Below are 144,179 nucleotides of genomic sequence, written 5' to 3'. Positions count from 1 at the left end.
CTTTCATTGTCTTCAATGAGAAGTCAGGTATAATTCTGACAGGTCTGCCTTTATATGTTACTTGGCCTTTTTCTTTTGCAGCTCTTAATATTCTTTCTTTATTCTGTATGTTTAGTGTTTTGATTATTATGTGGCAAGGGGACTTTTTTTTGATCCAGTCTATTTAGTATTCTGTAAGTTTCTTGTATCTTCATAGACATATCTTTATCTTCATACACATATCTTTCTTTAGGTTGGGAAAGTTTTCCTCTACAATTTTGTTAAATATATTTTCTCTGCTTTTGAGTTGAACTTCTCTTTCTATACCTATTATTCTTAGGTTTGGTTTTTTCATGGTGTCCCATATTTCCTGGATATTTTGTGTTAAGCTTTTGTTAAATTTAATGTTTTCTTTGACTAGTGAGTTTATTTCCTCTATTGTATCTTCAGCACTTGAGATTCTCTCTTCAATCTCTTGTATTCTGCTGTTTATCTTTGCATTTGTGGTTCCTGATCATGTTCTCATGATTTCTGTTTCTATAATTCCCTCAGCTTGTGTTTTCTTTATTGTGTCTATTTCAGTTTTCAAGTCTTGAATAGTTTCTTTCATATGTCTGGTTGCTTTTTCTTAGTTTTCTTTAAGAGATTTGCTGATGTCTTCCAATTTTTGTTTGTCTTTTCCTCCATTTCTTTAAGGGAATTTTTCATTTCCTCTTTAAGAGTCTCAACCATTCTCCTGAAGTTTTTTTTAGGTCATTTTCTTCTGCTTCATCTATATTTGGTTGTTCAAGTCTTGCTGTTGAAGAGTCTTTAGGTTTTACTGGTGTCATGTTGCTCTTTGTAGTGTTGCATGAGTTTTTACCTTATTTACTCATCTTTTGCTATAATTGGTATGGTTGGGCCTTCTGTGACTCTGGTGAGTAATCTTCTAGGTGCCAGTGAATCCAAGGCTCAGATGATTGTTCTTCGTGGTACAGTCAGTGCCACAGTTCTAGCTACCCCATTGGTCGTTTCATGTTCCTAGAGGTAGCTCAGCATTCCTGGGGGTTTGCTCTGCTCCTGTTGAGTTTGCTGTCTCAGACCTGCTCTGGTCTAGGTTGCCAACTCAGACTTGTTTCTGTAAATGACCCTGGTCTGGATCTGCTCCTGCGGAGGTCCCTGGTTTAGGGTTGATCCTGCAAAGGTCTCTGGCTCTGATCTTCTCCATCCAAGGTCCCAGACTCAGGTGTGCCTGGACCCACAGAGGACTTGGCTCAGGCCTACTCCCTCAGAGGTCCCAGACTCACACCCTAACTTACAGAGGTTTCTCGTTCCTGCCTACTTCCTCCGAGGTCCCAGGCCAACCCCTAGACCTGCAGAGATCCTGGCTCAGGCCTACTTCCTCAGAGGTCCCAGAGTCACGCCCAGAATCTCAGGGGTCCTGGCTCAGGCCTACTTCCTCAAAGATCCCAGATTCATACCCAGACCCACAGTGGTCTCTGGCTCTGGCCTACTGGCTCAGAAGTTGCTCCCCTGTACCTGCTCCTATAGAGTTCACTGTCTCAGGTCTGCTCTGACCCAGGTTGCTGGCTCAGTCCTGCCTCCACATATGTCCCTGGTCTAGATCTGCTCCTGTTCCTGTGGAGCTTGCAGTCTCAGGCCTGCTTGGACCTAGGTTGCTGGCTCAGTCCCACTCTTGTAGAGCTCACCACCTCAGGCCTATTCCAGCCTAGTTCACTGGCCTAGTCCTGCTTCTGCAAATGACCCTGGTTTGGATCCATTCCTGGTCCCATGGAGCTCACCATTACAGGCCCACTCAGGCCCAGGTCACTGTCTCAGTCCTGCTCTTGTGGAGTTCACTACCTCAGGCCTGCTCTGGCCTATGTTGCTGGTTCAGTCCTGCTCCTGTGGAGTTCGCTGCCTCAGGCCTGCTCTCTAAATAAAGTGTTACTTGACTTTGTGATTCGTATATTGCTTTACAAAATTTTTTATAAAGCACGTGACTTTTCATAGCCACGCAAACAGCCAGCTCCAAGATCACTGCAATTTTTCACTACTGAATTATCATCCCTCCAAAGACATGGATTTTTTTTTCCTTCCTAAATTACTAGGTTAGGAATTTAGATTGGAGCAACAGCAATAACAACAAGGTCTCCAGGGTCCTGTTATGGTTTCAGTCTGAAATGTCTCCCACAGGCTCATGTTTTGATTGTTCAGTCCCCAACTTGTGGCACTATTGTGTAAGGGAATGGAGCATTTAGGAGAGATATCCAGCCCCTAGGTATGGACCTTTGAATGCTATCATCTTTGCTTTCCATGCTCTGTGACATGAACAGCCTTTCATCTTCATGGCCCTATACTTTCCTCACTATGATGGACTGAAAGCCCTCTGAAACCAGGAGCCAAAACAGCCTTCTTCCATTAGGTATTTTGACACAGTTGAGGAGAAAAATAAGCAAGACAGGTCTTGGTTTCAGTACCATAAACTGGTGCCTTACGAACAACAACAATTTCTTTCTCATGGTTGTAAAATCCTAAGTCCCAAGCATAGGAGCCATCATGGTCAGATGCCATCAGGGTGAGGACTTCAACAACATTCAACCACAACATCAGGAAAAAAGGTGTGTGTGTGTGTGTGTGTGTGTGTGTATGAGTATGCGTATTGTGGGAGTGCCTGTGTGTGTGCATGTGCATGTATTGTGTGCATGTGTGTAGGCATGTGTGTGTGTGCATGCATGCATGTGTATACCCGTCTGTGTGTGTGCATATGTGTGTGTGTGCATCTGTGTGTGTGCATGTGTGCACATGTGCATGCAGGTGGAAGGTATGATATAATAGATGGGGACCCTGAAGCATCAATGCCCATGACAACATGGGCAGAGTTGTTACCCTAGTTTTAGGTACACTGAAACTTATGACAGATTCTCAAGAACCATGTCTGGGAAACCAGCTGTAAAGACAGTACTGGTTTCTTGACTTTGAGCTAAAATTTTCTCTAAAACAGTTCCCTGCTTTCTTTCCATGCAATCCTATAGGGGGCTGCTGCTGGGCTTAACATTCTGAAAACACTGCTTTAGTTCTGGATAATTTTCCCAGAGTTGGGACAAAAGGCTCACCATGCACTCCTCTGCTTACCTCAAGTCTAAGAACAGGTAAAGACAGTTTGATTCTGTAACTCAGAAGTGTGACTCCCCTGGGCTTATAGGATGTAGCACACCACGCCCACCTGTCTGTGCTCTATGCGTTGCCATACAGTTTGTGAACCGGGCAAGGGGACTGGAGATTGAAACACACAAAGACACACAGACAGAAACATGGGTCATCCTTGAAACAAGAATGCCCCCTTATTGTATACCAGAGCTGTTTATATAGAGACTTTTAACTGATAGCCACGCCCCAGCCAAACGCACCAGAAACCACTCCCCTGCCATCAGGAACTCCTGAGGGTCTCATGCTCAGAGCAGCTGCAGGCTGTCTCAGAGCGGAGGAAAACAAGTTGTTTACAAGAAATTCAGGATCTGGGGTTCACAGCTCCCAACAGTAGGACAGAAGTAAGAATCCAGGGACTCGGGATATACATCATGTGGTGTTTGCCAACTAGCAGAATACTTCAACATGTAGCTCTCCCTAAATACACCTGAGGAATTAAGACAGAGAGCAAAATTCTCTGAAAATGTTGGAGGCTCCTGTAGTCTAGGCTTATCTTCATCTCCTAAGGATGGCTCCCTTAAGAGTTCCCCATAATGATAATAGCATTCTATTTCTCAAATCACAGAAGATATGTCTTGATTTAAGGAGAAACAAATTCTCCTAGCTTCTCATTTCTTTATAACCAGCGCCCTGAGGAAGTTGTGCCATGGTTCCTCAGACTCTACAACCTCATGAAGAGGATCATGATGTGATGCATCATCCCCCTGTAGTTAGCACATACAGGACCCTGGGAGAAGGTCCTCTCTTTGCAGACATGCAAAACAGGAAGTAAAGAAGTACAGGTTCCCTGCCAGGACCCTCCCCACCAGCCAGGAGGTCACTTTGTTGCAAGATTCTACTGAGGAAGATCTGGGATGTGAGATAGAAACTGAGGAATCCGAGCAATAAACCCAAGGCAACGTGAGCCTCAAAACTCAGACAAAAATACCACATTATCTGTAAACCGGGGGCTACTCCATGTAAAATCTTGTTTAAAAAAAAAAATCCCTATCGCTGCCTGAAAAAGAAAACCCAGTTTCCACACAAGCCTGTGGAGTTACCAGCAGCCTACCGAGCAAGGGAAATGGAAAGACTGCTATCAAAAACAAAAATAAAAATCCTGCCAGCCAGTGAGTGTAGACCTGGCAGAACAGCCCTAGGGGGGAAAATACCACTGCAAGTGATGCCCTATTTCACATCCCTGCCAACCAGATTGTCACATAAACTCTTCTAACCAGAATCCTAGAGCTCATGACACTCCTCGCCACAAACACTGATGAATGGAGACCAGGGCGGAACCTTTAAATTGTGCTTTATTCAGAGACCAAGTGAGCTGAGAAGACAGTGTAGTAAAACCAGTCCTAGAAAAAATGGGCTTATGCGTCGTCTCCAGCCAGCAGACTTTACAGGTGGGAGAGGCACAGCGATAGCAGTTATTTATCCCAGAGCTCAGTCTTAGTCTCCTAATGAGGCAGGTGGTCAGCCACACTTCTGAGATTTATGGTGGCCATGTCATCCCTTCCATTCTTTGCTTTGGAGGTACTGAGTCTAGTAAGCACAGGCTGGTACCGCCTCACACTCCTCCAGGAGCACCCGGGCTGAGAGGTTAACTCAAAACAAACCAACCATTAGCTGTGTTTATGTGCCATTAGTAACATGTCTGTGCAGATGCTTTCTACAATACGAAGCACACATGTGTTTATAAAGTGGGATATAAAACTGCACTTATCAGTCCCTCCTGTTCCCCCATCACTCATATATAGATATTCTGGGGCCAGTGGGTGGAAACTCCCTGAATTCCCATCATAATAACCCTACGTGTGCCTACAATATCCTGAGATTTGTGTGCACTCAGCGTCCTCAGAAGGCTGGGTGATGCAATGGATGAGATTTTTTCAGAAGATCATCTGGCAGCATTATTCAGGAGGTATTGAGAGCAGGGAGATTCGAGCAAAAAATGCTGCTGGGAGGCAGGAACAGTGTTTAGGCCTCAGGGAGGCAAAACAGAGAGGTGAAGGGTAGAAGAAGATGGTAGCGTTAAGCTGAGGAGCAGAGGGGCTAACTCTGGTCTCACTCACCCTCAGCACAGAGAATTCTTCTGCAAGAGAGAGTGATACGGTGTGAACAAAAAGTGGGGTCAATGGAAGGATATTGAGGAAGGCAAGCAGGGAGATAAGAAACAGGAGTGAATGGGGAAAAAATGGGTAAAATTACATGTCCGTGAAAAGGCCATAAGGAGATCTGCTACTTCTTTATGTTAATTAAATAAAAGTTGCATCGGGAGGTTGTGTGTGTTGGGAAGACCAGTTTGGCAATCCAGTTAAGTGAACCACAATGCTTGCATGGTTGAAATTGAGAAAGAATTCTCCTGAGTTCAAGACCATTTACAGTTCTCTTGTTTGTTTTTCTTCGGTTCGGTTTGGTTTGGCTAAGCATGGTACGTCGTCAGAGTGGCAAGCGGAAGATGATTTACGGGAATAAGAGCCTGAGACATCAGTCCTCCTCTATGGCAGCAGCAATGGGGATGAGGACAAACAAGCTCCTCCCACTCCCTCTTAAAGCCCCAGTCGGGTATGTACCAGATACCACCAGTGGCCACAAACTGGCAACACGGCTTGACTTCACCAAGGGTTAAGTTCAAGCAAGAAGGTTTTGCCTTCTAGGTGTCCAAATACCAGTAAAGCAGAATCTTTCTGAGACATACTGCTTACTGTAAAGTAACTAATATTCATTAAATGTGGCAGCCTGAATAAGAAGGGTGCCCATAGGCTCATACATTTGAATGTTTGGTCCCCAGTTGGTGGAACTGTTTGGGAAAGATTAGAACGTGTGGCTTGTTGTGTTCTCTTACACACCTCGAAAGTTCCCGCACTTGATCACTGAAGGACTGACAGTGCCATGTAAGGTTAATGGGAAGGGCTTCTTTTCTCAGTACTATCAACATGCAACTGTTTACTCATTAAGTGCTTGCAAGCTCAAATTCAAAGGCTATGGTCCAGCAGCAGCTTCCACAGTGCCCCCTGTAGTGGCAAGCAAGTCCATGGTCAGGGACTAGGAGGGAAGTCCCAGCTTTGCAGTTCAGAGCCTCGAAGTCAATGGGTGCAGCACGAACAAAGTCCAAGAGAGCTTTCCGGCATGGCTGATGTTTGTAGTTATTAGTGACACAAAAGTTAGGGGAAACTGAGTCATATCTCAGCCTCCTTCGCATTTCCCGGGAATCTGGATATATCATCATCACATGCTCTCAGACTTGCAGAAGGATGACATATGGCAAGCTTAGTACAGCCTCTTAAAAGAGAAAAGGCCAAGAAGCAGAAGAAAGCCAGGAGTTAATCAATGACAGAGCTAAGGGTAAGGTTCACCTTGCACTTCTGGACTTCCACACAGTGTCCATCCCAGAAGTCAGTGAGCTTGTTCTTAATTTCATCTCACTCCTCACGACTTGAGGAACAGCTGCGCTGGGGCCTGATGGCCACTCTGAGCAGCTTCCAACAGCTAGGTGTGCAGTTAGAGCCTGAGCTACACCTCCTAAACTAATGAGTTTAAACTAACTTCACTACGTGGTTACCAGGCTGTTGTTAAGTCCTGAAGAACACTATATGGATGACCTCTAGGAATGCTCTGGGATGGTTAATACTGACGGTCCACAGTCCACTTGACAGACCTGGTATCAACTAGCAGAGAAACCTTTGACTATATCTGGGAGGGCATTTTACACTGGATTCCGTACCATTCTGCCAACCTGGGGTCCAAGACTTCATAAAAACAAGAAAGCAAACTGAGCAACAACACCCATCTCTCCATTTCCTGACAGGGACAGAAGTGTGCTCAGCTGCCCGATGTTCCTGTGGAGACTGAACAGAGTCCTGAGTGAATGTGTATCGGCGACAAGAGCACAGCCACCGGGTGTCAAAGACACAAGTGCCTCAGAGCCATGGGAACGGCAAAGTCTTCCTCTGGTCCACGTACTGATGGTACAAATCATTGCATTTAAATAAAAATGTGTGTGAAGAAACCTCCTCCTCCCAAATGATTGCTAACTGAAACTCATCCCCTAAGGCAGGGGTTCTCGACCCTTTAGTGCAGTTCCTCCAGTTGTGGTGACCCCTCCCCCCAACTATTATTTTGTTGCTACTTCACAGCTGTAATTTTGCTACTGCTGTGAATTATAACATAAATATCTGATATGCAGGATATGTCTTATGCAGCCCCTGTGGGGGTTGCAACCCACAGATTGAGAATCACTGCCCTACAGAGCCTCCTATCCAGATTTGCTAACCCACCTCCTGTTTGTTCCACTGTGTACAATAAACTTGTCTCCTCATTCAGCCATATACAGTAAACCTACTCTCTTTCTCGGCAGTATGGAATAAACATGCTGAGTCTCCAGGATGTCATTGGTATGTCTGAGCAGAGTGCACGGCCCATACGATATGAGCTTTCCTGTACATGTGTCAATATGTCTGTCCTTTCATTGCTCCTGTCAGGTAGATCTCTAAAGCCGAGCAGGTCATGGAACTTGCCGACCATGCCTTGCTTACCATTGGACGGTACCTTCAAATTGTACTCTCTCCCTTAGGTTGCTTCTTGTCATACATTTGATGTTAGCAATGAGACAGGAAGCGCTACATCGAGCAAGCTGGGAAGCAAGCAGACTCCCTCTAAGGGTTTCCTGATGAGGAAACACACACACATTTTGACATAAAATAAGAACTCAACTTTAAAAGAAAATGGTTTATTCAGAGACAAATATGAATGACCACAGCTCAAGGGCATGCATTCAAATTACCCTGAAATGACTTGTCCCACGGTACATGAAGTTGTATAGTCACAGAACAAAAAAGAAATCATAAATCAACACATGTCCCAGTTACATTGATGGGATCAGCAGTTAAGCTCCAAAATGGCAGAGCAATTTAGTCTACAAGACTCGTGTGTCATCTTAAACAGTATCCTTAACTATCGGGTTGCTGGAGGCCAGAGTCTGCCAGGCTTTGTTGTGTATTCTCAAAGTCATCTTGTAGTGGTGAGGATCCAAGGTAAGATGCAGAAGTTGGCAGTAAATGACTCTTAAAAGGAAGTAAAAATAAGCTCAAGCCAATTTTGGCTCTTGACTTCTGCCTTTCCAGAATCATAAAGTTCTAGATGGCTGAGGTCAGGAAATCTATAGCTTCCTCGATATTGAGGTGACTTGGTCAGAGAACTTCAGTTTGTACAAACAAGCTAACATCTTGAGACTTTATTTCCCAGCTCACACCAAACTATAGAGAGAAAACTGCAGCATGGAGAGATGCTGAACGGACAGACAGTCCTCTGTCATTCACCTTAAGATTTTCATCTCAGCCCTGGACCCCACTGGAGACTGGTTCTGATGTTTCTCCAGTTCTCCACGGCCCTTCATCTTATAATGAATCCCTTATTCATAATGAATAAAACAAATGGCTTATATTCATTCATGAGAGTCCCTTGTTGGGTGGTACCATGGGGCTTCCTTGTCCTTTATTCTACACCAAGTGAACTTTGTTTCTGTAAAGCTTCGGAAGCTGGAGGTTGAAGGAGTGGCTTGTGCTGCCTACCTGATCTGAGTGGTTGGGTGAAAAGCCCTGATTTCAAGAAAAGAATATCTATAGACCCATCTGGACTGTGAAAATGAACAGCTCAGTTCTAAAAGACAAATAAGTGGTGTAGGAGGTCCTTCTGTCTATGTGTTGCTTTCATTGGTTGAATAAAGAACTGCCTTGGCCTTTTGATAGGACAGAACTTAGATAGGCAGAGTAGATAGAACTGAATTCTGGGAAGAAGGGTAGAGTGGCAGATACCATGGGTCTCTTGCCTGAGACAGACGCTGGTTAGAATTTTGCTGGTAAGCCACAATCATGTGGTGATACACAGATTAACAGAAATGGGTTAAATTAAGATATAAGAGTTAGCCAAAAAGAAGTTAGACCTAATGGACCAGGCAGTGATTTAATGAATACAATTTCTGTGTGGTTATTTCGGGTGTAAGCTAGCTGGGCAGCTGGGACAAAAAAAGGGCCTGCTCTCCTCGTGCAACAAATAAGGAATGAGAATGTAGCTCAGTCACTGGAGTGCTTACCTGATGTGCACAAAGCCTGAGTTCCATCCCTAGTACCACACACCTGTAATCCCAGCACTCAGGAAGTGGAAGCAGGAGGACCAAGAATTTAAGATCATCCTTGGTTACATAATGAGTTCAAGGTCAGCCTAGGGTACAGGAGAACCTGTGTGTGTGTGAGAAAGAGAGTGTATGTGAGTGTGTGTGTGTGTGTGTGTGTGTAAAGCTTTTACAGGTCTTTACTTTTAGAATCCTTGTTTATTATGTTCAAATTTATCAGCCTTAGAGCTACTGTTTCTGTGATGTAGTAAGAGGGAGGCTTACTGTGATTTTTCAAGCTTTGGGACCACTTTGTGTAAAGGTTTTTCAGGAAATCCAGATCTGCCAGGAACCAGGAATCTGGGTGTGTGCAGATATTCACATTGGCCTGGATGGTCATGGAACAGTCCGGAATTCCACATACCTGACCCACCCTAAACTCAGTATTTTGGTTAGGTGTGTTCTGTGCCACCTCATCACTAACCCTGTGGTTTTCTAATGCCTCCTCCCTGCTCCTGTTCCACCAGGTTCCTCTTTCCCCAGAGGGGTCTGCTGCTTGGGGCCAAAACAAATATTGAGAGTTGGAATAGAACAAGACTTTTCCGAGGGAGGGGCAGCCTGGTGCCTTTCCCTCTACAGTCTGCATTCTCTCTCCTCTTTCATGTTAGCTGCACACCCCAGCTGGAATAAGGGTATCTCCCCCAGCTTCTAACTGTGAAGAGTCTCAAGTTTCTTTAGATTGGCAGCAAAAAGGAGACACTGCAGCACTGAAAAATAGTGTGTCCTTTCATCTGACTCAGACCACAAAGCACCATCATCTGCAGATACAGAGAAATCAGTCCTTCACTGTGCTCCACCATCTCAAATGTGAGCCTTCCCGCTTTGCAGCAAGATGCGAGAAAAAATGAACAAGACTCCAACCAGGACATGGTTAACCATGTTCTCTGATTTCCTTAATCAAATTTATTGACTTCAGGGCTACGGAGATAGCTCAGTAAAGTGGCTATCTGGCACGAGCAAGGATGTGATCTTTATGTCTAGAATTCAAGCCATATATGGATTGCACACTTATAATTCCAGCACTGGGAAATCAAACATTCCTGAAGGCTCACCAGTCGTCAGTCTTGCCTACTGTGTGAGTTCAAGGCCAGTAAGAGACCTTGTGTCAAAACTTAAGACTGTACTTGAAGAACAACATCTGAGGTTGCCCTCTGGCATTCAACATGTGTGCATATACATGCATGCATACACTCACACATTTATACACACACACACATGTATCTTGTGACCGGAGGTGTAACTCAATGACAGGCCATGGGTTTAGCATGCATGAAACCCTGGGCTCAATCCATGAAACCAAACTAGTTTATTAAGTAGCTATTACACAATTTCCAATTTGTATTAGTTATCTCTCTTAGTACCATTCTTCCCTCGAGAACATCGGTGGCCCATATCTGACACTACTAAGGTGGTGACTGGGAAGTAATCCAAAACAGCCTCCCAACTGTGATATAGATTACATGAGATGATGTCTTTAGATGCTTGGCACACAGTCAGCATGCACTAAATGGACACTAGCTTATAAACACAGCTCATGAAGCTTTCTCAGACCACCTGTGGTGGTTTGAAAGAAAATGCCCCCCAAAGGGAGTGGCACTATTAGGAGGTGTGGGCTTGTTGGAGGAAGTATATTGCTGTGGATGTGGGCTTTGAAGTATCCTTTGCTCAAGCTACATTCAGTGTGGTACACAGTTCACTTCCTGTTGTTTGTGGTTCAAGATGTAGAATTCTCAGCTCCTTCTCCAACACCAGGTCTCCCTGAGCACTGCATGACTGTGTGCCATGATTCCTGCCAGGATGATAATGGACTAAACCTCTGAAAATGTAAGCTGTTCCCAATTAAATGTTTTCCTTTATAAGAGTTGCTGTTGTCCTTGTCTTTTCACAGTAGTAGAAACCCTAAGACACTACCCATGGCTGACAAGCTCTTTCTTCTGTCCAAACCCTGTGACTCTCATTCAGCACCTGTCATGAGTAAAAGTTCAATGAGATGCTTTGTCTTTCCCAGTGTCCAGAAAAGTGCTGTGCCACAGGAAAGACTAAAAACAACAACTGTCTAATTGATCCTGGATGTTCTCTGCCCACAACACTGGTGTTCTCAATTCTCTGCTCCACATGGTCACCCTCCCCCTCCATAACTGACCTCAGTTGGTTAGCAACTCAGTGACCAACAGATATGAGTGGATATTTATACCTGCAGCAGGTAAGGAGAGCATGGCTACCATTTCCAAAGTAATGTCCTCCTCAAACCAAGGTCCTATGGGAATTTTATTTAGTAGACCCTATATACTCATATAGGAAAGTATTTTAGGAGGGGTTGCATTCCTGAGTGTGGTCGGTTTACAGTCATGGTTTTAGACAGGAAGACAATGGATACTCCTCTGAGCATGTGTCATGTGCTCAGAAGGGTATCTCTTGTAGAAGACCGCTTGTTTGTTTCCCAGCTGCTCAGACTCCCAAAATAATCACACAGAAACCATATTATTTGCAATACTGTTTGGCCAATAGCTTAGGTGTATTTCTGGCTAACTGATATCTTAAATTAACCCATCTCCATTAATCTGTGTATCGCCACAAGGCTGTGGCTTACTGGATAAAGTTCTGGCATCTTTCTTAGGCAGGGCTGTATGGCTACTCTTGACTCCACCTTCCTTCTCCCAGCATTCAGTTTAGTTTTCCCTACCTACATCTGTTCTGCCCTGCTATAGGCTCGAGACAGTTTCTTTATTCATTAATCAATAAAAGCAACACATATACAAAAGGACTTCCTATATCAGGTATCCATCAAGATCATGTATGGGGTATGTGTGTGAAAGATTAAAATAGAGGACAAGAATGCTTCTGGGAATGGTCAGCTTGTATTACATAAACAGTGGGCAGGAATGCCCCTGGGTGTACAGCTTTCACCAGAGTTTTAGCTGACAAAAAAATAAAAAGAAAAAAGAAAAAGTAATGATCACTTTGAAGGTGTGTTAATGCAGGGGTCTGTGTCTAGCAATGCCCGCTTCACTGAGTGGTAACATCTCTTTTTGCCAAAGCAAGGTAAGACAGTCAATGCTTCAATACAGAATGATAGAATCCACTTGAACAACTCTCCCTCCCCCACCTTCCATGGCCACCTTTGCACACAGGAATTCAAGTGTTTTGTTATTTGAGGAGACTGCCATGGTGAGCTGTCATGGGTGAGAGTTGAGGGACTTTCTAATCCCTCTCCTGTCAGAGAAAGGTCTTGTTGGGAAAATGAGCTAAGCTTGGATCTCAGTGGCAAGGGAACCTTAAAGAGGGCAATGAGATCATGTCTGTGGAGCCCCCCCAGCCCCTTGGAAAAAAGATCCTTCCATCACTTCTTAGAAAAGACTGAGCCCTCCAGTCATTTCTGCTCGCACCATCTCAGCTTTCCTGTCTGGCTACAGCCACCAGCAGCAGCCTGCCTTATCCTGCCAAATTTCCATTTACTTGGCCTCTGGTCTTTTCATGCTGTTAGGTTTCTCCCCTCAGGACCAGATGCAGGTCTGAGCACATTGAGCAGAGAGCTTTAAAATGTGTGGTCCCCACCAATCATTTAATCCTTCAGGTAACCGTAATAAAGGGTATCTGGGGAACCGAGACTGCACGTTTAGTTTTGCTTTTCTATCTTTATGCATTCCCTCCATCTGTCTGGATGTAGGGATCCGAGGAAGGAAAAGACAGTGGGTTTCTTTGTAGGAAATGTGCTATTGGGGAGTATAGTAACTCAGGCTTTCTGGCCTACAGCTATGGGTAGTTTCCATTTAATGGTTTCTCATGGCACTCAGGTGGCTGTAGATGGGGACCCCTGGGGCTCCTTAAACAACTCTACCCCAGACACGATGGGACTGGGCTCTGATTCCACCTTTCATGTTGATTTTTCCTGATGACAGATGATAAATCCCCTTTCAACTCTAGTTTCTGTTCTTTCCCCTGGGGGATAGCCATCCCTGTCTGGGATGGGAAGGTACTTGAGGAGGTTCACTAGCCTACACAGCCACTGGAGAAGGAGGATGAGGATGGATATGTAAATTGTAGGAGCAACAAAGGGTTACAGGTATTGCAGTAAAATGGAAAAGCCATCTACTGGACATAGGGCCAGGAAACACTGGCTTCCCCATGTTAGATAGCAGCAGAAGGGCCAGAAAAGATGGAAATAGTCAAGTAAACAGGGGCAGATAGGCAGGGCCTTCAATACTGGGTGAAGACTTTGACATTTCCATTCAGAACCAAGAGTTCTAAGCAAGGTGTTAAATCAAAGGCAGAAAGAACCAGCGAGGCATGGTGGTGCCCACCTTTAGTCCCAGCTCTGTAGAGCAGAGCTACGTGAATCTCTGTGAGTTTATGGCCAACTTGGTCTATGTGGTAAATTCCAGGTCAGCCAGGACTACATAGTGAGATTCTGTCTCAAAAACACCCAGTGAATGATGTTTTGCCAGTGTTGGTTTTTTTTGGTTTTTCGAGACAGGGTTTCTCTATGGTTTTGGAGCCTGTCCTGGAACTAGCTCTTGTAGAACAGGCTGGTCTCGAACTCACAGAGATCCGCCTGCCTCTGTGAATGATGTTTTGGAGACATCGTATAAATAGGAGACTCTCAAAACAGTCAAGCATGTGCTTCCATCAAAGTGCAGAAATTACATGTCTGTGGAATGCTCAACCCTAAGCGGGACACCTGGAGGACATTTTTCCATCAAGGAAGAGGGGGAGGCAGATTGTAAGACCCAGTTGATCAGGTCTAAAGTAAAACAATGTCTTCTAGACATGACAGAGTCATTGTACACTCATGAAGTCACAACAGCTTTGGCTGCCGGTATAAGACCCACACAAGGTCAAGCCAATCAACATCCCAGCATGAAAGAGAGCAGGTGCCTCAGACCCTACCCCTAGCTAAGCAGCTTTTGACAGGTGGTGGCTACAAAGGAAGGAAGAGTATCTTTTAATTCAGTATATAACCCTGGTAGGTTGATCATGACCCAGTGGATGGGCCCCACACCCATGCACATGTGAGCAGCATTAATTAGGCTCAGTGGATTATTTAAAAACTAAATTGGAGAGGGATGTGGGAAGTGAACTGGGAGGAGTTGGAGGAAGAAATGGGAGGGGAATATGATCAAAATACACTGCTAACTGTATGAAATTCTTCAGAAAAAAGTCAAAATAGTTTTTTTAATTTTTTTTAAAAAAAAATTGCCTTGAGGCCATGTAAGAGCAAAGATCCTTGCCCTGCACCCAGACAGCTTGGGCAGGATTGTTCACTGTCACTCTCTATGTGTATTTTCATGAGCTCATTGCTCAGTGCAGCAGACAGCATCAGGACAGGACTTGGGGTTCTCCTTTAAAGATGAAGCCAGTGAGCTCCAAAAGGAGGCAGAGGCCTTGGTTGATTGCCTGCCTCATGGGAGATGGGATGGAGCCATGATTAAGGTATGGATTCTGGTATCTAATGCTTTGGTGGGAATCCTAAGTGTTCGACTTAAGCAGTATGAACTTAGTGTGCATTTCTTGACTTCCCTGGAACGCCCTTCCCTTAGTACTAATCTAGAAGTCTCAAAAATATCTAGTCCATAGAGATGTTCTTAGAACTCAACATGCTAATCCACAGGAAAGATTTAGAACCACACTTTGCACATTACAGGTCTCCACTAAAATTAGTAAAGATGCTGATTGTCTTTTCCTCTAATAAATAATAATAGCTTTAAAAGAATTTTGAAGGGTTGGCCTGGCGACATACCTCAGTCAGCCAAATGCTTGCTACACAACCACGAGGACCCAAGTCTGATCCCCAGAACCCACATAAAAGAGCCAGGAGTAGTAGTAGCATAGAATGTGTGATCCCAGTCCTGGAGAGGTGGAGACAGAGCATCCTTGGGACTTGCTGGTCAACAACTTGGTCTGATCCCCAAACCCCAAGTTGCAATGTAAGAGCATCTCAGGGGGAAAAAAAGAGCAAGAAGGACATCTCCCAAGGAACAGGACCAATGGTTGACCTCTGGCTTCCACACCCGCATACCCATGCATTCACATGAACATATGTGCACACGCATGCTCATAAACACACACACACAGGAAATCTGGGGCAAAAAAATACAACTACCCCCAAGTTCTTGGTGAGTAAATAGAAAGTCAGAGAGTTAAATAAATTGGCCGGGATCTCCATGTACTGAAAAGCTCTGGTAACCTATGTCTCAGCACAAGCGTGTCAAGAAAGAGGGCTGTTTTATACTGACCTAGCTGGTGTCCAACAAGGACAGGCGATAGGGAAGCCACAGGCTTGAGTCCTTGCTAGTGCTCTCCCAGTCCAGTCCCTCAGACAGGCTCAGAAAAAAAGGAGCAAGCTCCCAAGGCCCTGGCCTTGAAGGCCAAGCCTTGGCTGGTTCCATGAAGCCACAAGCTTGTGCTTTTTCTCTATAATTTGTGGGAGGTATCAGCATTTCCTCTCTGGAGAAAGGGCAGCCGGCCCTCCAGGGCTGAACCATGCATGGTAATCAGTAACAGCTGCAGCCTCGGCTGGCCAAGGGTCAAGGCTCCAGCCCTGTGCTTTTCCCTGTGGTTCTGCAACCTGGCTGATCCGCAGCTCAGAGCTGCCGCGAGAGCCCCATGCACAGAGCCCCATTCTGTCTTGGACCAGCTGTTTGTATTAGCCCACCTGTCAATCTACAGAGAGAGACTAGAATAACATAGGTCTCCATTCACTGTTGAGAGGATGGATTTGCGAGTCAATGAATGAACAAATCTTTCTACCTCGTTCTTCCTAGAACACAGTCTCAGGGGTGCTATTGCTCAAACCTAACAGAATTGTCAGCACCTTGTTAAGAAGGGAGTCAATAGGTTTTCATCCCGGAGTCTCACAGGTCAGAGTCACAGACCGTTCTCCGACACCCACACGGCCACCACCAGACCATTTCTCCTGCAGAAAGGGCTCATGTCCATTTCCTACGGTACAGCCAGTGGACATGCACTTGAGCAGGCAAAACAGGAAGGAAACACCATCTCCAAGCTCAGTACAGTCCTCCCTACCCCGGCTGTGGCTGGACAGGATGCAGAGGCAAGTGGAAAGAAAGGGCAATTCTATGCAGACGGAAGGGAATAAGCCAAGACTTGCATGTCCCCGAGCTTTGGCCCGTCTCTCCCTGGGACCTATGAGAATAGGGCTAAACTAACCCAATGGGCCAGGAGAGCTTCTGCAAAGAGTTAACATGGAAAGCCACCAGAAGGCCATCTCAAGAGAGGCTATGGTTACCTGAAGACCAAGGAAAAGGGGGAAGACATGAGAAAGCCACTTCACAGTGCAGAGGCTGTCGCCCTGTTCTCCCAGGTGACCGCTTTCTCTCCTGTCAACTGGCTCTGAGTGGGAAGCCCTGTCTGAACATGATGTTTTCAACCCTGATCTCAGGGACCATCCCCTCTCTTGCTGTGCCCTCAGCCTTCATGTCCTCCCAACACTGATCCTGTCTTCAAGGCTGGGGACGACCCCCACTGAAGCAGAAGCCACAGCCCATGCATCTGCGCCTTGTCACGTAATAGCTTGAAGTGGTTTGGAAGTGAATCTGTTTCTGGGTTTGTTTTGAGGCCAAAATGATGCATGTTTTTACTTATTCTGCCTCTTTCCTTTTTCCATAAACTTGTTATGACTGGTTCTGGAGACTGTATGGAGAAGACAGAATTCACAAGCTCTGGGGAAAGTGGTCAGTGTTCCCCTGAGGAGGGCCCAGCCTGAAGGATGATGTAGTAGGTACTTTTCTGATTGCTGTGACAAGAATCCCTGCAAAAGCAACTTACTGAAGAGAAAGGTTTATTTGGTTCCTAGGTCAAGGGTTCAATCCCCAGCGGCTGGGTAGGCAAGGTAGCAGGAATATGATGTGACTGGCCACATTCCATCCACAATCAGGAAGCAGAGAGAGACGGGGATCCCAGTGGGCGGGATAGTGCTGCCTACATTTGGAGTGGATCTTCCCACTGCAGTTAACCCAGAGGTGTGTCTTCTACGTGACGCCAGATAAGTGGTTCTCAAACTGTGGGTCGCGACCCACTCAGACACACATCAGACATTTACATTATAATTCATGGGAGTAGGAAAATTACAGTCATAAAGTAGAAACAAAAATAATTTCATGATTGGGGTCACCACACCATGCGAAACTGTATTAAAAGGTCATAGCATTAAAGAGGTTGAGAAGCACTTCTCTAGATCCTGTCAAGCTGGCAGTATTGACCAGCACAAGAGGCCTTGGATAAAGAGACCGAGCAGCCGTAAGGAACCACATAGTCTAAGGAGCAAAGGCACGAAAGTGGGAGGAACCACCTAGAAAGTGCTTCACGGCTGGTGTTGACTGGAGAGTCTGATCATGTGTGAGGCACCATCTAAAAGCCTTGCTTTGTGCTCTGGACTGTGCTAACCTCAGTCTGCATTTCACACGCTAGCAGCCCTTCACTTGTCACTTGCTTGGAAGCACACAAAGACAGAATTAGGTTGTAGTCTACAGAGCTGACCAGGACCAAAGCAATGAGTGTCCTGGGCCAACCCTGCATTTGGTGACAGGCTATTAGCCCTGCACTTAGGGCTGACAGCAAGAGCATATGGATTGTGTGCACAGAGACGGCTGTGGGAGCTAGGGAATCTGTCACCAGCAGCATTCCACCAGAGTCCTGGAACAGCAGCAGCACACCACCCCAGACTAAACACAACATGGGAAAACGCTGCTTCCAAAGAATTGTTATTTTTACATCCTCTTTTCCAGAATTGTATACAATATACCAAGATATGAATTCCAATCAAAAGAAGGGGTCAAAAGGGAACAGAGGGCAGGGAAGCCACCCACGAGTAAAAAGGATTCTTTCCTTCCTTCCTCCCATTGGCAGGGTGTTCTTTCACCTGGGTGGCTGTGCCTTAAAAGAACGCAGGTTTTAGGACCCCCATCCTAAATTGACATATTCCAGAAGTGGGGATGATCGAAGACTGTGTGTCTCCTGTCAAAAGTTCCCATGATTCTCTGCACCACTGCTCAGAGTCTGGGACCCAGAGAGATACACAATGCTTAAACGCAAAGCAATCAACAGCATTATAAAAACACTCAGCTAGAGAAGTGTCACAGGCAATCACACAAAAGTGTAAGGGCTTCCTATCATCATTATCCTACCTAAGGGTGCCCAATGTAACAGTAGTGGGAGGAGGGGCCAAACGGGGTTTTCTGTAGTGCTTTACCCTCATAGATGGATTGATGCTAGCAATTAAAAGGCCAATCATAAAAACCGATAGATGATAGATAGATAGATAGACAGACAGACAGACAGACAGACAGACAGATAGATAGATAGATAGATAGATAGATAGATGATAGATAGGAGATAGATAGATAGATAGATAGATAGATAGATAGATAGATATAGATAGATAGATAGATAGACTTTAAATTTGATTTTTATTATTTTGTGTATATGGATGTTTTACCTACAAGCATGTCTGTACACCATGTGCATGTGGAGCCCCTGGAAGCCAGAAGAAAGTATTACAAACTCTGGAACTGGAGGTTGTGAGCCACTATGTGGATGCTGGGAATTGAGCCCAGGCCCTCTGCAAGTGCTCTTAACCACTGAGCATCACTGAGACATTTTTAAAAGCACTTTTTAAAAAATGAAAGCTGTTGGTCTAAGTTACAAACTTGCTCATCAGCAGGGGAAGGGTGGAGGTGCCCAAACAAAGCCACCTAGAGTTATTGTATTGTTGGCTTGTTATGGTTGTTGCAAGGAATGAGTAGAATGTGTCTCTGGAGCTCTGTTCTGCTCTGAATATTTTTTTCTCTACCAAAATTTAGTCACATTCCCACCGCTGTTTTCAACCCTTTCAACTTAACCTCTAGGGCAAAATTTCTGGTCTGTAACTGATGTCATCTCCAACCACCATTCTCCAAAACAGACTCCTAAGGAAGGCTTTCCTCAGCTCACACTGGGAGTGCACTTCCCTCCTATTCCCTATGAAATACCCTGGGACAGGATGATGGCGCCCTGATAAAACAGGGCTAGCAGTAGACAAAGGTAGGAATTGAGATGGCAGGTGACTTACCTAAGGTCACACAGGCAAGGAAAAGCCAAACCAACAGTTGTCAGAAGCTGGAGGTGCTACAAAACAGAAGCTCAATCCTGGCATATTTCCTACAGAACTGAAATGTGAAATAGAGGCTCGGCAGTTAAGAGAGCATGCTGCTCTTTCAGAGGACCTCAGAATTCCAGCACTCATATCAGACAACTCAGAACCACCTGTAATTCAGCTCCAGGGAATCCGATGCTTCTGGCCTCCGCTTGTGCCTGCAGTCCCATGCTCATACCTACACACAGACACACACATATAAGTTATGCATACAAAAGATGTATGGCCATATTAACACACATGTATGATTCCAACACTGAAAACGCAGAGACAGAAAGATTCCTGGGGCTCACTGGCCAGAAGCCTATCCCAGTTGGAGAACTTCAGAATCCGTGAGAGACGCTGTATCAAACACTAAGTTAGAAGAGCTGGAGAGATGGCTCAGAGGTTAAGAGCATTTACTCCTCTTCAGAGAACCCAGATTCAGATTCAGTTCCCATCGCCCACACAGCTGCTCACAACCTCTGTAACTCCAGTTCCAGAGGAGCTAATGCCACTTCTGACCTCCTCAAGCTTCTGCACATACATGGTGCACATATATACACACAAACACACACATATACATAAAATTAAATTAAAAACGTAGGGGGTGATCAAGGAACAAAACTTGAGGCTGACCTTTTTTTTTTTTTTGCCTGTGTACGTGTTTACATGCACACACACATACACAGGTACACACACATACACACATACACATACACTGAATTAGCCAAAGTGTGAAAGAGTTCCATTACACGGGATGAATAAGTCAAAGTGCTAACACACAACTGGGAAACTCTAGCTGACAATCCTGTATTGTGCACTTAAAGTTGTCTGAGTTTGCCTGAACGGTTCCCACTACACAGAGAAATCATACCAGACACAGTAACTACTTTGACTGTGCTGATCATTTCACAATAGACACATATCACAATATCACATTGTTCCCCTTAAACTTACATAGTTTTTTTTTGGTTTTTTTTTTTTGGTTTTTTTTTTTTTTTTTTTTTTTTTTTTTTGGTTTTTTGAGACAGGGTTTCTCTGTGGTTTTGGAGCCTGTCCTGGAACTAGCTCTTGTAGACCAGGCTGGTCTCAAACTCACAGAGATCCGCCTGCCTCTGCCTCCCAAGTGCTGGGATTAAAGGCGTGCGCCATCACCGCCCGGCAAATTTACATAGTTTAAGCTGTAGGGGATTACAGCTCTGCAAAGCTGGGGAGAAAACTCAAAATTTAAATTTTAAAAAAAAAGATGAAAAAAAAAACCCACTAAGGACAGAAAGTTTCCTTAGGAATAAGTCTTGTCCAAACCCTGAGCATTACAGGTAAATAGATCAAGGACTGTGGAGGTAACACTCCCGCAAAGAGATTAACTCAGTCGTGACGTGTGAGGTATCAATCCAGCTTCAACTCCTAGGACTGAATTGCATTCAGTGGCCCCAGAGTCACAGAGGTCACTAAACATTGGGAAGCAGTGAGCCGTCTTCTCAGTGACACCCTATCAGGCCCAAGCCTCTGCAGCTTGGAGACCGCAGCTAGCCTTCCCCCAGGCGGGAATCTCTTGACAGCACCAGGCTGGTGCTTTGGTGCCCCCATGTGGCCGAATGTCAGAACAGAAAACTGGCTACAAATTAGCCTGCCCTTCAGAGCATGGCCAGAGCTATTAAGAAAATCTGTGCATACTGAGAACTCAACGCCATAAATTTGTGCTTAACTCTTGGCTGACAATATTTTAGGATGATTCCTTGGCTCACCCATACCACACCCAACTCTGTCCCTTTTCCATATTCACGACTTCTAGGTTGATTTTGTGACCCATTTAGTTTAGCCATCTTGTGACTATTATATTGGGACTGTCTATGGGAGCCTGGTGGGATCAATATCGGGTACATAACTAAAGACAATGACTCCCAATTCCCTGAATCTATCATTGGGAAATGTTCAACACCTCCTTCTTCGTGTCTGGCTACGGTTGGGCACATTCTTTCGCAAACCCAGCACAATCACATGAGGTTGTTGAGAGACACAGTTATGAGCCCTCTTTTTTCTTTTTTCTTTTTTTTTTCCTTATCATTTCTTTTGTAGACGCTGAACCATGAGGAGCCATGGGAGGAAACCTGCACAGGCAGCAAGAAGGCAGGTGAAGATCTGCAGAAGAAACAAGAGATCGAGGTGGCCAGATTCTGTTCTAAATGTTGCTCTCTCTGTTTCTAGCTTTGCTGACCCTGGGTTGAGATGGGAAGATATTAACCTTTATGACCCTGTGCTACAGTTACACTAGGATCTCAAGTTCAAGGTCGACCTGGGCTACATAGTAAGACCCTATCTCAAATAATAATAATAACAAAAGAGTAAGTAAATCATGCAAGATTGAGGAGACAAGGCCAGTTGGGGTACTGGAAGAGACCATGACCAATTTGGGTATCAGAGAGAGCTGCTGAATTTGTGTAATAACTGGGAATACTCACCCAAGTCGTAGGGGAAAGCTTGAGGGGACTACCCTGCCCTTTTCTGTCAGCTCTATTTGACTCAGTGCTGACTTAGGCACTTTTTTCTCATCCTATCCTGTTTTCACTAGGAAGAGGCATTCTGGGAAACTGGGAAGGAGTGAGGAGAAAGAGCAAAGCTAGAGAAGCTGTTTGATTGGAGGGCCCTGAGTTACGCGACTGTCCCCTGGTCTGAAAAGTGATGACTGGCTTTCCCACTACACCAGGTAGCCTAAAAGATTGGTAGAGGGCTGGGCTCAGTGGTTCAGTGATTGCTTTAGCATGCACAAGGCCATGGGTTCAATGCCCAACACACACAAACACGGGAACGGGGAGGGAGTCATGGTCTCATCTCATCTATGTTGGAAAGACAGTGGAAAATGCTCTAATGCCTGGATTTTGAGTAGAAGCCCTGTCTTTGCATAACATGCTTTGGCATAGCATTGGAATCAGTGATCAGGTGGCATCAAGCCTCTGAACGAGAAGGGCAGGTCATTCCTGGTACCCATCACACACCATCAATCACAGCCTGTGGCTGCTCTGAGCTCACCACTCCAGTCTCCTAAAGCTGCTAACCATTACTGCAGCCTGAGCAATGCTTAATGTTCCCTTTCCTGCCTTGCCTGCCTCTTCCGGTCTTTTGTTCTCCACCTGAAACTCCAAGACACATGAAAGGGGTTGCTGAAGAGGCTGGAGTGGTTTGCGCTTTTTTCAACAAGGGTTGGAAATTTTAAGTCACCTTTTTGTAAATTGGACAGGGAGGTTGCCTTTTTTCTCTGACAGCTGAATAATGGAGTAAAGTTAGGTAAGACCAGAGACAAGAAGCTAAGGAGTCTTTAGCGACTGAGCTCCTGTACCGAGCTTTGCACAGTTCTGTTCTAAGACTCGGAAGATTTGAAAGAGGGAGGGCGCTGTGCTGGCAGCTGCTGGGGCTTTATCAGCTTGCTTCCTCGTCTTTCCTAATGAGAGAACCTTGTGTTTTGTGACTGTCAATGTACCAAACAAGCAAACACTAAAACAATGCTATAAATAAGTTCTCCCCAGCAGGCAAACACCCCTTTAGTCCAGCTTTCCCTTGTTCTTCCTGTCTAGAACATGGGTGATGCTGACTGGTGCCATAGCAACCATTAGACGCTATGAAAGAAAGGTTAAGAAAATAATAAAAATGTTTTCCTTGGTATCTTTAGGCTTATATGCCAAGGGTTGTCCAACTATGTCCATGAACTAAATCTAGATTCACCACTCTTTTTGTAAATAAAGTTTTATTGAAACACAGCCTCATGAGTTCTTGTCTAAGGCTGATTTTGTCTCAAATGATAGAGAGAGATTATGTGAACTACAGTACTAAAAATATTTACTAACTGAGCCATGACAGAAAAAAAAGTTGCCAGCCTCTAGTAAACAACAGGTGTGTGGCCTGCTACCATGGGAAAAAAAATCTTTTAAGGTGGGAGATTTCTTGTGATTAGCATCTGTTGTTACTCTTAGTCAGATTAGTATAATATTTACTCTTTTGTTTGTTTGTTTTTTCTGACAGGGTTTCTCTGTAGCTTTGGAGTCTATCCTGGAAGTAGCTCTTCTAGACTAGGCTGGCCTCGAACTCATGGAGATCCACCTGCCTCTGCTACCTGAGTGCTGGGATTAAAGGCATGTGCCAGAATCGCTCAACTAATATTTACTCTTTATAGTTTACACAGCAGCTATAGGAGCAGAAGGAAATGAGAAAAACACTAAGGCCAAATTCCCTCCATTACGACAAGGATCATAGCCAACTACATAACCCCAGAAGACTCTGTTCACACCACAGTCCTTTCTTCTTTTCTTTGCCCTTCCTTTTTCTCCTCCCATTCTTCCCCCCAATCACTCTCCTCCTCATCCTTTTTGACCTTGACAGAGTGGTAAGTAGTCCAAGTTGACAAGGACCTCAATAAGATGACTTGGAGCTTCTGATCCTCTTCCCTTCACCTCCTGAATGCTGGGGTTACAGATGTGAGTTACCACACCTGGTTTATTGGGGATTGAGTGTGTGCGAGGAAAAAATTTTTCCTTCTTATCCTGTAGCCTTCCTCAGAGTCACTAGAAGGTCTAAAATGCAGATTCCCAGCTAGGCGGTGGTAGCATGCGCATTTAACCCCCAGAACTTAGGAGGCAGAAGCAGGCAGATCTCTGAGTTCAAGGACAACCTGGCCCTTGGTCGAGTTCCAGGTCGAGTTCCAGGACAGTCAGGGCTACACAGAGAAACCATATCTCAAAAAAATTTAAAAGAAAAACAAAAAGCAAAAAAACTTCAAAATGCAGATTCCAGGACACACCATTTGAGTTTCAAGTAAGTCTCAGATGGGCCCAGGAGTTAGCTTTTAGCTGGTTTCCAGAGTGCTGATGGGGTGGGTGTGGGCAGGAGCTACCCTTTGAGAAGCGCTGTTCTCCTCCATTCCATCCTCCTTCACTGTAGCGCCTAGCCTCAGTTTAACTGGTGGTCTGCACAGCCTGGTGCTTTGGAACTCCTGCTGCTCCAATCTGATGGGCTTAGATTACTAGGGCACAGCCAAGGGCCCTTTTTAACTGCGACCTCTACTTTCCGCTGCCTGGAGAAATATCCCCTAACTAGGAAACGCGCTTTGTAGACCTTAAATCTGTGTTTCTCTTTGCCAGCTGCTGCCCTTGGTTAGATTTCCAGAGTCAGGCAGGTGTTTGAGATTGCATAAGTGAACACAGTAACTGCATGCACTTTGTGCCCGTGAACAACTGATGGTTACCTCAGACCAGGTGTGACTCATTACTTTCTTCCTCGTGTTCCGAACGTTGTAGTAAATGATTGATGAATGGAAGAGACCCAAAAGTGTTCACAAAATCTCTACCATGTGGATCAATAAGGACAAGCAACCTTGAACTGTACTTCTTTTGTGTATTGTATTTTTCCAAGTGGATCAAAGCCCTCTGTAAAGTTTCCCCTTTGAGCAGCCTCAGGAGGAGGGAGTTACTTCTATTTTCCACATGGAAACAGTAACTCAAAGCAAATGTCCTACCCAGCAGATGGTCACCTGCAGACAGAGCCTCACATGTCACTGCTAACCCCAGAATGGAATGGCTCTGTGTGTCAGGAAGCCACTGCTTCCAGACAAGTGACAGAGTGGGGACAGTTTCTTTCTTCATTAAAACAAACAAACAAAAAAAAAAAAACCCACCACTCTGGGTAAGCTTTGGGCTGCAAGCTATTTTCTTAGGAAATCCTTTTGCAGAAACTGGAACCTCTGAACGTCCAGGGAAATCAGGATGTCTGTGGTCTAGTGGCATGTTCCCAGGGGAATACACTAGGGAAGTATCTAGTGTCGGGTGTTTTCTCAGCATGCTAAGAAGGGTATAGGAAGAGGATGAACCCAGGAATTCACCTCTTTCTACCTCCCCATTACTGGGATCACAAGCACACACTCTCACATATAGTCTTCTTCTTCTTCTTCTTCTTCTTCTTCTTCTTCTTCTTCTTCTTCTTCTTCTTCTTCTTCTTCTCCTCCTCCTCCTCCTCCTCCTCCTCCTCCTCTTCCTCCTTCTCCCCCTCCTCCTCTTTTTCCTCCTCTTCTTCCTCCTCCTCTTCCTCCTCCTCCCCATCCTCCTCTTCCTCTTTTTTCCTTCTCTTCCTCTTCCTCATCCTTCACTTCCTCCTCCTCCTCTTCTTCCTCCTTCTCTTCCTCCTCCCTTTCCTCCTCTTCCTCCTCCTCCCCATCCTCCTCCTCTTCCTCTTCTTTTTCCTTCTCTTCCTCTTCCTCCTCCTCCACTTCCTCCTCCTCCCCCTCCTCCTCCTCTTCCTCCTCTTCCTCCTCCTCCTCTTTCTTTTCCTCCTTCTCTTCCTTCTCCTCTTCCTCCTCCTCCTCTTCTTCCTCCTCCTCCTTCTTCTTAGTGGATTCTAGGGATTAAACTCATGTCCTTGTGTTTACAGACATTTTATTAACCAAGCTATCTCCTTAACATAAGAAACTTCTTTATTTGGGAAAAATTCAAGCTACAATCCATATCAGGTGAACTTTCGCAGTCCATCCAAGTCTCAGAAATATTTTCAGAAATTAGAAAAAACTTTCTCCTCTCTTCTTCACACTTGTCTTTCAAACTGTACTTTGTATGGTCACGTTAGGTTTCTAGTGTTTGTTCACTCTTTCTGTTTTTCAGACACATTATAATCACTTGCCGCCATGAGACACACTCCCATGATATCTCCCCCACAGCCTGGGCAGAACAGCGCCTTTGGTGACTTGTCAGTTCTCCTTCATTACCTGGACAGGATGTGACCAAATCTAACCTCTGTCATAGTCAGTCAATGATATTCATTAATTGTTAACTGAATGTGAAAACATGCATTGTTATGGGCTGGCTGGGGAGACAGGAATCACTTAAAATATTTGCTTCTGTAAAGAACTGTGTCCTGGTTCGTGTGTGGCACTTCTCACTGCATCCTCATGTGATAGGAAGGACAAAGCAACTCTCGAGGGACTCTCTTCATAAGGCCACTACTATAGCTTGGATGCAAAAATGGCCCCCAACCCGAACAGGCTCATGTGTTTGAATTCCTGGGGCCCAGCTACTGGCACTGCTTTGGGGAGGCTGTGAAACTTTAGGAGACAGGGCCTCACCGGAGGAAATGCATCACCAGGGAATGGCCAGTCTTGAGAGTTGTGATCCAGTCCAGCTTCTGGTCTGTGCTCTCTGCTTTCTGATGGTCCCCAGATATGGACCCATACCACAAGCTTCACTCCAGCCTCTTTTCCATGATGGACTGGATTCCTACAAACTGAGAGCCAAAATAAACACCCTCACTTCTGTCAGGTGTTTTGTGACAGCAAGGAAGAAAGTGGCTTTCTCATGAAGGCCCTAATCATAAAGGCTCCCCTCCAACCTCATTCCTCCCAGAGGCTTCACATCCTAACACCACTCCACTGGGAGAGAAGATCCAGCCTGTGAAACTAGACCATTGCCGGCCCCATGCTGCACACTCCTGTGTCTCTTCCCTGGAAAAAAGGACTCTGAAATCTAGAATGAGACCTGTTTCTAGGTTTCTTCCCACATCATCAGTGCTCAGTGGAATGTGAAGCGAAACCTGGTAATGGAGGAATAAAAGGAAAACTAAAGGGAGGATGGAAAAAAAGGGGGCGGGGGGGGGCCAAGCGATGAATGAATGTTCCTTCCTGTCCTGCCTCACTGCTCTGTCCCTCGTGGACCAAGATGAGCCTCAGGACTCAGGATAATACCAAAAGGCAGTGGGAGTTGCCTTTGCTGAGCCCTTGGCATGCAGACTCATAAACAAGGGAAATGTCCTGGCTTGGAGCTCAGGAGCAAATTCTCCCCAGCTTCAAAGGCTGTGATCCCAAGAAGTGTACACCTGGAGACCAGCTGCAGGGAAGTAAAATCTTCTTTAAACAAATAAATGAGAGCAAGAGTGAATATAAGTCTCTTCATTTATTCATCATTTGGAAACTTTAGGCTTTTCAGAGACACTGTTTAGACTGGACCAACCGAAAACACGATTTCATTCAAGTTGCCAGAATAATATGACTTCCCTGAGGGTGTAACTGAAGCCTAGCTCTCAAGGCCATGTGCTACTAGGGTAGGAAAAAGAAAGCAAGCAAAGACTCTAGGGACGGGGGATAACTTCTAGGCCCTTCCACAAAGCATGGGGCTGTCCAAATGGCAGAAACAGTTCACAGCTTGCCAATGCTTTTGTGGTACAGCCTTAGCCTGTGGGCAGCTCAGCTGCTTGCAATATGAGTGAGTTGGAGGGCTTTGTTCTCAGACCAATTTTTATGTCCTCTTTGGTGAATAAAGAACGTCACTGCTCAGAAGGGAAAGGTGTCTCCCAGAAGAAAGCCTGCTTTCTAATCAAGCAACCTGGGGAAGAACCAAGCATGCCAAGGTGTTCTTTATGTCATAAATGATTTCTCAACTCTCCAAAGACTTACCTAGAAGTTGGGTGGATTATCGTAGGTAGTATTTCAGGAGCACAGGAAAAGATAAGATTCAATTCCTTACCTGGAAGACTATAAGTCACTCAAATATAAATATAAATAAATAAATATAAAGTTTCTTGGATTCATCAGCATCACTTCTTCCCCCTCCAGCCCCATGCCTTAAACCTGCAGAGGCCAGGAGGCACACGGGAATGGGGTTGTCCAGCCTCCTGCACAGTACAAGCTGGCGTAACTGATGCAAATACAGAATAATACCTTAGGCAGGGCTTGAAGCTGGGGACTTTACTATGGCACCTCTAAAATAGAAGTCTTGCAATCATCTAAGAGGTGAGTAATGTAGGAGCAGTAGAACTGAACCCTGAATGGTGTTTTATCCAGTGTTTTCCTTTAGAGAAGATGAGAGCAAATCTGTAAGCCAAGGAGCATAGCCAGGGCTGTCAGACTTAGTTTATCTAATAATAGGTCCAAAATAAGTCAATGCCTATAGAGGAACGGAGATCACATAACTCAAACCTCTGTTTTGTAGCACAAAGAATCCAGTTTATAATAATCATGCAGTTCTCTTTATCCCCTTTATATTTCTTTATAAAAAAAGGTCTTTTGCATGTTGATGATGCTTCTCTATGCAGTACCTTTTTCTAAATAGCTAGAGATTTGCCTCAGCAGTTAAAAGCACTGGATGCTGTTTCAGAGGACCTGAGTTTGATTCCCAGCATCCATATGGTTGTATACAATGATCTGTAACTACAGTTCCAAGACATTTGATACCCTCATCTAGCCTCCACTGGCACAAGGCATGCACGCAGTGCACAGATACATATGTAGGCAAAGCATTCATACATATACAATAAAAATGAAAATTAAAAATAAATAAAAAACACTGGGACTCCTTGGGAACCTCTCCTCTCTCTCTCTCTCTCTCTCTCTCTCTCTCTCTCTCTCTCTCTCTCTCTCTCTCTCGTGTGATTGTGCCAAGACAAGATCTTACTATATATATAGCCTTGGCTGTCCTGGAACTTGCTATGTAGGCTGGCTTCAAACTCATGGAGTTCCTCCTGCTTATGCCTCCTGAGTGTTGGGATTAAAAGTGTGTACCACTGTTATGGAATATTAGTTTAAAATGTGTTACATTCACTTATGCTATAGAATATTTGTTTAATGATGTAAAGGCATGTTGCATTCTTTTATGTTGCATTTATTTAATTCTGTAAAGCTTTGTTACTTTGCCTGCCTAAAGCATCTGATTGGTCTAATAAAGAGCTAAACAGCCAATAGCTATGCAGGAGAAAGAATAGGCAGGGCTGGTAGCAGAGAGAATAAACAGGAGGTGAGATTTAGAGAAGAGCAGGGGAGGAGTGAGAAAAGGAGGAGGGGCTAGGGGCCTGCCACCCAGCCACACAGCCAGCCACGAAGTAAAATGAAAAGAAAGATATACAGAATAAAGGTAAAAGCCCAGAGGCAAAATGTAGTTAAAGAGACACTGGATAATTTAAGTTAGAAAAACTGGCTAGAAACAAGCCAAGCTAAGGATGGGCATTCATAAATAAGAATAAATCTCTGTGTATTTATTTGGGAGCTGGGTGGTGGGCCCCCAAAGAGTTAAAAAAAATTAAAAAGCCAACTACATACCACCATGCCCAGCTAGTTTTATATCTTTTACTATGTTGCTTATTTTATATATTGTAAATATCTTCTCCAAACTTTCCACTGCACATAGTTTCAAGATGTCAACAGTACCCCCTGAAGTTATGACGCTTCCCAAAGGCAAAAGAGAATGACTTAGACAGGTGTAAGATCTACAAACATCAACAAGACCAGAGATCAATCATAATCATATACCTTTGAGCATCCTTCAGTCACCTAGCTTCAGCCCCACAAAAACCAACAAAAATAATGGGTCTCATTTCCTCACTTGTAGGGTAAAAAGATCAGTCGGTGGTTAGTCAAGATCATTTTTGTGATTCAAGTTTGAACTGTTACCCCAGCTTTATAGCTGACACAATTCGGGCGCAACTACAGAAGCAAAGAAACTTTTTATCATCACAGCCCTGCTTAATAGTGGACAAGGAGCCAGGTGTAGTGACACATGCCTTTGACCCCAGCACGTGGGAGGCAGAGGCAGGTAAATCTCTGAGTTTGAGGCCAGCCTGGTCTATATATTGAGTTCCAGGACAGCGAGAGCTATATAGTGAGGCATGAATTCTAATTGGTTTTAATAATAAAAACTCGCGAGCCGGGCGGTGGTGGCACACGCCTTTAATCCCAGCACTTGGGAGGCAGAGGCAGGCGGATCTCTGTGAGTTCGAGACCAGCCTGGTCTACAAGAGCTAGTTCCAGGACAGGCTCCAAAACCACAGAGAAACCCTGTCTCGAAAAACCAAAAAAAAAAAAAAAACCTCGCAGTCAGATATTGGGGTGAAAGCTAAAGGATTAGAGAAGCAGAGTAGCCAGCCACTAGAGCTCTTACCTCTACCAATGCTCAGACCAAAGGGGCGATCCTGTCCTCAGACTGCCATTCAGACTGCATCCTCAGGCTGTTCCTCAACATGCACTGAGTTCCTGTCTCTTCCTGCCTTATATTCCTCTCTCTACCCAGCCATATCACTCCTGTCTCCACCTCCCTAATGCTGGAATTAAAGAAGTGTGACCCAAAATGCCAGGATCACCTTTGTGTGAGCTCTCTCTTGTAGAGAAAATTTTTATATCAATTTTGTGTAGCCCAGGATGGCCTTGAACTCACAGAGATCCGTCTGCTTCTGTCTCCCAAGTACTGGGATTAAAGGTGTGTGCCACCACTGCCTGGCCTCTATGACTAACTAGTGTGGCTATCTCTGCACTCTGATCCTCAGGCAAGCTTTATTTGTTAGATCATAAACAAAATGTCACCACAGGACCCAAAATGCTTGTCATCGGGTCTCCATGATGGGGAGTGACCCTACTCCACTTTCACAGGATGAAGTCCATCTTGGCATATGTGTCCTTGAAAATAAGACACAACTTCAGCTACTTTTATTGAGCAATAATGGTGAAGGAACTCTATTCTATACTAAAAGATAAATTGGATGGAGCTGGTATTGGGCTTTATTGCTAGAGGCAAGACTCTTACAAAGAGGAAAGAGGCAGAATCCAATGCCCTTTTAAAGTGATTGTTATTAGTATTACATGCAGAAACATGGATTTGTTAAGAACTTATATATAACAGAAAGAAGGTGGCTTTTCTTGGTATAGAATGACTAGTAGAAAATTCTCTAGTATTGCCTGTTGTATGTGGGGTTTTATCAGTATTATTAAGATATAGAATGTTGCCAGGTGGTGGTGGTACATGCCTTTAGTCCTAGCACTTTGGAAGGCAGAGGTAGGCAGATCTCTGTAAGTTCGAGGTCATCCTGATCTAAAGAGCAAGTCTCAGGACAGGTTCCAAAGCAACACAAAAAAGAAACCCTGTCTTGAACCCACCCCCCCCAAAAAAATATTGAATGTTAATCATGAAAATTCAGTCCAAATGCAAGACTTGATGTTTCATCCACAATGTAGGGCTCATTTTTATTACTTTAGGAAGGGATTGTGCCCACTTTCCTTTCCTGCCTTGATTGATGAATCTCATTCTCATCTGATTCAAGTCTTGCATTGATGTCTTATGCATGATAGACATTCCAGAAGCAAGAAAAATGAATTCATGGGTGCTGGGGTACTGCCACTCAGTTTTACTAGCTTTGCAGCTTCAAAGAATTATCTTTAAAGGGTGGGTGAAGACTCCATTTGGCAAATAGAGAAACAAATGAACAACAATCCTGAAAGAGGCAGAGGCAGGTGGATTTCTATGAGTTCGAGGCCAGCCTAATCTACATAGCAAGTTTCAGGGCAGCCAGAGTCACATGGTGAGACCCTGTCTCAAAGAGTCTTCTAACAGCCCTTAACACTGGAAATAACTACCCAAGGGAATACAGGCTTTCATATTACCTATTGTTTATATTGTTTACATGGCTCATTATAAATCTTGTTACAGCATACATATATGCATAGGGACATATATATACATATATGTGTGTATACATATTCTAAAGATTTTCCAACATAAACTTTTAAATCTTTTAAAAAGATTTTATTACTATTTTTGTATGCTTCTCTCTGTGTGTGTGTGTGTGTGTGTGTGTATGCGTATATACATATATATGTGTGAATACTTGAGGAGGCCAGAAGAGGGTGTCGGATCCCCTGGAGCTGAAGTAATAGACCATTGTAAGCTGCCTGGTGTGGGTGGTGGGAACTGAACTCTGGTCCTGAGCTATCTCTCTAGACCCAACATAAACTTTTTAAAAAGAATTGAGTCCTATGAAACACTGCTAGATGTCAGGGTACAAAGGCTGAGCCTTCTCCACTCTGATCTGTAAGCCCCTGAGAGATATACCTGGGTGCAGGGAGACCTTGGAAAGTGCCAGCTGCTGCCCCAGAAAGACTGTCCGAGTAGCAAAATGCCAGCAGAATGGTCATCCCAGGTCACTGGGTCAGGTGCTTAGAACCTGATGCTTCTTCTGTGGCATAGCACCCAGATATAGGAAAATCAGCATCAGTGTCCTGAGTTCCCAGCATTCCCTGTGCACCTTGAACTGTCTGTCCTGAGTGCCTTTGAGGGAAGTCAGTGACAAGAGGAAAGCTGGAGAACTGAGCCCAGCCTGGAATGACAGCATTAGTTCCAGAAGACTAGCAAGGGTTACATCCACAACTGTGACATCAGACACAGGCCACCTGGTGCTTCAGAGATGTTCTCCAGGGTTCAGAGGAAGACGTCAAAAGGACAGCCAAAAAGAACACAGCGCAGTGTCAATCTATCTATAGCAACGACAGTGTTTCAGAGAAACAGGCAGAACTCCTTAGGGCCCAAGGCTAGGCACAGCGAGGCGATAGCCAGGCAAGTCACCAGCCTATCCAGCCCCTGCTTGCAGCTCAGTTATACGAAAGGTAGTCGATGAGCCGTGGAGGGATGTTTAACTTGGCGACTTTCTCTAGCCCTCGAACACCAGTGGCCTTCCTCAAGCTCACCCTGCAGAGCTGTGAGAGCGTAAGAGGTGTCTCTGGAAAAAAAAAAAAAAAAAAGACATGGAAAAGTAAGAGGGTAATTTCTAGAAGAAGTGTATCCTGTGACTTAATGAGTGCTGAGGCAGAACTGGAAGAGCCTCCCTTCCCCTTAGAATTAGGATGGATCACATGTCATCCCTGGAAAGTCAGATAGCCAGGAACCAGAGAATGAAGTCAGGCAACAAGGCTCAGGTGGTGTCCACAGGGATTCATCCTGTGGGGTTGGGTCCTTCGAGACAGGGGTCTTTTGTTTTGTTGGAGGGGATGGGATTGTTGCTTTGTTTTTGACAGTATTTGGCAAATAGATTTATCAGCAAAGAACTAATTTGTGGCTAAGAGGCTCATTTGTCATATATCCAGCCAAAGGAGACAGGACTGAAGGGTTTGCGCAAGGAAAGGTGCTAGTAGCCTGCTCATGTTACTGTAGGCTTCTTTCCTCAGTGGGGCTGCAGGCCAAGGAATACAGCAAGAGCTGGTGCTTCAGTACAAAACTGTCCCCAGAGACAGAAGTATTCCCAGTGCATCCTAGCGGCCAAGGACAGGAGCTCAGGACTCAACTCAAAGCAGTCAGCATAAATTCAAGGAGAGCTGGGGACCCAAGGTGATTGGTGGGGGTTCCTGGCAACTGGGGTGTACTGACTGGTTTTGTGTCAGCTTGTCACAAGTTAGAAAGGAAGGAGCCTCAGTTGAGGAAATGCCTTCATAAGATCCAGCTGTAAGGCATTTTCTCAATTACTAGGCAGTGTGGGAAGGCTAAGCCTATGGTAGGTGGGGCCATCACTAAGCTGGTGGGCTTGGCTTCTATAAGAAAGTAGGCTGAGCAAACCTGGGGAAGCAAACCAGTAAGCAGCTCCCCTCCATGACCTTTGCATCAGCTCCTGCCTCTTGGATCCTGCCCTGACTGAGTTCCTGTCCTGACTTCCATTGATGATGAACAACAATATGGAAATGTAAGCCAAATGAAGCTTTTTCTCCCCAACTTGCTATTTGGTCATGGTGTTTGTTCCGTCGCAGCAATAGAAACCCTAACTAAGACACTAGGATATGGGATATTTGCACAACAGAGCCTGGCTCACTTTCATAGTACTCAAAGCACTTGGCCGGGGCGCTGCTGCTCCACGTGTAGTCCGAGGGCTTCTTCCCCCGGTTGTCCCGGGCGTAGATGTTGCCTCCAAACTCTATGAGCATCTCAATGAGGTCGACATTCTTTACTTTGGCCGCATGATGAAGGGCGGTCTCGTGTAGTTTCGCTGCATTCACATTGGCCCCTGGATGGACAGAGCAAAAAATATCCGTCACCAAAGGGAGGACGTGGAACCAAGAAGAAAACTGACCTACAAATCATCCTTTGGCGGAGCGCAAAAGCAATCCCTGCCCAGAAAACAAAATCAAGACGCACTCTTCCAAGCCTTCTCAAAATCCAAGAGGAATAATTATTTTTCCTTATGAAAGTGAGGGCAGCAATAAGTATATATAAAGCAAAATAAAAGGCTTTCTCTGTGTCAAATGTCTGTTCTGTTTTTTGGGGTTTTTTTGGTTTTTTCGAGACAGGGTTTCTCTGTGGTTTTGGAGCCTGTCCTGGAACTAGCTCTTGTAGACCAGGCTGGTCTCGAACTCACAGAGATCCGCCTGCCTCTGCCTCCCAAGTGCTGGGATTAAAGGCGTGCGCCACCACCGCCCGGCCAAATGTCTGTTCTGATGTGCCCTAGAGTCTGTCCTCACAGGTCCCTAGATTTCTAGAGGATCATCCTGAGTCGCCCAAATGTTGCAGCCTTATAGAGACTACCACGTGACACCGCTGCTCTGCCACAGGAAACAGATTATGTGTTTGGAGGTTCGCTGTGAACTCAGCTCCACCCTCCTTATCCATACTGGTTCAGATCCAAAGAATTAGTAACTAAATACATCATTTTAAAATGCATTAAAAAAAATAAAGACTTAGCCTGGCAAGATGGCTCAGCACAAGCCTGGTGAGCTGAACCCAATCCCCAGAAGCCACAAAAAGAGGGAAGGAGAGAACCAATCCCACAAAACTGTCCTCTGATAACACAAACGCACCAAGGCATGCACACCTGAGCTCACATGCTTGCAATCACGAGAAATAAAAGTTTAAGATAAATGTTTGAAAGTTAAAAATTATGATGGCAAAGTGGTCTCTGTGAAACGACCTTCTTAACCCACTGGTTCTATATAATGGATTTTCTAAGGCCTCAGAATTTGTTTGGTAGAAGTTAACTTCTTTGAAGTTTCCTGAACCAGTAAAGAACAATAGCTAACATTCACTGGAAAAGATTAAAGTATTTTAGAGAAACTAAGCAAATTTCTTAGCGTCGATATAGTCCCTAAATTACAGTTTCAAACCACAATTGTAAATTCATAGCTAAGTCAGCAACATGCCATTGCTTAGTGCTGTTTCTCCTTGAAACACTGCTGGAAAAGCCCTGCTTTCTGCTTTAAAATCTGTTTCATCCTCTGGAATTAAGGGCTGTATTTATCACAATGGCCACGGAGTAATCCTGAGAGTGCTCTTTCCATTCCTCCTCACAAAATCCAGAAAGCTCGGGTCAGGAGGGACTGACTGCTGACTCCTCAAAGGAGAAGGTTGAGTCACACATAATTTACGGCATGAAATTTTGTAATTGCCCCACAAACCAATCACTCTCTTCCCTCAGATGGTTTTCTTTCAATATTTCCTTATAGGAGTAAATAATTTTTAGACTTGTTGTAACCATTGTGCAAAAATAAATTTTAATGCTAGATACACAATTTGTAATTGTCTAAATTGTAAAGACCACAGAGTCCAAAGTCCAAGTGGCTTTCTCCTATCGATTCTTGCAGTATTCTTGCCAACCAGGAAGGAATGTGATTATCTCGATTTTAACGGTGCAGAAAAAGACATCACAAAAGCAAAATACCCTCAAGGTCAGAGAGAAAGAGGAAGCAGGAAAGATCTGGAACAGACACCCCTCCTTCCTGGCTGTTAGCTACCTTGGCTCCTGAGATAAGGCCTTGGACCCTGAGTGACTCTTTCAAAGTGGCCTTCCCAAAGTAAGCAATGAGATTTTTCCATAATGTGTATTATTTGATTGGGTAGAAAGGAAGGAGGGTAAAAGAAGGAAGCCAGCCGACTGGAAACATCAGACCAAGTGTGTGCACAGCAATCTCTATGGGCTCAAGTTAGTGCTCAATGAAAACAGAAACGGTGAAAGATGATGAACACTGGCAGATTTTTGTTAGAAAGCTGGAGCGGGAACTAAGGAGAGGGGAGGAAGAAGGTCAAAAGGGAGAGACTGTGGCACAATGAGCATTTCACATCTTGGCCATGTGGGGGTGGTGGTAAAGAGCCTTCTGGGCCCTAAGAACTGTCAATTTCATGCTTTGGAGAAAGGGGTCAAAGCTGGCTCCCTAGCAAAATCCTAACTTCAAAAACAACAAAGGATTAATGTGATTTGGAGTAAAACAGAGAGCAGTGAAGTGAGGGCTGCCCAGCATCCTCGCGCGCAGCTGCGAACAGCCCCTGCCCTGGACAGCGGCACAAATGACTCAACACACGGTAACGCGGGCTAGACGGAAGCGCAGATAATCCTTAACTACCCACTTCTGGGCGTTCCCATTAGAGTTAAATATTTACTGTTAGTGATCAGATGGAACGTTACTTAACCATAATAACTGGACTCTGACCCTCACCAGTTCTCGTCCTCTGCAAACAGAACCTAGTTCATTAACTCGGCCTCTCTCCCTACACGAGAAAAGGCGCAACTGTCTCTTGGTTCACTGTGGAGTGCGGTATGAGCACTTCATACATGGCTCAGCTCCTCCACTGGAGTTAGGACCTTCGCTGTCACTGCAGATGCACCTACTACACGTTTTCTGGAGATGTGGAATGTGGCTATCCTTAGGTCCACAACAGGCCTATGACTTGGCCTCCGCAGTATAGAAATGCATTGCTTTTATAAGACACCATGTGTGAGTACCTAGGACTATGCTACCTCACTCTGCTTCTATGAGGGTTGGAAATAATTCACAAGGAGAAAGCAGATCAAAGGGAAAAAAATGTAAAAAAACAATCCTGTTGAGGGAGCCCATGAGAAATTAAAGTGGTATCTAGTCTGCCTCTTCCTGGCTCCTCCCGTCTTCAGTTCCTGTTTGGATCAAGGCTCAGGACCCTCTTTTCTGCTCTCCTGGGACATTCTGCCCCAGACTGCATCTGCCCTTAATGCTTAATTTCCTCTGTGGAGAAAGGAGATGCCCCCTACCCCAAATTCTACTCATCCTCGATGTATAGAAATTTCCCTTTAAAAAAGTGTTGGGAGTTGGGGTGGGGTGAGCAAACAGACCTCCCCTCAACTCCAGGGTGGGCTCTGACTGCTCCAATCCCTTTTCCTCTGTCATAGTAATTGGTTCAAGTCACCCAATCCGAAGCTGACAAAGCTGCACTCCAGGGATCAGGTTTGGACACAAGACCTCGTTTAAGCCAATGAAGTATTGGGGGAGGTAAGCTAGTGACACCAGGAAAGGAGAAGCTCCACTCTTCTGAAAAAGCTACAAGAGAGCCTTAGGATATAAAATGCTGAAGGGCTGAGAGATGCTATCCTCACGACTGCCTGGAACTCCAGCTCCAGGGATACCTCTCTCTCTCTCTCTCTCTCTCTCTCTCTCTCTCTCTCTCTCACATACACACATGTATACACACATGCATACACACATGCACACACACACACACACACACACACTGCTTGTATCAGCTGCATCCACTTACCCACTATCATAGAAGCCAGCTAACACTAAGAAAAGCAGATTTCGAAATTCAAAGGCATAGTGACACTCTGGAACCATGAGCTTAGAATGACTATACTTCTGATACACTTCTCAAGTTTTGTCACATAAATCAAGAAATGACTTCATTGTTAACCCAGTAGTAATTGGTTTCTTCATTTCAGTGGCCATCCAGGGACTGTTGGGTTCTGTATTCATGGAGTCAACGAGCCAAAGACTTAAGTATTTCGAAAGGCAAAAAAGTTTTCACCTATCCCAAACATGTGCAGACCTTCTGTTCACTTTGTGGGTCTCTCTGCAGGGAGCCTTTTTCAAACACTCACCATAAGCCAGATTATACCTGCTCCATTCTCCTATTTGCTGCCAACGCCATTTCCCAGCATAACTCTGACTCAAATTCAGATAGCAAAACCTCATCAGGCAGACATGATGGACTGCTGCCTATATTTGCTAAAAATAACATCCATGGATCTGAGATGGCTCATCAAGTTGGGCTACTTGCTGTACAAACAAGAGGACCTGAGTTCAGATCTCCAGGACCCACATAGAAACCATGGCTCTGTGGACCATAACCACGTTCTGTGAGGGGTAGAGAGAGAAGGATCACTGAGGTTTGCTGGTTGCCAGCCTAGCTCACAGTTCAGTGAGAGAGCCTGCCTGAAGGGAATAAGGCAGAACAGAGAGAGGTAAAGCAGGACATCTAACACGCCCCTCTCGTACGTGTACAATACACACACACATACACATGCACACAGGCACGCACAAATAAATGTTGACTGTATACCAGGCATTATAGAAACATTATTGAGAATATTCCCAACACCTCGGAAAATAGGAGTTATTTTTCTAGTCCTATAGATAAAGAGGCTAAGGTATAAGTTCTTTCTGATTGGTGGGAGAACCAATTTCAAATCATTTTCTGTCTGCTTCCACTACCCAGACCTCTGCTAGCGCAGCACAGGTAACTCATCCACTCGGGTAAATGCTAGCTTGGATAAACAGCAGCATACCTGCATTGAGCAACACTTTGACGCAGTCCAAATGCTCTCGCGCACAGGCAACATGTAGAGGGGTCCCGAAATGGCAGTCGTGAGCTTCCAGATTGGCCCCAACATCAATAAGAAGCCGCACACATTCAGAACTCCCTAAAACAAAAGGGGAGAGATGGAGATGTTCATGAACATCTGAAAAGGTGGCACTGCCATGAACAGAGGGTAAGCAGCCTATATCTCAACAGACAAAGCAGCTGGTACCTCGGCAAGGCCCTAGAAGAATACAAAGACATCTCCTCTGTCCCCCTCAGGAGTTCTTAGCGCACTTGGTAGTAAAAGGAAAGGGTCAGAGCCACCTCCCTGCTGAGGACAGAAGATGTGGGAAAGCACTTGGACACAGGGATCAGAAACCATCTGATCCTCATCTCCAAGTTTCCCCGTACCGTGTCTGGAGAGCATCCAAGTTACAGAAAGTGCACATAGCTGCTGTCATCCCGCCATTCTCTGACTTTCTCACTCTGCAAGTTGTGCTCCAGCACCTCCTTGTCTTCAGGGCAGGTTTGGATTGGGATCCCCCACTTCCCTCCTCTCCAGGAAGATTCTGCTACAGACTCCATCTTCTCTTTTTTCCTTCCTTTCTTTCTTTCTTCCTTTCTTTCTTTCTTTCTTTCTTTCTTTCTTTCTCTCGTGTTATTGTTCTTTGTGGTTTTGGTTTTTGTTGTTGTTCTTTTGGAGCCTGTCCTGGAACTAGCTTTTGTAGACCAGGCTGGTCTCGAACTCACAGAGATCCGCCTGCCTCTGCCTCCAGAGTGCTGGGATTAAAGGCGTGCACCACCACCGCCTGGCCAGGGTTTCTCTGTGTAATAGTTTTGACTGTCCTAGAACTCACTCTGTAGACGAGGCTGGGCTTGAACTCACAGATCCGCCTGCCTCTGGCTCCAGAGTGCTGGGATTAAAAGCGTGCGCCACCACGGCCAATCATCCATCTTCTCATATCATTGTTGATAGCTACCTAGTAATCATCCCCATCCCTAAAACTTAACCCCACACCCACTGCTGGCCAAGCTCATTAACATTACAACTACCACATTGTCCCCTTTCCCAAAGGTTTCTGCTCCTAGATAAATTCTTTTCAGGCAGTTCCATTGCTCCCAGCTGACTCTGAGTCACTTTTTATCTCATTTTTGTACCTTTCCTTCAGACCAAATCCTACTTGCTACTGGGTGGGCAAGGAGCTAGATGTAAGGAAACCAAGGAAACCTGTAGCCATATCTTAGCAACTATGTCTCCTGATGGTCAAAAAGCCATTATGGATAGACATCATTGAAGCTTCAATTAGGTTGTTCCCAGTGTATCAGAGACTAAAACACCAAGGTCTTTCCCAACACATGCATGTTACTGAAGGGTCCACATTCCAACACCCTGACATCATTATAATATCACTAGCATTGAGGGTTTTGACACATACCTCTCCTTTGATGGGTTTTGTTTTCTTAGAATATCATAAGAAGAAATACCCTAAAATGGAAAGTCTAATCCACCATAATTTAGGAGAAGAATATGCATCCTACCTCACAAATATTCATAAAAACTTCTTTATGATCCACAACTCAGAATTCTCTGGGCTGCACACACCATGGGATGGCACATTCCAATCTTTCTGTGGAGACTTTGTTTTAGAAAAACTTCTGCTTAAACCATGTTTCCTGACTGAATTCTTTTCTTCAAGAAGAATCAGGTCCCTCCCCCATGGACACAGGCCACTATCCTCCTCTGGAGTCCAAGTGTTTTATACTGGGCCATTCCAATGGGCCCTGACACATAGACTCACCACTCATGCAGGCCTCGTGCAGTGGGGATGCTGTGTACAGAGGAGGGTTGACCTTCGCCCCATAGGATAGCAAGAGCTTCACACACTCGATGCTGCCTGAGGCACAAGCGTCACAAAGAGGGGTGCTGCCATCAATGTTGCGCGCATCCACCTCCAACAACAGAAGAAACAAACGTCAAAGGGTGAGGGGAATGAATGGGATGACGCTTGTAATCTTTATGCAGATCCATCTTTGGAAAGACCGTGTCTTAAAATTACCAGTTTGCTGCTGTGCACCAAGCCAGGCAAGGGAGTTCAAAGAGAAAAGACGTGTGGTTTGGAGGTAGGAATGCACGCGAGTCTCGTAAGTATAGACGTCTGTCCCTCATCCTCCCTTCCCTCCCAGGGCAGGCTGAAACTCGGCCTCACCCCCACTACCACCCTAGGCAAATAATAAACATAGGGCAGAAAGGGAGAGCCTGAGACTGCAAGCTGGGGAAATGGGAATCAAGGTGACTTTTAACTCAGCTTTGACTTAAAAAAAAAAAAGTGCCCCATACTGCTTAGCATGCCTCATCTTGTATGAAAAATCACCATCCAGGAAGAGGGCGACTCCCTAGACAGAGAAAACAAACTCAGAATTGACCGAAGTTTGGCTTCTACACACTGAAAACCGCGGAACTTGTTCCATTCCAAGCTTTGGGGAAGAGTAAAAGGTGCATTGCCTTCGCTCTGCTCTCACCTGGTGAGCTCCGAGAACAGAGTGCGGTATTCGTTATAAGCACCAGCGTAGGGGCTGGAGCAGATCCTGACAGCTCTTCTAAGCAGGCCGGTAGTCTGCAGAAACCACTGGCCGCTAAAACTAACTGTAGGCAACCAGATCAGAAGTTTGTTCTGTTACTTTCATTCCCTCATCCCAGCCCACCCCAGTTGTTTTGCCAGCACCTCACTTGTATGACCTGGAACCAAGAACTCTGTTGGCTAAACCTACGCTGCAACTGTTCAGCCCAAGACCAACTGCACCCTGAGAGTCTGCGTCTGGTCCATAGCTGCCCTGACCATCTCCAAGCAGAGTTACGCTAAACCACTTCGCTAAAACTGCCGCAATCCAAAAACACTTCCCTGCTCTGGTCCACAGCAACCACCCCATCTCCCCCTATGGCTTCCAGTTCCCTAAGCAGTTTCACTATAACACCCCGACTAGTCACGTGTTTGCATGACCTTAGAGTCATACTTCTCACTAGTATGCTCCCGAGCCCGTCCCATCCACTCTTACAGCCGCAGCAGCTAGGTAGCCATCAGCCCCACAAGGTCACCCACCTGGGCACCAGCTGCCAGCAGCAGCTGCACGCACTGGGCCTGGCCGTGCAGACTGGCAGCATGAAGGGGTGTGATGGAGTCCACGGTGACCTGATTAACACATGCTCCACTCTCAATCAGCTGCTGAAGTTGAAGGCTCTCGCCCCGCTGAGCCGCCTCATGCACAGGGGTGCGCTCCACCCAGAAACCTGCAGAGGAAACAGAGTCCTTACTAAAACCCTCCTACTGCCATCAGGACAAATGAACACATGTGAAACTCCAGGACCCAGTGGCAGCCAATATACCGTATGTGGCTATGCAATTGATCCCGATGGTCCGATTAAAACCCATAAGCCGGGCTGGAGAGATGGCTCAGTGGTTAAAAGCACATACTGCATCTGGCAGTGATGGCCCATGCCTTTAATCCCAGCACTCAGGAGAGGCAAGCGTACCTTTGTGAGTTCAAGGCCAGTCTGATCTACAAGCCAGGGCTACACAGAGAACTCCTGTCTAAAAACAAAAAAAACAAAAAACAAAAAAACACATACTGCTCTTCCAGAGGACCCAGGTTCAATTCCCAGGACCCATATGGCAGCTCATAGCTGTCTGTAACTCTAGTTCCAGGGGATCCAACACACTCAAAAAGACACATACACACACACACACACACACATTCAGGCAAAACACCAATGCACATAAAATAAAATAATAAATTAAAAAAAGAAAGAAGCCCAACTAGATAGGTGGTAGAGTTCAAAGTCCTCGCCTATAAGGATGTCTGTGCTATGTATCTGGTTCACACTATGATCCCCTCTCCCACCCCTGGCCCTTAAGACACAGCTATAGCTCACCACTGTGCTTAGGAGTTGCATACATTTACCTCTGTATACTGTGTCTTACAAAGAGGGATGTAGCCCATAAGTAGCAATATACAGTTTGAGGGGATAGTGTTCTATAGTGTAGCTAACAAATTAAAGTCAGTGAGAGAGAGGGAAAAAAACCCCAAAGTAAGAGAAGTTCCATGCAACTTTAAAAGGAAAAGAACAACAAAGTAAGCCTTACGTTTGTGTTGGGGTGACAGAAATCAGAAATCAGAAGCAGCAAATGTGATAAGCAAAAGTGGAGGTGGACGGAGCAGAGGAAGAGCAGGAGGAGGAGGAGAGGGAAGGGAGATTTCAGTCCATCAAAGGGCACAGTCAACAGAGTTAAAGACAATGCATAGAATGGAAGAAAATATTTGCAAATTATACATCTGATAAGAGATTAATATCAAGAATATATAAATGACTTCCACAGTTCAACAACTTAAAAACCAAATAATTCAAGTTTAAAATGGGCAAAGGGTTTTAACAGATATTTATCCAAAGAAGACATACAAATGGTCAATAAACATACAAAAAGATTGTCAACATCATTAATCAAAAAGAAATGCAAACCCAAATTACAATGAGATGCTACTTCTTACTCATTTGTTGTATAGCAGTTTTTTGTTTTTTGTTTTTTTCTGAGACAAAACATTAAATCCTGGAGGGAAGCTCATTAAGATTCTTGATATTCTGGATGTTCTAAGGAGAGGTGAAATAGTCCATTATACAAGAAAACATCTTAAAACCCAGGAAGCAAATGACTCAATAGCATCAGGAAGTTCCCGAAACTGAGGAGATTCACAAAGTCTCTTGCTCTCCAGACATACATAAATAGTAAGGACTGATAAAAGACCCTCTCAAACACGTGAAGCCTAGAAGACGCTGAGACCAACTGAGCTGCCTGGAAAGGACATTCTCCAATGCGGAGCTGCTTTCAAGTGAACTCCAGGTTTGTAGCTTTCATGTGCTGTCATCCATGATGCATGCAGTGGTGCAGCTGTCTTTGAGTTATCCCTGATCTTGTACATAACCCCTCACCCATACTCCTGGAAGTAAACCCAACAAACTCACCCGTACTCTCAAAAGTAAACACAACAAAGATAGAAACAATTCAAGTGTTGATCAAGAGATGAGTGCACAAGTGAGATGTGGTATACACAACACTCATTAGCTCTACATAGGAAGAAAATATCAACACGTGTATAGGCCTTGAAAATGCTATGCTAAGTGCAAAAGTGACTCACTAAAGGACATGTGCTATATGATTCCACTCACATGGGGTACCTAAAGTAAACACAATCGCAGGGACAGAAAGCAGCCTAATGAGACTGGGGACAGTAGAGAGTTATTGTCTAAAAGGTGTATGAAGTCAATTTTTCAGGATAAAAAAAGTTCTGTGGGTAAGGATGGTGATTGTTGTGCTTAATGTGCAACAAACTTAACACCACTTCTGAACTCTGCATCTTTTGTTATATGTTCTTTACCACAATTCAAATGTTTAGGACGGGGCTGGAGAGATAGATCAGCTGTTAAGAGCACTGGCTGTTCTTTCAGGGGACCAGAACTCAATCCTTAGCACCTACATGATGGTTCATAACCATTTATAACTCCAGTCCTGGAGGATCCAACACCCTCTTCTGGCCTTTGATGGCACTGAATACATGTGTTACATCAACACAGATGAGGACCAAACACCCACAGTCATAAAATAAAAATAAAAATTTTCTGCATTGCTGGTGGGAATGCAAGCCGGTACAGCCCCTTTGGATGTCAGTATGGCAATTTCTCAGAAAATTAGGAAACAACCTTCCTCAAGACCCAATAACACCACTTTTGCTCAATCATGCCACAAGGACATGTGCTCAACTGTGTTTATGCAGCTTTGTTTGTCATAGCCAGAACCTGGAAACAACCTAAAAGCCCCTCAACTGAAGAATGGATAAAAAAAAAAAAAAAAAGTGGTCCATTTACACAATGGAGTACTACACAGCAGAAAAAAATAACGACAGCTAGAAATTTTGCAGGAAAATGGATGAAGCTAGAAAACATCATTTTGAGCGCGGTAACCCAGACACAGAAAGAGAATTATCACATGTACTCACTCATAGGTGGTTTTTAAACATAAAACAAAGAAAACCAGCCTACAAACCACAATCCCAGAGAACTTAGACAACAATGCAGACACTAAAAGAGACTTACATAGATCTAATCTACATGGGAAGTAGAAAGTAGAAAAAGACAAGATCTCCTGAGTAAATTGGGAGCATGGGGACCTTGGGGGAGGGCTGAAGGGGGGGAGCAGAGAAAAATGAGAGCTCAATAAATATCAATTAAAAATAAAATAAAAATTTTAAGAGTAAATATATTAGTTACTTTTCTTATTACTATTGGAAAACACCTAACAAATGCAACTTAAGGCAGGAAGAGTTTATTTTGGCTCAGGGTAAGAGATAAAACCCATCACAGTGGGCAGGATATAGGTGCAGGAGCATGAGGCGGCTCACATTGTGTGCACAGTCAGGAAGCCTAGAGAGAGAGAGACGAAAGCTAGTGCTCAGCTCACGTCCTCCTTTTCTCTGTTTTTTTCCATCTAGAACCCTGGTCCATGGATTAGAGACCCACATTCCTCTGGGTCTTAGCTGTACCTCTCTGGAAAGGCTCTCACAGAAATACCCAGAGGTGTATCTCCCAGGTTATTCCAAGCCCAATTAAGCAGCCAAGAAATATTAGCCGTTACAGAAACAAAAAGCCAGAGCATGGAATCTGAGCATGGAAAGAGCTGCCACCTGCTCACTGACATCAGCAAAAGATAGCTTTAGAGCAGGGAGGGGCATTAGTCGTCCAGGGTGCATCAGACAGACACTCCTGGCCACTGGATGGCTCCTCTAGGGTTACAAATTAGGGAGGAATAAGGCATTCTCTTCCTAAAGACTGGTAGCGAACACCAGGGAGGACAACAAAAAAGTAAGGGGAAAGCCGGGCGATGGTGGCGTACGCCTTTAATCCCAGCACTTGGGAGGCAGAGGCAGGCGGATCCCTGTGAGTTCGAGACCAGCCTGGTCTACAGAGCTAGTTCCAGGACAGGCTCCAAAGCCACAGAGAAACCCTGTCTCAAAAAAAAAAAAAAAAAAAAAAAAGTAAGGGGAAGGACAGCTTGTGTGTGAGAATTTAATTATATTCCTAAGATATTCCTAAGAGGAAGTGCAGAAAATACAATTAGGACACTGGCTCATCAGGCTTCATCACCGGCTAGCCCGACCCAGTGCCAAGACCCCAGTTCTGATGGAGTGCCCCATTCCTGAATCTCAAGAATTCTCTCCTGGGGGTAGTGTTACATTGGAAATCTGAGACCCTGCACTGTTTTGGCAAGCTCCCTCTGGGGCTGGAGCCCAATCTTCAATCCTGCCGTGTAACTGGTCTCCCATTACCAGCTTGCTCCATTCTCCCTTCCTCCTCATCTAGCCAAATAGTAAGTTGGTCATGTGGGACCTGATCACAGTCTCCCAGTGGCTGTTTTCTATTGGAAGTCAAGCTGCCTGTCTCTTTATTTGTAGAAATCTTTACTTTAACATCTGATCTGCAGGGCTGTGGAGATAACTCAGCGGTTAAAAGCACTGGCTGCTCTTCCAGAGGATCCCTGGTTCAATTCCCAGGACCCACATGGCAGCTCACAACTGTCTTTAACTCCCGTTCCAGCTGATCTGGCACCCTCACACAGACATACGTGCACATAAAATAAATAATATTTTTTTAAAAAAAAATAGAGCTGCTTTTGTGTTTAAAATATTTCTCAACCAAGTCTTTTTAAATGTTTTAATTATGAATCTCCAAAATATTCTTTGACACACAATGTGACTTTAAAATACACTCAGTGTAGAAGAAGAAGAAGAAGAAGAAGAAGAAGAAGAAGAAGAAGAAGAAGAAGAAGAAGAAGAAGAAGAAGAAGAAGAAGAATCCCAATCTATACATTTTTTTAAAACACACAGTGAGGTTAAAGAAAAAAGTTTGCCTCGGTGGAGGGACTAGGGAGGTGCAGCTCTAAAAGGCTGAGGAAAAGAAACAGAAAGAGAGAAAGTGAAAGTGAAAACATTGCCGGGGAGGAGAAAGAACCAGGAAGTTGCTGGCATGAGTGACAGGAGTCCCCTTCCACAGCCCTGCTGAACACACTTGCCTAGAATGCTTGATCTTCATCTTTTCCTTCCCTTCCACATCACTCCCCCAGTAATTTGCTGCCTGCCTTCCCTATTGTTAGCCACCCTAAGATGCTTACACATGAGGGTGCTCTCCCTTCCTTCTTAAGCCTCAGTCACAAAACACAGCAAGCTGGGGCTTCATTTCACACAGCCCTGCACTCTCGTTCTGTCTTTTCTTGTCTTTTTTTGGAAGTAGTCTGAGCTGGCCTTGAACTCATCACCATCCTCCTGTCCCAGCGGCTGAGATTACAAGTGCATACCTCCATGCCTGGCTTATCTTCTTCATTTCTGTTGAAGAACTTTAGGAAAGGTTTTTTTTTCATTTGAAGTGGCAGCCTTAGTTTTCTTGTGAGGGACCTAGCTTTTCGCGGGGCCACATTATGGAGAAAAGATAAGGATGTGTGCCGTTTTGCTCATCAAAAGCGGGTTTACTAGTTATTATTTTCTTTGAGATCTTTTTTAGCCTCAGGTATGCTTGTCTTGCCTGTCAACAACTTCTCTTTGAATTCCTATTTCAGGGTAAGTTTTCCATTCTGACCCTTCAAAGTATGACTCTAAGCTTTGGAAAGCATCCTGAATTCTTGCTAAGAGTAGGTGGTCACATTAGAAAAGAATAATGAAGCTGGGGGTTCCCAATGACACATGGACAATCTTTTCTAGCCCTTCTCCAAAGGCCTCATTAAATTGAGAGGGAAATATAGCTACATAAGCAAACAAAAATGATCTAAAAAGTGGTATGCATAAACATTTTGTTTACAATACAACAGGAATGTAGAATTACAAGTCAGAATGTCACACAAGTAAAATCCCTATGGCGGGCTCCACTTTTGCTGGAACAGTGATGCTGTTTTGGATCTAACACATTCAGTTTATTCACTTAGGCCAGAAATACAAATACCCCCAAGACAGATTTTTGGAGAAGCATAGTATTTTTTAAATGACAATGCCAAAAAAAAAAAAAAAAAAAAATCCAGCATAGTGGCACAAGCCAGGTACTCGGGAAGCAGAGGCAGGTGGCCAGTTCAAGACCAACCTGGGCTACAAAGTGAGTTCTGCGACCGCCAGGGCCACACAGAAAAACTGTCTCAAAATAAATAAATAAATAAATAAATAAAATTAAAAATAAAAAATTTCAAGAACCTCAACATGTGTGCATCCACTAATTGAGAATGTGATTTTCTACTCTACAAGCTATGCAGAAAATATACTTGGGAGTGATGTTTTTAAAATATTTATTTAGAGACAAGGTCTTGCCACATAGCCTGGGTTGGCCAGGAACTCTACTTTCCAAGGGCTAGGGTTTCAGGTGACTTCCACCAGGCCTGGCTCTGATGCTGTGCTATCCTCTACCTGAGCAAAATAAAACGTGTGCTTTACAGGCTTCCGTAGTTAGCCACCCATTGCATATTCACTTATCAAATACTGACCATGCTATGAGGGTCAAAGTCTTGGACCAGCCTAGGGTGCCAAGAAAAACAGATACTCATTAAACTGTCTTTGATCCTTCTGAAGGTGTTTGTTTTGCAAAAATCAATTAAAATAATTTTCTGTCTTGTTATGACTGCAATTTCCTACTTGGCTAAATTAACTTAGGGTTTTTTACTTTCTTTATATTACTATTTATGTAAAAATGCTGAGGCGGGGGGGTGCTCTTTTGGTTTGTTTAACTTTGCTTTTGTTTTGTTTGTTTTCTTTCCAAGCTTCAGAATATATTTTCGTTTATTTATCATGCTATTACTTTGTAAGTAACAAAAAAAAATTTACTTCTCCAAAGACTGCCCCTTCGCCTTCAAATCCATTTCATTCTAAGGCTGCCCTAAAGGTACAGAGAACACTTTTTTAGCGCCAGAAATGCCACAGGTTTGGGCCAAGTCCTCATTCTGGTGCTTACTCCCTAGTAGGGTCTGGCCATGGCAAGCTCAAGAGAGGTCTGGGTTTTAGTTTACCCTAAGGCAATGCCTGGTTCCAAGAAAGACCACCCAGGCACCAACCAGGAATTGGTTCAACCATTGTAGATAGGATCACCTGCCAGCACACACCCATCGCTTTTCACCAGGACACCCCTAGACAAATGTCAGTCAATCAGGGGTCCTGAACCTTAGAAATCCCCCTCTGGTTTTATAAAAATCCCACCCCAATTGAGCCTGGGGCTCTCTTATCATGCCAATGCGTTGGACACAGGGAGAATCCGAGTTTGAACTTGAATAATAAAGGTTCTTTGCTTTTACATACAGGACTAGGTGTCCTAGTTCGTTTTTTGGAGGGGCTCCGTGATCTGGGCATAACAGCCACAGCTGAAGTATGAGTAGGATGCTGCGAACCACCACGCGATACACTGCACCAAGCGCCCGAAAAGTGGTGCAGAAACCGCAGTGGGCTCCTGCTGAGGCTGCCAACCAGTGTGCCCAGTGCACACACGCTTCCCAGGATCTGTCACTGAACTAGGCAACGACCCCGCGTGATCCCCAAAGTGTGCGGTTCTCGGGTGAACTGGCGGTTCTGAATCCCACACCTGGTGCAACTCAGGGATGACCAGCCCCGCAGTCTGGAACAAGGTGACAAAATTAAAAAATCCCAGATGCTCAGAATCACCCGGACCCTGCTCGAATCTCTACATCCCACTCCACCAATCGGGCGCGCTGCCCATCTCCGGGATAAAGGCCACCCATAAGCTTACTCTGTCCCCAAGAGCTGATATCCTGGTCTGGGCTCCAGCCCCTGTGTGGTGCCCTTGGCCTCTGCGGCGCGAAGCACGTACCCACGTCTCCCAAAAAGCTGCCATCCCCGGCGCGCGGCTCCATGGGGCTCGCCGGCTCTGGGGCCCTACCTACCGGCCTTGTGACTTCGGGCACTGGGACCTGAGCCCGGACTTAGCCCGGACCCAAGTCGGGACGTGAGCCGGCACCAACCCGGGAGCACAGGCCGCTGGGCGGGGCCTGATTGCTTCCGTGGCCACCTCTGGGAGTTGTAGTTTCTGTTGATTCGCAGTTTGCAGCTTGCCACCCACACCCGTGTCACCACCAAAAGGTGTGCGTGCTTGCGCATGCAAACTGAAATGTGCAAAATGTGCTCCCGTGTGACACGTTGCACGTGTGAATACGTGTCCATAAACAAGTCCTGCATTTTAGACGAGAAACCTGGATACCTGTGTCCGTATGTAAAAGATGCGTCCGCATGCAAAATGTTTGGTTCCTAAAACGCGAGTCCATGTGCAAAATGTGCCCAGCTGCCTAAACTGGCCTCCTGTAGTTTACACTGTTCCAGCTGAGCAAAGTATCCAGGCCCTTCATGTCTTAAAGAGGAGCCTTCCAGTGAAACTGGTGATCAAAAGGCCTGATTCTTCCACTTTTTAAAATAAATCATAACTTTCAAATAGTTGAGATTCATTGATGAAAATTACGTTTTTTAGTGGACAGTTTTAATTTGGACCGTTTTAGCAGAAGGAAGCTGGAGTGCCATGAGCAGCCTGGCAGAAATGAGAAACGGGTCTTCCCCGGGGAATTCAAAGACAAGCAGCAGTATCTTCTTCTCTTCTCTTCTCTTCTCTTCTCTTCTCTTCTCTTCTCTTCTCTTCTCTTCTCTTCTCTTCTCTTCTCTTCTCTCTTTCCTCTCCCCTCTCCTCCCCTCTCCTCCCCTCCCCTCCCCTCCGTTCTCTTCTTCTCTCTTCTCTTAACGTTTGGTGTTTGGGGGGATTATTGCTCTATTTTTTTCTGCTTTGTTGCAGTATAACACTATGTTGTGCCAGGCCAAAATCAAACACACATTTCTCCTTCCTTGCCTCACAAGGATCAAGGACTACAGAGGTATGTCCTGGCCTGCCCAGATTTGAGGTATCTTGGAGGAATAGTTTGCCTATTAGAGCACAAAACTCTCCGTGAAATTAGAAACTGAAACAGTATGATAATATGAAATATTAGAGATAGGGCCCAAGAATCAGGTTAACTTACATGGAAGAACATTTTGTTTAACAGAAAACATTTAACAAGTAAATAGGAAAGGAGGACTCAGTCAATAAACTCTAATGAACTCGTGGTGCTCTATATGAAAAAAAGATAAAAATTATTTTACATCACAAAATTAGTTCCAGATGAGTGAAACCAAGTGCGGGGAAAAAAAAAAAATAAATAAAAAAAAATAAAAAAAAAGGAGCTTAGGAAATGGCTCAGTGGTTAAGATAACTGAATGATCTTTCAGAGGTCCTGGGTTCAATTCCCCGTGCATATGGTGGCCCACAATCATCTATAACTGTACCCCCATGGGATCTGATGCCCTCTTCTTATATACAAACATACATGTAGACAAAACACCCATCTACAGAAAGTACATAAATAAATCAATCTTTAAAATAAAAGAAAAATGTGACTATAAGAGAAAATTGCTTTGGCATCATAATAATTTCTTATACAAGACACAAACACAGAAAGGCAGAAAGGGAATTACTGGTGAATTTGACGACACTAAAATCAAAAGGTCTTGAAGGACAAAAGACACCTGTAAATAAGATAAGAGCATAAACCACAGAAAGAAGGCAGCTGCAGCCATGAAGTCAGCAGCAGATGGATCCTTGGTACAACCTACGTTCTCCAGAACAGTGAGAAAAAGACAAAACAACAGGGGGAAACTATGCATCAAAGCATATGAAGGGGAAATTCACAGACAACGAAATGAGGTTTGGTTTGCCAATGAAATGCCTTTTTATGCCTGTTCATTTGGCACAAATGTTAAAGTTTGACAATAAGAAGATATAACAAAGACATTAAGAATTAATCATTTTTCTTTTTTGTTCTTGTTTTATTTTGCTTTGCTTTTTTTTGTTGTTTGTTTGTTTGTTTGGTTTGCTTTGGTTTTCTGAGACAGGGTTTCTCTGCGAAACAACCCTGGCAGTCCTGGGCTTTGTAGACCAGGCTGGCCTCGAACTCACAGAGATCCACCTGCCTCTGCCTCCCGAGTGCTGACTTTAAAAATGTGTGCCAATACACTCATTGAATAACCAATCCTTATATATGACCAGTGGAAAGTAAAATTAGAATAACCGCTTTGAAAAAGCTGAGTTAGATTGGTTCCCAGAGTGGTCCTCAGAATGCCTTTCTGGGAAAGCTTCCAGGATCCAGTTTCTCTTTCACTCTTTAGCTTTAGGTCCTTCCTTTATCAGCATAATGGCTGACTTCCTGCTGTCAGAAAGGAAAATCTAATTGATCATTGACTCAACAAGTTCTTTCAGAAGGGCCACTCAGAATGGGAGAGTTCTCAAGTCTAATGTACTGGTAAATCCCTGTTGGTCACCACCATAGACAGGAACATTTCTCAGAGGTACAGGTAAGAAATGTGGTTTTAAAAAGAAGTATCTCATTCCACCTCCCTTGAAGGAAGGTATTAGCAGGTTTTAGGCAAATGAGAGTGTATTGTATCTTTTTAATGATCTGAGTATTATCACTTTGAACTTTCCTCTATAAAATGGAAATACTAATCACTCAAGCATTAATGTAAGATCATAAAGTCTCTGAAATCTGTAAAATGTTCAAAATTGCTATACTAAGTTCAAGGGCTTCTTTTTGCATTCAACAAAATCAAGGTTAAAAAGTTCTGTAAGCCTGAACCATCCCCACCCCTTGTAAACTAATATAGAATCTTACATTCACCTCACTGGTTACACCTTTATGAAACTCCGGAAATCTTTTATTAGAATTTCACGTTTGAACTTTAGATTTTAACAATGCAACAATCCTTGCTCTAGTTTCCTCTCTGCTTCATTGATGTCCTATCTTCCCTCTCTCTACCCCTCCCTCCCGCCTTCCCTCCATCCCTTCTTCTGTCTTTCCTTTCTTAATTCCTTCTCTACAAAACTTTGTAATAAATTCAGAAATCAGGAAATGTGAGTCAACTTTGTCCTTGCATAAGGTTTTTACAGCTGTATTAGAAGTGTTGCATTCACCTGAACTATATGATAAGATTGCTTATTTCTGCCAGCAAGAAAATCAGTTGGGATTTTGATTGAGGAATGTATTTTACCTATAAGTCAGTAGGGAGGCACTGTCTTCTTAACAGTGTTCAATGTTTTGACTCAAAACATGAAATAATGGCCCATTTATTTCTGTCTTACTTTGTTTCAAAAATTTTCTCTAGCTTTCAGTGTACATGGCTTCCAATTTTTTGTGAGATCTATTTCTAAATATCTTATTAGGTTTTGTGGTATTGGAAATGATTTTCTTAAACTTAATAGTCTTTATTATAAATGTAGAAAACATGATTGATAATGGATTTGTTTTTTATTGATATTTATTGAGCTCTACATTTTTCTCTGCTCACCTTTCTGCCTCTCTGCTTTCCCCTTCAATCCTCCCCCAAGGTCCTCATGCTCATAATTTACTCAGGAGATCTTGTCTTTTTTTTTACTTTCTACTTCCCATGTAGATTAGATCTATGTAAGTCTCTCTTAGTGTCCTCATTGTTGTCTAAGTTCTCGAGATTGTGGTTTGTAGGCTGGCTTTCTTTGCTTTATGTTTAAAAACCACCTATGAGTGAGTACATGTGATAATTGTCTTTCAGGGACTGGGTTACCTCACTCAAAATGATGTTTTCTAGCTTCATCCATTTGCCTGCAAAATTCAAGCTGTCTTTTTTTTTTTTCTGTGTAGTACTCCATTGTGTAAATGGACCACATTTTCCTTATCCATTCTTTGGTCGCGGGACATTTAGGTTGTTTCCAGGCCCTGGCTATGACAAACAAAGCTGCTATGAACATAGTTGAGCACATGTCCTTGTGGCATGATTGAGCATCCTTTGGATATATACCCAAAAGTGGTATTACTTGGTCTTGAAGAAGGTTGTTTCCTAATTTTCTGAGATCGCCACACTGACATCCAAAGGGGCTGTACCAGCTTGCATTCCCACCAGCAAGGCAGAAGTGTTCCCTTTTCCCCACAACCTTTCCAGCATAAGTTGTCATCAGTGTGTTTGATTTGGGCTATTCTTACAGGTGTAAGATGGAATCTCAGAGTTGTTTTGATTTGCATTTCTCTGGTGATTAAGGACATTGAACCTTTCCTTAAGTGTCTTTCAGCCATTTTAGATTCCTTTGTTGAGAGTTCTCTGTTTAGGTCTGTACTCCTTTTCTTTTTTATTGGATTATGTGATCTTTTGGTGTCCAATTTCTTGAGTTCTTTGTATATTTTGGAGATCAGACCTCTGTCTGATGTGGGGTTAGTGAAGATCTTTTCCCATTCTGTAGGCTGCTGTTTTGTCTTGTTGACCATATCCTTTGCTTTACAGAAGCTTTTCAGTTTTAGGAGGTCCCATTTATTAATTGTTTCTCTCAGTGTCTGTGCTGCTAGGGTTATATTTAGGAAGTGGTTCCCTGTGCCAATGCATTCAAGTGTACTTCCCACTTTCTCTTCTATAAGGTTCAGTGTGACTGGCTTTATGTTGAGGTCTTTGATCCATTTGGACTTGAGTTTTGTGGATGGTGATAGATATGGGTCTATTTTCATTCTTCTATATGTTGATATCCAGTTATGCCAGCACCACTTGTTAAATATGCCTTCTCTGTTCCATTTGATGATTTTTGCCACTTTATTAAAGATCAGGTATTCGAAAATGTGTTGATATCCGGGTCTTCTATTCAGTTCCCTTGGTCCTCCTGTCTGTTCTTATGCCAATACCGTGTGTAAACTTTTAAATTACTAACTTAAACCTACTTCAGATAGGTTTGTTCACATTTTCTATTGCTTTTTAAATTATTTTAAATTACATTTATCTATTTGCCATAAGCATGTGTGTAGACATCAGAGGGCAGCTTGTAAGAGTCAATTCTCACCTTCCATAATATGGGTTCTGAGGTGTGAACTCGGGTTGTTAGATTTAGAGGCAAGTGCCTTAGCTCACTGAATCATCTTGCTAGCCTAGATTTCTATTCCCTCTTGGCTCAGTTTTATCAATCTGTTCCTTTCCCAAAATGTGTCTATACAGTTTACCTAATTTGTTGCCTTGAGTTGTTCATAGTAGTTGCTTAGAATATTTTTTTATTCCTGTGTTTTCATCGCTGTTCTTCTGTTGTGAAGAAACACTATGACCAAGGCAATTTTTTGTTATTTTTTTGTTTTGTTTTGTTTTGTTTTGTTTTGTTTTTGGTTTGGTTTGTTTTTTTGAGACAGGGTTTCTTTGTAGACTGTCCTGGAACTCACTTTGTAGACCAGACTGGCCTAGAACTCAGAGAGATCCACCTGCCTCTGCCTTTCAAGTGCTAGGATTAAAGGCATGCACCACCACCACCCAGGTCCAAGGCAATTCTTACAAGAGAAACTATTTAGTTGGAGGCTTGCTTATAGTTTCAGAGGTTTAGTCCATTATCATTATGGCAGAAAGCATGGTGGCATAGAGGTAGGTGCTGGAGCAGTAGCTGAGATCTACATCAAAATCATTAGGCATAGAGAAAGAGGGTTTGTTGAAACCCAAAACCCATCCCAAGTGACATACTTCCTCCAAAAAGGCCAAACCCCCTTATCTTTCTAATTCTACCAAAGAATTCCACTCCCTAGTAACTAAGCACTCAAATATATGAACCTCTGGGGGCATTATTATTCAAACCACCACATTCTACTTCCTGGCCTCAATAGGCTGCAAGCCTTATCAAAATGCAAAAATATATTCAGTCTGATGTCAAAAGTTCCCACGGCTACCACAATCTCAACTGTTTAAAAGTTCAAAGTCTCTTCTGAAACTCATGGCAATTGGTTAACTGTAACCCCCTGTAAAATCTAAACCAAAAAGCAGATCACAAACTTCCAACATACCGTGACACAGAATATACGCTACTATTCAAAAATGAAGGTGAGGAAATATAGTGAGGAAATACTAGACCAAAGCAAATCTAAAACTCAGCAGGGTAAACTCCAAATGCTATATTTCCATGTCTAATGTCAAAGGGCATTTCAGATCTCCAACCCCTTTCAGCTTTGTTGACTGCAACATATTTCTCTCTCTTATGCCAGTTCCATACCCTGTCTGCAATTTTTCTTGACAGGTGTCTCATGACTCTGGCATCTCCACCATCTTGGGGTCTCCAACATAATCCAGAATTCACCTTGACAGTTTTATACGATAGCCTCTCTAAGCCTCCTTGCAGGGACTTCCCTGACCTGCCTGGTCTGGCCTGAGCAGCTTTCCTTAGCTACAAAGGGAAACTCCACAATCGATTTCTTGTGTCCTTGACTATAAAGTCAGAACCACTTAACTGCTCCCCCACTCCAGCCTCTCCCGGAAGCTGCCAAGTTCTACTGCTTGCCAGAGCTGGAACTTGGACCCCTCCTTCAGTCACATTTGCATGAGCGTTCTGTTTTTAATGACGCCCTTCACTGCTTAAGCTTTCCTTCAATTACTTTCACAAGTTGGAGGATTAGCTGGGTGGGGTCTTGTCCTGAGGTCGACACTCCTTTTAGTCCCTCTAAAAGCAGGCTTTTCTTTAAACGTTCTCTCTTTGATCACGGGACTTGACTCACTAAGCACCGCCAAGTACTCTTTTTCTCCTCCAACTGCACACTTTTCACTTTCCTTTTCATCATAGATCTGCATAAGAGTGATTACTGATAACCCCTTGACTAAGTCAATACTCCACTGCTTTTCATTATGAGAAAAAACGAGCAACCCATTCCCAAGCTGGAAGGACCTAGTTTGTCTACCTGTCTACTTTACCAATAATGTGATAATCACACACCAGCCATCTTTTTGCACCGAGCTATTTTTTTTTTTGTGGTTATGCTTTATTTTATTTTAGGCACTTCTTGAGATTATGCCATGTATAATAATAGGAGGCCTTATTTTTTTTTTTTTAGCTTCATGTGTATGTTTTGTCTGCACATATGGCGGTGCATCACTTGCATGCCTGGTGCCCTTGGAAACCAGAAGAGAATGTCAGATCTCTTGGAATTGGGATTACAGAAGATTGTGATTTACCATGAAGATGCTTGAAATAGAACCTGAGTCCTCCAGACCTCCCAGGAGGCCTTCTTTTTAAAAACTGTTTCTTTTATATTTGGAGATTAATATGATTAGATAATTCTTCCCTTTCCTCTTTCCAAACCCTTGGTGTTGTGTAATTGTCTCCATCAGTTGCAAAGAGAAGTTTCCCTGATGTGGTATGAGGACTACAATTATCTGTGAGTTTAAGAATAAATGTTTAGCATATAATTAGAGAGTGGACTGGTAAAGTGGTGGTTATAGTTCTCCAAGATCCATAACATCACCAGCCCTGAGTAACTGGCCTAGGTTCCAGTACCAAGGCATGATTGCTCTCTTATTGAGTAGGTCTTAAATTCGATTAGAGAGATGTTAGCTGTAATGGTAAAAATAAAACGGTGCCATTCCCCGAGGGGTGGCAGCAGGAAGCAAGCAGTGAGCAGCAAGCCACAAGGTGAGAGACCTCAGGGGGTCAGCAGGTCCCAGGAGGAGCAAGGAGTGGGTAAGAGACAGAGAGGATAGGCACACCATACAGAGAAAGTGGGTATTTATTTAGTGGGTTATAGAAGGGAAGGGAAAAGGGGAGGGAGAAGGGAGACAAGGAGAGAGAGACAGAGAGAGACAGAGACACAGAAAAGAGAGAGAGTACACAGGTTGGAAGCAGAGGGACAGAGGAGGGAGTGGGGAGGGGTTTGTCTCCTAAAGGGACAGGAAAGACCAGTACATTAGCTACTATCAAGGTATGTGTGCCACTATTGTACTCTAAAGATTATGGTGCCATGTGGTTCATTGTTGTGGTTCATTGGTGTCAGAGCTATGTAGGACTGTTGGTTGACTCTCTCATTTGGAAGTTTACATGGTGCTTTCTGGTAGCATGAAAGCTAGTCTTCAGCTAGCTTTCAGGTCAGTTCCAGTTCACGGGTTTTTGCGTCCTGTGTCTGAAGTGCATGGTGTCTTCAGTAATAGGGACTTACTTTCCACCCCCAGGAGTTCTTCTTAAACTAAGAAGTCATTCTCAGTTTCTAATTTCCCCTTTTATGAATTGTTTACCTATTGTATAAAATAATGGGTATATGTGGTTTGAGTAAGAATGGCTCCCATAAGGTCATATATTTGAATGCTTAGTCACTAGGGAGTGGCATTATTTGAAAGGATTAAAAGGAATAGGAGGTGTGACATTATTGGAGAAAGTACGTCTTTAGGGGTAGGTTTTGAGGTTTCAACAAGCCCACACTCACTCTGCCTAATGATTATGATGTGATGTAGCTCTCAACTACTGCTCTAGAACACGCCTGCATGCCACCATGCTCCCTGCCATAATGATAATGAATTAAACCTCTGAAACTCTAAGGAAGTCCCAACTAAATGATTTCTCTTATAAGAGTTGCCTTGGTCATGGTGTCTCTTCACAGCAATAAAACAGTGACTAAGACAAGGATTAAGATGTGTGTGTGTTTATGCATATATATTCCTTGTACTTTGCACAAGTTCACATCTGAGATTGATGCTATTATTCAAATGAGAAAGTAAAATTAACAGCTAACTTAAGAGTAAATTTGGAACAAGAAGATTTCAAATAACAAATGATTATTGGACCAATTTTACAGGGCTTTTCCCCCAAAGCAGTAGAATGAATAAACTCAGTATGCTGTGGCTCTTTGAACACATTGTTCTTTGTCTTCTCCCAACACTTGTTCTTTCTTCTTTCTCCTTTAATGGAACATCCTTTGTCAGTATTTAACTACTTAGATTGTGTTTAAGTAAAATTTTGTACAAGGTATCGTGGGGATGGAAAAGAAAAGGAAACTATGATCGTCAAACTAAGTCTCCTCTACTTTCTTCCTCTGCTCCACACTTTCAACACAGTATTCTGTGTGACCATTAGATTATTTCCAAAGCACAGTTCTCATCAGACCCCATCATACCTCTGACACACTAGAAACCTGGCAATGGGTTATTTCTTGACGTGGCTGGTTTAAGACAAACCATTAAGGTGTAGTCTGTGTAGTTTTTGATAGGTTCTCTTGTGGTTCATCCTGGATTCAAATTTGATATGCAGCTGGGGATGACTTTGAATTCCTGATCTTCTTACTCCCACCTTCTGAGATTATACACCTGCACTACCATACCCAATTTGTGCATTTCTGGGGATCAAACCCTGGTGTAGGAAGTCCTTCTGTCTATGTGTTGCTTTCATTGGTTGAATAAAGAAACTGCCTTGGCCTTTAGATAAGGCAGAACTTAGGTAGGTGGAATAGACAGAACAGAATGCTAGGAAGAAGGGCAGTGTGGCAGATGCCATGAAGCTCCTGCCTGAGACTGATGCTGGTTAGAATCTTTCCCAGTAAGCCACAACCTTGTGGTGTTACACAGATTGGTAGAAATGGGTTAGATCAGGATGTGAGAAGGAAATTGAAGAAGACACCAGAAAGTGGAAAGACCTCCCATGCTCTTGGGTAGGCAGAATTAACATAGTAAAAAATGGCAGTCTTACCAAAAGCAATCTACAGATTCAACACAATGCCCAGCAAAATTCTTCAAAGACCTCAAAAGAACAGTACTCAACTTCATTGGGAAAAGCAAAAAACCCAGCCAAAACAATCCTGTGCAATAAAAGAACTTCTGGAGGCACCACAATCCCTGACTTCAAACTCTACTACAGAGCTACAGTACTAAAAACAGCCCGGTATTGGCATAAGAACAGACAGGAGGACCAATGGAATCAAATAGAAGACCTGGATATCAATCCACACATCTTCGAACACCTGATCTTTGATAAAGTGGCAAAAAATATCAAATGGAAAAAAGAAAGCATATTAAGAAGTGGTGCTGGCATAACTGGATATCAACATGTAGAAGAATGAAAATAGACCCATATCTATCACCATCCACAAAACTCAAGTCCAAATGGATCAAAGACCTCAACATAAAGCCAGTCACACTGAACCTTATAGAAGAGAAAGTGGGAAGTACACTTGAACGCATTGGCACAGGAGACCACTTCCTAAATATAACCCCAACAGCACAGACACTGAGAGAAACAATTAATAAATGGGACCTCCTAAAACTGAAAAGCTTCTGTAAAGCAAAGGATATGGTCAACAAGACAAAACAGCAGCCTACAGAATGGGAAAAGATCTTCACTAAGCCCACATCAGACAAAGGTCTGATCTCCAAAATATACAAAGAACTCAAGAAATTGGACACCAAAAGATCACATAATCCAATTTAAAAAAAGGAGTACAGACCTAAACAGAGAACTCTTAACAGAGGAATCTAAAATGGCTGAAAGACACTTAAGGAAATGTTCAACATCTTTAGTCATCAGAGAAATGCAAATCAAAACAACTCTGAGATTCCATCTTACACCTGTAAGAATAGCCCAAATCAAACACACTGATGACAACTTATGCTGGAGAGGTTGTGGGGAAAAGGGAACACTTCTGCCTTGCTGGTGGGAATGCAAGCTGGTACAGCCCCTTTGTGTGTTTTTTTGGGTTTTTTTGTTTGTTTGTTTGTTTGTTTTGTTTTTTCGAGACAAGGTTTCTCTGTGGCTTTGGAGCCTGTCCTGGAACTAGCTCTGTAGACCAGGCTGGTCTCGAACTCACAGAGATCCACCTGCCTCTGCCTCCCGAGTGCTGGGATTAAAGGCGTGCGCCACCATCGCCCAGCATGGTACAGCCCCTTTGGATGTCAGCGTGGCAATTTCTCAGAAAATTAGGAAACCACCTTCCTCAAGAACCAGCAATACCACTTTTGGGTATATATCCAAAGGATGCTCAATCGTGCCACAAGGACATGTGCTCAACTATGTTCATACCAGCTTTGTTTGTCATAGCCAGAACCTGGAAACCACCTAAATGCCCCTTGATCGAAGAACGGTTAAGAAAAATGTGGTCCATTTACACAATGAAATACTACACAGGAGAAAAAAATGACAGCTTGAATTTTGCAGGAAAATGGATGGAACTAGGAAACAATGATTTGAGTGAGGTAACCCAGTCCCAGAAAGACAATTATCACATGTATGCACTCATAGGTGATTTTTAAACATAAAGAAAGCTAGCCTATAAACCCTAATCCCAGAGAACTTAGACAACAACGCAGACACTAAGAGAGACTTACTATAGAAGTAGAAAGTATAAAAAGACAAGATCTCCTGAGTAAATTGGGAGCATGGAGACCTTGGAGGAGATTTGAAGGGGGAAGGGAAGGGGCAGGGAGGGAAGCCGAGAAAAATGTAGAGCTCAATAAATATCAATAAAAATATACCCCCCAAAAAAATGTAACAACCGGGCCAAGGAGATGGTTCAGAAAAAAAAAAAAAAATGAAAAGCTCTAAGTATAGCAAATTAAAAAAAAAAAAAAAAAAGGTAAAACTACATCCCATCCCAGTATCTCACCCATCAGCTGAAGGGGGTTGGTTTGGACAAGCAAGCATTTAAATAGAAGTCAGCTGGGGTATCTTGGCCTACGGTCTTAGAACAGAATTGGGTAATTTTCTACAGAATCCTCCATTAAGGAGATCAGATTATAATTAAACCTGAAGTGACCTCAGCAAGAAGACATGATGGAAGTCTGTGTACCATCTAGCCCTGTCTCAATAGCACCTGGTACACGAAGCACAGGAAGTTGCGCATAAGCGACCCACGAGACACTAGAGGCCCTGACTGAGGAACTTCACTCCCTGTGCACGATTCCATATCCGGCTGCCTACATCCGGTGAGAAGTAGCGGAACTGGGTTGGCCGTCCAATCCGAAGCAAACTGTATCCTCCCCGCGCCTGCGCAGAGAGGAAAAGCAAGCGCAACGTGGACGCCGCGGGCGGTTGCGCCTGCGCCTTGGCGCCCTCCTTGTGATTGGCTCCCGTCTGTTACGAGACCAGGGCGCTTCAGTTTTCACTTTCTGTCTGTCTAGCCCCCTCCCTATTTCCTAGGGCCACGAGGTTTCACTTCCGGTTGCGGGTGCCCGGGGCCAGAGACGGGACCCGTTCCCAGCGCCGGGGTTGAGGCGAGGCTGCTACCCGCCTGTGTGACCGAGCGACTGAGGCGCACGCGGCCCGCGTCTGAGGAGAGGTCGGGACGGGCAGGGAAAGCATGGGAAGGACGCTGAGCGGTGAGCTCGACTCCTCAGGGAAGGCGGCCGCGTCGGGGACAGGTAACGTTCCCTTGAGTGTCGGGGCGTCTCGAGCGAGGATTTCCACAGACACCCGTCGGGAAGGCTGAGCGCGGCTCCCGCGCGCGCGTCGGGGGCACCCGCGGTGATTGAGGGCTGGCGGGCGGGGTGGGCGTCCCTCGGGGGCCGCCCGACAGATGGCTGGGTCGCCCCGGACGGGCAGCCACGGTCATTTGCTCCAGCTTGGAGAAGGCAGTCACGGTGCGAGCCCGTGGACGGCTTCGGAATCGGTCTCTGCACTTAGAGGGGCAGAACGACTCTTAAGAGCGTTTTGTTTGTGTCGCCTGTCACAGGTCAGCTCCATTCCCAAGGGATGTGGTCAGTCCTGCACTCGTTTTCCCTTGATTCGGGGCGGACTAGCCCATTCCCTGAGGTTTCTTAGGAAAACCCTCAGCTCAGGTTTGTGAAGGCTGTAGGCGGCGTGGCAACACGTGGCATTACTTACTTATTTATTACGTATAAACGGGCCTACCCATATGGCAGTCAGCGGGCGGCTGGAGTGACGGTGAAGGAATATTGCAGTGGGTAGGGTCCCGCAGTTGCTCAGAAGACAGTACCAACCAGCACTTGGTAGGAAAAGTGCCTTAGCTTCAGAATCGGAGATTGAAAGTTTTTGAGTTTCTCTTCATCGCGATTTAGCAATTCGAAATGCCTAACTTTAAGCAGCTTGAACCTGTATTCTCTCTGAAGGTCAAATTAGGATGGGAAAGTTAATGAAATTCTTTCTTAGACTTGTACAGTGACCCGAGGACTCACAGTGTTTCCCCCCTAAGACAGCAGAAAGAAGACGGGAGCGTGTATGTGGTAGTACAGAATCTGAGGTTGTTGGAAATCCTATCTTAGAGGTTTAGTACAGAGCACGTATACTTGGTACTGTAAGAGGGTGCTTTTCTATTGGAAAATTGTCTTGTAGTAAAGGAGAGTTCTATTGTCACTAGTATAAAAAAAAAACAATGAAAGATAGCCAAGTTTTTTCTCTGTAATTATTATTTTAAGGAAGATGATGTTTGAAGTGTGTTGCCAGTGTATTTTCTGACTTTCACATTCTTTTAAATTATTACATTCTTTTAAGTAAGAAAGATAAATTGGCAGGCATCTCTTCTAGCCCAAACATTTGTTTAGATAAATTGAAATTTGAAAATTGACAGAAAACTTGGCTGGTACTTGTTTCCCATAGCATATCTATTTAGTACAAGTGTCTTAGACATGTTTATTCTTTGTGTCTCATCGGTGGATTTTAAGATTTTTCTCGCAGCAGTACTGTAGAGCTGAGTTTTGTTTTGTTTTGTTTTGCACTACAGATATTATAAACAGGTTTGGGTGCTGCTGATGTTTCTGTAGACTCTTAGGAGAACGCTAGGCAGTCTGTTAAATGCCCTGGGATGATTGTATTTTTACATTTTCATTTCCTCTTAGGTATGGCTTTCATTACTCTAGGCAGCACTGGAAGGTAACAATGTTTTCTAAACATCTAAACCCATCTGGTAGTTGAAAAAGATCTTGTTTTAATTTTTAATTTTCCCTAGTGAGTAAGAAAGTCAAACATTTGGGGCAGTCTGTTAGCCCTTGTTTATGACCTTGGATCTGAATACTCTTTGACTTATTTATTTAGCAGCTACCATACTGTTTTACTTGTGGTAGCTTTATAATATAAATTGGTACTTTCTTTTAGGGAACCAAAAAAAAACTGTGGATTCTTTTTTTTTTCCCTTCTTTTCTTTTTTCCAGACAAATCATCTCAATTTCTATGCAAATTCTCACTGGAATACTTGTATTTGCAGTGAGTAGCTTATTCATTGCATTTATAAATTTATAGATTTGCTGGGCAGTGGTGGCGCATACCTTTAATCCCAGCACTTGGGAGGCAGAGGCAGGCGGATCTCTGTGAGTTCAAGGCCAGCCTGGTCTACGAGAGCTAGTTCCAGGACAGGCTCCAAAGCTACAGAGAAATCCTGTCTCAAAAAATAAATAAATTTATAGATTTAAGAAAAGACATTGTTTTGATTTTTTTTCCTTTCTAAAAGAACAGATTTTATTGTATTGAAAATGTATTTACAAAGAAAAAGTAAGCAGGGTATCTCTGCACCTTGCTTAGTAGAGCACTGCAGGTACAATAGAATGGCTTCTGTGCATCTATTCTAGAAGGAAAGTATCCCTTGAACTGTCATCATGCATAGTCTTTATTTCATTAACCAATAAATATTCACCTGTTTTGAACTTAAAGAGAATTATACTTTATACTTATATGTTCTGTTCCAAGATTATGTTACAGCAGTATCCATGCTCTTTCACACTTTTTTTAAACTGTAGCCCAGGCTAGCCTTGAACTTGATCTGTAGCAAAGGCTGGATTCAAACACTTGATTTTCTTGCTGCCTTCTCTTAAATGCTGGGATTATAGACACACTGCCATACTGGATTTGTGCTGTGCTAGGGATTGAGGTAGGTCTTTGTGTGTTCCAGACAAGCACGCTTCTATATTCCCAGCCAACTCCTTTACAATTCAAAAACTATTGCACACTTCAGGTGTATCTGTGATAGATGTTAAGCTGATTGCTTTCAAACATATTTATTGGTATCTTTAAAAAACAAATCAATTACATCTTGACATAAGTAGCATTTTAAGTGAAAAATAGCTATTTCCCTTCCAGAAAATATTAGTGACAAGAGTGGCACTGTAATATGTTTTTCCAAATAGCCTTCCTGCCACTTCTATTGTTTAAGTATTGCTTCTGCGCTTAATCTGTTGTAATAGATTGTTTTAGTTGAAGTATATGGCACAATAGTCTGGCATTGGCTAGCTAAGTATTTGGAAAAAGAGAGACATTTTAATAACATTTTCAAATGTGTTTTCTTTGGTATTCATCAGTTTTGATAAAAGTTTCTTAAAAGTTGCCTACAGTGTAAATTTGAAACCTTATTAATGAACTTATTAAAATCAGTTTATCTAGTTTGCACTTTGGCTTTCATTCTTTCATTAGTCGTTTGGCAAAATACTGGTCTTCCAAATGACGGCAAGTGTTACTGTGTGTGCCTGTAAGATCATCACCTCTTAGAGAGCCTTTGCTTATCATTCATTTTCTTCGAGATACAATTTATTGTAAGAATATGTTCTGTTCCTCACCATATCTCTGTCATTCTGTCATTGGACTGCTCCTCATCACTTGAGCCTGCAGTTTTGTTTGTGGCAGATGTGGTTAAAAGCTACCTTTTTTTTTTTGGTTTTTCGAGACAGAGTTTCTCTGTAGCTCTGGAACCTGTCCTGGAACTAGTTCATTTAGACCAGGCTGACGTCGAACTCACAGAGATCCACCTGCCTCTGCCTCCCGAGTGCTGGGATTAAAGGCGTGCGCCACCATCGCCCAGCTTTAAGATTTTTTTTTTTTTGGTTTTTCGAGACAGGGTTTCTCTGTGGTTTTGGAGCCTGTCCTGGAACTAGCTCTTGTAGACCAGGCTGGTCTCGAACTCACAGAGATCCGCCTGCCTCTGCCTCCCGAGTGCTGGGATTAAAGGCGTGTGCCACCACCGCCCGGCAAGATTTTTTTTAAATTAGTTTAGGGTGCCACATGTGGTAAATTAGATTTTTCTAGGATTTGTTTTAATATTTTTCATTGGTTATTACAGGTATCTTTTGAAATGTCTTACTATTTTACATCTCCTTTTTTAAATTTTAATTTTGACTATCTTTTCTTACTGTCCAACTTGCTTTGATTCATCTTACCTCTAAGCTTCTCATTTATATTACTCTTAACAATGAAAACTGTGCTTATTTTAAATTTCTCACTAAACTATTTTGATATAACTAGATGGGATAGACACTTGTATGTTTTATTTATTCATTTATTTTGGCGTGCTAAGAATTGAATCTAAAGTTTAGTATAAACTAAGCTACAATTGAGCAATATCCCCATCCCTTTACTTTTTTTTTTTTTAAGAAATATTTATTTATTTTCATTTTACATGCATTGGTGTTTTGCCTGCAGGTATGTCCGCGTGAGGGAACTGGATCAAGCTGGAACAAAGTTACAGACAGTTGTGAGCTGCCATGTGGGTACTGGGAAATGAACCCAGGTCCTCTGGAAGAACAGCCAGTGCTCTTAACCTCTAAGCCATTTCTCCAGTTCCCCCATCCCTTTACTTTTATATTTCAAGTAAATACTAATGGAAGGGCTCTAAATGTTGACATATGCGTAGTATGTGTGCCACCCTGGATTCAATTCCTAGTACCACTAATAAGTAAAAGAGTATCTGTTAGAATTTTCTTTTTTTCTTTCTTTGTTTTTCTGACATTATGTAGTTTAGGTTGCCCTTGTACCTATGATTTCCCTGCCAAATCTCCCAAGTTCTGGGATTACAGGTATGTTCCATCATGCCTGGCTGGGATTTTTTTTTTAAGACTTCATTTTTATTTTAAGTTTTACATGTGTCTTTGGGAGGGTACAGTCACTTGAGGGCAGGTATCTGTTAAGGCCAGAAGAGGGTGTTGGATCCTGGATCTGGAGCTACAGGATGCTAAGAACTTAATTTGGGGCCTCTTCAAGAGCAATATGTGCTCTTAACCACATAACCATCACCTCTGTTGCCTGGAAATTTTTAAAAGCAATTTTAAATATCTTTAAGGGCAGAGCATTACAATTTATTTGCATTTAGTGTAATTCTTTTTTTGTTTGTTTGCCTTGTCCTGTGTTTCTAGTCTTTTCATTTTTATATTGATTTAAGATCTACGTGTTTGGAAATTACATATTTTCCTAGAATTCTATGTTCTTGATTATTCAAAATTAAGTTTACAAGCCTCTTTATCTTAGAATTGCTAACTTCAGTCACCCTCCTCATGATTTATATACTATTTTTGTCATGTAATAGAACTCCTTTTAAAATTGTTATCACATAGCTGGCAGCCTGTTGAGAGTTGTTGGGATTTAGAAAGCCAGTACTTAATATTTCTCAAATGTCTTCTGTGCTCTCCACTCATGACTGTCTTTATCCATCTGGAGCTATCTTCCTTGTGATTAAAGTAGAGGCTTTTATTAAAAGTTTGGGTTTTTTTTTTATGATAAAACTTTTTTGGTTCGCTTTCTTTCTTGGAAAATGTTTTTGCTGAATGTAAACATTGTACTTTGATGATTGTCTTTTAGCATGTTGGTTTTAAATATTCCTTACATGTCCTCTGATAACCTCATTTCTGTCTTTGGCTTCCATTCTTGCTACCAATTCACCTGTTAAAATCTTTGGGTTCCACAAGGCAGGGAACCCTGACTGCTCTTCGGGCTGCTGAGGGAGGAGGAGTTGACTGGGAAAGGGGAGGGAAATGGGAGGCGGTGGCGGGAAGGAGGCAGAAATCTTTAATAAATAAATTTTAAAAAATTATTAAAAAAATCTTTGGGTTTCTTTTTCTCTGACTGCAATTATATAAGTTTGTAAACTGAAAGTTTTTTTTAATGCTTATTGGCTATTAAATGGCTCTTGAAATGTGAATTTTCATTTTTTTTAAATTCTGTCTTAATGTATTAGTATAAATCTTTTATTATTTGCATAGTGAATATTCTAGTCTTTTTCTTTTTGTCTTTTTTAATTGGTTTCTGTTTTAATTACTGTCTTTGTCATAAGAAATGTGCCTAGGGCATACTTTCTGTTTTTCCTTAATAAGATATAATAACATTTAATTGGAGAACTAAACCCCTTGCTAATAGTCAGTACACTGTTGCTTGATCAAATACGCCCTTTAATGTACAGCTGTTCTCTCGTTAGGAGAAGAGATATTTGACCCCAGCTCTTAAGGCCCAGCTCATTTGGTACAGTACCTGTTTCACCTCAGTGGAAATCTTCTACTTTGTGCTCAGAGCATTTGGGGTGAAATATATCTAGCAGTGAAAGCAATTTTAAAAATTACTTTATTTTTGCCTCTTTGTAAGATATAATGATGGAGAGAATCAAAGATGGATTTTAAAATGTAATTGTCACAGAAAAATTAATTCAGCTTTTTCTTTTAGATTTTCTTCTAAGAGAAAAGCTACTTAATATCTTTTTTGGAAGGTACACAGCATACCAGTAGTTTGGTGCAACCACTTCATTGAGAATTAATAGTTTAAATGCCATAGCACAAATTCATAAGCCCAATTTGATGAGTCAGAACATTGTCACTGAGATTATATGGATGTCATCATAAAGGACAGGGAGGGTGTGCCTCGGAGCATTTAGCATGTGGGATCCCCAGTATCACAAGAGAGAAATGCACATACCACATACATGTTAAAATAATTTTAATAATAACAAAATTATATGATCTCAAACAATTTATTTACTTTTGTACATCATGCCAAAACAAAAAATAATACTTTCAAAATTGTAAGTATCAGCCTGGTGATCAGTAACTTTGTATATCAAATTTTAAGAATATTAAAAACAGGCTTCAGAAATTGAATGTTGCACTTAGGAGACTGAGACAGATTGCTACAAGTTCAAGGCCGCTTTGGGCTACGGGATGAGAGGGACCTTGTATCAAAAATCATGGAGGAGGGGGCAAGGTAGCTCAATGGATGAAAGCACTTGCTGTCAAACCTGATGGTCAGAGTTTGACCTCAAATCCACTTGGTGGACAGAGAGAACCAACTCCTTCCAGTTGCCCTCTGACCTCCACACATATACATGTTAAAAAAATGAATTTACATTTATTTTAAAGTTGAATATTGAATCCAAATGTAAGCAATTTGCAGTCAGATGAAAACGTCATCATTTGTAGATATAACTTGTTTATTGTGCATGAGCTTGTTTTGAGCTGTGAATATACAGTGATCAGATTGTATATTGCTTTATAGATTATATAAATTATATTTTAAGATTTATAATTTTCATTTTAACATTTGTAATAAGCAAAATAGTTCCATTGTTAAAAGGCAAAATTGGCATGTCAGTGTGCACTCTATGTTGGCCAAGTGCTGTTACCACAGATAGCCAGATGTAGGGCTGAAGAAAGTGAATTTCGACTTCTACAAAATGAAGTGAGACTTAGTTATTTCCCTGAGATGACTATAATAAAAGCTAGATTCATTAGTGTTAAGCAGGTCATAATCTTCAATTAGAAGTTTAGACATAATTGAGTTTTGAATCTAAAACGATATTTTTCAGTGCCAAGAGATTGGTACGTTGGTAAGACTCCTTCCTATGCCATTGTAATGATAAAAGAATAGAGAACAAATGGATCTGAGCAAGCTTGACAACTGTGGAATGTTAGGGGTGAGCGAGACTGTAATGCTGTCAACACGCTGCAGTGGTGCCCTGAGTAGAAAGAAAGAAGAAAAGATTGACAGGCATGCTTATGAATTCAGGGCGATAAGTAGGTAATAGTTAAAAACATAACTGAAAGTTTTTATGCTTTGTTTTCTCATTTGGAAAAATAGTTAACTTTGTAGGATTACTGTGAGGATTAAATGACATTTAGAGTCCTTTACCAAGGAAAAAGAACTTGTACTTAATAATTTCTCAGTAAGAGGACAGGTACTATTTTTATGAATCAAAGAAATACTCAGCCTTTCAAGATGTTTCTGAAACAGCCTTGTAGTAATAAAAGTAGTTGGGGGTATTAGTTGAAGCCAAGACAGCATTTGGTGGCTTGTATAGGAGTAGTAGAGTAGATGAATCTAGATAACGGGGAAGTGGAGGAACATAGGCACCCCACAGCAGCAGGAACTCAAAAAGAGGCTGTTTAGTAGTGTTGATAAAGCAAAATATAACTGCGGATTGAAAAAGATCATTATGAACACTGGCTGATCGTTGATGATTGTGGTTTTTAAGGTGCTTCGCAGTATTTCCTGTGCAGTAGCATTCACCCATTTAAACTGTGTGGTCTATCTAGCATGTGTGTTCTCATGTATTCAGATTTGTGAAACCACCACTGTAATCAATCTGCGACTCTCTCGTCACCAACCCAGGCAACTAGTCTATTTCCCACCTTTTCAGATCTGTCTATTTTAGATATGTATGTAAATAGGACCATACAGTATACAGATTTGTTTTTATTTTTTTTATTTTTATTTTTTTATCTTATTTTTTTATTTATTTATTTTTTTTTTTTTTTGGTTTTTCAAGACAGGGTTTCTCTGTGGTTTTGGAGCCTGTCCTGGAACTAGCTCTTGTAGACCAGGCTGGTCTCGAACTCACAGAGATCCGCCTGCCTCTGCCTCCCGAGTGCTGGGATTAAAGGCGTGTGCCACCACCGCCCGGCTTTGTTTTTATTTTGTATATGAATGTTTTGCTTAAACATCTATCTGTATACAGTATACATGCCTGGTGCTGGAGGAGGCCAGAAGAGGGTTTCAGATCCCCTGGAACTAGAAGTAACACGCAGTTAATAGTCACCATTTGGGTGCTGGGAATTAAACCCAAGTCCTCTAGAAGAGTAGCCAGTGTTCTTAATCATTTGAGCCAGCCCCTGTTCTTTTACTTACTATAGTAGTTTTGTTAATTATTTGAGGATTTCATATAATGTGTTTTGATATTTACTTCTTGTAATTCTCAGATTCATCTCCCCCTTCCCTAACCCTTCTCAACTTCCTGTTCTTTTTTTCCCTAAGTAAACTACCTAGTCCCATTTGTGCTGCCCATATAACCATGAGTGTGGTGGACATATTGGGACTATACCCTTAAAGAGAACTCTCCCTCCCCCAGAAGTCATCAACTGTCAGTAACTCCTCAGCTACTAGTAGAGGCTTATGAGCCCCTCCCCCCCTTAGCACTTACTCATTCTATGCCGGTTCATCCTATGTTAAGACTTGACTTTTTTTTTCCTATTGCTAGAAATCAAAACTAAGGCCTTTCCCCTATTTGCCCACATTAGGCGAGCACTCTACTACTTAGTTATACTCCTAGCTTCAGGAAACCCGACTTTTAATCCTTCATCTAATCTATCACAGGAAATACTGTTGTATCTGCCTGTGATTCACTTTATTACATGTTCTCCCTTTGAGGACTTTCTGGGCACTGGCTTAATTTACAATTCATCAATTCTTTGCTTTGGAAACTCATCTTGTTTTGTCTTTTGAGACAGGATTTCTTTGTGTAACAGCTCTAGCTGTCCTGGAACTAGCTTTGTAGACCAAGCTGTCCTGGACCTCACAGAGATCCACCTGCCTCTGCCTCCCAAGTGCTGGAATTAAGGGTATGCACCACCAGTGTCCAGAGGAAATTTATCTTTTGATAATTTAGGTTTTATTTGTCATATTTCCTATTACAACTACTACATAGCCGTTCAGTGAAGTTTCATTAAAGGTAATTGGTGTGATCAGGTATTCCTTTGATACTATGATGGAAACTTTTGAAAGATACCCAAGTACAGCTATTTTTTCAAGTTTTAAAGTGCTTATGGGTGATTAAAGCCATCATTGACTATAAGATGATTATTTTTCTTTTGTTTTTTTTTTTTTTGCTTTTTTGAGACAGGGTTTCTCTGTGGTTTTTTGGAGCCTTTCCTGGAACTAGCTCTTGTAGACCAGGCTGGTCTCGAACTCACAGAGATCCGCCTGCCTCTGCCTCCCAAGTGCTGGGATTAAAGGCGTGTGCCACCACCGCCCGGCAGATGATTATTTTTCTAAGAAGCATAACTTTTATTTTGGTTACTAGTGAAAAAAATACATCTATATCCCTATTTTAAAATGAGCCCTACTGTTAAGGCTATTGCTATTTGAAGATATCTCATGAGTCTTATGTTTTAATTCTAGGGAAAAATCAAGTTTGTGTCTGAGAATTGTACAGGCCATCTTCTGACAGTGTCTGATATGTGGCTGCAGATACCTACATGGTTTCTTACAAAAGAAGTCATTTTCGTGCCTTCGAACTAAGTCAGGTATAGTCACTATAAATAAATTATGCCTAAAAAATATTTCTTAGCCTGATGTCCTAAATTTCAGGTTTGACGAGGGTTGGGATGAATTTAATCCATGGGTAATTCTATTGTACTGATAATACATTTTTCCTTCTTTCAGAATTACCTCTATGAACTTTCACGCAACGCTGTTATTAAATGACCCAGACAGACCTTTCCTCTTATAATTGTAGCTTTTCAATCCTGGGAACCTAAAAGATGGCAACGCCCACTTATAAAAACATGTGAGTAATTGCCTATGTACTTTGTTTGTTTGGTTTGGTTTTTTTTCCTCTAATAAAAATATTTTTTGTTTCTTTCTAGACTTGAACTCAATAAAAATGGTAAGGAATTAAATAATTCTTCTAGATTTTGTTCTTTTAGTAAATGTTTCACAAAGTAATCAGCTTCTTTCTGTCCTCATTTCTTCAAGCTCTCACCTCTCCATGGAAAGGGCAGTTAATTATTCAGGGTTGTTTCCTGTGTGATGTAACTCTTTGTTCTACTTATGGCACAGTAATTCCAGTACAACTGTAAGTATTATATTTGATGTCATCCTTAATGCATATTTTGTTTTTCCAGTCCTAGGTACTTGGTACTCTTTTCAAGGTCTTAATGGTGTGAAATATATTTTATATATTTTACTTGGTTTTAGGTTAGAATACATTTGTTTAAGTGTGTAGAGTAGAAGTACACAAGTTACCTGAATTCTAATCCTTAAGGGAAAATAGTATTTCTCTTGTTGTAGTTGAGATGGGATCTTGCTATATTGGCGAGGCTGGTTTGGAATTTATAGGTTCAAGTGATCCTCTCACTTCAGCTTCCTGAATAACTGGGACTCCATGAATCTGTTGCCATGCCTGACTGAATTACTTTATATTTAAAGCTTGCATTTCCTCTAAAGCAAATGAAATTTGTCCAGCGAGCAATACAGCTAATATAGTCCCTATTGATTCTTCATTAAGATTTACGTTATCTGATGTTCTAATACTCAAATCACTCCCTTGCAAAAAATACTAAAAGTAACTGTTAAATCTGTTTGTAGTATGATGAATTATGATAATGAAGTTGTTTCTTTTTTTTTCTTCATTTCTCTCTCTCCTGGAGAACTGTGAAGGACATCTTAAGAAACCATTTTGCTTCTTCTGTTCATACTTTGTACTCCATATCACTGAAAGATAGATATAGTTTAGTTGACTTGACAACTTTATTCTGTCAGAATTCATTTTCTTTTGGCCATTTGTAAGAACAGAGAACAGGGATAGATAGTATAGCCCATAAATAGTAAAGTAGGAATTTTGTGAAAAATAATTTTAAAAGAAAGAAAAGCTCTTTCTTGCTGTAGAATGTAGTTACTAAATGTAGGAAAAAATGGTAGCACATAGTATTCAATTAGATGATAAAGTGAAAATCTGGTTGTGTATCTTTTAATATTTTCCTACAACCTGCATATTAATCACAAATGAAAAAAAAAGGCAGACTCTCTACTGGAGACAACTGAAAGAAAATCTTTTTGGTTTTTCAAGACAGTGTTTCTCTGTGTAGACCATTCTGGCCTCGAACTCAGAGATCCACCTGTCTCTGCCTCCTGAGTGCTGGGATTAAAGGTGCGCTGTCTAGCAAAATCTACTTTTTAAGTTTTTTGTTTTTGTTTTTGAGACAGTTTCTCTGTGTAGCTCTGGCTATCCTGGAGCTTGCTTTGCAGACCAGGCTGGCCTCTGCCTCTCAGAGTGCTGGGATTAAAGACTTGCCACCATTGCCCAGCTTTTTAAAAGTTTTCAAATGTGCTTTTAACTGAAATAGATTTATATCACTTTATGCCTTCCCTTTCTTTTAGCCCCTCCCAGCTCCCTCCCCTCAAGCTTCTCTTTTGTCCCCTCCTTAAATAGATAGCCTCTTTTTCTTGATTACTATTTGTGCAACTTTCTCAGTCTGTTTTTCTTAGGGATAGTTGGTTTTTGAAGAATCTTAGCAAAGTTTGGATAAGGTATAAGCTAAGTAATAGTAATCTATGATTGTGAATTTGTTCATTTTTGGTAATTTATTGTACAAGGAAATACTATTTGGGGGAGGAATGTGAGGAAGTATTTTGAGGTAATAGGGCATCAGATATGCCTCTCAAAAAAAAAAAGAAAGAAAATTAGAAAAAACAAAAGCATGTAGCGTAACCAAATATAGTACCGTATAGAAATTTTTTGTGCTGCTCTTACAACTTTTATATAGGCCCGATACCATTTCAAAATAAATTGTGAAGAAAGAAAAATTTTGACGAGAAATAGAATAAAGATCTGCACATGACTCATTCTATGGTATAACCCAGTATTTCAGAGACTTTTCAATTTAGTAAGTTTTGAAAAGTCTCAGTTTTAGAACACAATTTTTAACATACCTGGATAATTGAGCGATGCCAGAAATACATGTATTCAGAAGATGTAAACATGTTTATACATAATATCTGTGGGTCGTATGTGTGAGAATTTATATTGTTTATAGATATGTAAATTACCTATGGAATTTAAGGGCTTTAAAACATTGTGTATGTATGCATGCCTTTTGTGGGGATATGTATGTACAGGTGCCAGTAGAGGCCAAAAGGAGGGGTCAAACTACCCATTGTGGGTGCTAGGAACCAAACTCAGCAAGAGTAGGACTCTTTAACAACTAGGCCATTTCTCCAGCCCTGCAGGACTGTTTTATGGTTATATTTTTGTTTTCATTTAAATTATAAAGTAATAAGGTTATGTCACTATTTATTACACTGATTGATAACATTTTTGTTTTTTAGGCCACGGGAACTAGATTTTAAGTATGTAATGAAAGTATCTTCTCTGAAAGAAAGCCTACCAGAAGCTGCCTTTAGAAGACAGAATTATTTGGAGCAGAAAGGTCTGTCAAAATGTAATAGCACAGTACATACTCTGGGCTTACTATAGTTACTGTCCACTCTGTCATCAAACATTCGCATACATGTCTAAATTTCATCTTAAATGATTCATAAAATGGTCTCTTTTTTTTTTTGTTTGTTTTTTGTTTTTTGTTTTTCGAGACAGGGTTTCTCTGTATAAAATGGTCTCTTGAGAAAGCTGTAGAATTACCTTGTTGTCTACTTCTTGGATGCCTGTTAGAAACTGACTGATTCATCTGAGATGACAAAGATTTTATCTTTAATACAGAATGCTCAGAGAATTGAGCAAATGCACTTAAAAAAAAAAAGCTGAAAACTCTGACCCATTCCTCTCTTGCACAAAGTTTTTTTTTTTTTTTTTTTTTTTTTTTGGTTTTTTTTGGTTTTTCGAGACAGGGTTTCTCTGTTGGTTTTTGGAGCCTGTCCTGGAACTAGCTCTTGTAGACCAGGCTGGTCTTGAACTCACAGAGATCCGCCTGCCTCTGCCTCCCGAGTGCTGGGATTAAAGGCGTGCGCCACCACCGCCCGGCTTGCACAAAGTTTTTATTGTTTTTAATTTATGCACTGTTAAATTCAAAATAAATATGAGATCAGCATTTGGGAGGCAGAGGCAAATGGCTGGAGCTCTAGGAGTTCAAGGCCAACCTGCTCTATAGAGCTAGTTCTAGGGCAGCCAAGGCTGTACAAAGAAACCCTGTTTCAACAAACAAACAAATGTTCTAAAGCATGGTATGGTGGCTCATGCCTTTAATCCCAATTCTAAGGAGGCAGAGGCAGATAGGTCTCTGGGTTCAAGGTCACCCTGGTCTATAAAGCAAGTTTCAGGCCAGCTAGGAAAACATAGTGACACACTATAGTGTCTGTATGTATGTAATACATACATACGTATATGTCTTAAAGAGAGGGCATTGGGAGTGTATGTGATCAAAACACTTTATACACCTATATGGAATTGTCAAAGAATACTTTTAAATTAAAATTTAAAATGTTATTGTGTATTTCTGATTCCCTCTACAGTCTGTTGCCAGGATTTATGCTTTGATTTATATGAAGTGGAACTGTCAAACAAACAAGGGGAAAACATAGATAAGCTAATCGAGTACATTAAAAATCAGCAATTGGTAAGAATCACTAATTTCAAGTGTAATTATTTTTTTCCTTAAACTGGGAAATTAGCTGAATTAACTTAGCTTGTTGGTAGGGGTTTCATTGTTGTGTATACTGATATATTATAACTGGCACTTTCATTTTTCTTACATCTCAGCTTACCTTTTGTCTCATTATTCAGTTTTTATTTTTGACTAAAAGAACAAGGTTTTTTTTTTCCCTAAGTCTTTGTTCTTTGATACATTGATAGTTATCTAGGTGTGTTTGCATTAGTTGCAGTACCACTTCTGAGATGCTTCTTTGAAAGCTACGTTTACTATTTTCCAGGGGTTTATGACAGTTTTTCTTGTGTTTTCATAATAGAGGCAATAAGACTGAAAATAGCCACTGGTTTAAAGGAGTCTGTCATGTTAGCCAAAGTTGCTCAGAGTAAAGATAGAAATAGATGCTTGACTCAGAGTTTGAACTAGCTTTTATGATGAGTTATTTCTAAATATTACAAAGGAAATGATGCAAATGTTGAACTACAGTAATGAAGCAAGCCAGGACTTAACAGACATTAAGAAATCAATGAAGTGGACTGGAGAGATGGCTCAGTGGTCAAGTCCCAGCAACCACGTGGTGGCCCACAACCATCTATAATGAGATCTGGTGCCCTCTTCTGGCATACAGATGTATATGTAGGCAGAATACTATACATAATACATTAATCTTAAAAGAAAGAAGTCAATAAAGTAAAACAGACCATGCATGCATGCATGCACATGTGTTGGGACAGTGACTTGTCTTAATGATAACGTTGGTTTAAACACTTTGACTTGCAAATAACTTTAGTTTCTGTGTGATAGTTTTGTCCTGTGACTGCCAGTCAGGGTTCCATGCTTCCTTTCCTCATGGGTGGGTAGAGACAGAGCTCCTTGTGACCACCACTTTAGTTTCATTAGAAAGGTTAGTATGATCTGCACACCTCTCAGTAGCTCGAAATGGCATGAGTTACACTGATAAGTGGAAACTTTTATGGAGCCCACCTTTCAAAAATGTCAGTCCTGCTCAGTCTGTAAGTAATTCTCCAGAAGTAGAGAGATTGAATAGACCTCTTTTGTTTTTTTAATTAGGCAATCATCAAATGCTTAGAAGATAGGGAATTTTTCATTTTACTTACGTCATCAGCCTTAACACCAGAACCAGGTAAGAGCAAGTTTTTTGGAGAAAATTTTTTTTAATGTTTTTACTTTAGTTTCAAAAGATTAACAACCTACATTTTCTTCTCCTGATTCTTACTCTTACAGATTTTGGAGATGAGCAGATGGGTCTACACGGTTTACATTTATTCCACTCACCTCAATCAACAGGTGAGGTTACAGTGGTACCCAGTTTACATAGCCTGTTGCATGCTTTCCAGACTTTATCTTATTCGACTTCTCAGTAGCACAGAGCACTTGTTAACTGTGTTTTTTCTCCAAGTATCTGCCTGTCTTTTGTCTTCCTAGTTGACCTTTACAAGTAGACTCTAAGCTTTAGACCTGGGTCTCCACCCACTGACAACATATCTAGCATGTCTACACTTCCTCAAATTCTAAATAGCCAAAATTGAATTCATTTGTTGTTCAACGGTAGCTAGGATATGCTTTTTCCATGCCTGTCTAAAAACAGTGACTTGGAGTTTTCATGGCTATCGTTCATATCTAGATGGTGGGACTTTGTATTTGGACCATGCATTCCCAAGATGATATTGACCCCAACGACCAATACTTGACTGTTAGAGACAAAAAAAGTTTTTTTCTCTTTTTGGTTTTTTGAGACAGGGTTTCTCTCTGTAGATTTAGCTATCCTGGAACTTGCTCTGTAGACCAGGCTGACCTTGAACTCAAAAACATAGCTCCTCTTGCTTTTGCCTCCCAAGAGCTGGGATTAAAGGCATGTGCTGCTATCACCTGGCCTCAAAAGGTAATATTAATCATGTTAGTGACTTTTCTGTCGCAGTGATAAAACAGCGTGACTAAAGCAGCATAAAGAGAAGCGTCTGTTTGGGCTCATGGTTCCAGAGGACTAGGATCTGTGATGTTGGATCGAAGACAGCAGACTGGGGGCTGGAGCAGCAAGCCGAGAGAACTTGCTAGTAATGGCAAGAGGCTCTGAAACCTCAAAGCTTGCCCCAGTGACATGCTTCTTTCAGGAAGGCCACACCTTCAAACCTCCCAAACAACTGCCATCCATTGGAGACCAACACTGAAATATCTGAGCCCATGGAGGACATTCTCATTCAAACTCTCACAAGTCAAGTCATATAGTACTGACACAATATGTCATGTGTATCTTATTGCAGTTAGAACATTTCTGGGATGGGGGTGTAGCTCAGTTGGTAGAGTGTTAGTCTCATAGGCATAAAGCTCTGGATTTGATCTTCCAGAACTGCACCACCTGGGATTTTAGCTATTTGCCATCATACCTGGCTGTGCTTATCATACAAATATATTAATGCGCTTTATTTGGTTTTTGGTTCACGATGCTGGGGTTCTGAGCATGCAGTTTACTGCTGGGCTACATAATGTCTATTTTGGTTTTATTCTGTATCTTCAGAGCATATGTGTGTCAGGCATCTAAAGAAATAAGTGTTTTAAAGAAATGTCAGGGTAATGCTAGATTTAATATTTCTAAATTTATAGCCAATATAAAAATGTTCTTAAAAAATTATTAGACCAACGGTGGTGGTGTAGGCCTTTAATCCCAGCACTTGGGAGGCAGAGGCAGGTGGATCTCTGTGAGTTCAAGGCCAGCCTGGTCTACAGAGTGAGTTCCAAGATAGCCAGTACCCTGTCTCGGAAAAAATTAAAATAAAATGATTGTACTTTATAAGTATTTTGTCTACATGTATGTATGTGTAGCACATGTGTGCAGTGACCTTGAAGGCTAGAACAGGGCATTGAGTTCCCTGAAACTGGAGTTTGGAGTAGTTTTGAGCCTCTGTGTTTACTTGAACTGAACTTAGGTCCTGTGGAAGAGTGACCACTGCTCTTAATTGATGAGCCATCTCTACAGCCCCTTAAAGTTGATTTTTAAGAATATATACACAGGTAATCAAAGAAGAAAGAGCACAGTACTTTTTGATATTTTGGAACAAATAAAACAACCAGTTATACAAACAGATTGACAAAAGATATTCACACTTATTGTGTTATGTATTTTTTCTAAGTATAATTGATTTTGCAATCCTTAAAGTAAGTATTTTTATAACGGTTTTAAAGATGAAGAAACAGACAGATTTGCCCTAAATCAACCTGATTCCAGGGCTGCCTCTCAGCTACCATACTGTGTTACTTTTTTTCTGTTAAGGTTTTTTTTTTATTTTGGAGCTGTAGAGATGGTTCTTTGTTTAAGAACACTTGCTGTTCTTTTAGAGGATCCAGGTTTGGTTCCCAGCACCTACCTTAGGTGATTCAACCTGTAGCTCTATCTTCAAGCGGTTCAGTACCAGCATTTGCAGATACATGTGTAGTCACATACACAAAAAGTACAATAACCTTAAAAAATAAATTCTTCACTTTTCGTCTCTCACTTCCCTTTCCCCCACTTCCTTTCATTTCTCCTGGAGATTTGAATTCAAGCCTCATCATGCTTCTTGAACCCCGTGCTACTGAGCCACATCCCAGCCCTCATTTTTCCTCTTTAATTATAAACCGCCAGTCTGATAACTCTTACTTGAACCCAGGAAAAGCACAGGAATGCTGTGTGAATGAATAAAACAGTGTTGGATTACTTTTTCATATCTTCTTTTTTTTTTTTTTTTTTTTTTGGTTTTTCGTGACAGGGTTTCTCTGTGGCTTTGGAGCCTGTCCTGGAACTAGCTCTGTAGACCACGCTGGTCTCGAACTCACAGAGATCCGCCCGCCTCTGCCTCCCGAGTGCTGGGATTAAAGGCGTGCGCCACCACCGCCCGGCGTCATATCTTCCTCTTTGAGACAGTTCTTAGTCTTATTCAGAGCTTTAGCTATGCTTTAGCTACTTTTCTTAAGTTGAAATTTTGCTTAGCCAACTTAATCTTCATTGGTTTTGTGGTAAGTCTACTACAAAGCGTATTAACTCTTACTTTTCTTTTTGAGACAGGGTTTCTCTGTGTACTAGCGCTGGTTGTCCTGGAACTCACTTTGTAGACCAGTTTGGCCTTGAACTCACAGAGATTCTCCTGCCTCTGCTCCCAAGTGCTGGGATTGAAGACTGCATTACCACTTCCTGGCGACTTCTGTCTTTCTAAGTCAATTCTAGAAATAGTGAAGTTGCTTAGGGAATGTTCCTTTTTCATGAAACTGTCTTTAGTAATACATACAGATCTTTTCTATATTTTTCTTCCTTTTGGTACTCTGAATAATGAGCTTTAAAGAAAGAAATTTTAAGACTGAACTCCATTTTTTTTTTTTTTTGGTTTTTCGAGCCAGGGTTTCTCTGTGGCTTTGGAGCCTGTCCTGGAACTAGCTCTGTAGACCAGGCTGGTCTCGAACTCACAGAGATCCGCCTGCCTCTGCCTCCCGAGTGCTGGGATTAAAGGCGTGCGCCACCACGCCCGGCCTGAACTCCATTTTATTTGCCCTTTTTGCCTTTTCTAATATTTGCTACAGTGTTCGTGTATTTAACTAAGATGATTTTGGTATTTCATAATTCTACATTTTAATGTCATAATTCCTGTTTCGATTTAGTAGACACTAGAGTTGTTTCTGTAGATTTATAGTACTGGTGACAGATGTTTTTAGGATTTTGTTAAGTAGTTCATAGAAATCTGACATTCTCCTTTTTTCTCATTTGTGAGGTTATTGATTTGCTTTAAAAATAAAAACAAAATTAATCGGAGAGTGGACCAGGAAGATGAGGTACAATACAGATTAGACAGTACAGTTACTTTTTAAAATATGTGTAAAATATAATTTCATAGAGAAGGCAAAATAGCAGCTGTTAGTTCAGTTACATTTGAGGCTTAAGGCCTCTGTTCTGTTTTGTTTGTATTGTAGCTTCTTAAAGTGTAAGTGGAGCTGGAAGCGGGCTGCTTGTCCTTAGGGTAGTTAGTAGTACTGCTGCTGTAAGGTCCACTGGACTCTCTCTACACACCCTACAGGTGAGGTGGAATTGGAGGCAGTTTTTACTCGTCGTAACATAGTATTCACATATCAAATCATTCTTTTTCAGTGTATGTGTGAGAGATAGAAGTATATGAAGATACATATTTGTTAAATTTACTCATTAAACTTTTACTAGTTGCCACTTTGGTTTTTATTTGCAGTACTGTTTTGAAATCTAATATTTTTCCTGTTTGTCTGAAACTGTCAAATTCTTAATGTATGTGTATATGTGTTTTAGGGGCAAAGGACTTAAAAGTTGAAGATGACATCTCTCTGAAAGTGATACCTATTATACCCGCCCTTAGTTGTGCACTTCTAGAAGCAAAGAAATCACTTCCTGAAAAAGGAATCCCTCCAAACGTCTTAGTAAAGCATAGTTTCCAAGACCTGTATAAGGTGGACAAAAGCCTGTCATTGATGGCTCCTCAAGATGGAATGAGAGACACTGCGTTCATTAGGAAACTGTCCTATAGTTTTGACTTGGCACCCCCAGATGAAAAGTGCCCTTCAGAGTCTCTGATTCAGTTGAAGAGTTATTTTTCAGACCCTACTGGCTACACTCTGGATCTGTCTACTACTTTAGACTTGTTAGCAGAGCATCCTCAGTGTCCTCGTATTTCAGATGGGATTTGTGATGCTGGATTTTCTTTAGTTATGGCTTCAGATCCTGAATTTCTTGACTCAGAGATGGAAGTAAGAAAAGAAACTGAAACAACAAAAAAATCTGAGAAAATGCTTAGAGTGAAGAGAGCTGTGGCTCCATTGACTCCACCTTCAAATCTGAGAGTTCAGCCAAAGAGAAAGGCCAGCACATCAGCTGTTACGCTTCCAAATAAACGAGTAAGCCTGGGCCGCCCCCTTTCCAAAAGAACTGCGCCCAGGGCAGACAGCGGATCGTGCATCCCAACTCTTAAGTTAGTTAAAGGGCAGTTTCCTCAGAAGATAAAAAGAGGTAAGAATTATATATGTGATTATTGTAGTTATGCTTCACCTCAAACCCTATTATTTGACTGGATTCATGTGACCTAGAGCTTAACAGTTTGTTAGAAAAGCCATTTTTTTTTCTGAATGATATGCACGTATATAAAAACTAAGACAGTGAATTAGGTAAGGTATATACTTTCTGGTCAAGTGGGAGGCCAAGGTCAAGTTTGAGGAAGGATACAAGACAAGGAAGAACAAATGGTTTTTTCAGAAGCTTTGCTTTTAAGTAAATATTTTTCCCATCATTAAAAGAAAAGATTTGCAAACATTTCCCACGAAGAACCAGAAAGTATATACTTTCAGCTTTGAAGGCTATATGATCTCTGTCTTAATTTTCCAACTGTACCTATATAAAGTGACAGAGCCAGAGATGATCAATGTATGAATGAATAGAAGAAACATTGGTTATATAATGTGTTGACCCCTTTACTTATGGGCTGACCTTATGTTTCAGGGCTGGATCTCTAAAGACATCCTTGTTGACAACAGTTTTGTCCAAGGGGATGTCCGCAGAGGACCTGTGGGCATGAGGCGATGGTACTTACAAACCTTCACAAAGGACATGATCTTTGATCTCTTGGCGATTTTCTTCTTGCTCGTGGCAGCTGTCACTTTTTGGGGATAAGGTCAATTCTAGCCACCCGGGCATGGCTGTAAGGGTGATCTGAGGTGCCCTTATCTATATTCATCACAATGATGGCTTTGTATCCAGAGTAGCATCCAGCCAGGACCAGCACCACGTTCCTGGGTTTCATGAACTTACCCATTTTGACAACAAGCAGCTGGTCTTGTTTTTTGTTTTTAACTTGGAAATGTTGGTGTCTAAGAAGCATAAAATATGCTTATTACCAAGATCTGAATGTTAAGCTTGACCCTTGTAATTTAACCACTAGTTATTTTCCTGCATTTTGCTTTACTTTTGAAATCTTTTACTAATACCCAGAACTTTCTAATGTATTTCCTAATATTAGTTAGCTCCCACTCCCCCGAAATAAAATAAAGGACGGGTTATGCCACTAAATTTCTGGGTAACACACACACGTCCTTAAAACAGTCTTGTTTTTTTCTGCATAAGGTGCAGAAGTGCTGACTGCACAATTTGTACAGAAAACCAGACTGGATAGGAAAAAGCGTGAAGTTTCTGTCTCTAAAGATGCTCCAGTAGCTACAAATGCGAAAAGAGCAAAGAAACAAGAGAAATCTCCAGGTAGAGTTGTTTCCCGGCCTAAACCACCTGTGAAAAAGTGTCCCCCAAAACAAAAGGTAAATGTAACAAGAGGTCGTCGGAATTCCAAAACCAGAAAGCAGCTGCATCCTGGTAAGAAACCCTATTCCTGTAACTATGAACACTAAAATAAATGTCTTAACAGATTGTAAGAAAACATATTAGAATATAACAGCAATTGAAACATACCAATAACACTATAGCCTTTAGTTCAGACGTGAATGAAAATGATGTGATTTTTTTCTTTAAGTTTAGATAAGTTTTATGTGTAAAGTGTGTTACGTGCGTTTATGTCTGTACACCATGTACATCCAGTGCTCATGGAGGCCAGAAGAAGGGGTCTGGTCCCCTAGAACTTGAGTTAGAAATGTATGGGAGCCTCATGTGAGTGCTAGGAACTGAACCCAGATCCTCTGCCAGAGCAACAGTACTCTGGATCTCTGAGCCATACATAGCCCCTGGTTTCTTAATTGTGCTATATACTTCAAAGACAGAGAAGTAAAATAACTTAAATTGCTTCTTTTTAAACCTAATACATTATTTTAGATTATTGGCAGTTTTGAGCAAACTACATATGATTTTCCTTAAATAACTTAGAAAACCTGTAAGCTTCAAACAGTAGTTTCTACTTTAATTTTAAAGCCTGAACAAAGATTTTATTAGAGTTAAAGGATAAACAATCCTTTTTTATGATTAAATATTCTTGCAGGTAGTATCTGCTAGTGTTTGTCTGAACTGTAATCATTTAGAAAAGGCTGTAAAAGTTTTTAAAAATAATTACAAGCAGTAACCAAAAGTGTGTTTGCTTTAAAAGGTGATGTAATTTTGATATACCTTACTTTTGATAAAACGTATATACATAAACTAAAAGCTGTCTGTTATTAGTCATATTTCCAACTCTTGGACATTAATTCTTTTGGGTTTTTTTTTTTTTTTTTTTTTGGTTTTTCGAGACAGGGTTTCTCTGTGGTTTTGGAGCCTGTCCTGGAACTAGCTCTTGTAGACCAGGCTGGTCTCGAACTCACGGAGATCCGCCTGCCTCTGCCTCCCAAGTGCTGGGATTAAAGGCGTGCGCCACCAACGCCCGGCTCTTGGACATTAATTCTTGATCAGAATTATAAGTCACCTCAACCTTAACCTTAATACAACCAAACATACAACACCCTACCCTTAGGCCTATTTTTCTTCTTAATTTTAATCTTCTTTATATGATGTGTTTTTTCTTCCAAATGGAAAAGTCTTGATTGTTTTTAGATTTTATTTATCTACCACCCCCATTATTATATTTTAATTGATTGAGAATCAGTAAGAACTCAGTAATTTTTTAAATTAAATTATAATTAACACTACTTTTCTTGACATTAGTAGTCATTATCATAGTAGCCATAACTTACAAGTGGTACTCGATATAAGAAATAGATGAGTATATGTAAACTAATGTTAACAAAAGTAGAGAAAAATCAGTGTAACTTACAGGGCATCGAGTCATAAAATAAATTCATTGTTTCCAGTGTGTCGCAGGCCAACAAGAAAATTCTCTACTTTGGACCCTTTTCTGTCTGACTCTCTTTAGGTTTTGCTATGTTAAACAGCTAAGCTGTGTTTCATTAATTTTTCCTTCCAGTACCCTTCTCATTCCAAATGATACATCATAGGCCAGAATTTCCCTCTCCTTAAATGTATTAGTGAGTTAAATTTATGAATTGGCCTTTTACAGGCAGGTTATTGATCCATTTTAGACATCCTATGATTGATCCAGCATCCATCTGGCTCTTCTCTGTATCCATTTATCTGCAAAGGGAATTGTTATATAGTATAGTTGTGAATTTTATTTTTTATAATAACAGCATTTAAGAAAGATTAGTGAGAATGCCTTGCAAAACACTAGAAAATGTAATTTTTCTGATAAGGGAAAATGGTTACATTCCATTATTACAGAAAGAAATTGCTAGGAGATTGCCTCTTTTGCAGGTCATAGTGCTTTTATTGCTAAAAGTAAAATTTTTTAGTATAAAATTAAATTTAAAATTAATTGATTATAGTTGAATATTTACCACTTTTATATAATGTTTTATATGCCGGGTGGTGGCAGCACACGTCTTTTAATCCTAGCATTTGGGAGGCAGAAGTAGGTAGATCTCTGTGAGTTCAAGGCCAGCCTGGTCTACAAGAGCTAGTTCCAGGACAGCTAGAGCTGTTAAACAGAGAAACTCTGTCTTAAAAACAACAAAAATAATAATAATATTTTATGCATATCGTTATAAAGCTAAACATCTATGTTTTGAATTTAATTGCTTCTTGGGAAATGGGTAAACTGCATAATACTTATTTCACATTTCTTTTTTTTTTTTTTTTTTGGTTTTTCGAGACAGGGTTTCTCTGTGGTTTTTGAGCCTGTCCTGGAACTAGCTCTTTTTTTTTTTTTTTTTTTTTTTTTTTGGTTTTTCGAGATAGGGTTTCTCTGTGGCTTTGGAGCCTGTCCTGGAACTAGCTCTTGTAGACCAGGCTGGTCTCGAACTCACAGAGATCCGCCTGCCTCTGCCTCCCAAGTGCTGGGATTAAAGGCGTGCGCCACCACCGCCCGGCCTTATTTCACATTTCTAAATTACATTTTAGCTAGAATGTAAGCACACTAAAGGCAGAACTCTGGATTTTTGTTTTCCCTACCCTCTTTTCATAAATCTTTTGTATTGACTGTTAATTTTCAGTTAAGTATAGGAATGTGTAAGATATTCTAAGAAAAACAAATATTATATCTGTTCTTTTTGTTTTTTATTATGAAGCTGAAAAAGACATTACTTTACATCTTCAATCAGAAATTTCATCAAATGGCCAGAAAGATGGAATTAACCTAAGTACTGCTCAACAAGAAAGTATTGCAATGATTCCTAAAGGTTTTCCTGAAAACTCGATTATCAACTGTGACTCCCAGGCCTTAAATATGTTAGCTGATCTGGCATTAAGCTCTGCTGCTTCTTCCATACCACCTTGTGAGCTTAGGAACCTTCCCAGTGTCTCTGAATTGCCACAAAACAATGTTTTACTCTCTAAAGAAAATTCATTGCACAGTACCTCTGACCATGAATATCATAGGGGAGTTAAAAGTCAAAAAGGTGTTCTACTAACTAAACCATCTTCTGATGAGAAGCTTAATTCAGAGTCAGATTTACCTGTTAGCCAAGAAGAAAATTTGGTACCTTTTGCTCAGTTTCTTACTATTGCCCAGTCAGTACCCTCTGAGGAAGGCCAAGAATCCTCAGATGCAAGTCAAAACTCTGTTGCTGTGGAACATTCCTATGCCTTGCTTCTTGCTGAGCAGTCAAAGAAACATCTGCATCAGAGGAAGTTACCAAGCCCTGCTTTTGCAAAGAATGGGGCAAAAGGCCCCGAAGCTGGAACTCCTATAGGAAAGGTCATGCCATTTCGGCATCTTCAGAACACCTCTCCTCTACAAAAGCTTTCTGAAGATTCATTGACTAAGCGCAAAAGTCTGTTCGTGTCTTCCAGTCTCAAAGATTTTTTTTGCTCTCATACGGTTCTTAGTTGTGATGGCTCCTTTAAGATCACTTTCAAATGTGAAGGAGAATATGCATTCAGCTTAGATAGCAAATACACCAGCAACCCTCTGGAGAAAACTGTTGTGAGAGCATTACATGGGTAAGTAGAAAGGGTACAGCTGTTTGTCAAGATCTGTGTGGTAAGATGGAAGACTTGGGGAAGAAGAAAAAGTTATAAAGCCATAATATAATAATATAATATCAGGTGAGTTGAAAATGACAGATTTTGCCATTGTTGATGATCACAAGGAGATTTATTGTAAAGATAAATGAGTCTTGTGAATGGATTTTCATTTGCTTGTTCATCAAATTGATGGGAGTGGCCAATGAGTGATTTTGTAAGACTTCCTTAAGGATTGATAGAGCTGGGTGGTGGTGGTGCACACCTTTATTCCTAGCACTCAGGAGACAGAGACAGGTCTGTGAGTTTGAAGCTAGCCTAGTTCACAGATAGAGTTTCAGGACAGCCAGGACTACAAAGAGAAACCCTGTCGCAAAAAAACAAAACAAGGGGCCTGGAGAGATGGCTCAGCGGTTAAGAGCACTCATTGACTGCTCTTCCAGAGGACTTGGAGCAGAGCACCCACATGGCAGATAACAACTGTCTCTAACTTCAAGATTTGACACCCTCACACAGACATACATGCAGGCAAAGTATCAATGCAAATGAAATAAAAGTAAATTAGTAAAGAAAAAACAATAAGAAAAAGGAATCCTGGCAATAACAACAGACTTATTAGCATTACAGGGTTTTGGAGCATAAACTAATGGCTTTCCTAGTTAAGCCTCTTGTGACCTGGAATAAGTATGTACTTCTAGGCAGTGATTCTCAAATTTATTGTGGCCGGGTGGTGGTGGCGCACACCTTTAATCCCAGCACTTGGGAGGCAGAGGCAGGCGGATCTCTGTGAGTTCGAGACCAGCCTGGTCTACAGAGCTAGTTCCAGGACAGGCTCCAAAACCACAGAGAAACCCTGTCTCGAAAAACCAAAAAAAAAAAAATCTTAAAGCTGGGCGATGGTGGCGCACGCCTTTAATCCCAGCACTCGGGAGGCAGAGGCAGGTGGATCTCTGTGAGTTCGACGTCAGCCTGGTCTAAATGAACTAGTTCCAGGACAGGCTCCAAAACCACAGAGAAACCCTGTCTCGAAAATAAATAAAAAAAATAATCTCAAGTTTATTGTGTAAATACAATTCACTTAGGAATCTCGTCGAGCTGCAGATTCTGGTATATTCTGGGGTCTACATCTCTTAAAAGATTTCAGGTGTCAGTGGCAGATTACAGTCATCTGGAGAGTATGGTTTTTAAGTACAGGTTTAACAGAAGCGACATTCTGAGGGTCATTAATATATTATTTTTTGCACAATGACTGGCCCACTGTAATAAATGGTAGCCATTATTGTTTACAAGAAGAATTAACACCATGGAATGACATTCAACTATTTGTGAACCATTTCATATTTATTAAATGGCATTCCACATTACCAGATTTCTTTCCTTGCATGGGTTCACATACATAGAGATAGTTAACGTCCTAATTAGTCTGACTCCAGTATAACAACTGTAGCCTAACTCTAGTTTAGCCCATGTCAGCTGTCTGTCGTCTTTTTGCCTAAGGACAGAACTGTTTTGTGTCTATCTAGAACTGTAACCTGAAAATAGTATAGTTTTTGCAATATTGCCAAGAATATTCTTTTTTTATTATTATTTTTCTATTTAATTTTTTTTATTCTTTTTTAATTAAAATTTCCACCTTCTCCCCTCTATTTAATTTTTTTAAAGATTTTTTTGAGCTATATATTTTTCGCTTCTTCCCTCTCCTTCTACCCTCTCCCAAGGTCCCCATGTTCCCAATTTACTCAGGAGATTTTTCTTTTTCTACTTCCCATGTAGATTATATCCATGTATGTCTCTCTTAGGGTCCTCTTTGTTGTCTAGTTTCTCTGGGGTTGTGAATTTTTCGGGTTTTTTGTTGTTTTTGCTTTATTTCTTTTTTTTTTTTTTTTTTGGTTTTTTGAGACAGGGTTTCTCTGTGGCTTTGGAGCCTGTCCTGGAACTACCTCTGTAGACCAGGCTGGTCTCGAACTCACAGAGATCCGCCTGCCTCTGCCTCCCGAGTGCTGGGATTAAAGGCGTGCGCCACCATCGCCCGGCTGCTTTATTTCTAAAAGCCACTTATGAGTGAGTACATGTGATATTTGTCTTTCTGAGTTACCTCACTCAATATGATGTTTTCTATATTCACCCATTTGCCCACAAATTTCAATATGTCATTTTTTTTTTCTTCTGTGTAGTACTCTATTGTGTAAATGTACCACATTTTCTTTATCCATTCTTCAGTCAAGGGGTATTAAGGTTGTTTCCAGGTTGTGGCTGTGACAAACAATGCTGCTTTGAGCATATTTGAGCACATGTCCTTGTGGTACAATTGGTATATACCCAAAATGGTTTTGCTGGGTCTTGTGGTAGGTTGTTTCCTAATTTTCTGAGAAATAGCCACACTGATAACCAAAGTGGCTGTATCAGTTTGCACTCCCACCAGCAAGCCCAAGAATATTCTAATCATCATACTTTTCCAACTATTAAAAAGGATAAAAATGAAAGCTAATTACAAAGCTACTTCCAATATAGCCAGGACTGTTGCACAGAGAAATCATGTCTCAAAAAAGAAAAAAAACAAAGAAAATTAAATTAATTAACAATCCTCAGCCAAACTAAAGTAAGAATTTGAGTAGTTGCAAGAACATTAATCTTACAGTAAAAAGACTGTCTCCAGAGTGAGTATGTGTGGTATGAAAGACAAGTGCTGGGCCGGAAATCAGTAGACCCAACTGCTCTTCCATGTAAGTTTTGAGATTTGAAATACGTCACTTAATGTTCTGATTGTTGGTTTACTTCTCTTTAAAACATTTTATAATTATTTGTTAAATTAACTCGTACTGTACCACATTTGTAATATTTATAAGTAAACACAATTTACTATTGATAGAACTTGTTTATGATAATTAAGTAAAAATAATATTTCAATTATTTTTTGTGTTCCCTTTAACATCATAGACCCTGGAACACTGATTGGCCTGAAAATATGGAAGATGTGAAGCTTTTACTTCATATGTGGGTAGCTCTGTTCTACAGCAAACAGAACAAAGTCATGGGGTCACCTCGAAAGGTGGTAGAACACAGAAACCCAGCAAAATACGTATGCATCAATAGGTCTATAGAATCTTTTGACCAAAGTGAAATTGAGGAGTTTCCCAGTGTGGAACGATATTCTGAAGACTCTCTGTTGGAGAACAAGGAAACGTGTGAAGGTCATGCCACCAATACAACCTTTCCTGGACCTAACTGCATGCTTCCTTTCGTTAATCCACCAACCACCAGAGACTTGGAACTCTGTGTACAGAATGAACAGAAAGAAATATTTACAGGAGAGAGTCACCCGGATACTTCAGGAAGCCAGAATTTCATCCATTCTTGTAATAATGAGGTGAGGTACTATTATAAATGCTGGGTTGTTTTTCTTTTTTGTTTTTGTTTTTTTGGTTTCTTTTTAATAGTGCCTTTTCATTTTATTTGTGGACATATTCAAAAGAAAAAAATGAATCTTCCAGCTATGTAAAGGATTTTAATTTTCCAAACAAAATTTTCATAAAGTGTTCCTCTGTATTGTCCATAGGTAGGTTTGTCTACCATCTTCATTGAACAAGATACAGGAATCAGTTATGTGGGACCCCAGCTTGATAGTTATGTATTAATATTATAATTTGGGACAAAGTGTTTGTTCTGAACTTCTTTTAAAATAACTAGCTATAAGGACTAGGGAGATAGCTTCATGGATAAATTGCTTGCTGTGCAACCATATGGACCTGAGTCCGAATCTGGAGCATCCGTGTATAAGGTAGGTATGGCGGTGCACATCTCTAACCCTGGCACTAGGGGAATGGGCAGGGGTAGACACAGATTAATCCCTGGAGCTTGTTGACCCTAGCATATTCAGTGCGCTCCAAGTCAATGAGAGGAAATACAAGGTGAGTGATACCTGAAGAACAACAACCAAAGCCAAAGCACACACAAATAACTAAGTTCTGACTTACATATACACCACAGGAGCACACACAAATAACTAACTGGGTATGGTTTACATAGATACTAAGGATCTGTGAGTATCTATTTCTAAGTTTGGAAAGCATACTTTGTTTTACTCTTTTTCAACCAGACCAAGTAATCCATATTTTATATAGAATAAATGCTAAAGTGGTAACAAAAACCTTCTAAAGCTCATGGCCCAGATTTAGTCTAGAAACTTGTGACAAAATGTGAATATCATCTGGTACTTTCCTACATTGGGTAGACTGTGTTGATGCACATGAGGTATGAATGAGGACGCTTAGAAGAAATCCCACACTAGCTCAGAATTGGGAAGTAGGCGGTTATTTATTTAGGGGTAGACTCACAAATCAGAATCCTCTGCTGGAACGGAGATAAGAAACCGAATACTGCCGGGCGGTGGTGGCGCACGCCTTTAATCCCAGCACTCGGGAGGCAGAGGCAGGCGGATCTCTGGGAGTTCGAGGCCAGCCTGGTCTACAAGAGGTTGTTTCCAGGATAGGCACCAAAGCTACAGAGAAACCCTGTCTCGAAAAAACCAAAAAAAAAAAAAAAAAAAGGCTGGATGCATGCTCCACATCGGCATAGTTTAAGAGGCCACGCCCCAGTGGGCGGGTAACTACTGACTTGTAGGACTTCCTACAGCAAGATCAGTGGGGACTTGCAGGGCCAAGAATGAGCCAAGGAAGGTGAGTATCTTCAGGTGACCCATATGTTAGCAAATTTAACATATCTATCATTAGCACTGTATACCAAAATAGTGTTCCAAGTGCTTCCCTCATAACAACTCAGTTAATTCTGAAACAAAGCAAGCAAAGTAAGAACTGTTAGCTTACTAAACTATGATGAGGAAACTGAGACCAAGTCAGTTATCTGAAGTCACAATGTAAATTGCAAAGCCAAGATTCATTTCCAAATAGTCTAGTTGTTTCTGCATCATATTCTGTGGATGTAGTTTTGTACACAAATCCAGATGACTATTTTGTGCATATTAATATTTTTTTTTCTAAAAATGAGGTTCAGAAATTTTCACCTATTCTCAAGGATATAAATAAAATTCAGTTAAGAGCAACTATACATTAGACTAAGAAAATACTTAGCAAGGCAGACCAGTTACTACCTAAGTCCATACTAGTTTCTTTCTCTCATTCATTCATTCATTCATTTTTTTCTTTTTTCTCTTTTCTTTTCTTTTTTTTCTGAAAGAAGTTTTCTCTGTAGCCTTGGCTGTCCTGGAACTAGCTCTTGTAGACCAGGCTGGCCTCGAACTCACATAGATCCACTTGCCTCTGCCTCCAAGTGCTGGGATTAAAGGCATGTACCACCATACCCAGTGAGGGTGGTTTCTAACAAACATGAAATAGGATATAAAGAAGGCGGAACCTGGCTTGGTAAGATGGCTCACCAAGTAAAAAATCATGCAAGCCTAATGACCTAAGTTTGATTCTGGAACTCTCAATGGAAGGAGAACCAGCTTGTAAAGTTATCTTCTGACCTCCATACATGAGCTTTGGCATACTCTTGCATGAGTGTGAACACACACATGGAATAGTAATAAATACTTTTTTTATTTATTTAAAAAGAAAATGAAGGGTAAGCCAGGCATGGCACAAGCCTGTAATCCCTGCACTTGAGATGTGAAGACAATAGAATCAGGAGTTCAAGGTCAGCCTCAGCTACATAAGATCCTGTTTCAAAAAAAGGGGGAGGGGACATTATACATATAAAATTAAAGAATAAAAATAGTATATATTTTTTAAAGGTTAAGCATTGAGTAAAATTGTACTAAATGTTTATGTGAAACAAATTCAGAACCTATTCATATCGTTCATTAAATTTGCTAGTTGGAGAAAAAAATAATTACAATGAATGACTTTTAATTGATCTTTATAGTATATACTGGTTAAATATTTCTCATTCAAAAATTTTAGGACCAGAAATTGAGATATGGGAAAACTTCCGAATTTAGAATTTTGCTTCTGGAACAACACTGTCTCAAAACTCATTGAAGTAGTCTATTCAAAGATTAAGTATCATGTCACCAAGTAAAGGCTTTAGATATCAAAAAATGTGGGTTTCAGATTTTCAGATGTTCTAGCTTATGGTCCTAAGTATTTGAGGGTTGGGGGCAGGGGCTGGGGATTGAGTAGTGTGCCTGCACCTAAAAGCATGTGACTGCTATAACATCCCCTTGTTCCACAAGTGACACACAGAGTGTGAACAATATTTTACCACAAAAGACTAGAGGCCAATACCATGTTGCTTGTGGTCACAGGTGTATTTGACCAATTTTTAAATAGACAATTTTTAGAAATATCCCATTGTACCTTTAATTAAATATATATCTTAAGTATAAATATACCAAGATTGTCACAACTAGCATTTCACTAATCGCCATAGTGTGTTTTAGAATTTTGGTTGGATGTTTGCAGGCATGGTGTTACTAGGAAGACTGCAGGAAGATTCTCAGGTTTCTTCTTATAGAGACTTTTCTTTAGCCAGATGGTGGTGGCACACATCTTTAATCTCAGCACACAGGAGGCAGAGGCACACGAATTTCTGTTGAGTCCAGGCCAGCCTAGTCTACAGAGAGGGTTTCAGGAGAGCTAGGACTGTTAACAGAAAAGCTCTATGGTCTAAGAGAAGAAAGAAAGGAAGGAAGGAAGAAAAGAAAGAATTTTCTTTCTCATTGTCCTTTTAAAACTGACATCTTGGTGTTCCCTACCCGGACTACTAAAGTTAATATCTCTTTGGGACAGAAAGTTTTTAAGGAGTTAAGTCTTCACTTAGACCATATGCCTGTAGACATAGCAGTCTGTGAGCATCATGCTCCAAACGTTGCCACATGTGGAAAATTGTATAGGTTTGTTTTTCAACAAATTTAGACAAGATTATGTGGAGACTTAACAAAACAACCTCCTTATAAATTCATCAAAATTATCCTATTGATAGTTTATCTAAATTCTATTTAATACTGTTTAACTCAGTCCTTTTATTATATGACTGAAAAGTCATTGACAAATTTTCTGTTGCTTTGTAGAATAAGAGGCAATAAAATGAAGAATAGTTGTTTCCAGCTTTACACAAAGAAGTAGTTAAGGATTGAGGAAGGACTCTTACTAACAGAATCAGTTATTCAGAATTCATGGGGTGTAATTATTACTATCTCATGGGAAAATTCCAGATGTCATTGTTTGTATAGTGTAGTTGGAAATTGCTGTTTAAGAATAAAAGGTTAGCCGGGCGGTGGTGGCACACGCCTTTAATCCCAGCACTCGGGAGGCAGAGGCAGGCGGATCTCTGTGAGTTCGAGACCAGCCTGGTCTACAAGAGCTAGTTCCAGGACAGGCTCCAAAACCACAGAGAAACCCTGTCTCGAAAAACCAAAAAAAAAAAAAAATAAAAAAAAAAAATAAAAGGTTAGCTCCAAAACCACAGAGAAACCCTGTCTCAAAAAACAACAAAAAAAAAAGAATAAAAGGTTATTTTTGTCCTTAAAAGTTAATTAATTTCATTAACAGCAAAATTAAGTGCTATTATTTCTCTGGTGCTTCATTTCTGTATTGATAAATGACACATTTAAATTTGGGAGTAGGGTGTGTGTGTGTGTGTGTGGTGTCTCTGTGAGTACAGGTCTATGCAGCCCTGGCTGGCCTCCAACTCAGAGATGTGCCTGCCTCTGCCTATCAACACCTCACACATTTAAGAAGATCTAGTAAACTGGTCAATTAATAAAGTATGGAACTCTGTGATACTTGTTTTTATTTTTTCTTTCTTTTTGAATGTTTGTTTGTTTATTTGTTTGTTTGTTTGAGACAGGTCTTAACTTTATAGCCAGGGGCCTTGAACTCATTATTTTCCTGATTCAACCTTCTGAGTACTGGAGTTAACGGGTATGCCACCACTTGCACCTCATCTGTGATTTTTTTGTTTAGGGTTTTTTTGTTGTTTTCTGTTTTTGTTTTGGGGCAGGGTTTCTCTGTGTAACAGCCCTAGCTGTCCTGGAACTTGCTCTGTAGGCCAAGCTGGACTCAAACTCACAGAGATCTGCCTGTCTCTCTGCCTCCTTGTGCTGGGATTAAAGGTGAGTGCCACCACCGTCCGGTATCTATGAATATTTTTAAAGGAGAAAAAACAGTGAGCTTGGGGTAACTAAGAAGAATGCTTACTTAATGTAAACAAGGGCCTAAGTTCAATACTTTGCACCACAAAAAAGGAAAACATTTGGTGGGTTTGCTTATCTCTATTATATGATAATTGCTTATAGATTAAGAGAATTCAAAAAACAAAGTACAATTATCCCATGCCTTTTTTCATAACAGTAATTTTTCTTAATCTGTTTATCTTTTTTTGAAATTGCTTTTTTTTTTAACCTTTTGTCATTTCAGGTAACTGGAGGTAAAGACAAACAAGAATTATCAGATATACCCGAGACTTCTAATGTTGGGCTCTCTGATGTCACATGTGCCCAAAGTAATGGATCTTGTATTCCCAGTGAAGATAAGACCTTCCCGAACACAACAGCTTATGATGGGGCCGGCAGTGAGGCAATGATGTGTCACAAGTCTGTGTTGAGCACCCTTGAGAACAAAGTTGATACTTTTCATCCATCACTGCTGATAAAAACAGGTGCTGTACAGGATGCCATCCAGGATAGTAGCCCCATCAATAACAAATGTCCGCCCTCTGCAGAAAGGACAGATGATAACGTGGAATATATGATGATTAATCTGGAGCCGGTTACTCTTGCTCTTGAAAAAGCTGCCTGTGTACCAATACATACAGAAGTAAATACAGCTGACAAACCTACAGACTTTAGTACTGATCTGGTTAAACAAGTGTCCCCTGCCTTGAGTATTCAGTATCCTGTGTCTAAATTGGAAGAGGCACAAACACAGTGCCCTAGGGACATTCCTTCTCTTGCCATTTCAGAGTATAGAGAGAGTAAGTGCCTTTCTGCCTCCTCCCTAGAAATGGAAACAGCTTCTGAAAGCCTGTGTCCATTACAGAAAGAGATTCCTCCTCCGACATCAGCTGATGGATTGATAACTGAGGCACTGCCTTTAGTTAAAAGTTCTAGCTATTCATTAGCCAGTAACAAAACAAAATGTCCACAAGATGCCTCTCTACAGACTCAGAATGGCTTCAGCATGTCTATAAATGAGGTTCTAGAACCATCACAAGTTAAAGTAGTATCATCATCAACCTCTGCTACTCTGGGAAACAAACCGTCCCTTAACTGTATTCCAGCAATATGTAATATATCAGATGGTCCCTCAGAAGTACGGATTAATGACAAGAGTAGTCTAAACCAAGAAAAGACTTTGCAAATACTTAATTCAGTATTTCCCAAACAAGCTGATCTATCTATGAATAGGGAGGAGGTTAGCATGGAGTTGTCAGGGGAATATTCTGATACTAACCCAACTTTAACGGTATTACCACCTACAAACCCCAGGGAGGAAATGGCAGCTGGTGAAATCGAACAATTGCAGAAGACCCCAGTGTCAAATTTAGGGCTGCAGAGTAGAACTGAAGAAGAGGTTGAACCAGAAGTACAGGTGAACCTCATAAAAAACAAAACAATAAATTCAGCTAGCTATATCTCAGTGTATGCTGTGGACCCCAGAGAACCATTAAAAGAGACACAAAGCAGTGATTTAAAGCCAGGTACATTAATACTTTCTAAAGAAAATTGTGCCCCTAAGGTGGCAGAGGAAATTAACATTCCCTCAGACTTTCCCTTTGGTACGCTAATAGAAGAAGTATCACCAGCTTCTAGTCCTGATCCCATAGTACAAACTGAAGAAACACAACCCACTCCATGCTTAAAACTTCATGGTACACAGTCTGAGAAAAGTAGCGAGTTCTCCCAGGTTAAGTCAGGAGATTTAACTATAGCAGGAAAAGAAAATTCTTTTGTGGGTCCTAAGACTTCAATGGGACAAAATAAGTTAACTCAAGTACAAGTGCAGCTCTCTGCAGAAATGCCACAGGTACTAACCAGTGCAGGAAGAGAAGGCAGAGTAACTGTACCCAGTGAGATAGCTGAGTTCAGTGTCCCAAGTGAGCAGGATGAGAGTTTATCTTTTTCAGAAAAGGTACAGTGCCAGGATACAGAGTTAAACAAGCCTACCTCACCCCCTAAATATGGAGGTAACTTCAAGCCTCTTGGAAAACTTTTAAAATCAGGGAACTCATTGCAGGCAATTTGTATGGAGAACAGAAATCTGGGCATAAAACCTTTTGCCCTGGAGTCCGTTGTACCCTTATGTAGTACTAGAAAAATTGTTGAAAATAAGTCTTTGGCAGACACATTGGTTTCTATCCCCAGTGTAAGTGAAATAGTAAATATGTCATTAAAACACACTAGCTCTAAAAACAGTAAGAAAAATAGCTCTGATTTTAAAACAGTGGCTGATATTAATATGCAGCCTGGGTCCGTGAACTCTGCCTCCATTGACAAAACTGAAGAGTTTGTTTCTTCCTGTGACAGTGCTCAGTGCACCTATTACACAAAACCAGTAAGTGTAGAGCCAGGGTTTCAAACACAAGAAATACCAGTAGTTAGAATGGCCAGTTTACTTCAGAATATTGGAACTGAATTACGTGAAGAAAGGATGGATCTCAGTGCTGTTGGCCTTCACTCTCACTCCACATCTACAAAAGGTGAACAAAAAACAATCTGTGTGCTCCAGGACACATCAAAATGTGAAGAGAAAAAGCCCTTGAATGATGGAGTTTTCTCCCAAAATGTTCGTTTTTACCAAAATACAGCAGACATAAGTAAAGGTATCAATGAAGAACCTTCTGTTTCCTTTGTCGCAGAATCCCTTGACTCTGTTTGTGACATCTACAAAGAACATACTGCCAGTGAAAACCCTAATATGGGACATAAACCCAAGGCAGATTCTAAAGCACTGAGCAGGAGTACAGAGATAAGTGTGAATGCTTCCACATGCTATGAACCACTTTCTGGAGATACTGACCTGGATTCTCTAGATTGTAGAAACTACAAATTAGATGTAGAGAATTTGTGTACTTTGGGAGGTAGTCATGCAAGCCACAAAGATGCTGTAAAAGGTAGCAGTGATTCTTTTACAGGCTTACACAACAGTGACACTTGGGTCAACTCCAGCAAAATTTCAGAGCTGGAGACACATGTTCCACCCAGAAGCTGGGACACAGAATCGTGTCCTATCTCAACAAATGATAAGTGTATGCCACGCTACATCCAGATCCCAGGTTCCAGTGGTAGCTCCAGGACTTACGCTAACTTTACTATAACAAAAGAATCCAAAGATACCACAAGAACATTGCATAGCCTGAAGAGGCATCGGAATTTCACTGCAAATTGCAATAGCCTTAGCTCCTGGACTAGCACTTGGCATGTGACAGATGACCTCACGCAGAATACTTTAGACCTGGAGTACTTGCGTTTTGATCATAAGCTAAAAGAAATACTAAAGAAGGGAGATTGTCAGCCATCTTCCCTTTCCACCAACATCTTCCCTAAGGAGTCACTTATCCGAATCTCAGTTGAAACATGCCCTTCAACACAAACATCTGATGCCTCGCTTCTGCATCTTCCACCTAAGAGCAGAAGCCCCATCTTAGTAACAGTTGTACACTCAGACACCAGGCCACAAAGTCATCGTAGAAGAGACCACTCGCCTAGCAATCTAGACCATTCCTCCTTTTGGAAGGAGAAACATAGTCAAAGTAGAAATCCTGAAAGAAATCAGATTATTCCAGTCCATCTCAATAAACTGAAATACAACAGTACTTTGAAAGAAGCTAGAAGTGATATTTCACTTATTCTAAACGAATATGCTGAATTTAATAAAGTTATGATGAATAGCAACCAAACTGTTTCCCAAGATAAAGAGTTAAATGTAGCTTCTGTAGAAGCTTGTCCACAGGAGACATGTCAGCCAAGACAATCGGTATCCTACAAAGATGTGATCACGGACTTGTGTGCCACTCTGCATATCAAACTAAAAGGAGTTATGAGGGAGGCTTGTAAGAGCCCTTTCAGGTTCTACCTCGTTGAAACAGAAGATAAGTCATTCTTCTTAAGAACAAAGGTAAAGTACCAGCTTATTCTATACTTCGTTATATTCTAGTTTTTAGTTTAATAGTAATAAAATTTTATGCTTAAAAAATGGTACAGGATGTGATATTTCGGTTTTAATCTTCAGTTTTTGTTTACTATGTGGCAGTTGTTATCAGTAACTCAGATGGAACATAAATTCTAAGAGGACAAAAATGAAAAGCTAATGGTGAATCAAGACAAATGCTGCCCTCCCCCAAGTTAGGCTTTTACTATGATTACATCTATTTTCAATGAGCACATTCTTAGCATTCATTTTTTTTTAAAGAAAAATTATATTCCAGGGTTGGGGAGATGACTCAGTAAAGTACTGACCATACAAGCATTAAAGCCTGAACACAGCACTCATACAAAAAGCTGTGCACGTGGCCTGTAATCTAAAGACTGGGGAGACAAAGACTGGCAGGTCCCTGGGGCTTGCTGTCAGTCATTCTAGCTGAATAGGTTAGCTCTAGCTTTGGTGAGATACCCTATATCAAAGTGGTGGAGATCAATAGTAGACACTTGATGTCAATTCTGGCCCCGTGTTCATACATAAAAATCACACACCAAAATGTCTTTTTCATTGGTGTATAGAATAGAGGAAACTGAGTAATGACAACTTCTAAAATGAAGGCATGTCTACCATATAACATTTTGTGAAAAGTAATCTTTGTACTAATTCAGACACACAATACAAAGGGCTTAGTGTTGCAGAAATAAAAGCATGAGGGGTGCCAAAAGACAAGGTATGTATGGGATACGGGATCAGAAGGGATAAGAGCTAAGCAGAGGGAAGACCTGATTAATACTACTGCGCATAGAGTATACTGCCAAGAGATGAATTGGGAGACATATGAGCCATCCTAGGAAGGGGCTCACTAAGGTACCATATTTAGACTTCATCCTGAGGTTACTGGAAAGTCTCATAATATTCTTAAAAATAGCAGGGATTGGAGAAGTGGCCCAGCAGTTAATACCTACCTTCTTACAGAGGACCTGGAATGGGTTCCCAGCACTTAAACAGTGTCTCATGACTGTTCATAGGCATCATCTTGTTTCTTTATTGAGTGTATTAAAAAAAAATTGACCATGTGGCCACTGTTTTTAATACAAAGTGCATGTTTGTACAAAGGTTACAACTTCTAATTGAACATATACTAAAATAAACATAACATGCATTCAGGAGCACAATGTTTGTTGGGTGTGGTGGCTGGAACTTGTAATCCCAGCACTTGCATGGCTGAGATGAGTGAATCCCAAAAGGTTTGAGGCCAGTAGAAGTTACAGAGTAAGATCCTGTCTAAAGAAAACAAAAAACAGTACATGTTTTTTAAGCCTTGGAAACATCCTGAATAATTCTGGCAAGCCCTGAACTATTCTTTAGTGATGGGATATAGACCTGTTTGTAAGATGAGAAGGATCTGCAAACAGTGACAGCTCAATCTTCAGTATTTCAGTTGATTCTTTCCTAAAAGAATTTCTTCAAAAATTATGCCGTCCTTTTGAGTGCAGGTGGGATAGTCAGAAGTTCATCTGTTTGGGTATTCAAGGCAGACAATGTAATACATTATAAAGACAATAAATGTTCTGAGCGGAGTATAATTGGGTGTGCAGAGTGGAATATAATTGGGTGTACAATGGCAAGCCATAATCCTTCATGAAGAAGGATCACATAAGAGTCACAAGGGACCAGCGGTAGTGGCACACACCTTCAGTCCCAACACTTGGGAAGCAGAGACAAGCAGATATCTGAGCCCAAGGCCAACCTTGTCTACAGAGTAAGTTTCAGGACAACCAGGGCAACACAGAGAAACCTTTTCTGGGGACGAGGGGGGGAGACAAACAAAAACCAAAGAGTCATAAGGGAGATTGGATTTAGGAAAATCTTTGATGCACATTCACCTTCCCAATGAAGCTATTCAAGGAGGTGCTCTGAGGGAAGGTCAGAACATGCAGTTCCTTATCAACATGCAGTTTATGTTATATGGATAGCCAAGGAACAATTAATTCTTCAGATTGGTTCCGATTAGTGATAAAGAAATGCACTGGTATGTTGCTAAAGTTCTAGCTACATATTACAAGTAATGACATTATAGAAAGAGCCAGCAACCCTGTCCTGTCTCCCTTGAAAGTGAAACTCAATTTATGCGAATTAGTTTAGACTTTTTAAAATCAGCCTTTGATATTTTGTAATCATAAACTGCTTCATCATCAAATTAAACTTCTTGGGCTGTAGAGATGGCTCAGTAAGAGAAGGCACTTGCCACCAACCCTGACAACCCTAAATTTGATCCTCCCAGGACCACATGATAGGAAAAAAAACCAAATCCTGAAAGTTATCCCCTGACCATGGCATGTGTGTGTACCTACTTACATACATACACACTAATTTTATAACTAAAAATAAAGCTTAAATCCACTTTATAGTAATATGTGCATGTGTTTATTTAGTAGTAAGACAAGTAGCTATGTTGCCTTGTAAATAGGATTTGCTTTTTTCATGTATTGTTAAATATTTTTGTTTGCTTCCTTTGAGATGTGCTGCTAAGTAGCAGTATAATGATCCTTCCTCAATCTCCCAAGTGCCAAGATTGTATGCACTACCAGGCCTAGATGGTGGCTTCTTTTTATATAAAAATAGTTGTACCTTGGTAGGCATGGTGGCACATGCCTTTAATCCCAGTACTTGAGAAGCATAGGCAGCCGGATCTTTGTGAATTTGAAGCCAACCTGGTCTACGTAGTGCATTCCAGGGCATTCCAGCCAGGGTTTTACAGAGACCTTGTGTCAAAAAAGAAAGAAAAGAAAGGTCTGTATAAGTATCCTTTTTTTAGTAAAAGCTGTTTGTAAATCTTTCAGAGCATTCTAAAGAAAAGAGGCCATACAGAAGCGGAACTTCTAGATTTCTGTCAAGCCTTTCAAAGAGAGACTGAGACACTATTAGTTATCATCAAAAATGAAGACATAATATCACATTTGCATCAAGTAAGTTTGGAATCTCACAGTAAAAAGAAATATATTCTAGGCACTGAAATTGTTCTGTATTGTGATTCATTGCTGCATTCTGTACATTCTGTGTAGGGGAGTAGCTGACATATACTTCCATTGGACCTTTACTGGGAAGATAGTGGGGAAGGTACAGTGTGGCATACTCATTTAGAATCACCCAGGTGTCTGTAGGGCAGGTTGATGCCATGTTCACTGAAAAAATGTGAGCCAGTGCTAAGTTTTCTCACTTGAAGAAATCTTTATTACTTGATGTCTGACTGTTAAGAAAATCATGCTTTAAAAGGACTTAGATTGGCTAGTTGATAATAATTATCACAAGAAGCGACTTGTGGACACAGGATAGTGACATGAGCTTTGTGGTATTGGCACCACCAGGTGAGCTGGAAACAGAATGAGTTTGTGTGACTTAACCCTTTATAGGTCCCCTGAACTTCAGACATCTTCTTTCATGAGCTATCTATAGCGCTCTTTTTAATTAATTTTGATGAGCTAATGGCTACTCATAAGGTGAGAACTGCTCTACGTGTGTGGCAGCATTGTCAGTTAGTGGTTCTGGCTGAAGTATTTACAGCTGCTCATGGTCCTTGAAATCTATGAGAATGTTAAATGTGCCTATATGTGTCTTTCTTCATGGAAGTCCTTTTATGTCTAACAGATTCCTTCTCTGCTGAAGCTGAAGCATTTCCCCAGTGTCATTTTTGCCGGGGTAGACACTCCTGAAGACATTCTGAATGATACCTACCAAGAGCTGTTTCGCTCAGGCGGCTTTGTGGTATCGGATGGTGACATACTAGAAAATTTAACATTAGGTTTGTCTTTAATTTTGAAATCTAGGCATCTCAATTTCTCCTTACCCAGTGACACAAATACTGTTTCATCAAGAAGAAATTATCAACTCTAAAGAAATCATTTACCATATGTTGAAGGCTTACTTTATGCCAATTGTTGCACCAAATCCTTTTAATGTAGTCATTCTTAACACTTGACAGATCAGCACTATTTTAGGGCTTTGTGGTTTTGTTGGTTGGTTGGTTGGTTTTTGTTTTTTGTTTTTTTAAGAATCAGTTCCCCATTTCTAATGGCACAAGGCCTAATATCTTAATATTAACAAAAAATCTTTTTTTTTAAAAAAAAAAACAAAATGGCTTCCTGACCAGGCAGTGGTGGTGCACACCTTTAATCCTAGCACTCGGGAGTCAGAGGCAGGTGGATCTCTGAGTTTGAGGCCAGCCTGATCTACAAAGCAAGTTCTAGGACAGGCTCCAAAGCTACATAGAAAAACCCTGTCTCGAAAAACCAGAAAAAAAAATGCCTTCCAAAAGTCACCCTAGTTAATACCTTGAACAGTCTAATGTAGAATTTACTTCTTAAACCTGCCTTAACTCTGATCATATCAGGATAATTTGAATACCATTTCTCAATCAGTTTACCTTCAGCATAAATTCTTCATGGAAACTAGGTTAATAAAAATACATAACTTTTCTACTGCACTGGACTACTGCTTCTGTCTATCATGTGGCTGGTTCAGAGCCTTAGCACGGGCCCCTTCACAGTTGTTTCCCATTATAGTGTGACTGGGTAGAACTGGTTTGAGGAGTCTCACAGGTTATGTGTTTCTTGAGGCTGAACATTGCCTGGACATGGAAGAGGTGGAGACATGGGTCTGATTGTTCCTAAGTGACAACTAATGGACCTTGCATGAATGAAAACTAAGACACATCTTCTCTTTGCTGAACTTATTCTACAGTTCAACTGAAGGAAATTGTCAAAATCCTGGAAAAACTAAATGAAAATGGAAGATGGAAGTGGCTGCTTCACTACAGAGAGAATAAAAAGCTCAAGGAAGATGTCAAGTATGTACATGTGGAGAAAGGTGCAAATACCCTAGTCTCAGTTTTCCATGTGCCTTAGATTAGTGTAACTCAAGCACCACAGCTACAAGAACGGTGTCAGAAGGATTATTAAAGCTTGGCTTCCTAAGATTGAGGTCTGCTGGATAGCTTTGGGATTTGTTTTTTGTAATAGGGCATCCAGTGAGAGTTGTATCTACAGCAACATCAGCAGCTAAGTCAGGCTCTGCTGCCATATGCAGAAATATGATGAAATGTGAGCTTGGTGCTGGTGCTCTTTTGCCTATTGATTCTTATTTTGAGTTGTCAGGGTATTGGATTTAAACAGTAGGCAGGTTGCTGTAAATCTAAAGCAGTTATTTGTTGTTTTGATTGCTTTTAGAAAGTTTTTTGCAGCCCAATTAGTGTTCCTTCCTCTCCTCAGTCCCTCCCCAACCCCCACCCCCAACACACACATCTTCTCTTCAGAAAAGTGCAGGCCTTCCAGCCAGGGCATATCAAGTTAAAGCAGTGATTTGTGTATGTGGTTTGTGTGGGTTACACACTTGTTTGCACAGGGCCTGGCAGTCTGTCAGGTGTCTTCTATCACTGCCCATCTTATTTTTTAAGAGGAGGTCTCACTGAATCTGGAACTCATGGATTTATCTTGGCTGGTTGGCGGGCCAGTGAGCCTGCCCTCACCTCCCACTGTTGGAGTTACAGATATGTGCCACCACACCTGGCTTTTTACATGGATGCTAGGGGTCTAAACTCAAGTCCTCATGCATGTCCACATACTGACCTCATGTTGACCACACCACATCCCCAGCATCAATGCAGGGATTTTTTTAAAAAAAGAAAATTAGTTGATTTGGCTCAAGAGACTTGGAGTCTATAAGAGTTTCTGCACATTCAAAGTGTGACTCCAAGTCCTCTGCTAACAGTAGGAAACAAACTTAAGTAGATAAAGGATAAAAGGCACCAGGTACTAGATACTTTACATACCAAGAAAACAAACCTGAACATGAGCAAATTACTAGTTTTGAAACTGAACATCCATTCCAGACTTTGAACGCTAAATTATTGAATACTTTTATTGGGGGGGATTTTTCGAGACAGGGTTTCTCCGTGGCTTTTGGTTCCTAGCTCTTCTAGACCAGGCTGGCCTCGAACTCACAGAGATCCGCCTGCCTCTGCCTCCCAAGTGCTGGGATTAAAGGCGTGCGCCACCACCGCCTGGCTCATTATTGAATACTTTTAACACTGCTTTCTTCAGACACTAGGAGCAAGTTTATTGTGTGAGTGTATGAGACCATTAAAGACGGTACAGGCAGTAGAAATAGCAGTTAGCAGCACTTGCTGCTCCATCAAGAGTTTGGATATTAGCACCTGTATTCGGTGACTCACAACCATCTGTAACTCTAACCCCAAAGGATCCAGTGCCCTGTTCTGGCCTCCATGGGCACCTGCACATCCATGTCACTTACACTGACATGCAGGTGCATACAGACACATAAATTATAGACAGAATAAAATTTGAGGGTTTTCCTTGGGGCAGGAGCTAGCCAAGATAAGGCTCACTAACAAGGTAGGGATAGTGAACCAAGCAAACCTGACTGGAGGGTATGGCCAGGAACTCATAGAAGATCTTGCTAACCAGCTTTTTAAAAGATGGTGTATTATTGGTGTTTTGCCTGTATGTATGTACGATATGCATGCAGTGCCCCCGGAAGCCAGAAGAGGGCATCAGATTCCCTCAAAGGTGGGAACCACCATATGGGTGCTGGATCAGACCAGTGCTCTTAATAGCGAAGCTCTTCATCTCCGGCCAACCATTATTTTATAGGAAAGGCTTAACAGCAATACTAATCATGTGTTAAACTGTCAGGTACACACCTATAGGTAAATAAATTTAAAGAACTAAAGAGATTTTTCTCTAGGAGGGAAAAAAAAAGGAAAAGTAAGATTTTATAGAGATAAGAAATTAAGAAAAGTCTGGCTACTGCTTAGTTTCACTGAGATTGGTAATCTGGCCACAAAATTTAAGTATGAAACATAAATTAGATTAGACCAGTTGCTGTCAGATAATAGCAGCAGAGTCTAATCCCAGCACTAAGGGCAGAAACAGGGAAATCTCTGGATGACAGTAATAAGCCAATCTGAACTATGGAGCAAGACCTTTACGTCACTCCTAAGGAAGATTTGTTGGTTTACATGTTAGTGCAAATGTCCACTAAGATCAGTGAAAAAGCATAGTTGTAATTGTGTAACTGCCTGAGAACTTTGAAGGACCTTTAGTTACCGGTTGAAGTAGCAGTAACTACATGGGCTGTTTGTCTTGGGCCTCAAAAGGTTACAGTCTATATTTTCAAAGGAGTTCATTATTGTTGTAAAGTTTAGAGGCAACTAATCAGGATAGTGCATACATATTGGCCATTATGCCATGAAAAGGAACATCAAGAAAAAAGGGGCAGGCTCTTTGAGCAAGTGTTGTTTTAATACAAGTAGCTAAAACTGAAAGCAAAGAGCTAGAGAGATGGCTTGGTAGTTGAGAGGTGAAGTTCAATTCCCAGCACCCACATTGAGTGGCTCACAACTGCCCGTAACTCCAGATTCAGAGTCTCCGACACTCTTTTGGACTCTTAGGGTGCATATTCTTTCACAGATACACAATTTAAAATCTTTTTCTTTTCAATGAAAGCAAGAACAGCTACTAACATTTCTCTTTTCCAGGGTAGATTCAATTGCGCATAAAAAGAACTTAATTTTGAAATCATACCAGAGTGTAAATATCATTGAATTGCTTCATTATCATAACTGTGACTCTCCATCACCAACAAAAGCTGAAATTTTGAAATGTTTGCTAAACCTGCAAATTCAGCATATCAGTGCCAGGTTTGCTGTCTTCCTAACAGGTAAATTTAATCTGAGTTCTAATCTTCATTTCTCAGTTAATGCTAACACAGAACGGCTCTAGAAATATCCTTCCTAAGTAGTTATTGAATGCCTTAGATACATGTGGGATTACCCACTGCTATTAGTGCCGTGTATGTTTTGACAGATACCCAGAACCAGAGGATGCTTGCCAAGGAGTTCTAGTTAATAGTCCTCTAATATTATCAGGTCCTATAAAGTACATGTTTTTTTTTTCACAATTTCTATGAGCCTTAGCTGCCACCTGTTTTACTAAAAACAGTACCGTGTCCATTATGCCCCTTTCCTCCTCATTCTACTACCATATGTCTGTGTTTCTCATTCTAGTGAATTCTGCTACCTCGAAAAAAATGGGAATACTGGCTTTTTGTCACAGTTTTTCTTCTTTACAGACAAGCCCACGGCATCCCCGGAAGTCTTTGAAAATAGTGGAATCCTTGTTACAGATGTAAACTACTTCACTGAAAATATACAAAATATAGCAGCTCCATTTAGGAGTAGCTATTGGTAAGAACTTTTTGTAAAATTCCCAGAGTAAGTTGGAATTACTGGCAGCAAACACTGCCATTGAGGGAAAGAATGTTTAAAATTCAAAAGTTTTTTTTGGTTGGTTGAGTTTGGTTTTTTTGTTTGTTTGTTTTTTTTTTTTTTTTTTTTTTTTTTTTTTGAGACAGGGTCTCTCTCTAGCTCTGGAGCCTGTCCTGGAACTAGCTCTTTTTTTTTTTTTTTCCGAGACAGGGTTTTTCTGTGGCTTTGGAGCCTGTCCTGGAACTAGCTCTTGTAGACCAGGCTGGTCTCAAACTCACAGAGATCCGCCTGCCTCTGCCTCCCGAGTGCTGGGATTAAAGGCGTGCACCACCATCGCCCGGCTGGAACTAGCTCTTGTAGATCAGGCTGGCTTCGAACTCAAAGATTCACCTGTCTCTGCCTCCTGCTTGGATTAAAGGCGTCACCACCGCCTGGCCTGTTTTCTATTTCAGTTTACTTGCAGCCAGCCTGGGTTGACAAGGGAGACAGTAAAATGAATGCATAGTTGTCCCAGTTATGAGTATTTCTTAGTCATTTATCATACCAATTTTGTGTTTCTACAGGTGATTTAAACTACATTTTGGAGTTGAGGCTAGGCATGGAAGACGCCAACAATAAATTAGTATTTTCCTGTGTCTGAAAAACTTCAAATACATACAAACAATCCTCATCTGAAAAAAATCCATGTTTCGTTTTTATACTTTGCTAGAATGTCTCATTTATCAGACCATATTTGCCATTAGATTTGGGTTACAACATTGAGTACTGTTGTAAAATTTTCATTCTAAATATAATGCCTTCAAAACTATTGAGCTTAATATTAAAATTGAGACCTTCACATGTTTACCTAGCTAAAGTAAAATCTATTTTAACAAATAGCCATTTTTGCGTGTGGTTAGAGGCTTATGAAGTGCATGTTTCAGAGGTTTTACCACATTGTAAAAAAGTATAATCTGTAATGGTTTTGTTTGCTATTGCCTAAGAAACACTACAAAGAGAAAAACCATTTTTTTTGTAAATCACAAATTTATACACTTTTCCACTTACTCGGTTTTTTTTAATGCTGCACTACAAAAAAAATCAATCTGAGGAAATTATTTATGATATTAGAACTTTCTTAAGTCTTTAAAATATACACAAGAAGAAACCATTTGTACACTATCTATTTGGAACAAAGGATTTTATACATAGTTTGGGGTTAGGTTGGTTGTTTTGGTTTTTTTTAATTTTTTTTTTTTAAATAAAGAATTAAAATGCAGTTCTTTGTGCTGTGATTCAATCTGTGTATAGTCTTTAGCAAGGCTTAGGCCACTCACCACATGCTTTTATAAGAAGAATCCTACTATAATGAGCCTGGTACTACATTAAGAATAAAATGTAACTAGTCATAATGAAGCCAGGAAATGGCTCCCATCCAAACCTATGAGGTAATAGTAGTAATACCCTCAGCTCTCCTGAAGGCAGTGCACAAACTTGTGTTGTTTACAAGCAGGACGCAGACAATATGGAGGACAGTGGTTTCCAGAGTTTGGCTTTATTTTGCAGTACAGAAATCATTTGGAGCCATTTTGAGACAGACATCATTGAAATCAAGGCTCTGTCAAATCAATACTGCATTGCAGCTTGGTCCATTGAAGAAGCCATACCTGGGATAAAAGGTGCTTCTATATTTTACCTGTTTACCGTAAGATCCCTTTCCCCTTCTCAGCAATTGTAGTAGGTTAAAATACCACATACTAGCTTCCTCCAAACAACTCGCTAAGTCTGAAGTTTGGTTAGAAGTTTATGCCCACATAAAACATGTGGGTCAACTATTTGGGCCCTGCTTTAACACAAAGTAGAGAAAACAATGTTTTCCCAAACCACAGGATATTCAATTAGACTTCAATATCAGGATGGCACAAAATGTATAGATCCAGCTCTTGAGCAGAGGCACACAATTGCAAAGGCTACACTGATTAAAAGATACAAGTACTGTATCAAGTTCTCTTATCAGTATCAATATTTGTTTAGATCAGCTCCTTCACTAGAAAAAAGCCAGTTTGGTTAAACTGAACAGAACCAACCAATTCTGACTAGCCATTCCATGAAAACAAGTTAATACATGATATTAGAAAAGTGAAGGGGAGAAGTATTCACTGGTATAGCACTCTTCAATCTCCATTTTGATCATAAAAGCAGGGCTTACAATGTTGATTTCATACAATATACATTATTTGCCAAATTTTGTTTGTCCTAATTACATAATATGTACTGCTGTTAGTCTTCTCCATAAATGTCATTCTTCTTGCGCTTCATTTCTTCAAAGTCAAACTCAGATCCTGTCATTCTCTTATAGATATCTTTAATGTCATCACAGGTTGTCTCAAAGTGAGTGGTAGCATCATATGCACGGGAAATAAAGATCTGGAATTAAGAATTATAGAAGACTTCAGACTATTTAGGGATGCTCCCCAATAAAAACTGGTAACATCTTTTTCAGATCATCACACTCACCTGGCTCTCTGATCCCAAATCTTTAGGTACAAAGAGGTCACTGATGCTGACAAATCTATATGGGGAGAAACAGACCAACATCACTGCTTTGCTTTGAAAGCATAAGACTGATAGGGCAAGGCATTCTAGGGATTCATAGCAGCCAATGGCTGGCCTGTCTTGTTCCCAGAATTACCTGACCATGAAGCAGACACCAACACTTCAGTTTTAGTTGACAATGAACACAATACTCACTTCTGTTCAATTGGTTCCAAGAGCTCCAAAGCTGGTCTGATTTCTTTCTCTGGTTCCTTGGTCTCCACAGTTGTACTTACAATGGCAATATATTTGCCCTGTGCTGCCACATTGTGTGCAAAGGAGATCATACAAACATAGATATCTAAAAGCAAAAATAAACACACCCCCTGGTGTTTGTAAACTTTGGACAAAAGTATACTCAAGTATCACATGGTTTCACTTTGTTATAAATTAAAATTACTTCAAACAGGCTCTTGTCTAAACTTATTATAAACAAATAAACTAAGTCTTGGTACAAATATTTACTAACTGAAATTTCTCTTAAGCACAATCTGGATCTAAAATCGATTCAGACATTGAAGGATTGGTCCTCTGCTGATGGTGTTTTTGACAGATGAATGGGTCAGTGAAGTGCCAATTTTATCAATCCATTGATGAGTTCAGAGCTGAATAATGGGCTGTTAGGAAATAGGATCTATCTAGCACAGTGGTTTTCAGCTTTCTTAATGCTGCAACCCTTTTTTTTTTTTTTGGTTTTTCGAGACAGGGTTTCTCTGTGGTTTTGGAGCCTGTCCTGGAACTAGCTCTTGTAGACCAGGCTGGTCTCGAACTCACAGAGATCCACCTGCCTCTGCCTCCCAAGTGCTAGGATTAAAGGCGTGTGCCACCACCGCCCGGCTGCTGCAACCCTTTAATACAGTTCCTAATATCGTGACTCGTAGCCATAAAATTATTATTTTATTACTATTTTTTGGAGTTTTTCTTGTTGTTGTTGTTGTTTTATTTTGGGTTCTGAGACAAGTTTTTTTTTTGTAACAGTCCTGGCTGTCCTGGAACTTGTTTTGTAGACAAGGCTGGCCGTGAACTCAGAGATCTGAATGCCTCTGCCTACAGAATTCTGGGATTAAAGGCATGCCTACCACTGCCCAGCCATAAAATTATTTTCATTGCTACTTCATAGCTGTAATTTTGCTAGTTAGGAGTCATAATGTAAATATATAATATGCAGGATATATGATATCCCCGTGAGAGGGTTGTTCGACTCCCCACAAAACCTAAATTCAGAACCTCTCTAGCATGTCTGTGAAAGGGTATAAACTTGTACCCAAGACCCTTTTATACTTGCTGTCTTTGCTGCCCTAGTTTGCATGACCTAAGCAGATTTCGCTGCCACATACTCCCATTGTCATAATACTCTGCCTTCAACCCAACTGAGTAAACCGACTACATTGACAACATGAGCCAGAATCTTTCCTTTGACAGGGCGGTTTCCCCATGGAAAAGCTCGCTGAAACTGTAAGAGAGTGATGATCTATGTAACCGTGAACTACTAAACCTGGAGATAAACTCTGCACTAGACCAAATTTTAGATTTGGCCAAGACCAAATCTAAAAAATCTTATTAGCTGGATGTGGAAGCATATATGGGGAGTTCAAGGCCAGACAGACTGTCTCAAAAAAACATAACATGAAAAACAAGAGATTTTCTGCTGCTCTACACTCTGTATTTGGAAAGGTTTTGAATAGTTATGAGGCTTTTAAGTACAAATTTCCGGTGGCTGGAGAGATGGCTCAGAGAAATAGAGCACTGGCTGCTCTTCCAGAGGTCTTGAGTTCAATTCCCAGCAACCACATGGTGGCTCACAACCATCTGTAATAAGATCTGGTGTCCTCTTCTGTACTGCAGGATACATGATATTATGTATACATAATAAATAAAAATCTTTAAAAAAAAAATTAAGTACAAATTTCCTCATTTACTTATTGGAAAATTAATACTTACAGATTACCACATCTAACCTCTAAGTATAATTTTAAATGTAGAAATCTAAGTATCTGCTTCAGAATCACTTTAAAAAATGTGTATCTTGCCGGGCGGTGGTGGCGCATGCCTTTAATCCCAGCACTCGGGAGGCAGAGGCAGGTGGATCTCTGTGAGTTCAAGACCAGCCTGGTCTACAAGAGGTAGTTCCAGGACAGGCATCAAAGCTACAGAGAAACCCTGTCTTGAAAAAAAAAAAAAAATGTGTATCTTTTTCTAGTAAAAATATTCTGTGATGTGGTTTTCTTATGGGAAAGGGGAAAAAAATCATAATACTGAAAACTCAGTGAAACGTGATATGTGGGGCTTCTAGCTAAAAATAAAATACAGTTGAAAATCACTGGTTATATCAAAATTTGAATTTCAATTTTAGACCAAGTCCTGACTTGAATCACAGAAATAAAGTTTCTAGCACATTGCTAAAACAAACACAATCATTAGAACTACGACACAGAATCAGCTCAAACACAGTGATGTCAGTTGAACTAATAAATGAAGGCTGGAAGCTTGAAAGAGTCCATCTATGTAGTATGTTCATTCTAGCCATGAAGCCAAGATTCAAGGCAATAGGTACCAGGCTGACATTTCAGTGCACTGCTGCTAGAAGGACCACATTCGGCTTCGCAGGTCTGCTTCCAGTATCAAACTAAAGTCTCTACTAAAGTAAGGAGTAAAGCCAGGAATATCAGTGAAAACACTAAGAAATCTCACAATTCTACCCTCACTGGCTGTTTTCCAAAACTCACCTGACTTGCGGTTGACTTGGTTCTGTGGAATGATGATCTGGCAGGAATTGGCATCATTGGTGTTCTTGATAGGGTGGCTAAGGATACAAATCACTCTGATTACCTGGCCCACTTTTTCAACCCGATCTTTTACGTAGCTGGGGTCGCAGATGAGCTGCTTACAGCGAGCAATCTGTAACAAACCATTTAAAGGAATATTTTTTTAAAGATTTATTTATTACGTAAACAGAGTTTTGCCTGCATGTGCAGAAGAGAGCACTAGATCTCATTATAGATGGTTGTTGCTGGGAATTGAACTCAGGACCTTTGGAAGAACAGTCAGTGCTCTTAACCTCTGAGCCATCTCTCCAGCCCTTAAAGGAATATTATAAAGAAGAAATCGAAACATGGCGTATGTTCCACATTCATGTATTAGAAGGTTAAGCTCTCTAAATCAATCCTAAAGTGGATATTGATTTTTTAAAAAAAAACAATTTATTTAGCATTTTTTATGTGCATTGGTGTGAAGGTACAAGATCCCCTGGAATTGGGAGTTACAGACAGTTTTGAGCTGCCATGTGGTGCGAGGAATTGAACCCGGGTCTTCTGGAAGAACAGCCAGTGTTAAGCCATCTCTCCAGCACCATGGATATTAAATCTGAATTCATTAGTAACTAAAAACAATTGAAAAAAGAACACAGAGAAGGATTCTACTAAAAAACTATAGCAGTCAGTATGGTATGGTACCTGGTACTAGCACAAAGACAGATACAGAGGCCAAAGGAACTGAGACCAAGATGCCAGAAGTAAATCTCCATACTTTAAGTGATTTTTGGGGAAAAAAAAAATACGGGATATGGAAAATCTTAAAAACTTGTGCAGCATACCTATAATCTGAGCACTGAGGTACAGAGGTAGGTTATACATATAGTTTAGGTGAGTAAGGGCTAAAACATTTTTTTAACACAGAATCACAAACTGAACTTCATGAAAAGTTAAAATTTGTGTATATCAGCAAGTATTAAACTCATAATGTAGTTAAAAACAAAAGGAAACATATGCTTTTAATCCCCGCACTTGGGAGGCAGAGGGGGGCAGATCTCTGTGCATTCAAGGCCAGTCTGGTCTATAAGAGCTAGTTCTACGACAGGTACCAAAGCTACAGAGAAACCTTGTCTCAAAAAAAAAAAAGTAAAAAAAGGAAACATAATGACATAATGAGAAGAAATATTTGCAAGTACTATATCTGATAAGGGATTAATAACCAAAATATATCAAGAATTAGAAGAACTCAGCAACTTAAAAAAAGACCTAATTAAAAAAATAGGCAGTGGTGGCATATGCCCTTTAATCCCAGCACTCAGAGGCATGTGGACCTTGAGATCAAGACTATCCTGGTCTACAGAGTGAGTTCCAGGTCAGCCATAAATAAATAAACAAATAAACAAATAAATAAATGGGGGGGGTCTATAAAGAATTTGAAAAAACATTTATGTGTGTGTGTCCCCAGGATATACTATCAATGTCCACACCACATTAAGTATTTAGCAGACGAAACATTCACAGAAAGAACAGTTACTTACCTCTCCTTCAGATTTTACACCAACCACTTTTCCATTCTGCACAATGATTTCTTCAATTGGTTTATTCAACATGTAGGTACCTCCATATATAGCACTTAACCTAAAAAAAATTTTATCAGTTATAATTCACAATTATTTGAATTGTTAAAATCTTCCTTCTTAAATCTAAATAAATTATAGTACCTACAAATTAAAGGTACTAGGCCATAAACAAAGACATGAAAGTATGAGGAAAACCTATTGGAAAGAAAGGGTTAGAGAGCGGCAGAAAAGAACACATATAGGGGGGCTGGAGAGATGGCTCAGAGGTTAAGAGCACTGACTGCTCTTCCAGAGGTCCTGAGTTCAATTCCCAGCAACCAAATGGTGGCTCACAGCCATCTATAATGAGATCTGGTGCCCTCTTCTGGCATACAAGCATACATGGAAGAAATGTTGTATACATAATAAATAAATCTTAAAAAAAAAACACATATAGGGGCCAAATAAAGAGAAAAGTATGGATGAGTGTAGACAAAAATGAAATTATGTCATTTATATATAAAAAAAGATGAATCCGGAAATCATGTTACGCAAAATAGAGACTTAAAAAAACAAAATCACATTTTTTTCTCACAGGACTTAGATCTGAATAAATCTTCTCTACATATTTATAATATATAAAGTAATATATTAATAAATATACATATACACATAAATGTATGGCATAAAGTTGAAGGGGGTTGTATGTGTAAGAAGAGGCTTGAAAGAGCAAGTAAGTAAAGAACAAGGGAAATTAATGGAAGACTAAAGAGTAAAATATCTCATTTTTTTTCATATGAAAATAAAGATATAACTACACATATAATAGTAGAAATCCTGGCTAACATACAGGAAAGCCCTGGGATCAATCCCCAGTGCTACATAGAAAAAGCAGGCAGAAAAAGTGATAGAATTTATGACAAATATACAGCACCCAAAATAAGACGAAAAACAGAACATTCCAAAAGAAAGCCAAATGAGCAGAGCCTCATTATCTGAGGGAGTGGTGTAATGCCAAGGACTCAACACACAAGAGACTGGTGCTCTGCAGCCAAAGGAAAAAGTGACCAAATAGCAGAATAAATAATGACCTAAAGCTCTGGATGTGTTCTTTTCAAACAGAAAGAAAAGAAAATCCTGAACGCCAGATCTCTGACAGAAGAGAATAAAGAAAGAAAGAACTCCTGGGATCAAGGACAGCCACTTTCTCATTCAAGCCAAAATCTGCCATGGAGAAAGTTATTTCCAATGTGCTAAATGAAAACAGGTTACAACCAACAAAGTCCTTCAAAAAGAAGGCAAAATATTTTCAAATAAACAAAAGCTAGGCTGAGGTTGTAGCAGTCGTACAAGGCTCAGCACGGAACACTGGTTGCAGGCAAGGCTGATACTGAGTCTGACCCCTTGAGCCCACATGGTGGAAGGAGAGAACTGACTGGCAAGTCGTCCTCTGCTCCACAGGAAGATGTTTGACACCCATGTTTTGGTATTGATTTTGTTTTGCTTCGGTTTGGTTTGGTTTTTTTAAAAGACAGGGTTTCTTTGTTTAGCTCTGGCTATCCTGGAACTGGCTATGTAGACCAAGGTGGCCTTGAACTCACCTGTCTCTGCCTCTGCCTCACCAGTGCTGGGATTAAAGGCATACACCACCACTACTAAACTTAAAACATTTTAAAAGACAAAATTATGATGTGGCATAACCTACCCACTTAAGTGTTAAAAACATATTCAACTCAATCTCCACTGCTGGGGAAAAAAGTATATTAAATATAAAGATGGAGCCGGGCGGTGGTGGCGCACGCCTTTAATCTCAGCACTCAGGAGGCAGAGGTAGGCGGATCTCTGTGAGCTCGAGACCAGCCTGGTCTACAAGAGCTAGTTCCAGGACAGGCTCCAGAGCTAGAGAGACCCTATCTCGAAAAACCAAAACAAACAAACAAACTAATTAATTAATTGATTGATTAATTAATTAAAATACACGTGGTAGACAGAGGCAAGCATATCTCTTAAGAGCTCAAATCCAGCCGGGTCTACATAACAAGCTCCAGGATGGCAAGGGCTACAAAGAGACATCGTCTCAAACACCAAAAAACGAAACAAAACAAAAGCCAATAAATAGGGTCAGAGAGATGGCTCATCAGGTAAAGACACCTGCTATAAGGGATATCTGAGTTCAGGTCACAGGATCCACTAAGTAGGAAAGAGCAAAAATCTATACATGTACATACACTCAATTAATAAATGTAATAGTGTCAATAAACAGTACCAAATATGACATAAGGAATAAGTAAAACTCTCACTGCTGAGTATAGAAAAATGGCACAAGTGTTCAGAAAAAACAGCAGTTCACACAGTCAGCAATATCAGATGTACACAAAACTCTGAGAGTAGCTTTATTTGTAATAGCCCCAAACTGGAAACCTAGACATTCACCAAGAAGTGAGGGATGAATGATACTCATGTAACACTGTGACTTTAGAAAAAAAAAGTGGCGCACACCTTTTATCCCAGCACTCGGGAGGCAAAGGCAGGCGGATCTCTGTGAGTTTGGGGTCGGTCTGGTCTACAAGTACTACAAAGTGAGTTCCAGGACAACCAGGGCTACACAGAGAAACACTCTCAAAAAACAAACAAACAAAAAAACAAAACGAACCCGGAAGTCAGAAATGAATGAGCATAGACCATATTTTTCGATGGAGAAGGGACTAGTTTGTGGGGAAAAGAAACTGTTTTTATCTTGGTTGGATTGTGACAAAACAGGTCTTCTCAAATTGCATTTCATTTTATTGAAGCTCTGTGTTTCACTGTGCGTAAATCTTATTTCAATTAAAAAAAAAATCTCAGTCAGGTAGTGTTGATGCACACATTTAATCCCAGCACTCGGGAGGCAGAGGCAGGAGAATCTCTGAGTCTGAGGTCAACCTGATCTCTAGAGCGAGTTCCAGGACAGCCAGTGCTACACAAACACTCAGCACTCGGGAAGCAAAGGCAGATGGATCTCTGTGAGTTTGATGCCAGCCAGGTCTACAAGAGCTAGTTCCAGGACAGGCTCTAACACTACAGCGAAAACCTGTCTCGAAAATCCAAATAATAATAATAATGTAAAAAACATAAAACAAATAGCATCTCATTATTCAGAGACATTTTTCACTTTCAGTAGGCAGGATGAAGTCTAGGATCAACATGGCTATAGCTAATGGGTTAAACAGATGCTCACCTTGCAAATCCTTGCGGCAATTCTCCAAGGCCATAGAGTGGATAAAGGTATGGGCTTTTACCATATCTTGCCAAAGACTCACTGTAAAGTTTAATTCTATTAATGGTATCACAACACGGCTGATCCAAGTAGCTGGGAAAAAGTGAATTAGAAAAAAAGTACTTTATTTTAAACTCTTTTTCTGAAGCAATTCCACTACCCTCTTATTTCTCTAAAATGCCCTCACAAACTTTTGAAACTAGAACTTCTTTCACAAGGCCACACAACAGCATACAAGTCCTAAGCCTCCATCTGGAAAACTGGAGATTCAGTTGAGAATTTCAAGAAAAATATAAATCTGAAAACCAAGAGTTTCTCACTGGACTCTTCACTCTCACTCCATTGTTGATATTTTCTAATAAATGTAAGTTGACTAGAAGTTGAAGTGCTTGGAATTGTCTATGATATAGACTAGGAACTGCAACATTGCCTAAATCCACTCATGGTAAAACAGACCTCACTGTTAGCAAGTATTTCACAGCCACCAATGAGATTCATTAGTCTACTTACTCATCTGTTCTGTACAGTGCAAGAGAATGGCCAGTAAAGTCTATGACATCTTGGCCCAAATCAAACTTCTTATACACATCTCTCATTGAGGTCTTCTTAGGATCAACACCCTCAAAAGTTCTAGGATCTTTTTCATCAAAGTTGGCAACATAAACTAGGAATTTCCTGAAGCGGCGTTTTTCAAATAGTCCCATTAAGCCTGAAAAATATTTTTTCAAATAACACATACTCACAATAGGACACTGAGAAGAAAAAATATGAACAGACCCTTTAAACATCAATGTAATGACTGGACAAAAATAATTTATGTAAAATGGAATCTAGTCAACATGGTTTTCAGGGGCACAACACTTTAAAACAGATCATTCATAAAGTCTTCAATTTACCACACAAATTCAGGTAACTAGTACATAATTGGAGAAGTTGAAACTTGGAAGAAAAATTGTTTCAAAAGCATTTATATCAGCATTCTTCCTCTAATAATGCCAATCCGTAACTAAGCCAGTTCCCAAAATTATGAGAGCTGTTCCTTTCCCCTCTTCTAAATGCTGCGACACTCTTAGACCTAACAGGAAAAAGATGCAGAAGACACCAAGGAAGAATTATCAGTAGCTACCTTTAGGAGCTGACTACACTGTAGGTCATTTACTTTGATAAAATCTTAAACAATCATCTACACACTTTTTAAACGGCTATAAGCAGGGCCAAAGACATGGGTCAGCAGTTAGGAGCACTTGCTGCTCTTGCAGAGGATTCAGGTTCAGTTCCAAGCACCCCCATGGTGGCTCACCAACCATCTGTAATGCCCGCCCCTTCTGGCCTCCATGGTAAGCATGTGGTATACACATATATACAGGCAAATTATCATACAAAATAAGAATGAAATATCTTTAAAAGAAATTTACTGGCAATGATGGGACATATCTTGCCTAAAAAATAGTAAATTAATATTTTTAAAAAAGTGTGTGCAGAGAGAGAGACAGACAGAGAGGGACAAAGAGAGAGAAACAGAGAAAGAGGAACAGAGAGAGAGAGAAAGAGGGAGACAGAAACATAGAGAGAAAGCAGTATGTAAACTCCAAGCTCTTTCTTAGTCAGTACTCCTATAATAACATACAGCTGGTAGTAAGATAAAGCTGAGTTCCCCTCCTCTCCTAAACAGAATAGAACATTAAAGGTAACTAATGTATGCCTAAGTGCCTAAACAGTGCCTGGAAATTTCCAGTGCACATAACTGGAAATCAATAACTATTTCTTGACCAGATAAATGGGTTTCTGAGACTCCTTTTCACAATAAAAACCTCATCATTCTGATTAATAAAATGAGAATTACTTACTAGATGCCAGGGCTTCTGCTTCAGTGGAAGGAACCTTGTAGATTTTCCCCCCCTTATACACAAAGCTCCCTTCAATCACTTTGAAATCCATATAGCGAGTGACCTCCGTGTAAAGCAGCATCTTCACCAACTGACCTAGAAAGTCACATAATACAAGCTGTCACCCAAACCTTACTACCAATAAAAATTAGCAGAAACTGCTATCAAAGGTGCCCATTTTTTCCCTAACATTGTATAACAACTCTTACCAAGAAGCCCCCAAAGCAACACTTTCAATGGTGCGACTAGAACACACACCTCAAGCACATGTTTAAGCTTAATGTTACAACTCCTAAGCTAATGAAGCTCACCAGCTTGGGTCTGCAAAGGCCATGAAATGTGTCCTAGCAGTGAGAAGTGGCCTGTTTTCCTGCACATGGATTCAGGCTACTTTACAGTTCTATATCATAGACAATTCCAAATATTGCAATTTCTAAGTCAACTTATATTTGAGAATATCAACATCAGATAGAGAAAAGGACTACAATTAGGAATATCACTGCCTAAAAGCCAAAGGAGGGGTATGGGCCCAAATCAGCCAAATTTCTTGTGAGACCAGAATCATTTTAAAGCTGGTAGTCACATCTTTGTTCAAGTCAGAGCTTGGGAACATAATTCATTTGTCTAGTATGTATGCAATCCTGTATTCAAACCCCAGAACCAAAAAAAAAAAATTATGAAAGTATGAAGAGATACTTATGCAGTAAAGATTAAAGTACATTGAACAATTCTATTAACTGGCCCCAATATTAAGATTCATTACTAAGAATTTAATACAGCTGGACATGGCACACCAATCTAACTCAGAAAGCTGAAGAAGGATTGATTCAGTATTCCATGTCATCTGGGCTACACTGAAGACTATGTTTCAAAACAACAACAAAGTGCAAGAGTTCAATAGAATAAAAATTCAAATCAAAATGAAAACAATGAAAGCCCTCTTTGAAAGGGTACAAGTTTTTTTGTTACTGTTTTGTTGTTATTGTTGTTTTTTGAGATAGGATTTCTCTGTGTAGCTTTGGAGCCTGTTTTAGAACTCACTCTGTAGACCAGGCCGGACTCAAACTCACAATGACCTGCCTGCCTCTGCTTCGAAACAAACAAACAAACAAACAACAAAAAAAAAAATCACTAAAAGCAAATGCTGATATTCTTATAATCTAGTGGTAAAAAGAAAATAATAAGCATATTAAACATAGTAAGATCCCAATAAAAACTAAACTGAAAAGACCAATGAATGTTTTGTACAGAAAAACACATGCCACAGAATCATGCAGCAAAGTCACAGATTACCAAGGCTGCTCCTGTGTCTTTAGAGGGGTGATACTATAAGGAGTTCACTGCAAGAACACAACTTCACAGAAAATATGCCAATTCACCAATAAACATAACATTTAAAAGATATTTCAGTCCTCTAAAAAATTAGTGACTAGGTATTCTCAAAAGCTTGCACACTAGAAAATCTTTAAAAGACCATTTAAGACTCAGGGTCACAGGCAGTGGTCACACGCACCTTTAATCGGGAGGCAGAGGCAGGTGGATCTCTGTGAGTTTGAGGCAAGCCTGTTCTACAGAACAAGTTCCAGGAGAGCCAGATGTTACATAAAGAAACCCTGTCTCAAAAAACAAAGCAAAACAAAAATGACTCAGGTTCATCTAGCTCACTGCCTATACATTAAGAAGAAGGTCTCTCGGCTGCTGGGGCTGCAGTCTCTGCTGTGATCTCCTGGACCTGCTCTGCCTGCGCCCTACTTCCCTTTGTCCCTGGCTCATTGGGGCATCCAGGAGTTCCTGTGTAGGTGCCGAGAAGTTTCATCGGGACGGGTGAGTGTGTGCTATCCTGAGGCGGACGGTCCCGGTAGAGAGCACAAACGCCCCTCCCCCAGCTCCTGCTGCAGGGCTTTCTCTCCTACACACCCGCCCCCACCCCCACCCCCAAGCCTGCCTTGTCTGCAAGGTCCTTAGCTGTGGAACAGTTTCCTGCCCTTTCACTAAGGCTACCAGCCCAGACCAGTGAGTGCCTGACTAGAGGGCAGGCCTCAAGGTCCCCACCAGGGGAAGCAGGCCCCTGCTGCTGGGGTTGCAGTCTCTGCTTGTGATCTCCTGGACCTGCTCTCCCTGCCCCCTATTTCCCTTGGTCCCGGGCTCATTGGGGCCACCAGGAATCCCTGCATAGGTGCTGAGAAGTCCCATCTGGATGGGTGAGTGTGTGCTATCCTGGGGCGCACTGTCCCGGTAGAGAGCACAAACGCCCCCCCCCCCCCCCAGCTCCTGCTGCAAGGCTTTCTTTCCTACACACCCGCCCCCCACCCCCACCCCCAAGCCTGCCTTGTCTGCAAGGTCCTTAGCTGTGGAACAGTTTCCTGCCCTTTCACTAAGGCTACCAGCCCAGAGCAGTGAGTGCCTGACTAGAGGGCAGGCCTCAAGGTCCCCGCCAGGGAAAGCGGGCCCCTGCTGCTGGGGCTGCAGTCTCTGCTGTGATCTCCTGGACCTGCTCTGCCTGCGCCCTACTTCCCTTTGTCCCTGGCTCATTGGGGCATCCAGGAGTTCCTGTGTAGGTGCCGAGAAGTTTCATCGGGACGGGTGAGTGTGTACTATCCTGGGGCGGACGGTCCCGGTAGAGAGCACAAACGCCCCTACACTAAGGCTACCCAACCAGAGCAGTGAGTGCCTGCCTAGCGGGCAGGCCTCAGCAACCCCCGAAAGGGAGTGCAGGCACCTCCAGCTTGTACTGCAGTGTCGCCTGTGTTCTACTCGACCCCGCCCGACCCCTTGCATTCGGCCTTCTTTACGCGGGTCATTGGAATACCACGCATCCATGTTTTGGTGTTGAGGAGTTCATCTGGAAGGGAACGGTTCCTGCCCCTACACTGAGGAGATACACCTAGAGAGTTAGTCACAGCAAAGACTGGTCCAAGACATCAGGCCTCTCCTGGCTCCATTTGAAGGAAAAGATGGGCAGGCGCCAATGCAAGAATTCCCCCAACAACTTGAAAGGCAACGTGACATCACCAGGATCCAGGAATCCCGAAATGAGAAGTGTACACCCTAATCCAGAAGAATTAGAAGAATTCGACTCAAAAGTGAATTTTATGAAAATAATAGAGGACCTTAAACAGGAGGTGAAAAACTGCCACAACCAATTAGAGATTACAAACAAAAAGGTAGAGGAAATGAATAAATCTCTCAAAGATACCCAAGAAAACCAAGAGAAACAAGAAAAAGTAATCAAACAGGTAAGGGAAACGGTTCAAGACTTGAAGAATGAAGTGGAAGTAATAAAGAAAACACAAACCGAGGGAAGGATGGAGATGGAAAATTTGAATAAACGAACAGGAACTACAGAGACAAGTACCACCAACAGATTACAAGAGATAGAAGAAAGAATCTCAGACACTGAAGATACCATAGAGAAAATAAACACTCTCATCAAAGAAAACAGCATAACCAACAAATTCTCATCACAAAACATTCAGGAAATCTGGGACACAATAAAAAGACCAAACCTAAGAATAATAGGGATAGAAGAAGGAGAAGATCTACAGCTCAATGGTCCAGAAAATATATTTAATAAAATTATAGAAGAAAACTTTCCCAACCTTAAGAAAGATATTCCTTTGAAGGTCCAAGAAGCATACAGAACACCAAATCGACTGGATCAAAAAAAAACATCTCCTCGTCATATAATAATCAAAACACAAAACATACAGAATAAAGAAAGAATATTAAGAGCTGCAAAGGAAAAAGGTCAAGTTACCTATAAAGGTAAACCTATCAGACTTACACCTGATTTCTCTATGGAAACCATGAAAGCCAGAAGGTCCTGGATAGATATACTGCAGAAACTACGAGACCATGGATGCAAGCCCAGACTACTATACCCAGCCAAGCTTTCATTCACTATAAATGGAGAAAACAAAATTTTCCAGGATAAAAACAAATTTAAACAATACGTAGCCACAAATCCAGCCCTTCAGAAAGTAATTGAAGGAAAATCACAAACCAAGGAGTCCAACAATGCCCACAATAACCCAGACATCTAATGACCCTTCACCAGCACAACTTGAAGAAGGGAAACACACAAACTCTACTACCAAAAGAAGGAAAGAAAGAAAGAAAGGAAAAATGACCGGAGTTAACAACCACTGGTCATTAATATCACTTAATATCAATGGACTCAACTCACCTATAAAGAGGCACAGGCTAAGAGATTGGATAAGAAAACAGGATCCAACATTCTGTTGCTTACAAGAAACACACCTCAACCACAAAGACAGACATCTACTCAAAGTAAAGGGCTGGGAAAAGGTTTATCAAGCAAATGGACCTAAGAAACAAGCAGGTGTGGCCATACTAATTTCTAAGAAAGTTGACTTCAAACTAAAATCAATCAAAAGAGATGGAGATGGACATTTTTTACTCATAACAGGAACAATTCACCAGGATGAAGTCTCAATCCTGAATATCTATGCCCCTAATATAAAAGCACCCACTTATGTAAAAGAAACGTTACTAAAACTCAAGGCAGTCATCAAACCACACACACTAATAGTAGGAGATTTCAACACTCCTCTCTCACCAATGGACAGGTCAATCAGACAGAAACCTAATAGAGAAATAAGAGGATTAAGGGAGGTAATGAATCAAATGGACTTAACAGACATCTATAGAACATTCCACTCAAATAAGAAAGAATATACCTTCTTCTCTGCAGCTCATGGAACCTTCTCGAAAATAGACCACATACTCGGTAACAAAGCAAACTTACACAGTTACAAAAAAATATCGGTAACCACCTGTGTCTTATCAGATCACCATGGATTAAAGTTAGAATTCAACAACAATGCTATCCCCAGAAAGCCTATGAACTCATGGAAATTGGACAGTCAACTACTGAACCACACCTGGATCAAGGAAGAAATAAAGAAAGAAATTAAAGTCTTTCTTGAATTCAATGAAAACGAAGACTCAACATACTCAAACCTATGGGACACTATGAAAGCAGTGCTAAGAGGAAAGTTCATAGCATTAAGTGCCCACATAAAGAAAACGGAGAAAGCACACATTGGAGACCTAATAGCCCACCTTAAAGCTTTAGAAAGAAAAGAAGCAGACTCACCTAGGAGAAGTAGAAGACTGGAAATAATCAAATTGAGGGCTGAAATCAACAAAATAGAAACACAGAAAACAATCCAAAGAATCAATGAAACAAAAAGCTGGTTCTTGGAGAAAATCAATAAGATTGATAAACCCCTATCCAAACTAATCAAACGGCGGAGAGAGAATACGCAAATTAACAAAATCAGAAACGAAAAGGGAGACATAACCACAGACACAGACGAAATTCAGAGAATCATTAGATCTTACTACAAAAACCTGTATGCCACAAAATTGGAAAATGTAAAAGAAATGGACACTTTTTTAGATAAGTACCATATACCAAAGTTAAACCAGGACCAGGTGAACAATCTAAATAGACCTGTTAGTCGCGAAGAATTAGAAGTTGTTATAAAAAACCTTCCCACCAAAAAAAGCCCAGGTCCAGACGGCTTTAATGCAGAATTCTACCAGAACTTCCAAGAAGACCTAATACCTATACTCCTTAATGTATTTCACAATATTGAAACAGAGAAGTCATTGCCAAATTCCTTTTATGAAGCTGAAGTTACTCTGATACCAAAACCACACAAAGACACAACCAAGAAAGAGAACTACAGGCCAATCTCACTCATGAACATCGACGCAAAAATACTCAATAAAATACTGGCAAACCGAATCCAAGAACACATTAGAAAAATTATCCATTATGATCAAGTAGGCTTCATCCCAGAGATGCAGGGCTGGTTCAACATACGAAAATCTATCAATGTAATCCATCATATAAATAATCTGAAAGAAAAAAACCATATGATCATTTCATTAGATGCGGAAAAAGCATTTGACAAAATTCAACATCCCTTTATGATAAAGGTCTTAGAGAGATTAGGAATACAAGGGTCGTTCCTAAATATAATAAAAGCAATTTATAGCAAGCCGTCAGCTAACATCAAATTAAATGGAGAGAAACTCAAAGCTATTCCACTAAAATCAGGAACACGACAAGGTTGTCCACTCTCTCCATACCTCTTTAATATAGTGCTTGAAATTCTAGCAATAGCAATAAGACAACATAAGGGGATCAAAGGGATTCAAATTGGAAAGGAAGAAGTTAAACTTTCATTATTTGCAGACGATATGATAGTGTACATAAGCGACCCCAAAAACTCCAGCAAAGAACTCCTTCAGCTGATAAACACCTTTAGTAGCGTTGCAGGATACAAGATCAATTCCAAAAAATCAGTTGCCCTCCTATACACAAAGGATAAGGAAGCAGAGATGGAAATCAGAGAAGCATCACCCTTCACGATAGCCACAAATAACATAAAATATCTTGGGGTAACCCTAACCAAGGAAGTAAAGGATCTATTTGACAAGAACTTTAAGTCAATGAAGAAAGAAATTGAGGAGGATACCAGAAAATGGAAGGATCTCCCTTGCTCTTGGATAGGGAGGATCAACATAGTAAAAATGGCAATTCTACCAAGGGCAATTTATAGATTCAATGCAATCCCCATTAAAATCCCATCAAAATTCTTCACAGATCTTGAGAGGACAATAATCAACTTTATATGGAGAAACAAAAAACCCAGGATAGCCAAAACATTCTTATATAATAAAGGATCGTCTGGAGGCATTACCATCCCTGACCTCAAACTCTATTACAGAGCCTCAGTATTGAAAACAGCTTGGTATTGGTATAAAAACAGAGAAGTTGATCAATGGAACCGAGTAGAAGACCCTGATTTCAACCCACAAACTTATGAACACCTAATTTTTGATAAAGGAGCTAAAAGTATTCAATGGAAAAAAGAGAGCATCTTCAACAAATGGTGCTGGCAGAACTGGTTGTCAACGTGTAGAAGAATGAAAATAGATCCATTTCTATCACCATGCACAAAACTCAAGTCCAAATGGATTAAAGACCTCAATATTAGTCTGAACACACTGAACCTGATAGAAGAAAAAGTTGGAAGTACTCTACAACATATGGGTACAGGAGATCACTTCCTACGTTTATCCCCAGCAGCACAGACATTAAGGGCAACATTGAATAAATGGGACCTCCTGAAACTGAGTAGCTTCTGTAAAGCAAAGGACACTGTCACTAAGACAAAAAGGCAACCCACTGACTGGGAGAAGATCTTCACCAACCCCGCAACAGACAAAGGTCTGATCACCAAAATATATAAAGAACTCAAGAAACTAAACTTTAAAATGCTAATGAACCCAATAAAAAAATGGGGCACTGATCTGAACAGAGAATTCTCAACAGAAGAAATTCAAATGGCCAAAAGACACCTAAGGTCATGCTCAACCTCCTTAGCGATAAGGGAAATGCAAATTAAAACAACTTTGAGATACCATCTTACACCTGTCAGAATGGCTAAAATCAAGAACACCAATGATAGCCTTTGCTGGAGAGGTTGTGGAGAAAGAGGCACACTCATTCATTGCTGGTGGGAATGCAAACTTGTGCAACCACTTTGGAAATCAGTGTGGCGATTTCTCAGGAAATTTGGGATCAACCTACCCCAAGATCCAGTAATACCACTATTGGGAATATACCCAAGAGATGCCACATCAAATGACAAAAGTATCTGTTCAACTATGTTCATAGCAGCATTGTTTGTAATAGCCAAAACCTGGAAACAACCTAGATGCCCTTCAATGGAGGAATGGATGAAGAAAGTGTGGAATATATACATATTAGAGTACTACTCAGCAGTAAAAAACAATGACTTCTCGAATTTTGCGTGCAAATGGATGGAAATAGAAAACACTATCCTGAGTGAGGTATCCCAGACCCAAAAAGAGGAACATGGGATGTACTCACTCATAATCGGTTTCTAGCCATAAATAAAAGACATTAAGCATATAATGTGTGATCCTATAGAAGTTAAATAAGAAAGTGAACCCAAAGAAAATCATATAGTCATCCGCATGGAGAGGGGGAAGTAGACAAGATTGCAGGGCAAAAACTGGGAACTTGCGGGTGAGGTGGCATGGGGCAAAGGGGAAATGGGATGAGAAATATGAGAAGGGGAGGATGGGAGGAGCTCGGGGGATTGGGATGGTTGGGATATAGGAAGGATGGATACGGGAGCAGCGAAGTATATATCCTATCTAAGGGAGCCATCTTAGGGCTGGCAAGAGACTTGACTCTAGAGGGGTTCGCAGGTGTCCAGGAATATGTCCCCAGCTGGTACCTTGGGCAACTAAGGAGAGGGAACCTGAAATGACCCTATCCTATACTGATGAATATCTTGCATATCACCTTAGAACCTTCATCTGGCGATGGATCGAGGTAGAGACAGATTCTCAATTTGGAGCAACGGTCTGAGCTCTTAAGGTCCAAATGAGGAGCAGAAGGAGGGAGAACAAGAGCAAAAAATCAGGACCACGAGGGATGCACCCACCCACTGTGACAGTGGAACTGATTTATTAGGAGCCCACCAAGGCCAGCTGGTCTGGGACTGAATAAGCATGGGTTGATTCCGGACTCTCTGAGCATGGCGGTCAATGAAGACTGATGAGAAGCCAAGGACAATGGCACTAGGTTTCAATCCTAATACATGAACTGGCTTTGTGGGAGCTTAGCCTGTTTAGAAGCTCACCTTCCTGGACGTAGATAGAAGACCTTCGTCTTCCCGCAGGGCAGAGAATTTGGACTGCTCTTCAGTATCGAGAGGGAGGGGGAATGGTGTGGGGGGAGGAGAAGAGGAGTGGGGATAGGGGGAGGGGAGTGGGGGGAGGGGGCATTATTTGGGAGGAGGGGAGGGAAATGGGAAACGGGGAGCAGGTGGAAATTTTAATTAAAAAAGAATAAAAAAATAAATAAAAAAAAAAATAAAAAAAAAAAAAAAAAAAAAAAAAAAGAAGAAGGTCTCTCACAGGTACTTACAATGGTATTATATTTAGAATTTTAGTTTGTACAATACCACACCAGAATTGCAACAAATGTTTTTGTGTGAAATGCCTATAATATTTTACAAAATTTATACATATATTACAAAATCTTCAATTTTGGTACACACTGTGCCACATCATAACTTTCTTTCCAGAGCTATCTACTATATCCCCTTTCCTCCATTCTTGACTTGACACCAGACCTTTTAATGGAACATATTACTAAACATACTGTTAACATTAACAAATTGCCCAGGGCCTTAGACCTGGGGTAATATTCTCTACTTCCAAACCAGATTCTAGACACTGCCATAAATGATGTTACAATTCTTTACCGTTGGCCATAAGGAACTTGGGAATTAAGTCAACATTCCAGTCTCGTCCTCTCCCCATTGATGCTGGTGGTTGTCCTGGTAACTTAAATCTTTTGTATAACTAAAAATAGAAAAAATATATCAATTATGTAACAAGATGAAATTTTCACTAAAACATCAATAATTCTTGGATTGAGAGGCTGAGGTATAGCACAACTACATGAGACAAAGTACAGAGCATTTTAATTTTAGTCAGCTAAAACATCTATCTGTCATATAAGACATTTAGGTCTCGATATATTATGTAGTTAAATACAGTATTTAACTCATGAATGCTAAGATAAACAAGAATTGGAAAAGTCTTTCCCATTTATCATAGAAGCATTTAAACTCATTTCCCCCTAATGTTGCTTCTCTAGTTACACAAGTTAAATACTTCAAATCTAGAAAAGATAGCTAAAACTCGTTCTTGTTAACTTGAAGGTTTTAGGCTTTACTGAAATATAACTGATGTATAAAAAATTATACATACAATGTAAACACTTTGATAAGTGTGAACATAAGCAAACAATGTACCAATGACTACCATCATCAAAGAATACTAAGCACGCATTCACTTCCAATGAGTGCCTTCCAGCACAATACAGTATGAAGTAATCAACAATTTATTTCAAACTAGCAGCCTGTACTTCTCCAAAGACAAAACAGAGAGGAGAAAGGCAGTGAGACTGGTAGATTAAGAGGACAGAGAAGAAACACATACACTACTTAAGCCTTTAGTTAACCCTGGTTTTAAAAACAAGCCTACTGAAGAACTAAATATCACTCTCTGAGTTATTGGAAATCTGAATATAATCTAAATATTGCTCATCTTCACACAACATGTAGTAGTATTATGATACTGTAGAAAATGTCATATTTAACAGATGGAAGGTGAAACACTTAGGTTAAGTGCCACAATGTCCTTTTTTACTTTCAGCTTTCCAAAGCCATAAGAAAGCTAGGTCTAGTGGTGAAGACCTATAATCTAGCACCCTGGAAGCTGAAGCAGGGAATCTTGCGTTCAAAGCCAGCTAGGGCTACATAACAAAACCTTGTCAAATTTAAAAATAAGAAGCATAGTGACAAAAAATAATTCCAATCAAATGCAACAAGATGCTAACTGCTGGATTCAGATGGGAGGTTTTGCCACACTGTAATAAAACATTCTTTCAACTCTTCTGTGTTCCTAAAGACAAGAATAAATTTCTTGGTTTAATTATTAAATATAATTGGGCAGTGATTTCAACACTCGTGGAAGAAGTGTACATTACTTCACAAAGTGTTAATCCTCATATATGTAAATATTTAAAAGCCCCAGGTGTAGAAATAAATTTAGAAAAACTCACTTATAAAATGAATCATGCATCATGTGCCGTTCCTCGTCCTCTCTCCCCTTCCCCCCCCCCCCAGCCAAAAAGGAAAAAGGATAGTGGAGCAAGCATCATTAAGCTTGAAATTACAACTATGATTTTTTAATATTTTTTTTCATTTGCATTCCTTTTTTGTTTGTTTTTGTTTTTGTTTTTTTTTTTTTGGTTTTTCGAGACAGGGTTTCTCTGTGGCTTTGGAGCCTGTCCTGGAACTAGCTCTTGTAGACCAGGCTGGTCTCGAACTCACAGAGATCCGCCTGCCTCTGCCTCCCAAGTGCTGGGATTAAAGGCGTGCGCCACCACCGCCCGGCTTTTGTTTGTTTTTTGAGACAGGATTTTTCGATGTAGCCCTGGCTGTTCTGGATCTCACTCTGTAGACCAAGCTGGCCTCAAACTCACAGAGATCTGCCTGCCTCTGCCTCCCGAGTGCTGGGATTAAAGGCATGTGTCACCTTTTGCCTGCATATATGTCTGTATGAGGGCATCAAATCCTCTGGAACTGAGTTACAGACAGTTGTGAACTGCCATGTGGGTACTGAGAATTGACCTTGTGTCCTTTGAAAGAGCAGTTAGTGCTCTTAACCACCAAGCCATCTCTCCAGCCCACAGCTATGATTTTTTTTTTTTTTTTTTTTTGGTTTTTCGAGACAGGGTTTCTCTGTGGTTTTGGAGCCTGTCCTGGAACTAGCTCTTGTAGACCAGGCTGGTCCCGAACTCACCACAGCTATGATTTTTTTAACCCCACAAACACAATTTTGTAATCTGGAAAACAAAGATAAAGAATACGTGACTTTAAGAGACTGAGGAGGCCAGCCTGGTCTACAAAGTGAGTTCCAGGACAGCCAGGGCTATACAAAGAAACCCTATCTCAAAACAAACAAACAAAAAGACTAAGGCAATAAATAAGGCCAGGTGGCGAGAGATGGCATTCTGCTGGCACACAGGGAACCCTCCCATTCTTTCTACAACCCCCAAACTAGAAGCTCCTAAAAATAACAGAGTCGAAGACTTATTAATTTAATAAACCAAAAGTGCCAGGCATGGTGAGCCACGCCCTTAATCCCAGCACCACAAAGTGGAAGCAGGTGGAGCTCTGTTAGCTTGAAGCCAGACTGGTTGTGTATAGTGAGCTCAAGGAGAGCCAGGACTAGGTAGAGAGAGATCCTGTCTCACCCCTCACTCCCAAACTGTAATAGTAACAAGCCAAAATTGATATCATCTCCAAGAACTAAAGTGGAGACTCACAAGGAATTCCGACATGTAAAGAAACATTGACCACAGAGACTTACATCTTCCAGTGGTGTTATTGATGCACTTTCTCCTCCATAGTACGGGTTCTGGTCCATGTGAAGAACCTTCTTTCCATTCACTGACATTATCCCTGACAGGATACATTCCTAAGGGTAAACATGTATTTTTAAAAGAAAAGACATATACACAACATGTTTAAAATATATTCTTTGTTAAAAAGAAAACTCTTAGTAATTAAAACACTCAGTCACCATGACAACCAGTAGGCTTAAAGACTCTCTCAAACTCTTGGGAGTTCTGAGCTGAAAATTAATTTCACAATAACAGGACATATCAGTCATTGCTTTTTCCTGGGCTGTCATTTATATTAAGGCCAAATCACAGGCAGACAGAATAAAGACAGAGGCTTTCAACTACACCCTGCCATTCTATTCTTTTCGGCCAGGCATTCATTAAGGTCTTTAATGAGGCACTGAAATTTAACTTAATAAAAGCGCATCTGAAATATGCACCTTTTTTACACTGCATGTGACAGATAGCACTTCCAGCTCAAGGAAAATCTTTGGTGCCATTCAATTACAAACTGTACATAGACACTTTGTTCCATGAGTAATCACTTTTATTTGAAAGAACTATGATTATTCAGCTTTGGTAAACATTTTTCAAAAACGAACCTCTTAAAAGTTGATACATGTTGGGTATGGGAAAGGAGGAAGCCCTGAGTGAGTCCTGAGTCAGTGTGTATTGTTGATAGGGCCATGCTCCTGGAAAATGGCAGACTTCCTTTCAGACAGATACAGGGAAATGGCAACGCTTTCCCTACTTGTCCAAGCGCAAACAATGACAGTATATGCAGAAAATGTCCACCATAGCACGTTCCAGGACAGCCAGAGCTGTTAGACAAAGAAACCCTTTCTCAAAAAAATAAAAAATAAAATAAAAAAATCACCTATAGGGCCTGGAGAGATGGCTCAATGGTTAAGAACACTGACTGCTCTTCTAAAGGACCCAGGGTTCAATTCCCAGCATCCACATGGCAGCTCACAACTGTCTGTAACTCCAGTTCTAGGGAACCCAACACGACCACACAGACATACATGCAGACAAAACACCAATGCATACTTAAAAAAAAAAAAAAATCACCCAGAGGCAGGCAGTGGTAGTGCATGCCTTTAATCCCAGCATCCAAGAGGCAGAGGCAGGATCTCCTGTGAGTTTGAGGTCAGCCTAGTCTACAGAGAAAGAAAGTTCTAGGATAGCCAGGGCTACACAGAGAAACTCTGTCTCAAAAAACAAAACATAAAGCCAGGCGGTGGTGGCGCATGCCTTTAATCCCAGCACTCGGGAGGCAGAGGCAGGCGGATCTCTGTGAGTTCGAGGCCAGCCTAGTCTAGAAGAGCTAGTTCCAGGACAGGAACCAAAAGCTACAGAGAAACCGTGTCTCAAAAATAAAAAAATAAAAAAATAAAAACCATAACAAAGAAGACTCACCTAGAATACTGACAAAGCACACCTCAAGGTGTGTCTGTGAGGGTGAATAACTATGGAGGTAAGACCTGCCCCAAATGTGGCAACTACACATGGAAGGATGGTGCAGGCATAGGAAATAAAAGGAGGATGTAGTAAGGAGGCCACTTGTTTGTCCCGGCAACCCAGAACCAAAATAACCATACAGAAACTATATTATTTAAAACACTGCTTGGTCCATTAGCCCTAACTTTTGATTGGCTAACTTTACATTTTAATTGAACCCATTTCTAGTAATCTGTATATTGCTGTGGCTTACTGGCAAGGCAAGATTCCAACCGGCATCTGTCTCTGGCAGAACTACATGGCTTCTGACTCCGCCCTTCTTTCTCTCAGCATTCGGTTTAGTTTTCCCCACCTAGCTCTGTTCCCCTATAAAGCTGCTATAGGCCCAAAGCAGTTCTTTTATTAACCAATGATATTCACAACATACAGAGGGGAATCCCAATCAGGAGGAAAAGGAGAAAGCCAACCAGTACAAGCATTCTTTCCCTCTGCTTCCTGTCTTTGACTATGTGGGCTGCTCTGCTCATTAGAGCCACTAGGCCTCTGAAAGGAGGAGCCAAAATAAATTACCCTTAGGTTGTTTGTCAGCTGCTGAAGTCTAACACAAATGTGTTGAAAAGATGGGCTAAGGAGAAAATGTGGTCCATAATCCTTCCAAGAACAGGGATGCAAGTTAGAACACTTAAAGCCATATGAAAAGAAGTCAGGCATAGTGACACACACTTGTAATCCCAGTGCTGATGAGTCAGAATCCTGATTGGGCCTCAGTGGTTACCCAGGCTAATACACTCAGTGAGTTCCAGGCCAGTGAGAGACCCTACTTCAAAATAGGTGGATAGTGCTTAAGGACTATTAATAGTTGGCTTTTCCTCGTCTTCCTCACACGCATAACACATACCTGCACCGAATAAATGTGTGCATACACATATGCCCCCAAAAGGATTTGTTCATGTTTTCTGTTGTTCTGTCTCTTGACACAGTGTCTCACTGTATATGCAGACCAAGTTGCCCTGGAACTCAAAGAGCTCAAACTCTGCTTCCCAAGTGCTCGCGTCAAAAGTGTAGATGCTTGTCTGTGGTCTTCTGAGGGCACCACTCATCTACTCTCCTGCTATAGAGCAGGGGCTCCTAAGGTCCATGGCCAAATCTAGCTTACAGACTCATTTTATAAATCATCTTACAGGTATAGCATGATGCTTGCTTGTATACAGACTACCTGTGGCTATTTTCCCAGTAACAGAATAGCTGTGACGGAGCCCACATGGCCTGCATTGCCTAAAATATTACTTCCTACCTGAAAATCTGACTAATCCTGCAAGCAGGAGATCTCAAGTTACGTTTACTGGTTTGCCACAATCTGCCACCTTGCTGCAAAATGTTCATTCTAAGCAAACTCCAGAGGTCTTGAGTTTAATTTCCAGCAAACACATGGTGGTTCATCTGTTTTTTTTTTTTTTTTTTTTTTTTTGGAGACAGGGTTTCTCTGTGGTTTTGGAGCCTGTCCTGGAACTAGCTCTTGTAGACCAGGCTGGTCTCGAACTCACAGAGATCCGCCTGCCTCTGCCTCCCAAGTGCTGGGATTAAAGGCGTGCGCCACCACCGCCCGGCATGGTGGTTCATCTGTAATGAGATCTGGTGCCCTCTCTGGAGTACAGGCATACATGCAGGCAGAACACTGTATACATAATAAATACATATTTTAAGAAAAGGAGATAATGGCAGTTTATATGAGTTAAAACAGTAACCTAGAGTAGCCTTTCAAATCCAATGTGACATGAAATGAGACAAAAATCAGACATCAAATCAGACAAATACCTGACTTTACCTGTAAACATGCTTAAAAGCAAATCTGAAACAAAAAGTGCTTGCATCTTCTAAGGCTAATACAAGCTGCAAATCCCTGATTCAAATGCCTGGGAACAGATGTTTCAAATCTTTGCTTTTTTTCACAATTTAGGATATTTGCATACAGAAGAATTTTATTGTTTTTATTTGGCTGGCCTGGTACACTCTAGATAGACCTAGTTGGCCTCAAATTCAGAGATCTGTCTCACCCAGCATCCTCAGCCACCCAAATGCTGGGATTAAAAGCAAGCAAGCTACAGCAAGGTTTCTTGGGAATGGCATCCAAACCTGAACATAAATTGTACTTATGCTAAGAATATACACAGCCTGAAAATATCTTAATACAGTAATTTTAGTAAATCTGCAGCTTGACAACCACCCTAGCTAGTCAGGGCGGAATTTTCCATTTGTGGTATTACACTGGAGCTTCAAAAGATTTATTTGGAATCCTTTTTTTTTTTTTTTTTTTTTTTTTGGTTTGTAGAGACGCGATTTCTCTGTGTAGCCCTGGCTGTCCTGGAACTCACTTTGTAGATTAGGCTGCTTGCCTCTGCCTCCCGAGAGCTGGGTTTAAAGGCACGCACCACCACAGCCCAGCTAAATTAAACACTTTTAGGCTACGAATAATAGGAATTAAGACAAAAAAAAAAAAAAGCACTTGAAACATTGGTCCTATGACCACTACTGCAGGGAATACAACTCTCACAGCTATGGCAGAGTTTTTCAAGACTAAATCTAATGTGAGCAAATTTAAATTACAGTTTAGGATTTTCAAATCAAGTACAAAACCTCAGATTGATAATCATGTTTTAATTAAGAGAAATGGTAGGTAGGAGGAATGTTCTGCAATATAAAATAATTTTTAAACATGCTTAGAAAGTTGTTTAAATATCAAAATACATGTTTCTATTCATAATTTCTAGGCTTATTGTGAAGAAAACAAAAAAGCCTTTGGCAAGCACAAATGGCTGCAGAGTTGGCTCCTCTTTTCAAATGAACTAATTCTAGCACAACACATTGATTTATTACCAAGCCCATATGAGTTGTGTGCCAATTATGTGATAAAAGTCTGCTTACACACTCAAAGGACAGAAATGCAGAAATTGCCAGCAAATCAACAAAGAAAGGGTGGGAGGCAAAAACGAGATGGAAGAACTCAAAAGGCAAAGCAGCCCGAGACTAGCCAAAGAGGGCTGGAGTCCCTGGAAAGCCGGCTACGTCATGATGCCCTTGCTACGCTCCAGCACGAAATTAGTCCTTTAAAAATACTGATTATCAAGAAAATTTTTCTTACATTGTCATCATTAGAAAGGCTTTTTTATGAAAAAAAAAAAAAACCCTATAGGTTTGTTTTGTTATATGTCCCCCTTCGCTACCCCCAAGATAAGGATTTTCTGTGTAGCCCTGGTTGTCCTGAAACTCTGTAGACCAGGCTGGCCTCAAACTCAGAGGTGGCCTGCAAATACAACACATGTACACACACCATGCTGGGATTAATGGTGTGAACCCACCTGCTATTATTGCTTCTATCAATAATGGTCCTAAAGTCACCACCCTGCACTGATATAATTCTAAAAGAACACCTCCCAGTATACACCTTTAAGGCCTACAGAGGAGGAAAGTTAGCATAACTATAAGACACAGAAACTCTTAGAACTCTACCTACTTATGTATGCACTTCTCAAGAAATTCACAATTCCAGTGAAAATGTAAATAAAGGGCGCTATTTTGTTAAACAGACTGTGCTATCTTTGATAATAGTGATGCTTATGAACTAGGTGGGTGGGAACTTGCAGGATAGCTCTGCACTCACTTAGCTATACTCAACTGACCTTATTAATGGGCAAATATGAAATATTAGCAATGACAATACAAAATGGAAATAACTGGCTCTCAAAATATGCTGGCAGTCACAGGACCACTGAGAGAGCAAAATCCACCACAAACTACTTGGAACCCCAATTAGACATTTAAGTCAGAACCTGCGGCCTCTCCTGGGTAGAGTGATTTATTTTGGCACCCATCTTCCCAATTCACACTCAAAAAACTTCAGTCACTGGGTTTGAGGGTGCATACCTTCTAATCCCAGCACTGGAAAGGCAGAGAGAAAGATCTCTTTGAGTTATGGCCAGCCTGATCTACATAAGGAGTTCTAGGACAGCCAAGGCTACACAGAAGTACCTTGCCTCAAAAAAAGAAATTAGGAAAAACAAGGAAGGGAAAAGGAGGGGAAGGGGAGAAATAAAATCAAATCATTCAAAATAAGTAAGTGACTTTCGAGATAAGCAATGGAGCCTACCCCTGGGCAGGTACATGTCTACTGAGCCTTAAGCAGGACTTTTTTGTTTGGTTGGTTGGCTTTTTTTTTTTTTTTTTTTCGAGACAGGGTTTCTCAGTATCTATGGAGCCGTCTTGTAATTGGCTCTGTAAACCAGACTGGCCTCAAACTTACAGAGATCCGCCTGCCCCTGACTCCTGAGTGCTGGATTAAAGGCATGCGCCACCACTGCCCCATGAGCAGGACATTTTGGCCTTGCCTTTAATACCAATACCCAGGAGGCAGGGATAGACAGAGCTCTGAGTTCAAAAGCTCCAGTCATTCAAGGCTACATAATGAGACCTTGTCCAAAATAAAATAACCTTCTTTAGCAAGCTTCACTAATCACTATAAAGAGAAAAATAAGCTTTTCCTAAAAGAAAAAAAAGTGATATAAAAATCTTGAAGGTTTTCTCTAAAACAGTTATTTCAGGGTATTTTATCTAAAAAAATTTTTTGATCAAAAGATTTCAATGCATTTCAACAAATTTGAAAGCCGTGGCTTTTATTAAATGACTCAGGCGTTTGAAGTGATGCATGAAATAACCCAGTCATAATTTCACACACATCCAAAGCGATAGTCAAAATGATTGGTTCTCTCTGCAATTTCTTTTGGCAAATGGTCCCCTCTTTTCTTTTTTTCTTTCTTTTTTTTTTTTTTTTTTTTTTTTTTTTTTTTTTTTTGGTTTTTCGATTCAGGGTTTCTCTGTGGTTTTGGAGCCTGTCCTGGAACTAGCTCTTGTAGACCAGGCTGGTCTCGAACTCACAGAGATCCGCCTGCCTCTGTCTCCCAAGTGCTGGGATTAAAGGTGTGCGCCACCACCGCCCGGCCCGCTCTTTTCTTAAACAAGTCAAGAAAAAAAAAAAACACACACACACACACAAGATACAGAAATTTGCCTACGTTTTTTGCAGATCATCTAAACAACTCAAAGTAGGCAGATGTCCACAAACATAAATATACTACAGCACTAGGTACTGACTTGTATTTATATATTGCCAGTACATTCACGCTGCACAGTTAGTTACCTTCTAACCTGCTTGCAATGTAGTACAGAGAAATTAGCCTCCCCTCCTCAACCCATTTCTTAAAGGAAAACACTAAGAAACTGGTAGCACGCAATAAACCACACAAAAGGGAAACACGGCAAGGGCCCAGGGTGAAAGTACTTAACAGACAATTATTTGCCATCTACTGAGAGGATGAGAGGACGGCAAAGGAATACGTAAGGGTTTCTTTCTTTCTTTAAGAAACTCGTCTCATTATTTTCTCTAGAAACTTCAGTTGGCCAGGCTCTAGGACAATTACCGACCAGTGATATCCTTCTGCCCGGCCTTCCCAGCCAACTGACTAGCTAAGCAGCCACTTCTGCTGGCCACTTAGGAAACGCAAGCGCCAGCTGCGACTCCCTCCCGCTCTGTGCAGGGCTTGCCTGCTTCCAATCGGGAGAGGTCATCCACCCAAAAGGGAAGTGGAAGGCGCACAGGCTGTTTTCCTTTTCCTCTTCCTTCCTGCAGAAGGACGAAGCTGTTTCTCTCCAGCTGTCCGGCGATTCTGTCCTCAACTTCCCAATGGGCTAGCATCCCAGACACCCGTCCCAAGCTCCACATGCTGGTTTTTCCTAACACTCGGGCGCCTTCAAATCAGTGCATCCCAACAAGCCGTGACCTCCCTCCCCAGACACAAGACGGATGGGGGGGTGGGGAGATGGACGGTCCCCAAGGGAGTGCAGACACCGGCTGTTAGGGCGCGGGCGGGGCTAGCTCGGTGTCCACCGAAGGGACCCGCCCTCTGCCCCGGGCCCGGGAGAGGCCGGACGGACACGTCTCCCCGCCGTCCACCGCAGCTCACCGTCAGGCCGGTGCCCAGCACGATCACATCGTATTCCTCATTCATGGCGGGGGAAGCAGCGCACGCAGGGGCTCTGGGCCACCGTAGAGAAAGAAATGAGAAGTCTGGCCACTCTGGGCCCCGGGAAAAAGGGAAGACTCGAGGAGAGGAAAAGCGAAGCTGACCAGGAGGCGAGGCCGGCCGCCACCTCAACGGGAAGAGAAGAGCCGGGCGGGGAGGGAGGGGAGGCGGGGAGAGCGCGGAGAGCGCAGAGCGAGCGCCGCAGTCAGGGAGGGGCGTGCGAGAGGCCGGCGGAGCCGTCAGTCGCGCAAGGCCTGCCCTCTCATTGGTGCATTTCCTGCTCGTCCCACCTTCCCCTCTCCGCTCCTCTCGCGAGAGAAGGGCGAGAAGCTGCCATCTTGGCTTCCGGTGTTTCCACCCGTCTTGTGGCACGGTGGTTTGGGCGGCGACACGCGAGGCCTGGGCTGTAGTTGAATGGGAGGAACAGGGCGGAAACTGCGGCTGGGCGACCACGTGCCTGACTCCCGCGGTGTGGCTCCCTAGTTCTCAGTCCCAGGAGCCCGAACTCCGCCCTGGGGATCTGGAGTGGGATGTGCACCGGCTGATGCGTTGAGGGGCCAGGTCGTGAGAGCATCATCCTCTTGGAAGGTTGGCAGCCGCGTTGCCTCTGCAGCTTGGCTCCTGCCCTTGCCTGCGGAGCAGGAAAGAGCTTAGGATTCCTGCGTAGCCTGTTTTAAACTTGGGTGGTTCTGTTCGAACAAATCTCTTCTAAACTGCTATCCATACTTTATAGGCAAAATTGGGTCCAGAGTGACCTTCCGATATAACGGTCTGCACTCTAGCTTGAGATGTAAAGCAGGTTATAAAGTATATACCGTGATAACTAAGCAACTAGACTCAGCCCAGGCTGAAGGCTGCCAAAGTGTGCCCATAAAAGGCAAATGCCGAATTGCACTGTTGAGGTAATTTTGTGTGTTTACTCTGTTTCTATCCCTAATTACAGTTCACCACACTGGAGGTGGGCGTTCTGAACCATCTTTGGGATGCTACTTGGTTCTAGATCCTGTTCTTCGTTAAACTTTGTTAAATTTATAATTTGAGGGTGTTTGACAGGCAGAGCTGTCAGAATCCAAAGTAGACCTTCCACTAATCCCCAGTAAAGCAATCTCCTGGATCTCAAGCTCCACTGGTTTTGAAACCACCATTTTATTTATTTACTTATTTATTTGGTTTTTCAAGACAGGGTTTCTCTGTGTAACAACTCTGGCTGTCTTGAAACTAGCTCTGTAGGCCAGGCTGGCCTCGAACTCATAGAGATCCATCTGCCTCTGCCTCCCGATTGCTGAGATTAAAGGCTTGTGCCGCCACCACCAGGCTTCAGCCAACTTTCATCATCCTTCCCTTACCCTCACATTTTACTAAATGAGTCAGTTAAGTAGTCTCATCTGTTGGCTGGATTCGTATCAGAACTATGTTAAGAGTCATACTGGGGATTGGGGATTTAGCTCAGTGGTAGAGCGCTTGCCTAGCAAGCCCAAGGCCCTGAGTTCAGTCTTCAGCTCTGGGAAAGAAAAAAAAGTCATATTGGAATGTACAGTTAAGAGGATTGAATCGACTTAATGGCCTTGAGCAATACTTTTGTTTGTTTCAAGACAGGGTTTCTCTGTAGCTTTGGAGCTTGTCCTGGAACTAGCTCTTGTAGACCAGACTGGCCTCAAACTCAGAGATCCACCTGCCTCTGCCTCCTGAGGGCTGAGATTAAAAGCATATGCCACCACCGCCTGCCCAAGCAGATCCTTTTTTAAACTTTTTATTTGAGAAGAGGTAATTCTTTTACAAAAGCTCTTTCCAATTCAAGAAGTCCAGGACTCTACTTTCTTGGACTCCAACTAAAGTTCTTGTATTAGAATCATGAGCCCAGACTATGTATAATTTGGAAGGACATAGGTTAATCTAAACAAACATCTTGGAAAAGCAATAACCACAATAGAAAAGGTTTTAGGTTGGAGAGAACTGTTTTCAAAGCATACTTGGGGGAGAAGAAACAAAAATGGTCATCAACAACCCTGAAAAATGGGAGGGATGTAGCCCAGTAGAGCAGTTGCCGAGCATGCTCAAAGCCCTAGTCTGGCTGGTTGGAATGCCAGTTTCATGCCTAGCACCACAAAAAAGAATTTTTTTAAAGTTCCCTGCCTGAGCAATGTTAGGTTTTTAGTTAGTATGTAGAAGGTTCTAAATGGATCGGAAGCTGTGAGCTGGTAAGGCATGTAAAAGCGCTCGCTGCGAAGGCGTGATAATCGGACTTCACTCCCCAGAAGCCACCAAGGTGGAAGGAAAGAACTCCCCAGTGTCGCCTGGCCTCCACTCACCCACATGTGCAGGGTCACACGTATGTGCTTGCCATAGTAACAAGTGGAAAGGAGAGTCAGAAGTTGCCTCCTTAAAGTTTTCTTTGGAAAGAAAAAATCTGAGCAGCGAACTCGGGACTGTACTTTAAACCTTGACCATTCCCTTTATCTAAATACTCTGATTCTACTAAACCTTTTGCACAGTTGTCTTTTCCCCTTGAAGACAGGCAGACATGCCTTATGAGATAAAACCGACCACCCAGGCCTGCATGCATAGCAGCTTTCCTCCATGCTATGAGGCAGAGCGCTTAGTCACCACAGGAGAATTTCAAAATCTGAAAGAAAACCTTCAAAACTGTACTGAGTATTGCTAAAATTCTTCCCCAAGAGGAGCTGTAAACACCTACCCACTCCTGTGAGTCCTAAGGGCAAACCAGAGTGTAATTCCACCATAGTTTGCTCTGGTGAATCATTGAGCTTATTAGGCTTTCCCTTCAGAGAAGTGAGTGAGGGGTTTGCGGAACACTGGAAAGTTGACACCAGCTTAAAGACCACAAACCCCCACACCTTATCGTGTAGATAGTCTCCCCTCCCCTCATCCTTCTCCACCTATATACCCTAGCCCTTCTCAGAAGACACCCCTCTTGCCCTTCCCCACCTGCCCCTCATGTGCAATTAGGGCAAAATTGCATACACCTGGATGGGAAGGGTAGCTGGATATTCAGATGAAGATCCCACAGCCCTCCCCACCTCCTTCCTCTCTCCAAGAGGAAATGCCAGCAGTCAGCAAGCCCACCTGTGATGATCTCTGGCAAGCAGGCCCAACTGAACTGAAGATGGTGGCAATTTAGCTTGGAGAATGCTTCTATACAACAGTAGTTTAGATCTGTCTGCCTCTGAAGGGTTGTTTTAGCTTTAAAGTCTCCAGCAGTTATATAGTTTTAAGTGTCTGGAGGAGCTCTTGTGAGTTGAAAGATTTGAACACAAAATTTAAGGCTCTGAGACTCTGCTCCAATGCATAAGAAAGTGGTGTTGAGGACTGAGGGGTGGTTCAATTGGTTAATTGGTGAGTTAATTCCCAGAGCATGCATCAAAAAGCCTCATGTGGTATCTTGGGTTTATAATTCCAGTAGTGGAGAGGTGGAGGCGAGCAGGTCCCTGGGGCTCACTGGCTAACCTGTCTACTCGAATCCATAAGCCCCAGGTCCCAGTGAGACTGTGTCTTGGAGAATAAGATCGCTCCTGAGGAATGGCAATTGACGTTGAACTCTGGCTCCCACAGGCACATTCTGTAAATGCAGTCACCTACATGAACACACATGTACACAGAACCTGGAAGCAGGCTGTTCGTGGTGATTAGTACCTATAATCCTAGCATTCGATAGGTGGAGGCAAGATTAGGAGTTAAAGGTCATCTGCTACATAGCAAGATCCAGGCCAACCTGGGCTACATGAGTCCATGTCTTTAAAAAGAACTTGGCAGGTTTCTTCTCAATCAGAAATATAGCCTTTCTCTGATGTCATTTCCTGAAGACCTGGCAAATTCTAAAAGTCTTTTACCTGATGAAAATAGACTCTGGCATAATGCACTAAAACCTGACAATGCTTTGATACCAGAGTGGGAAATACATGAGGCTCTATTAAAGGTATAGACGTTCCCAAACTATCAGAGATCAAACTGCTTTCACTGGGAGCTGATCTGCTGGCCATTCAATGCCAACACCATAAATTCATTCAGCTAACTGCCAATTTAAATAGTATTATTTAGAAACATGGTCTCACTATATATCATTATAGTGTCAAGGCTGGCCTGAAATTTTCAATCCTCCTGCCTCTACCCCTCTTTCCTCCCAGTGGCATTACTATACCAGGTTCCAATTTCAAAATCTCATACATCCTCTTCAGTAGTCTAGAAGAATTAGAAGATGGCAATGTGATGGTGTTCATAGTACCTGATTTAATTGCCTTTTAATTTGTTCACAGAAATTGGTTCCTTTATCACTGAACATTTTTTGGGAGGGGGATGTCTCAAAAACAAACATTTTCTAGAATTTTTAAGTTAATAAGATATCATCACTTTTCTACCTGAGAAAACCTCCGTCCTGAAAACATACAAACTTACATGTACATACTGGATGGAGCCTTAGGTTTACGACTGCAGTCCATCTCTAAGTGTCCAAAGGGTCCGTCAGATGGGCTGAATCACCAAAAGTTTTTTATTACCTTCCCATTAAGGAAATTATAGGTTTAGCAAACCAAACACTCACAAACCACTTTTGCAGTTAATTGCTTGGACTAACCAATTTCCCACACCGTCTTTTGGAATAGCAACCACTGGAAATGCTAAACTTGTTCCCAGTGCCCCTCAGGAAGACCAAATCATTAAGATTTGGAAGGTGTTTTTGTTTGGTTTTGTTTTGTTTTTCATTAAGTTGTTTGTAGCAGTTAGGTCTGGTAGCTGGTGTTAAAATTCCTTCCCAGAGGAATCTACCCCTCCCACTAAAGCCCCAACAACAAACTGGGGCATAAGTTCACCAAAGTTCTCTCTAGGGAGCCAATGAGTTTGCTGGGCATAGTGAGGGATTACCTACAGGGAGAGAGTGCTCCTGCCCCAAAAGGCCACACCAGAAAGTCTCAGAGCCCCCGTCCCCTAATCTTTCCTGGTCTTTATTCTCTAGTCCCTCTCTTAGGCCATGTGCAATAGGGCAGAATTACATACAACAGGTGACTGCGGGTGGCTGGATACTCAGGCAAGGGTTCAGTGACCCCTCTATGATGTATGTAAACAGTCAACAAATCCAGCTGGGATGATCTTTGTCAAGTGGGCACAGCTAAACTCCAGAAGTTGGTGTCTATTTGGCTCAGAGGATAATCCTGCACAATTGTAGTATTCAAAGGCATAATTCTGGAACTATAGACTATTGGATTACCTACTCCAGTTACCTAATCTGGCTTTTTTAAAGCCTTTGGGAAGGCAGAAATTTCACTGGCAACAGGATAAAGGAA

The 144,179-nt window shown here is 41.5% G+C and overlaps 3 protein-coding genes across 5 annotated transcripts; 1 reads left to right on the top strand and 2 right to left on the bottom strand.

Moving 5' to 3' along the window:
* Positions 1-27,372: 27,372 nt before the first annotated feature.
* Positions 27,373-49,814, bottom strand: Asb13 (ankyrin repeat and SOCS box containing 13). Of its 2 annotated transcripts, none has more exons than XM_057787843.1 (7): positions 49,578-49,814; positions 41,863-42,050; positions 40,564-40,714; positions 38,751-38,885; positions 34,041-34,232; positions 30,285-32,960; positions 27,373-30,113 (listed from the first exon to the last, which is right to left on the bottom strand). In XM_057787843.1, exons 1-6 carry the CDS (start codon positions 49,699-49,701, stop codon positions 32,833-32,835), a joined length of 918 nt encoding a protein of 305 aa, XP_057643826.1. In that variant the 5' UTR covers positions 49,702-49,814; the 3' UTR covers positions 27,373-30,113; positions 30,285-32,832. The 2 variants fall into 2 exon arrangements, with proteins under 2 accessions (XP_057643826.1, XP_057643827.1); XM_057787844.1 differs by having other exon boundaries at positions 49,659-49,814.
* Positions 49,815-61,772: 11,958 nt separating this feature from the next.
* Tasor2 (transcription activation suppressor family member 2) lies at positions 61,773-108,528 on the top strand. Of its 2 annotated transcripts, XM_057786899.1 has the most exons (20): positions 61,773-62,008; positions 71,739-71,863; positions 72,003-72,126; positions 72,206-72,225; positions 72,315-72,414; positions 74,667-74,767; positions 75,804-75,907; positions 77,009-77,081; positions 77,183-77,245; positions 81,240-81,953; positions 83,061-83,303; positions 85,994-86,867; positions 89,826-90,255; positions 95,264-98,962; positions 101,830-101,955; positions 102,635-102,788; positions 103,727-103,832; positions 106,542-106,723; positions 107,135-107,249; positions 107,834-108,528. In XM_057786899.1, the coding sequence occupies exons 3-20, from the start codon at positions 72,101-72,103 to the stop codon at positions 107,835-107,837; spliced, it is 7,134 nt and encodes a 2,377-aa protein (XP_057642882.1). In that variant the 5' UTR covers positions 61,773-62,008; positions 71,739-71,863; positions 72,003-72,100; the 3' UTR covers positions 107,838-108,528. The 2 variants fall into 2 exon arrangements, with proteins under 2 accessions (XP_057642882.1, XP_057642883.1); XM_057786900.1 differs by lacking the exon at positions 107,834-108,528 and having other exon boundaries at positions 107,135-107,253.
* Positions 108,529-108,780: 252 nt separating this feature from the next.
* Gdi2 (GDP dissociation inhibitor 2) lies at positions 108,781-139,064 on the bottom strand. Its single transcript, XM_057786901.1, has 11 exons — positions 138,826-139,064; positions 131,317-131,424; positions 128,637-128,736; positions 119,257-119,391; positions 117,920-118,118; positions 117,371-117,502; positions 114,133-114,232; positions 112,571-112,742; positions 110,001-110,145; positions 109,767-109,821; positions 108,781-109,676 (listed from the first exon to the last, which is right to left on the bottom strand). Exons 1-11 carry the CDS (start codon positions 138,868-138,870, stop codon positions 109,530-109,532), a joined length of 1,338 nt encoding a protein of 445 aa, XP_057642884.1. The 5' UTR covers positions 138,871-139,064; the 3' UTR covers positions 108,781-109,529.
* Between the last annotated feature and the right edge of the window lie 5,115 nt (positions 139,065-144,179).

The sequence above is a fragment of the Chionomys nivalis genome, chromosome 13 (genome assembly GCF_950005125.1).
Source record: "Chionomys nivalis chromosome 13, mChiNiv1.1, whole genome shotgun sequence".
In the NCBI taxonomy this organism is placed as follows: Eukaryota; Metazoa; Chordata; class Mammalia; order Rodentia; family Cricetidae; genus Chionomys; species Chionomys nivalis.
Note: the sequence above shows the minus strand (reverse complement) of the source record. Positions and strands in the feature narration are given on the sequence as shown.

Bases quoted from the DNA above. Each gene is read 5' to 3' on its own strand.
- Asb13 (XM_057787843.1), bottom strand. From the start codon at position 49,701: ATGGAGCCGCGCGCCGGGGATGGCAGCTTTTTGGGAGACGTGGGTACG. The intron at 42,051-49,577 runs GTAAGCTTATGG...TTTCCTCTGCAG, and splicing joins TATCAGCTCTTGGGGACAGA to GTTTCTGGGTGGAGCGCACC. The intron at 40,715-41,862 runs GTGGGTGACCTT...CTGTTGTTGGAG, and splicing joins TGCTGGCAGCTGGTGCCCAG to GTGGATGCGCGCAACATTGA.
- Tasor2 (XM_057786899.1), top strand. From the start codon at position 72,101: ATGGCAACGCCCACTTATAAAAACAT. The intron at 72,127-72,205 runs GTGAGTAATTGC...GTTTCTTTCTAG, and splicing joins ACGCCCACTTATAAAAACAT to ACTTGAACTCAATAAAAATG. The intron at 98,963-101,829 runs GTAAAGTACCAG...TAAATCTTTCAG, and splicing joins CATTCTTCTTAAGAACAAAG to AGCATTCTAAAGAAAAGAGG.
- Gdi2 (XM_057786901.1), bottom strand. From the start codon at position 138,870: ATGAATGAGGAATACGATGTGATCGTGCTGGGCACCGGCCTGACG. The intron at 110,146-112,570 runs GTGAGTTTTGGA...TTTTGCTTTTAG, and splicing joins CCAAGTCAACCGCAAGTCAG to ATATCTATGTTTGTATGATC. The intron at 109,822-110,000 runs GTGAGTATTGTG...CTCCCCATATAG, and splicing joins TTGGAACCAATTGAACAGAA to ATTTGTCAGCATCAGTGACC.